Source organism: Haematobia irritans, chromosome 3 (genome assembly GCF_050003625.1).
Source record: "Haematobia irritans isolate KBUSLIRL chromosome 3, ASM5000362v1, whole genome shotgun sequence".
Taxonomy (NCBI): domain Eukaryota; kingdom Metazoa; phylum Arthropoda; class Insecta; order Diptera; family Muscidae; genus Haematobia; species Haematobia irritans.
This window is the reverse complement of record NC_134399.1, coordinates 81,383,926-81,528,104: the sequence shown is the minus strand read 5'-3', so window position 1 is coordinate 81,528,104 and position 144,179 is coordinate 81,383,926.

Here is a 144,179-nt window from a genome sequence, read left to right as displayed (position 1 = left end):
GGAGGTCCCTTGTCATTGAGCTTAACATGGAATCGGGCAGCACTCAGTGATAAGAGAGAAGTTCACCAATGTGGTATCACAATGGACTGAATAGTCTAAGTGAGCCTGATACATCGGGCTGCCACCTAAACTAACCTAACGTAACCTAGTATATGGTCTCTAACAACCATGCAAAAATTGGTCCACATAAGTTAGTAATTATATGTAGCCTCATATAAACCGTTCTCCAGATTTGATTTCCGGAGCCTCTTGGAGGGGCAAAATTCATCCGATCCGGCTCAAATTTGGAACGTGGTGTTAGTATATGGCCGCTAACAACAATACCAAAATTGGTCCATATCGGTCTATAGTTATATATAGCCGATCCCCAATCACACAAAAATTGGTCCATATCGGTTCAAATAATATACCAAAATTTTAGTGGAGGGTACAAAAGCTTCGGCCTGGCGGAACTTACGGCCATATATACTTGTTTCGTCTACGTTTTGAGCGTGAAGCAGCAGTGTCACTATCGTGGCAACGATCAGTGGTGCGAGAAAAAATGAGCTTGTTTTATTCTAAAAAAAAAATTGGGATCAATCCACTCAAACCCGTTTTCGATCACAACATATCCTCGAATAGAACACAAGGAATTGATGAGGGCGGGACTGGGCGTATATGTGGAGGGCCCAGACCTGGAGATCCTATTCCGTTTACCGAAATAAGCCACCAAGCGAAAACACTTTCACCGATTGCCAAAGGCCAATGAAGGCAATAGCAGACTCTACGGTTCGATCGCATACCGTAGTGGTATACAAAAGCATGAACTGGACCTGGCCCAACTGGGAGTAAGGGACTGGAAAAATTAGGGAATTGGGAATAAAGAAGGAGACGATGGAAAGAAGAAGTTAGAGCGCACAACAAGCCGAATACTGGCTTGGGTGTATGTCAGCCGACATGAGACAGGGCAAAATGAATCCTTTTATGAACTTGACGGTGACAAAAGTAGTGTTCGAAGGCAATACGCCCTATATGCACCATTCTTAGTCGATTCTAGGTGACCGGTCATTATTCCCACGGTTCTCCTGACTGTCGTTCTAATCTCTTTGAGTAGTTTTTCAAACTTTGTCTTGTCTCGGTCACCCCATAGTATTTTCGTCGTACTTCTGACTGTTGAACTGACCAAGACCCTTGTGTCTCCCGTACCTTCAGTTCGGTCCGCGTTGTCTTTATGGACTTTGCGTTCTCTAATTTCACTTCCCTATGTGACCTACCTCGAATTCCTTTACCTTTACATTTACTCTTATTTTGCCATGCACCGGTACCCATATGATGCGGATCCCGCCATATTCCGAGTATTCGGTGATCATTCGTTTGCATTGTAATACGGTTTGCGATCGAACCGTAATGTCTAATATTGCCTTCATTGCCCTCCGGTATTTCCAATCCTTTAAGCATATGCCGTTATGGCACGTACCTCTACCTGAAATATATGCTATGGTTCGGTAATTGATCTGTGCAGTGGTTATTTGCCTAAATTTTGTTTCGGAGGAAATAATTATCCGCTATTGGAGAAAAAACTGCAGCTACCAAATAAACTCCCCTTTGTTATGAAAACGGAGAATGGTGTCGCTCTTAATTAAGTATGTTGGGACGACCACTGTGCATATTGTTCATTGTATGAAATCTAAAATTTCATATCATCAACTATATTTCCAGCATATAGAAGAACTATCTCAAGTTCCGAGCAACCAACCATCCAAACGAAATATAAGAGGAGTAACATAAATAGGAAAGTAAATAGCCTGCTGGAAAGAAACCACTTGAACTTGTGGTTTTCTTGCACTACAATCTTTGCCTACCACTTTATCCAATTGCATGCTGTTTTGTTTTCTCCCGTCCCTCTTTCCAAATCATTCGAATGCAGTGACAAGTACTACTGCACAATGGACAACCACAGCACATGAAATAATGTGATGCAATGTGGTGTGTTAGTGGGCTCCCTACCAGTTCAATGCCTAAAGTACCCAGTTTTATAGCCAATGTCATTTGTTGGGCCTTTTGGTGGACAAAGTACATTCTTTGAAGAGGGTAAGTGTAATTTGGCATTGGGGAAATTTGAATCTGTTCAAGAAGAGTAGTCCCATAATGGTTTCGTTAACCCCAATTTCAGGGTGAAATCGGTTTCATCAAATGAACCGGTTTTTGATTGCTTTTTGCATACGAAAATCGGGACTAAATTTGAAATTTCAATTGCATTATGAACAAATATTAGCAGTCTCGTAGTGGATTCCAAAAAATATCTCTAAAAATCCACTACATCGGCGTACAGACCATATCAAAACTTGTACCGATTTAGTCCATCTTCGGAACTTGATCTTCTTGTGGACAAACAAGCAAAAGAAACGAATCAATTAAAAAAAGTAAGGAAAGCCTCAAGTTAAATCTACATTTTCTCAAATCTTACAAATTTGTTGGTTGCTATAAAGGATTACATTTCCATATACAGTCAGCAAACAAATAAAATTTGTACACTAATCAATTTGAAATAAATTGTAAAACTATATGAAAAATATGAAGTAAATATATATGTATAATATCTTAAACTAAAGCTTGAGATCCGGGCCACAAAATAAAAAGATAACTAATTCAGATTTATCTCTGTTTAGGGAAATAAATAAGAAAAACAAGTTAAAGACGGCATGCAAATGGCGATGGAAACCTAATACTTCTTGAAGGAAATATACACTAAATAGATAATTTAAATATTCTGAAGACAAATTCGACCTAATCTGCCCAAAAAATGGGTCTGGAAGATGGATTTGTGTTTGTCCTATATTGATCCCAAGCATTTGTCCTATATTGTTAAAGAATACTTGCTATATAACACCAAACAAGTATATCTCACCACCCGCAGAGCCCGGACATGAATCGAATTGATCACGTGTGGACACATATGAAAACAGAGCGGAAGAACTTTAAAATTTTTAGCACAGATACTCTCAAAAACGTTCTTATGGATATATGGAGCTCAATTCCCGTAGATTTGATGTTGTAGTTATTAGAAAATAAGTCGGGCGAAAGATATATATATGGGAGCTATATCTAAATCTGAACCAATTTCTTCCACAATCAAGTGGGTTCTATTCTGAAGTCGATTGGACTTAGACTGCGAAATAGACTTTGATGACAAAAATATGTTCACCGGCGGACGGATGGATTTTTGGCCACTCGAGCCAAAAATTAACTACCAAAATTGGGAAACATTTTAAGCAAAAAACTACCAAACAATCTTATTTTGTAAAATGTTATTTTCATAGAAAATTTTGCCAAAATTCTATTTCTATAGAAAACTTTGTCAAAATTTTATTTCTATAGGAAATTTTATCAAAATTTTCATTCTATGGAAAATTTTGTCAACATTTTATTTCTATAGAAAATTGGACTAAGACTGCGAACTAGACTTTGATCACAAAAATATGTTCACATACGAACGGATTTTTGAACACTCGAGCCAAAAATAATCTACCAAAATTCGGAGAAATTTTTAGCAAAAAACTACCAAACAAGAAAAACTTATTTTGCAAAATTTTATTTCCATAGAAAATTTTGTCAAAAATGTATTTCTATTGAAAACTTTGTCACAGTTTTATTTCTATAGAAAATTTTGTCAAAATTTTTTATGGAAGATTTTATCAAAATTTTATTTTTATAGAAAATTTTATCAAAATTTTATTTTTATAGAAAACTTTGTCAAAATTTTATTTTTATAGAAAATTTTGTCAAAATTTTATTTCTATAAAAAAAATTGTTAAAACATTATTTCTATAAAAAATTTTTCACAATTTTATTTCTATAGAAAATTTTGTCAAATTTTATTAGTATAGAAAATTTTTTCAAAATTTTATTTCTATAGAAAATTTTGTCAAAAATTTATTTCTATAGAAAATGTTGTCAAAATGTTATTTGCATAGAAAATTTTGTCAAAATTTTATTTCTACAGAAAAGTTTGCCAAAATTTTATCAATATAAACTAATATTTTCAAAATTATATTTCTATGGACAATTTTATCAAAATTTTATTTCTGTAGGATTTTTTTTCAAAATTTTATGTCTTTAGAAAATTTTGTCAAAATTTTATTTCTATAGGGAATTTTTTCGAAATTTTATTTCTATAGGAAATTTTTTCGAAATTTTATTAATATAGAAAATTTTGTTAACATTTTATTTTTATAGAAAATTTTTTCAAAATTTTATTTCTATAGGAAATTTATTCAAAATTATATTTCTATAAAAATTTTTGTTAAAATTTCATTTCTATAGAAATTTTTGTCAAAATTTTATTTCGATAGAAAATTTTGTCAAAGTTTTATTTCTATAGAAAATTGGACTAAGACTGCGAACTAGACTTTGATTACAAAAATATGTTCACAGACAGACGGACGGACGGCTTTTTGGCCACTCGAGCCAAAACTAATTTACTAAAATTGTGACACATTTTTAACAATAACAAGTACATACGGCCGCAAGTTCGGCCAGGCCGAATCTTATGTACCCACCACCGTGGATTGCGTAGAAACTTCTACGAAAGACTGTGATTGAGTCCATACATGGTATATATTAGACAAAAAAGTTATGTATAGTTAAGTCTACAAATAATTACGAATCGATATGGAATTTTTGTACGTAGAGAGCCAGAATTGAAATATGGGGGTCGCTTATATGGGGGCTATATACAATTATGAACTTGATATGGACCAATTTTTGTGTGATTGGCGATCAATTTATCTGAGGGCCATATATAACTATAGACCGATATGGACCTAGTTAGGCATGGTTGTTAACGACCATATACTAGCACAATGTACCAAATTTCAACTCACTCGGATGAAATTTGCTTCTCCAAGAGGTTCCAAAACCAAATCACGGGATCGGTTTATATGGGGCAATGTACGATTATGGACTGATATGGACCACTTTTGGCATGGTTGTTAAATATCATATACTACCACCACGTACCAAATTTCAAGCAGAACGGATGAATTTTGCTTCTCCAAAAGGCACCGGAGGTCAAATCTGGGGATCGGTTTATATGGGAGCTATATATAATTATGGACTGATAGGAACCAATTCCTGCATGGTTGTTGGATACCTTATACTAACATCACGTACCAAATTTCAACCGAATGGCAAGAATTTTGCTCTTCCAAGGGGCTCTGGAGGTCAAATCTGGGGATCGGTTTATATGGGGCCTATATATAATTATGAACCGATATCGACCAATTTTTGCATGGGAGTTTGAGGCCATATATTAACACCACATACCAAATTTCAACTGAATCAGATGAATTTTGGTCTTCCAAGAGGTTCCGGAGGTCAAATCTGGTGATCGGTTTATATGGGGGCTATATATAATTATGAACCGATGTGGACCAATTTTTGCATGGTTGCTAAAGACCATATTCTAACATCACGTACAAAATTTCAGCCAGATCGGATGAAATTTGCTTCTCTTAGAGGCCTCGCAAGCCAAATCGGGGGATCGGTTTATATGGGGGCTATATATAATTATGGACCGATGTCGACCAATTTTTGCATGGTTGTTAGAGACCATATACTAACACCATGTAGCAAAATTCAGCCGGATCGGATGAAATTTGCTTCTCTTAGAGGCCTCGCAAGCCAAATCGGGGGATCGGTTTATATGGGGGCTATATATAATTATGGACCGATGTCGACCAATTTTTGCATGGTTGTTAGAGACCATATGCTAACACCATGTAGCAAAATTCAGCCGGATCGGATGAAATTTGCTTCTCTTAGAGGCCTTGCAAGCCAAATCGGGGGATCGGTTTATATGGGGGCTATATATAATTATGAACCGATGTCGACCAATTTTTGCATGGTTGTTAGAGACCATATACTAACACCATGTAGCAAATTTCAGCCGGATCGGATGAAATTTGCTTCTCTTAGAGGCCTCGCAAGCCAAATCGGGGGATCGGTTTATATGGGGGCTATATATAATTATGGACCGATGTCGACCAATTTTTGCATGGTTGTTAGAGACCATATACTAACACCATGTAGCAAATTTCAGCCGGATCGGATGAAATTTGCTTCTCTTAGAGGCCTCGCAAGCCAAATCGGGGGATCGGTTTATATGGGGGCTATATATAATTATGGACCGATGTGGACCAATTTTTGCATGGTTGTTAGAGACCATATACTAACACCATGTACCAAATTTCAGCCGGATCGGATGAAATTTGCTTCTCTTAGAGGCCTCGCATGCCAAATTTTGGGGTCCGTTTATATGGGGGCTATACGTAAAAGTGGACCGATATGGCCCATTTGCAATACCATCCGACCTACATCAATAACAACTACTTGTGCCAAGTTTCAAGTCGATAGCTTGTTTCGTTCGGAAGTTAGCGTGATTTCAACAGACGGACGGACGGACGGACGGACGGACGGACGGACGGACGGACATGCTCAGATCGACTCAGAATTTCACCACGACCCAGAATATATATACTTTATGGGGTCTTAGAGCAATATTTCGATGTGTTACAAACGGAATGACAAAGTTAATATACCCCCCATCCTATGGTGGTGGGTATAAAAAAAAACTACCAAATAAGAAAATCGTATTAGGCAAAATTTTGTTTCCGTAGAAAATTTTATCAAAATTTTATTTCTGTAGAATATTTTGTTAAAAATTTATTTCAATAGAAAATTTTGTCAAAATTTTATTTCTATAGAAAATTTTGTCAAAAGTTTATTCCTATAGAAAATTTTGTCACAATTTTATTTCTATAAAATTTTTTTTCAAAATTTTATTTCTGTAGAAAATTTTGTCAAAATTCGATTTCAATAGAAAATTTTGTCAAAATTTTATTTCCATAGAAACATTTTTCAAATTATTATTTCTATATATTTATGTATTGCTATAGAAAATGTTTTCAAAATTTTATTTCTATAGAAAACGTTATCAAAATTTTATTTCTATAGAAAACGTTATCAAAATTTTATTTCTGTAGAAAACGTTGTCAAAATTTTTATGGAAAATTTTATCAAAATTTTATTTTTATAGAAAATTTTGTCAAAATCTTAATTCTATAAAAAATTTTGTTAAATCTTTTTTCCTACAGGAAATTTTTTCAAAATTTTATTACTGTAGAAAATTTTGTCAAAATTTCATTTCTATAGAAAATTTTGTCAAAATTCTATTTGTATAGAAAATTTTGTCAAAACTGCATTTCTATGAAAAATTTTGTCAAAATTTTTTAACTATAAACAAGTAAGGAAAGTCAACATATTATACCCTGCACCACTTTGTAGATCTAAATTTTCGATACCATCTCACATCCGTCAAATGTATTGGGGGCTATATATAAAGGTTTGTCCCTAATACATACATTTAAATATCACTCGATCTGGACAGAATTTCATAGACCCAAAATTTAAGTCGGCCAATGCAATAGGGTGGAACACAATGTTAGTAAAAAATTTGGGAAACATTTAAATCTGAAGCAATTTTAAGGAAACTTCGCAAAAGTTTATTTATGATATATCGCTCGATATATATGTATTATATAGAAGTTTAGGAAAATTAGTGTCATTTTTACAACTTTTCGACCAAGCAGTGGCGATTTTACAAGGAAAATGTTGGTATTTTGACAGTTTTTGTCGAAACCTGAAAAATATATATATGGGAGCTATATCTAAAACTGAACCGATTTCAAATAAATTTGGCACGCATAGCTACAATGCTAATTCTACTCCCTGTGCAAAATTTCAACTAAATCGGAGTTCAAAATTGGCCTCTGTGGTCATATAAGTGTAAATCGGGCGAAAGCTTTATATGAGAGATATATCTAAATCTGAACCGATTTCAACCAAATTTGGCACGCATAGCAACAATGCTAATTCTACTTCCTGTGCAAAATTTCAACTAAATCGGAGCAAAAAATTGGCCTCTATGGTCATATGAGTGTAAATCGGGCGAAAGTTATATATGGGAGTTATATCTAAATCTGAACCGATTTCAGTAAAATTTATCACACTTGACTATAGTACCAATTGTTCTTCTTGAGCAAAATTTTAAGCAAATCAGAGTAAAACTCTGGCTTCTGGGGCCATATAAGTCCATATCGGGCGAAAGATATATATGGGAACTATATCTATATTTGAACCGATTTCAATAAAATTTGGCACACTTGACTATCGTACTACTTGTTCTTCGTGTGCAAAATTTTAATCAAATTAGGGCAAAACTCTGGCATCTGGGGACATATAAGTCCATATCGGGCGAAATATATATGGGAGCTATATCTAAATCTGAACCGATTTCTTCCAAAATCAATAGGGTTCTATTCTGAGCCAAAATACATACTTGTGCCAAATTTTAAGTCTATTGGACTAAAACTGCGACCTAGACTTTGATTACAAAAATGTGTTCACGGACGGACGGACATGGCTATATCGACTCAGGAGCCCACCCTGAGCATTTTTGACAAAGACACCATGAGTCTATCTCGTCTCCTTCTGGGTGTTGCAAACATATGCATATGTTCCACAGTGTGGCGCAGGGTATAAAAAATATTGTCAAAATTATATTTCTATTGAAAATTTTATCTCTATAAAAATTCTGTCAAAATATTATTTCTATATTTTATTTCTATAGATAATTTTGTCAAAATTTTATTTCTATAGAAAGTTTGTCAAAATTTTATTTCTAAAGAAAATATTTCCAAATTGTATTTCTATACAAAACTTTGTCAAAATTTTAGTTTTGTAGAAAACGTTGTCAAAATGCTATCTCTATAGAAAATTCTGTCAAAATTGTATTTCTATAGAAAATGTTGGTTAGATTTTATTTCTATAGAATTTTTTTTTCGGTAGGAAATTTTTTCAAAATAGAAAATTTTGTCAAAATTATATTTCTATAGAAAAGTTTGTCAAAATTGTATCTCTATAAAAAATTCTGTCATAATTTTATTCTATAAAAAATTTGCCAACATTTTATTTCTGTAGAAGATTTTGTGAAAATGTTATTTCTAAAAATGTTTATTTCTTCTCTTTGCAAAATCAACAAAAAACATAAAGAAATCTACCAAACAGTAAAAAATCGACCATTTTTGGTAGACGCTGAGCATAATTGCCAAAGACACCATGTGTCTATCATGTCTCTTTCTCGGAATTTGAAAACATATTTGCTAACTTATAATACCCTGTTCCACGGATTTGCTCAGGGTGTAATTAAACTATTAATTATCGCAATTAACATAACAATTATAAAAAAACTTTTAATTATTTCACTAAACTTTGACGTAAATCGATAGAAAAATCCAACCCTAATTATATTGGAAAATTCATAAGAAGATATAAACTCTTGTCATATTGCAAGAAAGTTAATTCATCTAAAGATAAAATTATTATTTAAAAATACACACTAATACAATAAATAACTGATTGCCACAATTAAAAAATTCATTGAGTTATTCGATCAAAAAAAAAAAAGTTTATAATGGAACGAATTAAAAAATTAATTGAAATTACTCGATTATTTTGTAATCTAGTATATTTTTTATTTCAAATGTATTCTGCCAATTGATGTATCATTTTCGTGATGGAAGAAATTTCAATTAAAAAATTAATTAATGAACCGAAAAAAAATTATGTCTATGCCAAATATCCGAACGATAGCTCCATTATCAAAGGCTTTAGCGTGAACACAACGAACAGACCATCGTTAAACCTTCCTAGTGTTTTTCCCTGACCAACAGTATATAAACCTTATATAGTCGGATATCGATATTTCGATATATTTCCATCCCCCATCTTTATTATTTTCACTCATTTTAAACAACAGTAAATTTTTCTTCAAATATAATGCTTTGTTTGTAAAATGAAGTTTATAATGTCACCTTTCAAACACCATATGCCAAGAAGAATGTCCAGAGATGGACATCTATTGTCAACATATATCGAACTTTTGTCATTCGAAAACAGCAACCCCCTATTATCCTTTTTGTGTAAACATATTTAAGATAAGTAGATTTATCAGAACTAAACCCAATTTCTGATCAAGAATATTTTTTTTTATGAATTTATGATTTTTGTGGCGCCGTTTCAATTATAAAACATCATCATCTGACAAGAAACAAAATCATATTGGCATTTTGTTTCTTACATAAAAAAATAAAACCAAATCAAAGAAACAAAACGACGACACCCAACATTCCACCACAAACGGAGACAGGCAATCAAATAAAACATCATAATAAACTGCGATACTCTTTTGTAATTATTGGAACAAATCGAACACGCCCTCGATGCATTGCAAGAACATAATCAACAGGAGAGCAAAAAAAAAATACTAAATATAACGACAATATTTATCGATGTATCAATCAGCCATCATGGCGCGATCTTACATATCTGAAGGCCAGAACAAACAGAATACATGAAATACACTCGTGAAAAAATTGTGCAATATTTATACGAAGAAAAAATATTGGAATTTATTCCAAAGTCATAACTTTGAGAGATGCCTTTTTATTTTTTTTTATCAAATTTTATATTCACCAAAAAACAGGGTGGTGATGGAAGTATAGTATGTTTGGCATTTCATTTCTAACATATCAAAATATTCATATCCGACATTCGTATAAAGTATATACAGGGTGGTTCATGTGTAATGCAACCACCTTCCGGTGGCTTACACAAGCATTTTGATGCATTGAATTCAAAAATAATGTTATTCGTGATGGAATTCAAGCGTGATGGCTTTATATTTGGCTGCAAACGACAAGTAGCTATCGTTGGAGCCCGTTAGAAGTCACCGTGGTGCAATGGTTAGCATTACCGCCTTGTATAAAAAGGGACTTGGTTCAATTCCAGTTTCGACAAAGAGTCATTTTAGGTTGAGCAGGTTTTGTACCAATAATATACTACAAAAGAACGTATGAAATATTTCGAAATGTTAATTTATAATCACCGTGAGAAAAAAGTAGTTTCATTATTAGTCGTTCACTTCCTTTATTTGCAATGGCTAACATATCAAATTATCCATGCAAAAAAACTTTTCTACACTTTTACACATAGTACAAAAATTCGATCTTGCCTTCAAGTTCAATCTGATTTGATAGTACCAAATATTATTAAGGTAATGAACAGAAAAATTGCCAAATTTCCCACTAATTGATAAATTATTTGATACTAAAATTCATAAAATTTCTTAATTATTTTTAATCACTGTTAGTCGTACAATTTATCTCCGCAAAAAATAGCCTCAAAAAAATAGTTTTTATCCCCAATTTGTGATACGGAAGTAATGCAAACTTGGATCATCTCCAATGAATTTTACATGGGTTTGTCATAGGACGCTTCCATCGGGGGTTGGACGTAGGACTGTTGGCACCATAACAGAACGCCTTAGCACATTCAGCCACAAACTCCATTGAACACGATGCATCAAAACGTCTATTCGAATGTTTGTAATATGTACCTAATATGACACTAGTTTTTCAATTCGTAAAAATTAGATAATAAGAAAATAAAAGTGTAACAAAAAATACAAAATACTGATAAAAATAAAAAGTGAATTGAAAAAAAATGTTCAGTGATAAGAGAGAAGTTCACCACTGTGGTACCACAATGGACTGAATAGTCCATGATGGTTTGAAATATCGGGCTGTGATTATACTTAACCTAACTTAACCTAGATCCATCCAGCATTTAAATGTGAATAAATCTGAAAATATCACGCCAACGGATGCAATACACATTAAAAAAAAGAGATTGATGTAATGCCGTGATGTTCCAAGAAGTGCCAGAGCTCACCGATGCACAAAAAGTTAGACTAGAAGGGCATATAATTCGTTTCCACGAAATTGGCTAGTTAACGAATTTGGTTTTCTCCGATGAGAATCCATTTCAAATTCAGCAAAACGCCTTTGATTGGCTACCAGAACTCTATATCTGCCTTAAAGACAGTATTGAAAAACTGGACAAACAAACATTTCGGGCATAGACCATTCCAAGAGCACTCAGCATCATCGCACTCAGCACGCGTCAAGCACGAATGACATAAAAAGGAGGTCCCTCGCTTCATTTTGACCTCACAGTAGCCAACAAAATCTCCGGGCCAAAATACCGCAGAGCTACTTTCGTGCAGCTTGTGATAGCTTTGCCGGTCGTTTAAAGGTCATAATTCGTGACAAAGGTAACCAATTTGAACGAATATATACTGATTCAAAAATGTTATGCTATTTCCGATATTTGTGCTTTTGAACAATAATGTAAAAAAAAGAAGTAAGGAAAGTTTTAAGTCAGGCGGGCCGACTATACTATACCCTTCTCCAAAATATTGATACCATCTAAATCCTTCAAATTTTTTGGGTGCTATCTATATATTGTGTACATATATCTAAATTTTAATCGATTTGTATAAAATTTTGTACACTCCTACATTTCTAAACAGACCAAATTTCCCATTTCCAATCTTCCACCGTCGAACTCCGGCTTTTACAGAATTTCAGTTTAGATTTTATATTTTTGTCAGATATGGTTTGTCTCGCATTTTTAACTGCTGACACATACATATCCGTATGGGAGCTATATCTAAATCTATATAAAATTTGAAGATGATCGGTTGATAGGCACACGAATTATGACAAGATCGGTGATAACCATATATGGTAGCTATATCTAAATCTGAATCGATTTTTCCAAAATCAATAGGAATTGCTTATTACTATTAGATCCTATGCCAGACAGACGGACATCGCAAAATCGACTCAGAGTTCAATTCTTAGACGATCGGTATACTAGTGGATCTCAGACTGGTCCATTTTGGTCCGTCTTTACTTTCATTCGATTTGAAATGTAGAGGTTTTTAAAGTCAGTGAAGAGCTTTGCTAAATTGCGTATGTATGTATTGATCCCTCAGTATCTTCTTGAGGCCATCAAGGCAACAATTTTTGTCCAATGGCCCAGTTTGACATAGCCTGTATAAATATCGGCCTCCCGATTTAACTTCTAGATACCGCAATTGTCGATTTGTTTCGAAATTTAAATTATTGACATATTTTAGATCAAAAAGGATATGGAACTCTCTTATAGACCAATTTCGCGATTTGGTTTCATAGACTTGTTTCGAAGCACCCCGGTCGCATTTTTGGAGAATTTCTTTCGATCAATCGACAACAACTGATTTTGGACGAACTTCACGAAATTCATCTTGGAGTGAACTACGACTTTGGTTGAATTTACCATTACACTGGTCATTGCCGGAGGTACATCGCCAAAAATTTAATTAGATACATCGATGAACTGTTGTTGAGCTAATACAAGTCGAAAGTTGTAAAAAATAATCGGACGAAATTGTTCAAAAAGTTCTGAATACGTATAACCTCAAAATTGTCAGGCTTTATGATAGATTATGATAGATGTCATTGGTAAATTACAACAGTAGGGTTCCCTAATCCCGAAACATAAAAGGCATGTCATTTGTCAACTATTTGATTGCTAATGAGGTAAACGTTGAGTCTGAATATTAATTTTAAGTTAAATTTTTACCTATGTTAAGAGGCATTTCACCAGATTATAATCCATAGTGGATTGCTGGCCAAACAATTTTTATACCCTGCGCCACACTGTGGAAGGGGGTATTATAAGTTAGTACATATGTTTGCAACACCCAGAAGGAGACGAGATAGACACATGGTGTCTTTGGCAAAAATGCTCAGGGTGGGCTCCTGAGTCGATATAGTCATGTCCGTCTGTCCGTGAACACATTTTTGTAATCAATGTCTAGGTCGCAGTTTTAATCCAACCGACTTCAAATTTGACACAAGTATGTGTTTTGGCTCAGAATAGAACCCTATTGATTTTGGAAGAAATCGGCTCAGATTTAGATATAGCTCCCATATATATCTTTCGCACGATATGGAGTTATATGGTCCCAGAAGCCAGAGTTTTACCCTAATTTGGTTGAAATTTTGCACTAGGAGTACAATTAGTAGTGTAGTCAAGTGTGACAAATTTTATTGAAATCGGTTCAGATTTAGATATAGCTTCCATATATATCGTTCACCCGATTTACACTCATATGACCACAGTGGCCAATCGTTTACTCCGATTTAATTGAAATTTTGCACAGGGAGTAGAATTAGCATTGTAGCTATGCGTGTCAAATTTGGTTGAAATCGGTTCAGATTTAGATATATCTCCCATATATAGCTTTCGCCCGATTTACACTCATATGACAACAGAGACCAATTTTTTGCTCCGATTTAGTTGAAATTTTGCACAGGGAGTAGAATTAGCATTGTAGCTATGCGTGCCAAATTTGGTTGAAATCGGTTCAGATTTAGATATATCTCCCATATATAGCTTTCGCCCGATTTACACTCATATGACCACAGAGGCCGATTTTGAACTCCGATTTAGTTGAAATTTTGCACAGGGAGTATAATTAGCATTGTAGCTATGCGTGCCAAATTTGGTTGACATCGGTTCAGATTTAGATATAGCTCCCATATATATGTTTTTCTGATTTCGACAAAAATGGTCAAAATACCAACATTTTCCTTGTTAAATCGGCACTGTTTAGTCGAAAAGTTGTAAAAATGACTCTAATTTTCCTAAACTTATAATACATATATATCGAGCGATAAATCATAAATAAACTTTTGCAAAGTTTCCTTAAAATTGCTTCAGATTTAAATGTTTCTCATATTTTTTACTAACATTGTGTTCCACCCTAGTGCATTAGCCAACTTAAATTTTGAGTCTATAGATTTTGTAAAAGTCTATCAAATTCTGTCCAAATCGAGTGATATTTAAATGTATGTATTTGGGACAAACCTTTATATATAGCCCCCAACACATTTGGCGGATGTGATATGGTATCGAAAATTTAGATCTACAAAGTGGTGCAGGGTATAATATAGTCGGCCCCGCCCGACTTTAGACTTTCCTTACTTGGTTTTTTTTTTGTCTTTGCACTCAGTTTAAATGCAATCCAACAGAACGTTTTCCTCGACTGTATATAGGGGTAATCATTCGTAACGATAAATAAATAAATTACATGAATTGCTGACATATCTTTTCAAAATATTACAATAAAATTGACAAGCATTGACAGCAGAAATCAAATAAAAACAAAAATAAAATAAAATCAAGCAAATCATCAATGGAAAATCAATCGACGAAGCCTCACAGGAATCCGACATGACATGGCAAATATCAATCTACCACACAAAACTCGTAGTCAATAGAGTCATAGTAAGGGCATTACCTCTATCGCAATGCACTTACCTTAGTTGTACTAATATTAGGGGCGTTCCTAGGTGTGACCAAAGTGAAAGTGCTGTTAATTAAAATAATTATTTTCTAAATTACTTGGAATTGCACGAATGGTGGTTCTCATATTACGTGGCAAATGAGTTTAGAAAAATCTACAAATTGAGCAATCTTAAACAATATTTAGATAACAACAGCATATATGTAATTAAAAACAAGTAAGGAAAGTCTAAAGTCGGGCGAGGCCGACTATATTATACCCTGCACCACTTTGTAGATCTAAATTTTCGATACCATATCACATCCGTCAAATGTGTTGGGTGCTATATATAAAGGTTTGTCCCAAATACATACATTTAACAAGTAAGGAAAGTCTAAAATTTTAAGGAAACTTCGCAATATTTTATTTATGATTTATCGCTCGATATATATGTATTAGAAGTTTAGGAAAATTAGAGTCATTTTTACAATTTTTCGACTAAGCAGTGGCGATTTAACAAGGAAAATGTTGGTATTTTGACCATTTTTGTCGAAATCAGAAAAACATATATATATGGAAGCTATATCTAAATCTGAACCGATGTCAACCAAATTTGGCACGCATAGCTACAATGCTAATTCTACTCCCTGTGCAAAATTTCAACTAAATCGGAGTTAAAAATTGGCCTCTGTCGTCATATGAGTGTAAATCGGGCGAAAGCTATATATGGGAGCTATATATAAATCTGAACAGATTTCAACCAAATTTGGCTCGCATAGCAACAATGCTAATTCTACACCCTGTGCAAAATTTCAACTAAATCGGAGTTAAAAATTGGCCTCTGTGGTCATATGAGTGTAAATCGGGCCAAAGCTATATATGGTAGATATATCTAAATCTGAACCGATTTCAACCAAACTAAATCGGAGCAAAAAATTGGCCTCTGTGGTCATATGAATGTAAATCGGGCGAAAGATATATATGGAAGCTATATCTAAATCTGAACCGATTTCAACCAAATTTGGCACGCATAGCTACAATGCCAATTCTACTCCCTGTACAAAATTTCAACTAAATCGGAGCAAAAAATTTGCCTCTGTGGTCATATGAGTGTAAATCGGGCGAAAGCTATATATGGGAGCTATATCTAAATCTGAACCGATTTCAACCAAATTTGACACGCATAGCAACAATGCCAATTCTACTCCCTGTGCAAACCAAAATTGGGGTAAAACTCTGGCTTCTGGAACCGTATTAGTCCATATGGGGCGAAAGATATATATGGGAGCTATATCTAAATCTGAACCGATTTCAATAAAATTTGGCACACTTGACTATTGTACTAATTGTTCTTCTTGTGCAAAATTTTAAGCAAATTTGGATAAAACTCTGGCTTCTGGGGCCATCTAAGTCCATATCGGGCGAAATATATATATGGGAGCTATATCTAAATCTGAACCGATTTCTTCCAAAATCAATAGGGATCTATTCTGAGCCAAAACACATACTTATGCCAAATTTGAAGTCGATTGGACTAAAACTGCGACCTAGACTTTGATTTCAAAAATGTGTTCACGGACAGACGGACATGGCTATATCGACTCAGGAGCCCACCCTGAGCATTTTTGCCAAAGACACCATGTGTCTATCTCGTCTCCTTCTGGGTGTTGCAAACATATGCACTAACTTATAATACCCTGTTCCACAGTGTGGAGCAGGGTATAAAAACATATTGATTACGTTTGTACATAGAGAGTATTCTTCGTTTGGCGCTAACAAAAAGTATAGCATCCAGTAGAAGTGTCCGGAAAAACCTGTAAACGCCTTTGCTCAGTAAAAAAGAGCTCTATCTACTTCTCAATATGTGTGTTCCCCCAGTGGTAAAAATTCAAACCCCTTACCAAAAGATCGATTATGTTTTTGGGAAATTTGGAAGATTAAGTAGGTATGCTGTATGTAAACACACATATAGTTGACAATGCTACTACTTATACCTTAGCATTGAAAAATCGAACAGAATGTAATTCCATCAAAACTTAAACAAATAAAAGCTACTACATAGTCATCTAGTTGGTTCGTAGTGGGACAACCAGTGCTTACGACTTCCACCTTCTGGGTAAGGGGTCTGTAATTAGGAATAAAAACTCAAAAATTTGCTAGGCAACGTTTCCAAGCAACATTGGTTTTTGTTTGTTCGTTTTTTTTTTCAGTTTTCTGAAAAATTTTTCGGGCATAAATAAATTTTTATTTACATCTTTTTTTTCTTTTCCAGATTATCAATTAATTTGTATTGAGTTGTACATCCTTTCCAGATATACAGCTAGACCTCGCTTTACGTCACAGATACGCTCCAAAAAACACGACGCAAAGTGAATTATGAGTTTCTATGGCAAACCATGCAAAGATTGGAGACAGATAACAATGATAACAACGCAACTTCGAAAATCTAACGACGCAAAGTGAAAACTAGTACTAATTCAGCAGCTTCGAAACAACGCAAAACGAAACGACGCAAAGCGAGGTCTAGGTGTATATGTGTAAAGGTAAGTGTGAAAATAATTAATTGAAATATGGAGGGATTTTCGTCCAGAAATTTAAAGCGATTAGCGCGTAAGGAAGAAAATAATTTTAGAGCGATTTCCCTGCGTTAATTAGCACCTTTCCAAGCGCCAGATTCAGGGGGAGCCATGTGCCAGATTCAGGTAATATTTCTTATATAACTTTCTATTTGTATATTTATTGACTAATAACATATAATCTTATATTTCAGATGCTGTCAAGACGGAAGAGTACACAGAAAAAGATTATATAGCGGAAATTAGTCGGTCAAAAACTTCAAGGGTCGCCATTTTCGCAAAGTTTGTGTGAAAAAAAATGTAATGAATAAATATATACCAGTTATTATAACAGTATTACCTAGTATTAAATATTGTATAGAAATATTACTACCAAATATATATTAATTGTTATAACATATAAAACCAAAAAAAAATAGTTATTTAGAATATTATTTGCATATTTTTAGGAAAAAAATATAAAATACATCATATTTTTATAGTTTACCGGCGAATCCGGTGGTAAATAGGGGTGCTTAGCTCTAGATTACTTTTATAAATAGAAAGTAAAACTGGTTTACTCCATCGTTCCCATTACCGAGTAAAACACAATATTCAATAATCGTCATCCGAAGCCCTTAAGCATTGGTAATGCCGTTGTAATGGGCTATCATTATGCTTTCATTTACCTTGTCATGGAAATTGCCAAGTACTTGACTGCCTATGACACGCCAACGTAAAAGTAATGCGGAAAATTGATCGGAAACGTGGAGTAGTTGTCTCGAAAAAATCGGTAGGATATAATCGATTTGGTAATGACGATTTTTACCACTGGGCCTTTACTTTACTCGTAGTAAAAAGTAGTAAAAGAGAGAAATATTGAAAATCCTCTCTGATTTCTATATTTGTTAAATGTACAGGAACGAAAATATTGTAAAAATTTTAGAAATGTCAAATAAAAAACAAAAGAAGCATTGTGATTTGAATAAATATTTTCAAAACATGTAGGTAAATTAAAAACTTTTATATCGATTTTTTTTTTTGACAAATGACAGATTTTTTGGAGGAAACTTTGAAATCCTTATTACGATAGAAAGAAGCTATAGTTTTTACTTTGTTATAAAAAGTACTCCTTTTGCAAAATTTTTAATCAAAGTAAAACTCTGGCTTTTGGGCCATAAAGTAGAGTAATAGCGCATATTATCAGTATCTTATAAGGTGGGGTTTTTCATTCCGTTTGTAACACATACAAATAACGAATTCTGACTATATAAAGTATATATAGTCTTGATCAGGGAGAAATTATAAGACGATGTCTCTCTGTCTGGCTATCTGTTGTAATCAGGCTACTTCCTTCAATAATGAACCTATAGTGCTGAAATTTTAACAGACACGTTTTTCTTCTACATGCAAGTCAATTTTGAAGATGGGACTACTTCGGCTTAAGTTTCGATTTTGCTTCCATATGAACCGACCCCCGAATTGGGGTCTTCATGACATAGACATTAAAACTTTTATCCGATTTGCATGAAATTCAAAACGTAGAGGTACTTTTGGTCCATTAAAGGGTGTGCCGAATTTGGTGTGAGTCGGTCAATGTTTTGGTACTTTTTTCGAAACAAGTGGTATTGGTTCGGCATTGTTTTGAAATTCCAAATTGTGGAGTCTACACGTTAAATCTAAAGCACAAAGGTGCACAAAATTTTCCTCCAGAATACGTAGAATTTTATAAGGAATGTAGTCCTTCTAGACTCAAAATACAGACCCCACTTTGTTCAAATTTTGCAAAAAAATAAATTGTGAGGCCCTATCTCGCAAATATTAGATATATTCACACACATACACGCTCACAAAAAATCGCTTCTGTAACATATACTCCCAAACATATTTTGCTTCAAGCATATACATTTTTGGGTATTGCCCAAACATTTATATGTTTGATCTCTTCCAATATATAATATGTTTGAAAGCATATTGGTCTAAACAATATATGTTTGGGTAGTCTAAGTTCCAAACATTTTGTATTTTTGCATCCAAATTCAATAATGTTGTCTTCCAAAAAACAATATGTTATTATGTGAACATATTATATGTCTGTACGCATTTTGCACCCAAAAATATTATATGCTTAAAAAAAATTCTCCCAAACAATATTGTGCTCAAAATTTTATTTATTTATTTATATATTTACAATCATAATGAAATATGAAAATAAACAGGTAATATAGGTGCTAACAACATAGGTTTTCGACCTGAATGCTCAAAATTTTGTTTCTGCCCAATTGTATATTCCCCCACATCTTTCTCACTTCCACGAGATTTTTTAGTTCTTAGCACCTTTTTCTGTAATACAAACATTGTAGAAGAAATTATTCAATTGTATGATTTTTTTTATTTTAATTTTACCTTTTGCCGGACGGGGATTCGAACAGCGGACCACACAGTTTGTAAGGATCAAAGAAGTAGCTGATCAATTGCCCAAAGAAAAATAAAATGTTAATTTTGTAATAACAAGCAACAACCACCAACTTAATTCAATATCGCTCCCTGTTAAATAGCGCTCCAAGCTACTAAACACATATATGTTTATAGGCTATTTCTAAATTAATATATGTTTGCATCCAAGCATATTATATTTACAAACATTTTATGTCCCAAACATAATATGTTCTAACATATTAACATATATGTCCCAAACATGTTATGCTAGTTTATGAACATTATATGCTTGCACTCAAAAATATTGTGTTTAAAAATTTGTGTTCCAAACATATAATGTTTATAGCCAAACATATGAAAAACAGTCTTTTTCATCCGTGTACACAATCTTTTTATGGTAGCAAAAATCATGAAAATCGGTGCATAATTGCGCGTTTGTCAAGTAACACTAAATTGCATACATCCGAGGTGTCCAACTTCCAACGTCTATAGACCAGCCCGTGAATCCACTAGGGACCTACAAACCTCTAAATTTAGAGAAAAACATTTCAGCTTTGGCACAAAGAAAAAATTATGATATCTTAATCCATTAAAAAGTTACAGATTTATTTCCAAAAAAAAGCGATTTGGAACTACGTTAGTTTGGAAAATTTGAAAACAAATAATTATTTTTGTCATGACATATCTACAACTTTTACTCGAAAGAATTTGTCGATTAACTTGTAGTAAAAAAAAATTTAAAAGAGACATGCATTTTGACATTGTTCTCTTAAAATTGTTTACTACTTTTACTATTTTTTGGGGTTGAGGAACGGTTTCTAGTAAAAGTAGTAACTAGTAGTACGTAAAGGAACACAACTAATGTGTTCTTTATTACTATTGCGAATATTCGACGTCGAAAAGGTTAAGAAAAATTTTATTTTTCTTTAAGTTTTTCCCTCTTTTTTATCCTTTACCAGACGTTTAGTCTTAAAATTAAATTCTGAGTCGATTTAGCGATGTCCGTCTGCCGGTTCATGTAGTTTTGTGTGCAAAGCACAGCTCGCAGTTTAAGTCCGATCGTTTTCAAATTTGGCATAGAGTCTTACTTCGTCGCAGGGACCATCCTTATTGATTGTGGAAAAAATCGGCTCAGATTGTCGGCTCTGAGTCGATCTAGCGATGTCCGTACGTCCATCCTTCGATTGTAATCCCGCTTACTTCCGAATGAAACACGCTATAGATTTTAAACTTTGCACAAGTAATTTTTATTGCTGTAGGTGTACCCCCATATAAACCTATTCCGAGATTTGGCATCTGGAGCCTTTTTAAAGTGCATATTTCCGATCCGATCCGATTTTAATCCCTTACGCAAGGTTAGTATATGTCCTATAACAACCACGACAAAATTGGTGAATACCGGTCTATAATTATATATAGCCCCATATAAATCGATCCGGAGCCTCGGGGAAAAACAAATTTCATCCGACCCGTTTGAAATTTGGTACGAGCATGTGGCCTCAAACCGTCATGCAAAAATTGGTCCATATCGGTTTTTAATTATTATAGCTCCCATATATACCGAATATTATATTAAACTTCTTGAACCTATTGGAGGAGCAAATTTCATCCAATCCTGTGGAAATTTGGCCCTTGAATTACAGTTCCAAAATTGACTAAAGATAAAATAGGACAGTGATACGGAGACTTCCTGTAGTAGTTCTGAGGTCAACATGCAGACGGGTCTGAATAATATTCCAGTGTGTAGCTTTTCTCTAGAGAGCTACATAGTTAACCATTGTCAACAAAGGTGGAAGTATGCATTGGTTTCCGATGTATTGCCATTTCAGCATTTCGGATTTCATAAAAGTAAAGAACTTAAAAAATTAAAATTCTCGTAACTTCTTCGAAATTTATCTTTAGACGAAGAGGTCTTGAATAATACTTGATATTTCATCACAAATTCTGGCGAAAAATTCGATACATTTTAATTTTGTGGAAATTTTGTCAAAATTTTATTTCTATAGAAAATTTTTTCAAAATTTCGTTTTTATAGAAAATTTTCTCAAAATGTTATTTCTACAGAAAATTTTGTCAAAATTTTATTTCTATAGAAAATTTTTTCAAAATTTTATTTCTATAGAAAATTTTGTCAAATTTTTATTTATATAGAAAATGTTGTCAAAATGTTATTTCTATAGAAAATTTTGTCAAAATTTTATTACTATAGAAAATTTTGTCAAAATTTTATTTCTATAGAAGATTTTGTCAAAATTTTATTTCTATAGAAAATTTTGTCAAAATTTTATTTCTATAGAAAATTTGGTCAAAATTTTATTTCTATAGAAAATTTAGTCAAAATTGTACTTCTGTTTTTTTGATTTAATCTTAAAACCACGCATTGACTAAACTACAAGTGTAGCTTAACCAACATAGGAAAAGAATGTTTTTCAAATTTATTTGGGCAAAGCCCTATAGACTGCAAGATGGTTGGATGTACAGCTGTTTCGGAATTACCACATTCCTCATCAGCATCCTCTACTTGCAGCAAACCTATCAACCAATTATCAGAATAAATTCAGGTAATTCACTCAACCCAAAGTGAACTACACTTGAACCTTAATTAATTGTTTAATGGATTTGTGATTGAAGACATTTCAATTAAAAATTAATTGGATTAATTTATTTCGTTATTGAAGACAAAAAATATTTTTTTCTGTATAGTAGAACTTTGCATGCAATCGATGGTGGAGGGTACATATGGTTCGGCCTGGCCGAACTTTCGGCCATATATACTTATTATTTCAAATTAATTCTGTGATTGATACTAATAAATTAAAGATTCAAGCAATTGCTTTCTGAACAGATATGATATATGTTCGTTACTACTCAAATATCGGAACACACCTAATATTAACTCTACCCTCTGCATATATGTAAATTCTAAATGCCACATTAATACTTTAATTCATTACATTGTATAAAGTTGGTTTTCAATTATCATGTTTATGTCGCTTTCCGCAATCGAACATTATTTTCTAGTAACAGACATGTTCGCATGTCATTTCTGAGGTGAGTCTAAGTACAACTCATTTAGCGGCAAACCATGTTCGACCGCACGAAAATACAGTAAATCAATCAATAAAAAACAATTATGATTACCAATGTGCAAATGTTTATCTGTACTCTAGGATGGATCGAAGATTTCACGTTATGATTTGGTAATCCGCCTTCGACCCTTAAATAATCAGCCATTCTTAATAAGGAATAATTACTGTATACAAAAAAATGTTTGGACGTGTTTACCCCAGCCAATCAATGATTATTTGGAACATTTAACTGCACATTGCAACACAAAAATTCCAAACAAAAAATAACTTTTTCCAGCCGAAAGAACTCGATGAGAGGCGAAAATTTAATATCTGGATTTTACTAGATTGGTTTCCGTTCGTTTTTGAACCTCTATAGGTTTGTCGCCAAATTCGATTTTGAGCCCTCTTTTGCAATTTCTTAATTAATTCAATCAAAAATTTAATTGACGTCATTGTAAAACTCAATCAGTGTTTTAATTGATTCAATTAATTATTTAGTTAAACTTCAATCCAATTTTCTATTAACTTATTAATTAAATAAGTTAAACAATTAGTTTTAGTTTTGCAATCGACAACGATTAAATTTTTTAATTATATTGTTAATTGAAACAATTAATTGTTTAATAAAACCGTTTGTATCAATTAGTTTTTTTAACTGCCTAAGTCTTCCCAGCTTGATTAAAAAGATAATTATATCAATTAATTTTGTAATTAAAAATTAAAAAAAAAAATTCAACCATTGACCTAATTGACTTAATGTTTCTAGTTTGATTAGAAAGTTAATTGTATCAATTAATGAGTGCAAACGTTTTCAGGTTCAATTAACTTTGTAATTGGAAATATTTTGGTGATATTTTTTTTCTGTGATATCAACACCTGGAACGATATAGCCCAACTTTGAACTTTGCCTGACTGCAGAAAAAACACGAATCTGTGTCAAATTTCAGGACGACAGCTGTACCGGGATTACAACAGACAGCCAGACGGATATGGTTATATGGTCTTGGAATTTCTTTCTGAACAAAAATATATATTTTATATAGTCGGAACACGATATTGCGATATTTAATAAATCATTCTATAGTGATGGGTATAAAAATATTGATCTAATATGACAGATTATGCAACTTAAATTTTATAAAAAAATCAATAACGAAATTATTGATCCAATTAACTTATTAATTAAATTTCTTCAATCACGAATCAGAGAATAAATTAGAACTAAAACATATACTTGGTTAAAAAATAATTAATTTCGTTCAATTAATTTTTTAATTGGTTAAATTAAACATTTAATTGATTTTAGTCAAAAAACTCATTTAATGTTTTTATTGAAGGAATCACTTATTTATTGTATTATGATGTTTTTATTTTGTATTATTTTTCCTTTTGGTGAAATAATTCTCAACAAAAATCTATATTTTCTTATGAATTTTTCTTTAGATTTGAGCAAAATAGCATGAATAGTATGAAACGAATTATTTGTTTTATTTTATAAAATTGTTAATTGGTATAATTATTATATAAATTAAAAATTTACAAATTTTCTATAATTTTCTTCAATGACTTTATTTGTTAATATGATTAAAAAGTTATGTATAAGATAATATTTTATTACGTCTTCAACTTCAATCAACTTTTTAAATTTCCTTAAAAAAAAGAAAATTTATTTTAAAGGATGTTAATAATCTTTGCTTTCCTTTCTTTAAATTTAGTACATGAATCTTTATTCTTTTAATCTTTTTATAACCTCCACCATAGGATGGGGGTATATTAACTTTGTCATTCCGATTGTAACACATCGAAATATTGCTCTAAGACCCCATAAAGTAAATATATATTCTGGGTCGTGGTGAAATTCTGAGTCGATCTGAGCATGTCCGTCCGTCCGTCTGTTGCAATCACGCTAACTTCCGAACGAAACAAGCTATCGACTTAAAACTTGGCACAAGTACTTTTTATTGATGTAGGTCGGATGGATTTGCACATGGGACATATCGGTCCACTTTTACGTATAGCCCCCATATAAACAGACCCCCAAATTTGGCTTGCGAATCATCTAAGAGAAGCAAATTTCATGCGATCCGGCTGAAATTTGGTACATGGTATTAGTATATGGTCTCTAACAACCATGCAAAAATTGGTCCACATCGGTCCATAATTATATATAGCCCCAATATAAACCGAGCCCTCGATTTGGCTTGCGGAGCCTCTAAGAGAAACAAATTTCATCCGATCCGGCTGAAATTTGGTACTGGTGTCAGCATATGATCTCTAACAACAATGCAAAAATTTAAATTTTGCATTTAAAAACCCCTCATTTTGCAGGTGTGTGTGTGTAGAATGTTGCTCCTATTTTGATTTTGGAATTCACTCTTCATTTGTCAAAATGTCGTCCAAGCAAGAAGAGCAGCGTATCAAAATTTTGCTCGCGCATCGCGAAAATCCGAGTTTTTGAATAAACGTCTGCTGCCTTTCCTGAAGAAACACGGTTGTTCCGTACTATTTTGGCCGGATTTGGCATCTTGCCATTACGGTAAGAAAAGCCATGGAGTGGTATGCCGCCAACGACGTGCAGGTGGTTCCCAAGGACAAGAACCCTCCCAACACGCCAGAGCTCCGCCCAATTGAGAAATACTGGGCTATTATCAAGCGGAACCTAAAGAAGACCAAAAAAACTGTGGTCCATATCAGTCCATAATCATATGGACTAACTCACAATGTAGAAAAAGATGTTAAGAAGTTTTAAGATACCACAACCCAAGTAATTCGATTGTGGATGACATTCTTTCACAGAAGTTTCTACACAATCCATGGTGGAGGGTTCATAAGATTCGGCCTGGCCGAACTTACGGCCGTATATACTTGTTTTTTTTTTTCAAACAATAAAATAAAGAAAGACATTTTTGATTGAAAGAAAAAATCTTTAACTGAAATATTGAATCCTTGGAGTCAATATAAGAAAGCTTTAAAACGGCTAGTACTTATTTTGAAGATCTTTTAATTAAAGAAAAGATATTAAAATGTAAAGCCAGAAAGCTGTTAAAAATTACTTTATTTTAAAGAAGCAGCATCTTTTAAATCCACAATCTTTAAGGGAAGATCAAAATCTTTGAAAACAATAAAACTTTTTTTGAGTGTAGACAACAATAAATTTTAAATAAAAAACTATGTGTTGTACTCTAACCCAACCTAAAAATGCATCTCAATACGTTATTAACCAATTCCTCCCTAATGTTGTCAATTTTCATAATTCTATAGCTACTCACTTACATGGGATGGCTTTAAGCCAACCACCTTATATTAAAATTAAACAAAAGTCAATTAGATGTAGCGACTAAGCGCCGCCACAACTCACAACAATGTAATCCAAAATGTCATTGATAGTGGGGACTTTGATTGTTTAGCATCTATCGAGAGAATGTGACTTTTAGAAGAAGTTAACTTTTCATAAAATTCAATTTGGAGAAAAAAAAAATTCAGAAAATCTTTATTTCAATCGTATAATTCCGTGACTGCACCTTAAATTGTCCAACGGCTTAGTTCAACTTTGGTATACTCTTTGCAACAATTCGGCCGGTATCTCGCGAATAAATGCTTCAATGTTGTCCAATTCGTCAATTGAAGCGGACTTATCTTTATAGACATGAGCTTTAACATAGCTCCCCAGCAAAAAAATTGGAAGTTCTTCCAAAGGCACAACTTTAAAAGCACTTCCAGAAGATGTACTCCCAATGATGTTCTTTATTTTAACTACCCAGGAAGTTCTTTTAATTCAATTTTTTTATAACTTGGGTTTTTCATACTTTTATTGGGTAATTTTATCTTTGTTTGTTTCAAATAGGTTTAAAACAGTGTAAGAATTCATAAAATGTTACAAATCATTTAAATTTTGTCCAAAAAAATGCTAAATCCAATCTGAAAAAATTGTGAATTTGTGAAAATATTTGAGGTCAAACGTTTCCGACAAACGTTAGAATCCATTAAAAATTATAAAAAATAATAAAAATTATTTATTTTACAAAATATTACAGAATTTTTCAATTTACATCCGAAACACGGATCACACCTAAAGAAGTGATGAAAATTCAGTACAACGTGTATTGAAATGGAGGACTTCCGTCCTATGACAAGCCCATGTTAAATTCATCGCTTCTGCGTCAATTTTGCACCACTTCCGGATCCAACAAGAACATTTCCATTACTTTTTGGCGACGCTTTTTTTGCTGGGTCACAAAACATAGTCTAAAGACGTTAAATGGCACGATCTAGACGGCCAATTGACCGGTCCCGGACGTGAAATAAAATGTTCATCGGACACGCCTTTCAATAACTCCATTGTTACACGTGCAGTGTGGCATGTGTCACAGTCTTCTTGAAACCACATGTAATGCAAGTCAAGCTTTTGGACAAAAAAAAGTTGGATATCATCTCACGGTAGCGCTATAAAGACGTACGGTCCAAAGCCCATAAACCGCACCAAGCTGCGACTTTTTTGGATGCATTGGTAGGTTTCTCAATGCTTCTGGCGGTTCTTCAATTCAAAATCTACTTATTTATGTACCCACACCCAGAGAAGAAATACGATCACCTCCTAGAGCAAAATTTTATTTTAGGACGGTATAAATGTGACATGATGTCGACCACCATTTTATGTTTGGCGAAAAAACAACATTTTGGCAGCAAAAATGCTCCATCCCAGCAAAAATCAATGGAAGATCCCGGGATGTGCTTTAAAGGAAATGTTTGTGGAAAAACTTCCAATTTTTGTTTTGCTAGGATGTTCCCCATTCAAACATAAAATTTTACTCCATGCTCCATGCTTGCATCCACACTTATTATATTTTAACAAGTATATACGGCCGCAAGTTCGGCCAGGCCGAATCTTATGTACCCACCACCATGGATTGCGTAGAAACTTCTACGAAAGACTGTCATCCACAATCGAATTGCTTGGGTTGTGGTATCTTAAAACTTCTTATTCCTGCATGGTTGTTGGATACCATATACTAACATCACGTACCAAATTTCAACCGAATGGGAAGAATTTTGCTCTTCCAAGGGGCTCTGGAGGTCAAATCTGGGGATCGGTTTATATGGGGCCTATATATAATTATGGACCGATATCGACCAATTTTTGCATGGGAGTTTGAGGCCATATATTAACACCACGTACCAAATTTCAACTGAATCAGATGAATTTTGGTCTTCCAAGAGGTTCCGGAGGTCAAATCTGGTGATCGGTTTATATGGGGGCTATATATAATTAAGGACCGATGTGGACCAATTTTTGCATGGTTCTTAGAGACCATATACTGACACCATGTACCAAATTTCAGCAGGATCGGATGAAATTTGCTTCTCTTAGGGGCCTCGCAAGCAAAATCGGGGGATCGGTGTATATGGGGGCTATATATAATTCTGAACCGATGTAGACCAATTTTTGCATGGTTGTTAGAGACCATATACTAACACCATGTACCAAATTTCAGCCGGATCGGATGAAATTTGCTTCTCTTAGGGGCCTCGCAAGCCAAATCGGGGGATCGGTTTATATGGGGGCTATATATAATTATGGACCGATGTGGACCAATTTTTGCATGGTTGTTAGAGACCATATACTAACACCATGTACCAAATTTCAGCCGGATCGGATGAAATTTGCTTCTCTTAGAGGCCTCGCAAGCCAAATTTTGGGGTCCGTTTATATGGGGGCTATACGTAAAAGTGGACCGATATGGCCCATTTGCAATACCATCCGACCTACATCAATAACAACTACTTGTGCCAAGTTTCAAGTCGATAGCTTGTTTCGTTCGGAAGTTAGCGTGATTTCAACAGACGGACGGACGGACGGACATGCTCAGATCGACTCAGAATTTCACCACGACCCAGAATATATATACTTTATGGGGTCTTAGAGCAATATTTCGATGTGTTACAAACGGAATGACAAAGTTAATATACCCCCCATCCTATGGTGGTGGGTATAAAAAAAGGTTTGCTCCAAACATAATATTTCTGTAGAAAATTTTGTCAAAATTTTATTGCTATGGGAAATTTTGTTAAAATTTTATTTCAATAGAAAATTTTGTTAATTTAATATATACCACGTATGGACTTACTTACAATTTAGAAGACGGTGTTAGGAGGTTTAAGACACCTTGCCATCGGCAAGCATTACCGCAACCCAAGTAATTCCATTGTGGATGGTAGTGTTTAGAAGAATTTTGTACGCAATCCATGGTGGAGGGTACATAAGCTTCGGCCCGGCCGGTTCGTAATTATTTATGGACTCCCGGTCAAGAACTGAATTATATACGTATTTAATCTGCCTTTGTTTGTCTAATATATACCCCGTATGGATTAACTTACATTTTAGAAGACCATGTTAAGAAGTTTTAAGCTACTCTAATAGAAAAAGTTTCGTTATATTAACGAAATGTTTCATTATAAGTGAGCCAATGAAGCAAATTTGTTAGTACAACGAAATTTTTCGTTATTATGACGAATTTTCTGTTAATCGACGTAACGTTTCGTGCTATTAAATATTTCGTTATATCAATGAAAATTTTTCGTTGGTTCAATTTTAATGAACTTTTCTTTGTGTGTACGTTGCCATCGGCAACCATTACCACAACCCAAATAATTCGATTGTGGATGACAATCCATGGTGGAGGGTACATAAGATTCGGTCTGCCCGAACTTACGGCCGTAAATACTTGTTCTTACTAACATTGTGCTCCTCCCCAGGACAGTAGCCGACTTAAATTTTATGTCTAGAGATTTGGTAGAAGTTTAAAAAGTTTATCCATATCACTTCATCCAACATCCACAAGGTCGTGGGTTCGATTACTGGTTCGACCGACACCAAAAAGTTTTTCAGCGGTGGATTATCCCACCTCAGTAATGAGGATAACATTTCTGATGGTTTCAAAGTGGTTTCACTGCAATGTGGAAAACCGTTCGGTCTCGGCTATAAAAAGGAGGTCCCTTGTCATTGAGCTTAACATGCACTCAGTGATAAGAGAGAATTTCACCAATGTGGTATCACAATGGACCGAATAGTCTAAGTGAGCCTGATTCATCGGGCTCCCACCTAACCTAACCTAACCTTCATATTTATATATGCGTATATGACAACATAAATCATTGTATATACAAATTTGAAAGAGTTAAGACGGTATCAAAAATGTAAATCTACAAAGTGCTGCAAACTATAATATAGTCGCCCCCGCCCGACTTTAGACTTTACCTACTTTTTCTGGGTGTTGTTGGTGGTTAAAATGAAATATATTGTTAGGTTTGGTTAAATTTACTTAGATCCTAGGCCTTAGGGTGATTTTAATTTGTTCAAGTGTCTAAGGGGGATCGAGAGAAGTTTGAAAAAAAAAACAACCGCTTTCCCGAGTATGGAACAAGTCCGGGAAAAAGACAACCTTGGCACTCTACAAGAACACGAAATTTAATTTTAGCGGTCATTACTGAACTCACCTGAGTAGTAAACAATCAAACAATGCCTTATTTCTTTAGTCAATGTAAGTGCTTACCGATTTAAAACTGAGTTATCTCCAAGATTAGTTGATAATGCGAGTTGCTTGGTAATAAACACAACGGAGAAGTAATTTAATTATCAATTTATGTTGCAGGATTCGTTTTCATTTATTTTCCAAAGTAAAAAATTGTCGGTTTTTTGTCTTAAAATCGATCTGGTAAAGTCGTTTCGTTCGGAAGGTGGTTGGAAAGGAGATAAGCATGCGCTTCATGTAGTGCTAAATGGCTGTTGGCGTATGTGTGTACGCTTCCTCTCTCTCCCTCTTTCTTTGCAAATGTTGCTGGTTATTCATGAACTAGGTTTGTTTTGATTCTCACTGTTTGTTATTGTTTTAATCTTCGGTATAACCTTCGCTTTTTGTCGTTTTCTATTTTCTTCGAGGTGTTATTCGTAATTTGTATTCGTTTCACTTATAAACGGAACACTTTCTTCTCCTGTCATTTGACGGTAACGATGACAACAATGGCGTTATGAAGCCAACGGTGATCAATCGCAGTTAAGCACAAGGGTGTGGGAGCATCGGAATAAACACAGACAAAACAGAAGAGGAAACGAAATTAATCAAACACAAATCGTAATATATTCGCTCAGATAGACTCGAATACAGAAAGCAACGATACAAAATAGCACATAAAAACTCTTAGCTATGTCGCATCGCGCCATTCAAACGTTATCGTCCTCTGTCTGTCATACGGTATGCAAACCACACGACAATTAAGCGGCATTTACGTTTAATCTTCTGTCGATTCGTGTAGTGGACGAACGCTTCTTGTCTATTGTTGTGGATGAAGTTGATTGCAGCAAAGATTATAGAAGAGGAAGATGGGAGATTGGCTACAGTGCTGCCGCTAGTGAAAAATTGAGTGAAGTAGATTTTGGAAAAAAGTGGAGTAGATTGAATAAAATTGAAGTAGCATACATTTTTGAAAACAAAACAATAGAATTCATTTTATTATACCCTCCACCATAGGATGGGGGGTATATTAAAATTGTCATTCCGTTTGTAACACATCGAAATATTGCTCAAATACCCCATAAAGTATATATATTCTGGGTCGTGGTGAAATTCTGAGTCGATCTGAGCATGTCCGTCCGTCCGTCCGTCTGTTGAAATCACGCTAACTTCCGAACGAAAGAAGCTATCGACTTGAAACTTGACACAAGTAGTTGTTATTGATGTAGGTCGGATGGTATTACAAATGGGCCATAACGGTCCACTTTTACGTATAGCCCCCATATAAACGGACCCCCAAATTTGGCTTGCGGGGACTCTAAGAGAAGCAAATTTCATCCGATCCAGCCGAAATTTGGTACATGGTTTCAGCATATGATCTCTAACTAGCATGCAAAAATTGGTCCACATCGGTCCATAATTATATATAGCCCCCATATAAACTGATCCCCCGGAGCCCCTAAGAGAACCAAATTTTATCCGATCTGGCTGAAATTTGGTACATGGTGTAAGTATATGGTCTCTAACAACTATGCAAAAATTGGTCCACATCGGTTAATAATTCAATGATTAAAACCGCTATGTTCATCGTAATTAAAGAAATAGGAAAAACAATTAGGTAATATGGGAAAATTTTAAAATTTGAAGCAGAACAAAAAGTGAAGCAGATTTTTGGAAGAAGGAGTGACGAAGTACATTTTGTGAAAATGAAGCCAAATACTTCGATTGAAGTAGTAGCGGCAGCACTGAGCACACCTGAGCACATCAAACCATTTACCACATTCGTTTAATACTCGAACCAAACGCGTATACGACAAGTATTGACAAAACATTAAAATGCAAATAAAAAGAAATTAAGAGCACGAAATAAACTTCCATAAAGGGGAAAATGTATTTTTTTTTTGTTGTTGTTGCCCAAAATTTAACATTGTTTCATTGCAAATTAAATTGTTCATTTAAAAAATAAAAACTAAAAACAACTAAAAGATTACAAACATGAATTAAACTAATCTGGTAAAAATGCAACATTTGGCATGAGGCAAGCCAATCTCCCATCTTCCTCAAATCTATAATCTTTGGATTGCAGTATATTCAGTGAATGGTTACAGAGAGGTCGTTCAAATTTAATGGGAGGTCAGTACACCGAAAAAAATTCCGTAGTTAAACTGACGCTAAATGTAACTTATTTTTACTGCAAAAAATTATTTGTTTGTAGTTAAATTATTCAGTTTTTTTGAATGTCTCTAACATTTTATGACCGTATACATAAGTTCAATATGAACTAACGCGAAAGAAAAATTTTGCACGATTCCCAAAAATAACAAGAATGACCTTCAGTGTACGGTCACACCGAATCTTAAATACCCACCACCAAGGATCGAACATAATAGTATCTTTTTAAAAACCCTTGTCATAGCAGGTTTTCCTGCCATTTGAGACTACATCTGAGTCTACACTGAAAGAAATGTTTACGTTATATTAAAGATTACTCAACCTAAATTTTAGGACACGCAAATTTCGAAATTTAAGGAAAAATTTCTTTAACATAATGAAAATTTAATTAAAATAAAGTTTGTAATCTTTGCTTCAAACATTTTTTTTTTTATTTTTTACTAGCGTAACCCGGCCCGCTTTGCTGCGCCTTCCGAAGCGTATTTTGAGGAACATTTTGCCATAACTTAGTCAACTATATCCTTCGTGCTGAAAACAAATTCGAAAAGATTTGAATTCTTTTAAACAAATCGGACTACTTGATTTTTCGTTTATAGGTACAAATACGGCGGGAATGCATATGTAAAACGGTTCGTCTTAAGGAGACAGTGTACCCTTTCCTCCAAATTTTTTATATAATGTTTTGTATTCAAGTAGTTGGACAATCTTCGATATTTCTTGTGAATTTTAAGTGTGGTTTGTCAAGGAAAGGTATCCTTCTCCTCAACATATGTGAAAATTAAGCACTATATTATAATAACATACATACAAAGAATTACTGTTTCCCATCCAATAGATCGGAAAAAGCAAAAGTAGTAAAAAATTTTACCACATTAACATTTGCTAAAATGTTGGAAAATGATGCACCCTCTATGTTGGTTGCCAATTTCATGTAAATTTAAGTTCTTTACTAAAAAGAAGTCCGGCTGAAGCCTGTGCAAAAATCATAAAATTATGTACCGAGTTCCCATTTACGGACAACCCTCTACTTTCAATTTAAGAACAAAAAAAAACGGACGAAAGGGAACCCTCTCCCCACCTTCGCTCCACTCCTACCTGATATCGGACTATCACCTACCCTATATTAATTTCGCAACTACTCAATGGTCCCTATAAATTCTATCGAAGTAAATCGACAAAGTTTATTTCAATTTTCCCCTTCCCCAACCAGATATCGCAAAATCATATACTAATTTAAAAATCATGTATAAATTTAATCACCTCCTCCCAAGTTCCCTGTAAATTTCAAGTAGATCGGAGATCTTTTCCTCTATTGTTTTAAAGGGACGTCACTTTCCCCGATACAATATCGACAAACACCGTAGTGAATAGCACCCCTAACCTTCCCTGAAAATTCTTGAAACTTCAAGTGTGGGGCAAGAAAGGTTGCCTCTTCGTTCATAACCTTCCCCCACTGCCTATGTAAATTTCAAGAAAACTTAAGAATTGTTGTTTTTTTTTGCAGTTTTAGAGAGGACCTCCTCCCCGACTAAATATCGAAAAGTGATGTAGCGTATCTTTTGTAAACGTCCCAGAAAATGTCAAGCAAATTATAAGCCTAAACGGGCGGCCTCTCTTCCGTCCCAATATCACAAAATCAGGTATCAACTATTAATATCGTAACCTCTCCCCAGTCCTCTGTAAATTTCAAGTAACTCGGTGAAAGTTTAATTGTTTCTCTGTTTGTACTTAAGAGACGCGGATGTCTGCCCTTTTATGCCCTTTTATTTTTATTAAAAAATTAAAAACCTGATATAAATTTCATAACCCATTTTTTCCGTAAAATTTTAGTCGGGGGAGTTTAGTTTTGTTTGTACTTTCAAAAAAAAAAAAAAATCGGGCAAAGGGGTGGTCCCCCTGCCCGACCAAATATCGAAAAATAATGTAGCGGATTTTTGTCTAGATGCCAACCTCAACATTCAATGAAAACTTCAAACAAATCGCATAATTTTGTTCCAAGTTTCAAAAAGTAGGTCAAGGGGGAGGTCCCCCTCCCAATCCATATATGAAATCATCGGGTACCCCATATTAATTCCATAACCTCACCACATGTTCTCTGTAAATCTCAGATAATTTAGAGAATTTTAGTTTTTTCACTGTACTTAAAAAAAAAGTCGTACAAAGGGGAGGCCCCCCTCCTCCACAAATATCGAAATAAAAAGTAGCGGATGTTTGTCTAGATGCAAACCCCAATCTTAAATGAAAATTTCAAGGAAATCGGTCAACTTTGGTCCGATTTTCAAAAAGTCCAACGAAGGGGAGGTCCCCTCCGCGACCAGGTGTCAAAAAATGAGGTACCCTATTTTCACCACATGAACGCCCCCTACGATCTCTGAAAGTTTCAAGTAAATCGGTTCAGCCAACTCGGAACATACAAACAAACAAACAAATAAACAAACATAGATTGAATTTTATATATATAGATAATATAGTGCTTAATTTTCACATATGTTGAGGAGAAGGATACCTTTCCTTGACAAACCACACTTAAAATTCACAAGAAATATCGAAGATTGTCCAACTAATTGAATACAAAACATTATATAAACAAGTAAGGAAAGTCTAAAGTCGGGCGGGGCCGACTATATTATACCCTGCACCACTTTGTAGATCTAAATTTACGATACCATATCACATCCGTCAAATGTGTTGGGGGCTATATATAAAGGTTTGTCCCAAATACATACATTTAAATATCACTCGATCTGGACCGAACTAGATAGACTTCTGCAAAATCTATAGACTCACAATTTAAGTCGGCTAATGCACTAGGGTGGAACACAATGTTAGTAAAAAAATATGGGAAACATTTAAATCTGAAGCAATTTTAAGGAAACTTTGCAAAAGTTTATTTATGATTTATCGCTCGATATATATGTATTAGAAGTTTAGGAATATTAGAGTCATTTTTACAACTTTTCGACTAAGCAGTGGCGATTTCACAAGGAAATTGTTGGTATTTTGACCATTTTTGTCGAAATCAGAAAAACATTTATATGGGAGATATATCTAAATCTGAACCGATTTCAACCAAATTTGGTACGCATAGCAACAATGCTAATTCTACTCCCTGTGCAAAATTTCAACTAAATCGGAGTTAAAAATTGGCCTCTGTGGTCATATGAGAGTAAATCGGGCGAAAGCTATATATGGGAGATATATCTAAATCTGAACCGATTTCAACCAAATTTGGCACGCATAGCTACAATGCTAATTCTACTCCCTGTGCAAAATTTCAACTAAATCGGAGTTAAAATTGGCCTCTGTGGTCATATGAGTGTAAATCGGGCGAAAGCTATATATGGGGGATATATCCAAATCTGAACCGATTTCACCCAAATTTGGCACGCATTGTTACAATGCTAATTCTACTCCCTGTGCAAAATTTCAACTCAATCGGAGTTAAAAATTGGCCTCTGTGGGCAAATGAGTGTAAATCGGGCGAAAGCTATATATGGGAGCTATATCTAAATCTGAACCGATTTGGCTGATATTTTGCAAGTTTTTCGAGACCCATAAAATATTCGGATGTCCAAAATCAATAGGGATCGTCTTTGAGTCGAAAAATGACCCTATACCAAATTTTAGGACAATCGGACTAAAACTGCGAGCTGTACTTTGCACACAAAAATACATCAACAGACAGACAGACGGACAGACAGACAGACAGACAGACAGACGGGCATCGCTAAATCGACTCAGAATGTAATTCTAAGCCGATCCGTATACTAAAAGGTTGGTCTATGATTACTCCTTCTTGGCGTTACATACAAATGCACAAACTTATTATACCCTGTACCACAGTAGTGGTGAAGGGTATAAAAATGTGGAGGAAAGGGTACACAGTCTCCTTAAGACGAACCGTTTTACATATGCATTCCCGCCGTATTTGTACCTATAAATGAAAAATCAAGTAGTCCGATTTGTTTAAAAGAATTCAAATCTTTTCGAATTTGTTTTCAGCGCGAAGGATATAGTTGACTAAGTTATGGCAAAATGTTCCTCAAAATACGCTTCGGATGGCGCAGCGAAGCGGGCCGGGTTACGCTAGTATATATATATATATATATATATATATATATATATATATATATATATATATATATATATATATATATATATATATATATATATATATATATATATATATATATATATATATATATATATATATATATATATATATATATATATATATATATATATATATATATATATATATATAGCCCCCATATAAACCGATCCCCAGATTTGACCTCCGGAGCCTCATGGATGAGCAAAATTCAACCGATTCGGTTGAAATTGGCCCATAATTATATATAGCCCCCATATAAACCAATCCCCTGATTTGGCTTTCGGAGCCTCTTCGAGAAGCAAATTTCACCCGAATTTTGACAAAATTTTCTATAGAAATAAAATTTGGAAAAACTTTCTATAGAAATAAAATGTTGACAAAATTTTGTATAGTAATAACATTTTGACAAAATTTTCTATAGTAATAACATTTTGACAAAATTTTCTATAGTAAAACATTTTGACAAACATTTTCTATAGAAATAAATTTTTGGTGGATTATTTTTAAGGATCGGCTATATATAACTATAGACCGATATGGACCAATTTTGGCATAGTTGTTAGCGGCCATATACTAGCGCAATATTCCAAATTTCACCACGTACCAAATTTCAACCGGATCAGATGAATTTTGCTCCTCCAAGAGCTCCGGAGGTCATATACCCACTAAGAGAAGAAATTTGCTTCTCTTAGTGGGTATATGTAAAAGTGGACCGATATGGCCCATTTGCAATATCATCCGACCTACATCAATAACAACTACTTGTGCCAAGTTTCAAGTCAGTTTGTTTCGTTCGTTAGCGTGATTTCAACAGACGGACGGACGGACGGACATGCTCAGATCGACTCAGGATTTCACCACGACCCACAATATATATACTTTATGGGGTCTTAGAGCAATATTTTGATGTGTTATAAACGGAATGACAAAGTTAATATACCCCATATATGGTGGAGGGTACAAAAAAATCAGATTAAACTTATATATAGCTTCCATACACCAAAAAACAGTGAACCCACCAGGAAGAAACTTTTGATTAATTTTAGAAAATTTGAATATTTTTAGAAAATTTGAAGTAAACAGTATTACTAGAGCTGGCATCACGCCGATATTACAAAAATAAGTAAATAAAAAAATAAGTAAATATTTTTCGACAAATTCAAGACAATTTATTAGACATAATTAATTTTTTTTTACTTGTTAAAGAGAATTTTGTAGTTTGAAGGAAAAAGTTGGAGTTAAAAATTGCAAGAATGTCTTTAGTGACATACGAAGTTCATGATGGACACTTTTGTAGTAAAATTTACAAACTTAAAGAAATAATGAACTATTTTGTGAGAAATACGAATTTAGTAAATCTTTATGCTTAATTTGTGTATAAATTTTTCCGGATTTTTAGTTCATTTAACTAACGTACGAAAAAATTATTAGAGTAAAGGAAACTTTCTCCAAACATAATAATTTCATGAACTAAAATAACATATAGTTAAATTGGCTTTAGTGAAATAGAGAGTTCACTGTTTTTTGAGTGCATATATGTATCGCCTGATTTCGATAACCGATCGGCGTCAAATTTGGCACAACCTAATTTTCTTCACCCTTAAATTGTGCAAAATTTCATCGAAATCGGTTTAGATTTAAATATGGCTCCCCTATATATATGTATCGCCCGATTTTCCAAAATTTTGCCATAGAACTCTTATTTATTAAACGATCTTACTGAAATTTGCAAAAATCTAACCTCTTATAGTACTAACTGCAAAGAATCATCGAAATCGGTTTAGATTTAGATATGGATATAGCGCCTATATATATGTACCAAATTTGGGAAAATCGGGACCATAGTAGGGGTGGTTTAGGGTATGATAGAGTCGGCCCCGCCCGACTTTCTTTTTTACTCATTTGGTTTTTTAGTTTCTTTAAAATAAAAAAATAAAAAGTAATGTTCGTTGGTCTAAATTTTCGATCCTCAGAAATGAAAATTCTTCTCCCTGCGAACTTGTGTAACAAATGGAAACGACAAACTTTATAAACCCCCTTCCTATGGTGGTGGGTATAAAGACATAACATCCCCAACGCAAAGATAAATGATTCTGTGAGTAAAACTCGCACCTTTTCGTTACATTCACACAAATCTAGCGCGATTTATTCACAAATACACCAAGCGCTGCTATACAAACGCCTATGGTACGAAGCGACGCGTTAAGGGATTTTTTCGTTTCGATCGATTCTCGTTTGGTTGCTTTTCTGTTTTGGTTTCGTATTTTCGATTTTTTTGGTTTCTGTTTTAGCACAACGACACGATTAGCGGGGGCATTTGACGCGTTTGGTCAGCACACATACGCGACGGTCTTGGATAAACTAAAGTCGGTAGTGTTCCCCTAAAAGTTGCGTAGCCCCACATAGTTCTATGTGAACATGATGCCGGTCGTAATGATGATGTGGAGAGGTAGAGAGTAGAATGCTTTGCGTTTTCTGTTTTCTGTTTTCCGCTTTTTTTTGGCTTTACAACACACACTCTAGATAAGAGAGTGCTAATATTTACGCTGCTTTAGCTGCTTCTGGTATATCACCAAACTAATGGGTGCTATCTGGGGTGATATACATAGCTGGGCTATCTGACTAGGTAGCCAGATAGCCCACTTGAGTGCCAAGTATTGACGGTGAGCAAAATCTCTGCATGCGTATTTGTATTCCATCATCCATGGTGTTGCTGTTGTTCATTGTCAGAAAGCTGTTAATCATGTTCACAGTCGTCCAGGATGATGGAATATACGCTGAAAAATAAATAAAATATGAACTCGGATAAAAATTACGGTAAGTAGAATGCTAACGCTATTCTCGGCGTAAAATATAAAGAAAACCATGCAAATGTGTCTAATATATGGAATATTCTACAATATATTCTAGGCGCATATGTATATGAGAGTTATATCTAAATCTTAACCGTTTTGAAATTTGACATTCATTGCTAAAATGTAAATTCTATTCTTAGTGCAAAATTTCAAGTAAATGTTCAATTTTCGAACATTTAGAAGACAAACATCGGCCTCCTGGTATCTTGATCGTATTGTAGCATGCTGGTATGACAATAAACTCTATATATTTTTTTTTTTTTCAATTTGTTAAATTATTACCGATATTCTACCACACAGCCTATTTTATTTTTTCATAAAAACTTGTCAAAAATTTATTTAATTTGGGAAGGAGAGCCAGAAAAATACTGGCAACACTGGGTGGCTTAAATATTTTGACTTATTTTTGGAAAACTATTTTATAGCAAATTTTATATAAATATTTATAGAAAATGTAAGCTCAGGTATCTATTAATTACAAAGAGTATCCTTATGAGTCCTTGACAATAATATGCTTCAGTTTTGCTTTCTATAGTTTGAAACGTTATTTCGCTATAAACAAATCTTGACTTTGGAGCGGTCATATCAAACCCTAGCAAACATCGCAATGATCTTAAGAATTGTTTCGTAAAGTTGCACGTAAACAATGTTGCCAGAGAAAATTTTCTGTTTATCCTACAAGGAGAAAAAAAGTTCCCTACTTTCCCAAAAAATGTTCCCTACAATTTTCCCTACAATATTTTTGGTTAAATTTAAAAAAATTTACAAAACAAAAATGGTTCTATGGGGTTTTTATTTTAAAACATATGAAAATGCAATGTATATTACGTAAAAATAAATTTGTATTTCTACCACAGTTGCCACAATGGATAGAATTCTACCGAAAATAGTAGATTTTTTTCTGTTTGGTAGAATTCTTGATAAAAAATTGAAAATTTTCCTATAGAAATAAACTTTGGAGAAAATTTTCTATAGAAACAAAATTTTGAAATTTTTTCTATAGAAATAAAATTTTATAAAATTTTCTATAGAAATAAAATTTTGAAAAATGTTTCTATAGAAATAAAATTTTGAGAAAATTTTCTATAGAAATAAAATTTTGAGAAAAGTTTCTATAAAAATAAAATGTTGAGAACATTTTCTATAGAAATAAAATTTTGAGAAAATTTTCTATAGAAAAAAAATGTTGAGAAAATTTTCTATAGAAATAAAATATTGAAAAATTTTTCAATAGAAATAAAATTTGAGAAAATTTTCGTTTCATTTCATTTCATTTTACTGAGTACCTACACAACAAGATTAAAATCTTATAAAATCTTATATATATTTTCTATAAAAAAAAATTGAGAAAAGTTTCTATAGAAATAAAATTTTTAGAAAAATTTCTATAGAAATAAAATTTTGAGAAAATTTGCTATAGAAATAAATTTTTGAGAAAAGTTTCTATAGAAATATTTGTTTGGTAGATTTACGGTAAAATTTTGAAAAATTTTCTATAGAAATAAAGTTTTAGAAATTTTTCTATAGAAATAATATTTTTAAAATTTTTCTATAGAAATAAAATTTTTAGAAAAAATTCTATAGAAATAAAATTTAGAAAAAATTCTATAGAAATAAAATTTAGAAAATTTTCTATATAAATAAAATTTTGAGAAAAGTTTCTATAGAAATAAAATTTTTAGAAAAAAATTCTATATAAATAAAACTTTTGGAAAAATTTTTATAGAAATAAATTTTGAGAAATTTTTCTATAGAAAAAAAATTGATAAAAATTCTATAGAAATTTTCTATAGATATAAAATTTTTGGAAAAATTTCTATAGAAATAAAATTTTGAGAAAATTTGCTATAGAAATAAAATTTTGAGAAAAGTTTCTATAGAAATATTTGTTTGGTAGATTTACGGTAAAATTTTCTTCAAGATTTTCTATAGAAATAAAATTTTGACAATTTTTTTATAGAAATAAAATTTTAGAAAATTTTCTATAGAAATCAAATTTTGAAATTTTTTCTATAGAAATAAAATTTTGAGAAAATTTTCTATATAAGTAAAATTTTGAGAAAAGTTTCTATAGAAACAAAATTTTTAGAAAAATTTGCATAGAACTAAATTTTAGAAAATTTTCAATAGAAATAAAATTTTGAGAAAAATTTTCTATAGAAATAAAATTTTGAGAAAAGTTTCTATAAAAATAAAATGTTGAGAACATTTTCTATAGAAATAAAATTTTGAGAAAATTTTCTATAGAAAAAAAATGTTGAGAAAATTTTCTATAGAAATAAAATTTTGAAAAATTTTTCTATACAAATAAAATTTGAGAAAATTTTCGTTTCATTTCATTTCATTTTACTGAGTACCTACACAACAAATTAAAATCTTATAAAATCTTATATATATTTTCTATAAAAAAAAAATTGAGAAAAGTTTCTATAGAAATAAAATTTTTAGAAAAATTTCTATAGAAATAAAATTTTGAGAAAATTTGCTATAGAAATAAAATTTTGAGAAAAGTTTCTATAGAAATATTTGTTTGGTAGATTTACGGTAAAATTTTGAAAAATTTTCTATAGAAATAAAGTTTTAGAAAATTTTCTATAGAAATAAATTTTTTTAAATTTTTCTATAGAAATAAAATTTTTAGAAAAAATTCTATAGAAATAAAATTTAGAAAAAATTCTATAGAAATAAAATTTAGAAAATTTTCTATATAAATAAAATTTTGAGAAAAGTTTCTATAGAAATAAAATTTTTAGAAAAAAATTCTATAAAAATAAAACTTTTGGAAAAATTTTTATAGAAATAAATTTTGAGAAAATTTTCTATAGAAAAAAAAAATTGATAAAAATTCTATAGAAATTTTCTATAGATATAAAATTTTTGGAAAAATTTCTATAGAAATAAAATTTTGAGAAAATTTGCTATAGAAATAAAATTTTGAGAAAAGTTTCTATAGAAATATTTGTTTGGTAGATTTACGGTAAAATTTTCTTCAAGATTTTCTATAGAAATAAAATTTTGACAATTTTTTTATAGAAATAAAATTTTAGAAAATTTTCTATAGAAATCAAATTTTGAAAATTTTTCTATAGAAATAAAATTTTGAGAAAATTTTCTATATAAGTAAAATTTTGAGAAAAGTTTCTATAGAAACAAAATTTTTAGAAAAATTTGCATAGAACTAAATTTTAGAAAATTTTCAATAGAAATAAAATTTTGAGAAAATTTTTCTATAGAAATAAAATTTTGAGAAAATTTTCTATATAACTAAAATTTTGAGAAAAATTTCTATAAAAATAAAATTTTTAGAAAAATTTCTATAGAAATAAAATGTTGAAAATTTTTCTATAGAAATAAAATTTTAGAAAATTTTCTTAGAAATAAAATTTGGAAAAACTTTTCTATAGAAATATAATTTTGAGAAAATTTTGAGAAAAGTTTCTATAGAAATAAAATTTTGAGAAAGTTTTCTATAGATATAAAATTTTGAGAAAATTTTCTATAGAAACAAAATTTTGAACATTTTTCTATAGAAATAAAATTTTAGAAAATTTTCTATAGAAATAAAATTTTGAAAATTTTTTTATAGAAATAAAATTTTCTATATAAATAAAATTTTGAGAAAAGTTTCTATAGAAACAAAATTTTTAGAAAAATTTCCATAGAACTAAAATTTTAGAAAATTTTCTATAGAAATAAAATTTTGAGAAAATTTTTCTATAGGAATAAAATTTTGAGAAAATTTTCTATACAAATAACATTTTGAGAAAAGTTTCTATAGAAATAAAATTTTTAGAAAAATTTCTATAGAAATAAAATTTTGAAAATTTTTCTATAGAAATAAGATTTTAGAAAATTTTCTATATAAATAAAATTTGGAAAAACTTTTCTATAGAAATATAATTTTGAGAAAATTTTCTTAGAAATACAATTTTGAGAAAAGTTTCTATAGAAATAAAATTTTGAGAAAATTTTCTTAGAAATAAAATTTTAGAAAATTTTCTATAGAAATTAAATTTTGACAATATTTTCTATAGAAATAAAATTTTATGAAAATTTTCTCTAGAAATAAAATTTTTGACAAATTTTCTATAGAAATAATTGTTTGGTAGAGTGGTAACCGTAGTTGCCACACATTGCTAAAGATCAAACCTTGCCGGCTTCTAATTTCCTTCTCTAGAGTAACCAAAATGTAGAAAGTATTACGTCCCTACAAAGCACTAACTATTAAAAAACACCTACATGTACACTGAAAAAAAAGCATGCCCGGTTCCAAAGATTTTGTCTTTACTTTAAAAATTTTGGTATTGATTCCGAGCCAAAGAAGCGGAGAATACAAGTAAGGATACTTTTAGGACACAATTCTCTTTTAAATTTAGGTTGTGTGCTGTTAGGAAGAAAATTTTAATTTTCGACTTCCAGTAGAAATTAAGCTATGTTTCAAGTAAAAAACGTGTTTAATATAAAATGTTGAAAAACATGTCCTTGTGTAAAAAGACAACAAATTTAAAGACAATTTCATTAATTTTAAAGAATTTTTCTGGATTTTTAAAATCAAGTTGACCTTACCTTAAAATGATACCCATTTTTAAGTCAAATCACTTAATTATAAGGACAATACGACTTCATTGAAAAGTTTATCGACGTTTGGACAAAGAAAAAAACGTTATATTAGAGAAATGCGTCTTTTATGCGAAGCAAAATTTGCATTCGTATTTTACACTAATCGAAAAAGTTCCGTTGTATTAACGAAATGTGTCGTTAAAAGTCAGCCAATGAAACAAATTCGTTAATACAACGAATTTTTTCGTTAATATAACGAATTTTCTGCAAATCAACGTAACGTTTCGTAATATTAACGAATACGTTTCGTTATATCAATGAAAATTTTTCGTTGACTGACTTTTAATGAAATTTTCTTTGTGTGTAAGGACATGAAATCTTTGGCCTCACGACAATATTTTTTCAGTGTAGGGCATTTCCGCCACTTCTGGCAACAATGCGCCAGATCCTTTCAGTTCACCACAATTACTGTATGCTCAATATAATACAGTAAGCAATTAGTGATCTTTACGATCTAAAACTTATCTCCTCCATCTTTTTTGCTCTCTGTGGGAGTGATAGAAACCCATATAGTTTTTGCTCGCTTCAATTAATTCTCTTTCTCTTCCATCTCTCGCAAATTTTTCTAATTTATTTGTGTAGTTGGTTGGAAGGGAGACTTTATTCCTTCCTATAATGACCACAACTTAAGAGTTGAGAAATTGATTTTGTTGTTGATGTATTGTGCCGGTGTGTGTGTCATTCATGCTTTGCCCCCTCACCATCATTTATCCAGTCAGCCAAGCAACCATCCACCCACATACATAGACGAACATTAATACATATTTATGCGTATATCTTAACCTTCTGGCCACTTGTCATCACTTAAACGCTAAAAACATTTTGTTTGTTTGTTTGTTTTTCTTTCATTCAACGATCATCATATTGCCGAAGTTCATGATAATGGCAATCGTTATCATTATCATCGACACAATCTCATTATCGTTATAGTCGATTTGATCAAAAGCCTGATGATCACACAATAATGATGATCTTCATGAATACCATTATCATCAAGTATGACATTCTTATTCTGTGTATACTCCATTTATGCGTTACAGGGGGTGAGGTGGGGTTGCTAGCCAAGTGTAGTTGTTGTTGTTGTAGCTCTTCTTGTTGTTGTTGTTGTTGTTGTTGTTATTCATCATTAACAATGCGATCACCATGTTTGTTGTCGTTGGCCGTTGTCAGTGTCACAACAACAGCTGTCAGTCATTCATTCTGCCCATATCTCGTAGTCGAATATCTATGTACGAATGACTACATATGTACACATGTACATATACATCGAATGGTATATGTCGGCATACGAGGATGTTCAGGAAATTCAAGAAATGAAGCTACATATATGACACGACATAATCAATGTGGGAAAAAAAACATCACTGCTGTATTCTATAAGAATCTGGGATCAATAATGAATTGTATGGCTTCTAGAGGATAATAAAGTGAAAATAAAAGGGCCCAGTTAAACTCTAAGAAGAAACTCGAGAGTGTTAGTCTAAACAACGTAGTCCTAGAGGACTAACTGGTACTCGTTAAAAATGGTTTTTTTTTTGTAAAGGCCATGTTTAGTTTTCGAGTTGAAAATCAATTTTATTTTTATAGCACTTGAAGAAAAAGTATGCAAAACTTAACCCTTCTGTGCGTGATGAGGTCCCGCTGGACCTTTTTGATTTTTATTCATACATAACTTTATCTTTTATATGAATTTCAGCTTGATGGTTTATGACTTCTTGTACTGAAGTGTTTTAAGTTGAAAACTTTAAATTTTTATGTGATTGAATCATTAAATCGGTTTTTATAGGTATTTGAAAAAGTTTAGTGCGATTCTGCGTGATGAGGTCCAATGGGACCTATTACTAATTACATTAGTGGTTTTAGCACAATTTAAAAAGCAGTGTAAAGATATTGCGATTTTCGTATTTGGAACAATTAATAACACTAACATCCTTTCAGAAAATACCGTTATTTGGAAGAATTTGTCATTTTTGAAGTTTCCATTGGTTTCGTTGCTTGGTAGTACATAATTTTATGTCTTCCGTTGATATATCCAATATAGTGAGAGTAAAAGTGCAAAAAAAGTTATTTGAACTTCATGGAAATCGTGGTCGAAATAAGTTTTTATATTTCTATACATTTTCCAGACCTATCGGCTCCTGGAATTTGGCAAGATGTGCCTCAATTTGGACCAAGTTTGAAACAACCACTGTGCACATAATACTGCGAGCAAAACGAACGCCACTAAAAAAAAATCGTATTGTTTTTCCTTCAAAAATCCAGTTTGTTAAGAACATTCAACTACAAAAACAATATATTGTTGCTTGGTACGTATAAGGATACTTATAGGTACCACGCCTGCGTCAAACATTTTAACATTATCTGTATCCTATTAAAAATTAAATAAAACTCTATATTTACAACCAAATGTTTATATATGCAATTTGTGCATTATAGAAGAGTCCACCTACAGTAAATGATCGAAAAATATCGTAGGGATAACCTCTCTACCATCCTTTTTTTATTGTAGGTCCCACGGGACCTCATCACTGGTATCGCTTCCAGTGTTATCACATACACAAGGGTTAAATTTAAACAAGTGTTATTCCCTTCAAAACTAGGTATACCAACAATTTTGATACCATCTTAACTCCCTCAAATTAGTTGGGAGCTATATATACGAGTAGGCTTTTTTATACCCTCCATCATAGGATGGGGGTATATTAACTTTGTCATTTCGTTTGTAACACATCGAAATATTGCTCTAAGACCCCATAAAGTATATATATTCTGGGTCGTGGTGAAATTCTGAGTCGATCTAAGCATGTCCGTCCGTCCGTCCATCTGTTGAAATCACGAAACTTCCGAACGAAACAAGCTATCGACTTGAAACTTGGCACAAGTAGTTGTTATCGATGTAGGTCGGATGGTATTGAAAATGGGCCATATCGGTCCACTTTTACGTATAGCCCTTATATAAAGGGACCCTCAGATTTGGCTTGTGGAGCCTCTAACAGAAGCATATTTCATCCGATCCGGCTGAAATTTGGTATATAGTGTTGGTATATGGTCTCTAACAACCATGCAAAAATTGGTCCACATCGGTCCATAATTATATATAGCCCCCATATAAACCGATCCCCAGATTTGGCTTGCGGAGCCTAAAAGAGAAGCAAATTTTATCCGATCCGGCTGAAATTTGGTACATGGTGTTGGTATATGGTCTCTAACAACCGTGCAAAAATTGGTTCACATCGGTCCATAATTATATATAGCCCCCATATAAACCGATCCCCAGATTTGGTTTGCCGAGCCTCAAAGAGAAGAAAATTTCATCCGATCCGGCTGAAATTTGGTACATGATGTTGGTATATGGTCTCTAACAACCATGCAAAAATTGGTCCACATCGGTCCATAATTATATATAGCCCCCATATAAACCGATCCCCAGATTTGGCTTGCGGAGCCTAAAAGAGAAGCATATTTCAACCGATCCGGCTGAAATTTGGTACATGGTGTTGGTATATGGTCTCTAACAACCATGCAAAAATTGGTCCACATCGGTCCATAATTATATATAGCGCCCATATAAACCGATCCCCAGATTTGGGTTGCGGTTTATAATCATGGTTGCCACTCGAGCCAAAAATAATCTACCAAGATTTTATTTCTATAGAAAATTTTGTCAAAAGTTTATTTCTATAGAAAATTTTGTTAAAATTTTATTTCTGTAGAAATTTTTGTGAAAATTTTCTTTCTATAGAAAATTTTGTCAAAATTTTTATTTCTATAGAAAATTTTGTGAAAATTTTATTTCTATAGAAAATTTTGTTAAAATTTTATTTCTGTAGAAAATTTTGTAAAAATTTTATGTCTACTTTGTCAAACTGAATTATATACGTATTGGATCGATCTTTTTTGATTTAATATATACCACGTATGGACTTACATACAATTTAGAAGATGGTGTTAGGAGGTTTTAAGATTACTTAAGTTGCGGTAACGATTCTGGATGGCAGTGTTTAGAAGAAGTTTCTACGCAATCCATGATGGAGGGTACATAAGCTTCGGCCTGGCCGAACTTACGACCGTATATTCTTGTTTTTTTTTTTTAATTTATTTTTATTGAATTCATTCATTATCTACAAAAATAAATGTGCCTCAGCGCCCTCAAGGCATTTTTGAGGCAATCCGGCAAACTATTTACAAAACATCGTTAAATTCAAAACAAAAAAGTATGTGTTTTTACTTAATTAATAATTTAAATATTTTCATAACTATTTACACTCATGCAAGAAGCATTTCAATATTTTGTAATAAGTGTTCTTTTAGTCTTTTCTTAAAAATTGAAATTGTCTGAGAGTTTTTGACGAAAGTAGGTAATTTATTGTAATCCTTACTACCATGATAATCAATTCTTTGTTTTGAGATTTCTAATCAACATCTGCTTACACGAAGAGCTGAGCTTTGTCTTGTATTGAATAACTGCTGATTTCGTTGCAAGTTCGTAGTATGGTAGCCAATATTATGTAGCACTTTATATATATATATGTTAATAATTGCATCTTATGTAATCCATATACAGGGAGTATAGTTTTCGCCACATCCTTGTACAACAAGCGAGTAGGATACATCGATGGAAGTCTATACACATTTTTTAAAGCTTTATTTTGAATTACTTGTAGACTTTTTAAGTCTGCGTTTTTCTTATATCCGTAAATCAAGGACAAATAGCTTAATTTACTTTGTATCATAGATTTAAATATCATAATTTTCGCTTTAGTATCAAGTTTATTTCTTAGTTTGAAAGAATTCCAGTTATTGAAGAAAGTTTCAAACGTAAATGTTGAATGTGAAATTTCCATGATAACTTGCTCTGGAGAAAAACTCCTAAGTATTGCACAGTTTCAACTTCTTGTATACCAGTTCCATTTAGTTCAATCGAGCATTGTGCTAACCGGTTTTGCTGCGGTCCATATTCCCATATACAAATATATAAATATGAACCGATTTGGACAACACATTTTTATACTTCTATAAAATCTCTAGTCTTAAAATTGATATCGGTTAACTCCTTGGACGAAACACGATGTTAGTAACTATATGAATATAAAGCTAGAACCATTTTTATATAATTGCACAAAAGTGCAGTTATCATTTATCGGGCCATACATAAGACATTTTTACATTTGATGGGGGTATAATAAGTTTGCCATTCCGTGTGTAACACATCGAAATATCGATTTCCGACTATATAAAGTATATATTCTTGATCAGGGGGAAATTCTAAGACGATATAAGCATGTCCGTCTGTCTGTTTGTTGTAATCACGCTACAGCCTCCAATAATAATTTGGCACAGAGGTACTTGAGGACCATAAAAAGGTGTGCCGAAAATGGTGGCCATCGGTCCATGTTTTGGTATAGCCCCCATACAGACCGATCTCCCGATTTTACTTCTTTGGCTTCTAGAAATTAGAAATCTAGAGGTATTTTGGGACCATAAAGAGGTGTGTCGAAAATGGTCCGCATCGGTTCATGTTTTGGTATATCCTCCATATAGACCAATCTCCCGATATTGCTTCTTGGGCGTCTAGAAACTGTATTTTCTATCCGATTTGAATGAAATTGAAAATCTAGAGGTACTTGAGGAGCCGAAAATGGTGCCCATCGGTCCATGTTTTGGTATAGCCCTCATATAGACCGATCTCCCGATTTTACTTCTTGGGCTTCTAGAAACTGTATTTACTATCCGATTTGCCTGAAATTGGAAATCTAGAGGTATTTTGGGATCATAAAGAGGTGTGTCGAAAATGGTCTGTATCGGTTCATGTTTTGGTATATCCCCCATATAGACCAATATCCCGATTTTGCTTCTTGGGCGTCTAGACACTGTATTTTCACTCCGATTTGCCTGAAATTGAAAATCTAGAGGTATTTTAGGACCATAAAGTGGTGTGTCGAAAATGGTCCGTACCGGTCCATGTTTTGGTATAGCCACCATATAGACAGGTATCCCGATTTTTATTCTTGGGCTTCTAGAAACTGTATATGCTATCAGATTTGCCTGAAATTTGAAATCTGGAGGTATTTTGGGACCACACATAGGTGTGCCGAAATTGAGGTGTATCGGTCCTTTTTTTTTGGTATGACCTCCATATAGACCGATCTCTCGATTTTACTTCTTGGGCGTCTAGAGACTATATTTTCTAGTCGATTTGCTCGAAAGTGAACATCTAGAGGTATTTTTAGATCACAAATAGGTGTGTCGCAAATGGTGCCTATCGGTTCATGTTTTGGATAGCCCCCATATAGACCTATCTCCCGACTTTATTCCTGGGGCTTCTAGACTCCGTAGTTTTTATCCAATTTGCCGGAAATTAGAAATCTAGAGGTATTTTAGGACCATAAAGAGGTGTGTCGAAAATGGTCCGTATCGGTCCATGTTTTGGTATAGGCCCTATATAGACTGATCTCTCAATTTTACTTCTTGGGCTCGGGGGCCCATATTGAGCATTATTGCTAAATACACCATGTCTATCTCGTCTGTTTCTGGGTGTTGTAAAAATACACAAAAACTTATAATACCCTGTTCCACAGTGTGGCGCAGGGTACAAAGAGAATTTTGTCTTAAAGATATCCTTACTTCAAGTCTCCGCTTCTTTGCCTCAGATTCATTACCATAATCATTAGTGTAATGACAAAATCTTTTGAAACGGACTTGCTTTTTTCAGTGTGTATAAACTATAAAGTACTAAAAAGTTTTATGGTCACATGCGTGATATGTTGTTTACTACTTGAATGAAGATCTCCTTTACAATTCCTATCCTCATAAAAGTATTAATGAAATCTAGAGTTTTGCTTGATAGCACAAATTTTATATTTATTAACTGAATTTACGATATAGTAAAACGATTCTATGCTATGAATGATTTTATCACTGTCATGAATATCAAATTGCCTATGATTATTATATTCATAATAGTCTATAAAATAGGAGAATTTATAATTTTCAATCATAAAAATATGAGTGCAGTGACTAAGAGAGCCAGATGCCAATAATGGAAATTCCATTAAATGTAATAACCCGTGGGGTCCGATATTATAAATCTTCTGGATTTGTGAATGTAGAATGATTCATGCAAACATTTCTTAAAAAAATATATACAACAACTTTTATTTGTGTCCTAAACTAAAGCGCTAGAATAACTAACACTACTCAAAAGTAGAGTTTTATCTCGCGTTTACTATATTATCACATTAAACCGTCACTTATAAATGGACCCCTACAAAAGGACATAATTTAGGTGAAATTTTTTTCGTGCTAATTCTATTCATAAGTTTTATTACACTCAAAAAACAAACGGTTACATTGATCTAAAGATTTTGACTTACCCTTAATGATTTTGCAAAATTATAACAGATATTTCAAAGTAAAAAATTAATTTCAACAAGTATATACGGCCGTAAGTTCGGCCAGACCGAATCTTATGTACCTTTTTGGGATTGCATAGAAACTTGTGCTAAAGACTGTCATCCACAATCGAATTACTTGAGTTGCGGTAACACTTGCCGATGGCAAGGTATCTTAAAACTTCTTAACACCGTCTTCTCAATTGTAAGTTAATCCATACAGGGTATATATTAAACAAAAAAAAAACAAGTATATACAGCACTAAGTTCGGCCGGGCCGAATCTTAAATACCCACCACCATGAACCAAATATTAGGGTTTTCTTTGAAATTTCAGGAGGGCTTGAGGACACTTCCCGAAGATAAATTTAAAGATTTCACCTATGAGGACTATATCAGATTCTGGATTTATAAGAACCATTTTTGTTTGAGTTTTAGAGGAATCATTAACATCTCTTGTAAGTGTGCAAGAAAATTATAAAATAACGTCTTGATTTGAAATCTTAAATCTGTAGAAGTAAAATCTGGAAATTTTACATTGAGTTTCAAGCAATTTTCATGATCAGTGCGCCTTCTACACCCTCAAGAAGTGAAGTCGGTATATATGGAGGCATTACCAAATGGACCGATAAAAACTTAATCCGATACAAATTTTGTGAGCCTAAAATACCAGAATATTTACAATTTCAGGCAAATCAGATAAAAACTACGGTTTCTAGAAACCCAAGGAGTTAATTCGGGAGATCGTTCTTATGGGGGCTATACTAAAATATGGACCGATACTCACCGATTTCGGCACACCCCTTTATGACCCGAAAATACCTCTAGATTTCCAATTTCAGGCAAATTGGATAAAAACTTCGGATTCTAGAAGCCCAAGAAGTAAAATCGGGAAATCGGTCTATATGGGGGCTATACCAAAATATGGACCGATACTCACCATTTTCGGCACACCTCTTTATGGTCCTAAAATACCTCTAGATTTCCAATTTCAGACAAATTGGATAATAACTACGGTTTCTATAAGCCCAAGACCCCAAATCGGGAGGTCGTTTTATATGGGGACCATACCAAAACATGGACCGATACTTTTTTTGGCATACGTATTTGTGGTCCTACAATACCTCTAGATTTCCAATTTCAGGTAAATTGAATAAAAACTGCGGTTTCTATAAGCCCAAGAAATAAAATCGGGAGATCGGTCTATATGGGGGCACACCTCTTTATGGTCATAAAATACCTCTAGATTTCAAATTTCAGGCAAATTGGATAAAAACTACGATTTCTATAAGCCCAAGACCCCAAATCGGGAGGTCGGTTTATATGGGGACTATATCAAAACCTGGACCGATATAGCCCATCTTCAAACTTGACCTGCCTGCAGACAAAAGATGAGTTTGTGCAAAATTTCAGCACGATTGCTCCATTATTGAAGACTGTAGCGTGATTACAACAGACAGACAGACGGACATCGTTATATCGTCTTAGAATTTCTCCCTGATCAAGAATATATATACTTTATATAGTCGGAAATCGATATTTCGATGTGTTACAAACGGAATGACAAACTTATTATACCCCCGTCACCATTCTATGGTGGTGGGTATAAAAAAGCCGATTAAATACGTATATAATTCAGTTTGACAAATTTTCTGTAAAATTTTCTATAAATATAACATTTTGCCAAAATTTTCTATAGAAATAAAATTTTTATATTTCATGTTAGCCTGATACCGAAACAGGCAATTGCCGTCCAAATGCCTTATATCTAATTATACAATTATTTTTCGAGCTTTATGGACAGATATAGATTAAGGAACATGGTTAATAGAGCCATTGAAAAGAAAACGCCAGATACAAATCTATACACACCTTAATCTACATCTGTCCATAAAGCTCGAAAAATAATTGTATAATTAGAAATAAAATTTTGACAACATTTTCTATAGCAATAAAATTTTGACAAAATTTTCTATAGAAATAAAATTTTGATAACATTTTCGAAAGAAATAAAATTTTTACAAAATTTTCTATAGAAATAAAATTTTGACAATTTTTTCTAAAGAAATAAAATTTATTCTGATAATTGGTTGATAGTTTTGCTGCAAGTAGAGGATGCTGATGAGGAATGTGGTAATTCCGAAACGTGCGTCCATCCAACCATCTTGCAGTCTATAGGGCTTTGCCCAAATAAATTTGACAAACATTCTTTTCCTCTGTTGGTTAAGCTACTCTTGTAGTTTAGTCAATGTATGGTTTTAAGCTGAAATAAAAAACAACAACAATGCTTAAAGAACAAAACCAACAATAACAAAACAAAACAAATGGAAAAAGAAGAGGAGGCACGCTCAAAATAAACCCAGCCATGTGAATTCAAATCGATGATTTGACAGTGGCATAGGAAAAGAGATATGTTTGTTTCGAATTTATTTCGGCATAAGCCGGCTATCAATGTAAAACCTTTTTTCGGAGGGTTCAAGTGTAGTTTTTGTTGGGTTTAATAAACTGCCTGAATTTATTCTGATAATTGGTTGATAGTTTTGCTGCAAGTAGAGGATGCTGATGAGTAATGTGGTAATTCCGAAACGTGCGTCCATCCAACCATCTTGCAGTCTATAGGGCTTTGCCCAAATAAGTTTGACAAACCTTCTTTTCCTCTGTTGGTTAAGCTACAATTGTAGTTTAGTCAATGTATGGTTTTAAGCTGAAATAAAAAACAACAACAATGAAATAAAATTTTGACAAAATTTTCTATAGATATAAAATTTTGACAAAATTTTCTATAGCAATAAAACTTTGTCAAAATTTTCTATAGAAATGGGAGTCACCGTGGTGCAATGGTTAGCATGCCCGCCTTGCATACACAAGTTCGTGGGTTCGATTCCTGCTTCGACCGAACACCAAAAAGTTTTTCAGCGGTGGATTATCCCACCTCAGTAATGCTGGTGACATTTCTGAGGGTTTCAAAGCTTCTCTAAGTGGTTTCACTGTAATGTGGAACGCTGTTCGGACTCGGCTATTAAAAGGAGGTCCCTTGTCATTGAGCTTAACATGGAATCGGGCAGCACTCAGTGATAAGAGAGAAGTTCACCAATGTGGTATCACAATGGACTGAATAGTCTAAGTGAGCCTGATACATCGGGCTACCACCTAACCTAACCTAACCTAACCTAACCTAACCTTCTATAGAAATAAAATTTTGACAAAATTTTCTATCGAAATAAAATCTTGACAAAATTTTGTATAGTAATAAAATTTTGATAGATTATTTTTGGGGATCGGCTATATATAACTACACGCTCACAAAAAATCGCTTCTGTAACATATACTCCCAAACATATTTTGCTTCAAGCATATACATTTTTGGGTATTGCCCAAACATTTATATGTTTGATCTCTTCCAATATATAATATGTTTGAAAGCATATTGGTCTAAACAATATATGTTTGGGTAGTCTAAGTTCCAAACATTTTGTATTTTTGCATCCAAATTCAATAATGTTGTCTTCCAAAACAACAATATGTTATTATATGAACATATAATATGTTTGGAAGCATTTTGCACCCAAAATTATTATATGCTTAAAAAAAATCTCAAAATTTTATTTATTTATTTATATATTTACAATCATAATGAATTATGAAAATAAACAGGTAATATAGGTGCTGACAACATAGGTTTTCGACCTGAATGCTCAAAATTTTGTTTCTGCCCAATTGTATATTCCCCCACATCTTTCTCACTTCCACGAGATTGTTTAGTTCTTAGCACCTTTTTCTGTAATACAAACATTGTAGAAGAAATTATTCAATTGTATGATTTTTTTTACTTTAATTTTACCTTTTGCCGGACGGGGATTCGAACAGCGGACCACACAGTTTGTAAGGATCAAAGAAGTAGCTGATCAATTGCCCAAGGAAAAATAAAATGTTAATTTTGTAATAACAAGCAACAACCACCAACTTAATTCAATATCGCTCCCTGTTAAATAGCGCTCCAAGCTACTAAACACATATATGTTTATAGGCTATTTCTAAATTAATATATGTTTGCATCCAAGCATATTATATTTACAAACATTTTATGTCCCAAACATAATATGTTCTAACATATTAACATATATGTCCCAAACATGTTATGCTAGTTTATGAACATTATATGCTTGCACTCAAAAATATTGTGTTTAAAAATTTGTGTTCCAAACATATAATGTTTATAGCCAAACATATGAAAAACAGTCTTTTTCATCCGTGTATATACCGGTATGGACCAATTTTGGCATGGTTGTTAGCGGTCATATACTAGCGCAATGAGCCAAATTTCACCACGTACAAAATTTCAATCGTATCGGATGAATTTTGCTCCTCCAAGAGCTCCGGATGTTAAATCTGGGGATTGGTTTAAATGGTGGTTATATATAATTAAGACCGGTATGGACCGATTTTTGCATGGTTTTTAGAGACCACATACTAACACCAACCGGATCGGGTGAATTTTGCTCTTCCAAGGGGCTCCGGAGGTCAAATCTGGGGATCGGTTTATATAAGGCTATATATAATTATGGACCGATGTGGACCAATTTTTGCATGGTCGTTAGCCCCCATTTAAACCGATTCGTGAAGAATTGGCTTGCGGAGCCTCTTAGAGAAGCAAATTTCATCCGATCCGGCTGAAATTTGGTACATGGTGTTAATATATGGTCTCTACCAACCATGCAAAAATTGGTCCACATCGGTCCATAATTATATATAGCCCCCATATAAACCGATCACCAGATTTGACCTCCGGAGCCTCTTGGAAGACCAAAATTCATCTGATTCAGTTGAAATTTGGTACGTGGTGTTAGTATATGGCCTCAAACACCAATGCAAAAATTGGTCGAAATCGGTCCATAATTATATATAGCCCCCATATAAACCGATCCCCAGATTTGACCTCCGGAGCCCCTTGGAAGAGCAAAATTTATCCGATTCGGTTGAAATTTGGTACGTGATGTTAGTATATGGTATCCAATAACCATGCAGGAATTGATTCATATCAGTCCATAATTATATATAGCCCCCATATAAATCGACCCCCAGATTTGACCCCGGTAAACGATTTTTAAAAAGCAGCTCATATTCTCATAGCAAGCTCTTATAACTTACGAGACCTTTGAAAAGCCCTTATGCCGTAAGCCAATTTATAAGTTTTTCGACCACGAGTCGTCACAAACAATATAACGGTTTAAAAAAAAAGAACAAGTCATGTTCTCATAAGCGCACTTCTTTAATCTAAGAGACCTTTGATAAGCCCTTATGCCGTAAGTTTATAAGTAACCGAAAGTTAAGAATAAAAATAATTTTTTCACAATTTAAAGCAACACGTGTTTCTTCATTTGGATTTGTGATTTCGTTGGAGCAAGTCGCGGTGTTTTTTTTTTTTTTTTTTTAAGTAGCTGAAGTGCAAAATATGCGGTAAGTATATATTTTTTGACTATATTGAATTACATTATAATAATAATTTTATAATAAGTTTACTTATTTATTTAGCGGCAACTTCTACCATGAAAGCCAATGTTCTGTTCAATATGTGGCAATCAGACGTCCAATACGAAATCAGTTCCTTTGAATAAGGTGATTTATTTTTTATAGTACAATATTATATAGTACAAAATAAAATAATAAAAAAATCTGCACAAATTTTGGGTTTCTTATTTATATATTAAATTTGGAATAGGTCCTATATAAGGTATCTAAACAAGGCCTTTTAAAAAGTCTTCATAAAAATTAAATTGGCATTATTTTAAACTCCTATTAAGTGGCCTCTATTTATAAATGCTTCATAAAGCCTTTTGATGTATACATTATAAAAGGCTTTATTTTATCACATATTATAAAGAACTTATTTGAGGCATTTCCTAAAAGGCCTTAAAATAATGACCTTATATTAGCCCTTATGCTGTAAGTTGAAGTCGGAGCCCTTGGTCGCCTATGACACCCTGTGTAAAAAATCAATGAATATGTAATGGGAAGTCAATGCCTTGTGTCTGCAAATACATGCCTTTTAAAAGGCCTTATGAAGAGCGATTTCCGCCGCTGGGTATTAATTAACTTTTTAAGTTTAATTTTTGTTTAAAAAAAAGAATCAATCTTTTCTTTTTATTTTTTATTCGGAGCGAACTCCGTCTTTACTGATTAAACTCAAAAGTAGAACTGACTTCAAATAATTTCTACAATTTCATAAATGCTTAAAACTATGCACTTGCCAACGATCACCTGATGTAATTCCAGGAATCCAATGCAACTAACTTATGTTGGGTTTCGCAATGATCACCTCATCTTATTCGGGGAAATCGTTGCAGCTAACCATTGCTGTTTTATGGGAACGGAAGTTCCACGCGCTTGATTCAACAGACATATCATCAGCATAAAATTTTATTTACTTTCAATTCTCTTTTAAAATATTTTTGGCAACTAAGAAGGTGTCGGGTATTAACTCCTCCCCTCTTAATTGCAATTGTCCCCAATTGTTTTTTTTTTTTTTTTCTTCAGAAATATGGGATGTTGTTTATTCGAACTGCTGATGAGATGTTATTTGTTGGTTGGATATATGTTAATATTGCTCCTGGCTCTGGCGGTAAATATGAATTCTGTGTATTTAAATATTCTATGCTTCTTCTTCGCGAGATTCTATAGAGGTGAAGAATCCAGGAACCCAAGACTGCAAGGATTATTAAATAGGCCATGATTGATACTCCGTTCACAATTGTTCCCGTTCTTAATATTCTGATACTGTGGGTGTTATTAAGATATGATTCTCTCAGGCTCTCAATAGTCAGAATATTTTCTAAGTTCTTCTCTAATGGCGTGGGTTGCAATACAGCAGGGATGGTTTTTATTTGTGGGGCTTCTAGGTTGCGGTAAATTTTGTTCTGTGCCGCTATTGTAGAATTTGAAAATTTTATCAAAAACGTGCCTGATAAATGATGTGCAACTTCATCGATGTATATGGTATCATTGTAGTCGTTAAGCAGGATTACTCCAGGGAAAATATTTTCGATTAACGGGACATGATGACTGTTGGTATAAGTGCAGTACGACGATAAGCTTTTTATAATATTATTTATACATGTATTATTTCTTAAATCTAGTAGTTGGTTGTTACTACAAATTTTAATATTATTATATTTTGAGCAATTACTTTTTAGTCCATAAATTTCATTTAAATTCTTTATTATATTATTGAAAGACAACTTTACAATTTTTTTGTTTTTCTTTACGGGGTACAATAGCAAATTTTGATATATTTTTTCATTAGTCAATGGAATTTTGATAACATATAATATGATTGAATTTCGATATAAAACATTTACTGTGGCATATTCCATTGCCTCTTCATTTGTTGCAAAGGGCATATTTTCTTTACTTAATTTTTCCAAAGCTAATTTAACTTCTAATTTATCCAAAATAATGGAGTTTATTACTCCGCTCTTTGCCCATTGAATCGCATAATGTATATTAATTAACTGCTCTTTTATGAGTCTTATGCGACTTTGTAAAGTTAAAACTATTTCGGTATTTAAATAGTTGTTTTTGCCTATCGCATTGGAAATTTCATTAACTATTTTCGTTACATTATTTAGTCTATCATTTAGCACTTGGTTAATAACGACTTGCTTATTGTTATTTTGATTTATTTCATTTATATTATATTCTAGCATTTCGAAGTCATCGTGATCTGGAGTTCCAGCGATATACTTCCATGCAGTACCAATTATGTTGAATGATCTTTTATTTCTCTTATAACTATTTTTTTCATTATTAATATCCCCATTTTCATAGTTATTATTTATATTGTATTTATCATTATTATACTGAGGAACAATACTTTGAATTAAATCCTGAGCTTGCATTATTTCTTCATTTAGGATAGGAAAAAAGGAATTGGTTTTAGGGATATGTCGTTCAACGAATACTTTTGTCTCTGTCACAAAGGAGTCATATTTCTTTATGTCTATTGGATGAATTATTCTGAAGATTCCGTCTTGGACTTTACTTTGTCCATCATTAATTATTATAACATGAGCAGATGTGTAGTCAATAATTTGAAATTCTGCTTTACAAAATATTATAATTGATCTGAAAGAGAAAAAAGATATACAAAATTTAAGTTTTGATAAGTCTTTTATGAACAGTCCTTCCGGATAATGTTTTAACAGTGGAGTTTTGGTTACTAGCTACTATTTCCCTTTTATACTTCGGGGTAAGTTTATTTCCGCGTCGCTTATCAATTCTGACATAAATAACATCACCCTCTGAGTAAGTTTTCATCGGCTCCTTTTCCTTATTATGGTAACTGAGATCGGATACTTGCTTTTCTTGTAATTTACGTCTCTTTTCGGGAATTTTCAAGCATCTCTGGATGGCTACTGACATTTCGACCAAATAAAACTTCAACAGGTTTCCTATTTGTTGTCGAATGGACTGATAAATTATATTCCTTGACTGATCTTTCTAATAATTCCTCAAAAGTACGGTGGGCTTTCTCAGTTTTGAGACATCTCATGATCTCTTGAAGTGTCGAGTGGAAACGTTCCACTTGTCCGTTAGAACAACTTGTATAAGGTGGGGTACGATAAACTTGAATGCCGAATTCATTCTCTATCATATGATTAATGGAAACTGAACTAAAAGATTTTTCATTATCAAAAACTATTGTTTCGGGAATAAGAAAGAAGAGAATGTCTCTCAAAGGTTGTTTAATATCTTCAGCAGCTCTTGATTTTATTACCTTCGCTATAGCAAATTTGGAAAACTTATCTATAGCTGTCAGAACAGAGTGTTTATCTGTAATAAAGATATCAAGGTGGACAATTTGTCCAGGAAATTGCGGAATAGGAGTTGGTTGAATTTCCGGCTTAGCAGGATGACGATCATACTTGTTTTCCTTGCAGACCACACAATTCTTTACTGCTTTAGTCACTTTTTTGTTCATAGATGGAAAGTAGTATTTTCTGATTATCTGAATTTTATTTTCACGAGCATTTCTGTGAGCTCGATTATGTGTACTCAAAATTATATTATCCTGTTCTTCTTCGCTAGTCACGTCTTCAACTTGAATTTGGGTAAACCTTACTTTGTAACTTCTAAAATGTAAGGGATATATCTCTTGAATTTTCCCCATAGTGCGTTCATCAGTTTTAATGCAGTTAACAACGGATGGGTTTAGGTAACGTTTTAAAATATTGACCAATTTGTCTGAATCATACGATTCTTCTGTTACTATATGTTTGTGGTATGTTGGAAAAACTATTTTAAATTCATATGACTGATTTGGACCTTGATTGAGAAAAATTTGATTTTTGAATGCGTTAATCAGTGCATCTACCGAATAAATCAGACAATGAGATGAGCTTTCATCGCTGTGCTCACTTGATGTTAGCGTATTTATCTCTGGTGGAATTCTTGACAACGCATCGGCTACCACATTAGTTTTTCCTTGTTTGTAATGAAGCTCGTAGTTATATTCTTCTAAAATTGCTTTCCAACGTTTCATTTTAGTGTTGTTATTTTTATTACTTAACGCGTAAGTAAGTGGTTGATGGTCGGTAAATATTTTTATTTTGGCAGTACCATATAGATAATTTCTCAGAGAATCTAATGCCCATATAATAGCTAACATTTCCTTCTCGTTAGCGGCATAATTTTCTTCCGTCCTGCTCAACGTTCTAGATATGAAAACTATCGGTTTTTTTTTCTTGGGAAAGCACTGCACCAAGAGCGAAATTTGATGCATCTGTAGTTAACTCAAAATCTTTATTATAATTTGGATATGCCAACACTACATCTTCGGAAACAAGAGTTGATTTTAATTTGTTAAAAGCTGACATGGCTTCTGAATTTAAATTTATTTTAATTTTTGAGGATTTATTTTTGGACACGCGTCCTTCCTCCCCATCTTAAAAGGGATGTCAGGGGCTTAGCGAGTTTCGCATAATCTTGAATGAAACAACGATAATACCCTGTCATACCTAAAAATGATCTAAAGTCTTTTAATGTTTTAGGTTGTGGAATTTTAGCAATAGCTTCTGTCCTTTTTATACCCACCACCATAGGATGGGGGGTATATTATTATACCCACCACCATAGGATGGGGGGTATATTAACTTTGTCATTCCGTTTGTAACACATCGAAATATTGCTCTAAGATCCCATAAAGTATATATATTCTGGGTCGTGGTGAAATTCTGAGTCGATCTGAGCATGTCCGTCCGTCCGTCCGTCCGTCTGTTGAAATCACGCTAACTTCCGAACGAAACAAGCTATCGGCTTGAAACTTGGCACAAGTAGTTGTTATTGATGTAGGTCGGATGGTATTGCAAATGGGCCATATCGGTCCACTTTTACGTATAGCCCCCATATAAACGGACTCCAAAATTTGGCTTGCGAGGCCTCTAAGAGAAGCAAATTTCATCCGATCCGGCTGAAATTTGGTACATGGAGTTAGTATATGGTCTCTAACAACCATGCAAAAATTGGTCCACATCGGTCCATAATTATATATAGCCCCCATATAAACCGATCCCCCGATTTGGCTTGCAAGGCCCCTAAGAGAAGCAAATTTCATCCGATCCGGCTCAAATTTGGTACATGGAGTTAGTATATGGTCTCTAACAACCATACAAAAATTGGTCCACATCGGTCCATAATTATATATAGCCCCCATATAAACCGATCCCCCGATTTGGCTTGCAAGGCCCCTAAGAGAAGCAAATTTCATCCGATCCGGCTGAAATTTGGTACATGGAGTTAGTATATGGTCTCTAACAACCATGCAAAAATTGGTCCACATCGGTCCATAATTATATATAGCCCCCATATAAACCGATCTCCAGATTTGGCTTGCGGAGCCTAAAAGAGAAGCACATTTCATCCGATCCGGCTGAAATTTGGTACATGGTGTTGGTATATGGTCTCTAACAACCATGCAAAAATTGGTTCACATCGGTCCATAATTATATATAGCCCCCATATAAACCGATCCCCAGATTTGGCTTGCGGAGCCTCAAAGAGAAGAAAATTTCATCCGATCCGGCTGAAATTTGGTACATGGTGTTAGTATATGGTCTCTAACAACCATGCAAAAATTGGTCCACATCGGTCCATAATTATATATAGCCCCCATATAAACCGATTCCCCGATTTGGCTTGCGAGGCCCCTAAGAGAAGCAAATTTCATCCGATCAGGCTGAAATTTGGTACATGGTGTCAGTATATGGTCCCTAACAACCATGCAAAAATTGGTCCACATCGGTCCATAATTATATATAGCCCCCATATAAACCGATCCCCCGATTTGGCTTGCGAGGCCTCTACGAGAAGCAAATTTCATCCGATCCGGCTGAAATTTGGTACGTGATGTTAGTACATGGTATCTAACAACCATGCAAAAATTGGTCCACATCGATTCATAATTATATATAGCCCCCATATAAACCGATCACCAGATTTGACCTCCGGAACCTCTTGGAAGACCAAAATTCATCTTATTGAGTTGAAATTTGGTACGTGGTGTTAATATATGGCCTCAAACTCCCATGCAAAAATTGGTCGATATCGGTCCATAATTATATATAGGCCCCATATAAACCGATCCCCAGATTGGACCTCCAGAGCCCCTTGGAAGAGCAAAATTCTTCCCATTCGATTGAAATTTGGTACGTGATGTTAGTATATGGTATCCAACAACCATGCAGGAATTGGTTCCTATCAGTCCATAATTATATATAGTTTCCATATAAACCGATCCCCAGATTTGACCTCCGGTGCCTTTTGGAGAAGCAAAATTCATCCGATCTGCTTGAAATTTGGTACGTGGTGGTAGTATATGATATTTAACAACCATGCCAAAAGTGGTCCATATCAGTCCATAATCGTACAGCCCCATATAAACCGATCCCGAGATTTGGTTTTGGAACCTCTTGGAGGAGCAAATTTCATCCGATTGAGTTGAAATTTGGTACATTGTGCTAGTATATGGTCGTTAACAACCATGTCTAACTAGGTCCATATCGGTCTATAGTTATATATGGCCCTCAGATAAATCGATCCCCAATCACACAAAAATTGGTCCATATCAAGTTCATAATTGTATATAGCCCCCATATAAGCGACCCCCATATTTCACTTCTGGCTCTCTGCGTACAAAAAGTCCATATCGATTAGTAATTATTTGTAGACTTAACTATACATAACTTTTTTGTCTAATATATACCATGTATGGACTAAATCACAATTTAGAAAACGATGTTAAGAAGTTTTAAGATACCACAACCCAAGTAATTCGATTGTGGATGACAGTCTTTCGTAGAAGTTTCTACGCAATCCATGGTGGTGGGTACATAAGGTTCGGCCTGGCCGAACTTGCGGCCGTATATACTTGTTGGATTTGTTTTTATACCATCAGAAGAAATAACGAATCCTAGAAACTCAACCGAATTTTTAAAGAAATGACATTTGTCCAATTGGACTTTCATGTTTGCACTTTCAAGTGTTTTGAAAACTTTGACTAAATCGTGGACATGATCGTGGACATGATCGTCCTCTTTGCGACTAAAAACAATTATATCGTCGATATAAACGAAACAACAAACTCCTATACATTCGCGTAATATATCATCAAGTGCTCTCTGAAAAATTGAAGGGGCATTTTTTAAGCCAAACGGTAGTCTTGTGTATTCGTATTTTCCGTTGTTAATGGAAAAAGCTGTTTTTTCTATATCAGATTCCTTTAACGGGATCTGATGGAATCCGCTCTTCAGATCGAGTACTGAGAAATACTGATTATTTCCTAGCTGCGCAAGGACTTCACTAATATTCGGGATCGGATATTTATCCGCTATGGTCACCGCATTTAGTTTTCTGTAACCCGTCACAACTCTATACTGCTTATTACCAGCTGAATCTGGCTTTTTTGGTACAATCCATACCGGTGAGTTGTACGGAGAGCGAGATGGTCTTATTATACCATCATTAAGCATCGTTTGAATTTGCTTTTCTACCTCAGATTTCAAAGCCATGGGGTAAGGATAGTATCGAGTGTATACTGGTGTATTGTCCCTTGTTCGAATTTCCCCTATTACCTTAGTTGTATATGTTAATTTCATATCGGGCTCTGCGAATAGGTTAGGTATTTTTTCTGTTAGTGCTCTAATTATTTTGCGCTGCTTGTCTGTCATATGGTCATCCTTTATTTTAATTAGATTTATTGCTTCTGACTTCATTTGGTGAATTTTTATTTTAGCCCCGTTTTCGAGCGAAATGTAATTATCTCTGGTATGAATAACTGCTCCTAATTGTTTTAAGCTGTCATTGCCTAGAATCCCATGAAAAGATTTTAAGTTTGGAAGGATGTAAAATTTTAAATTTTTGTCTCTAATATTGAAAAGATTAAGAAATGTGTGGCTGGTGATTTCTATATCACCGGCAACTGATCTTGTAAAGAAATTTTTCTGATTTGGTATAACTTTTTTTGGGAGAAATGGTTGAATGTAATTCTTTGTTGATCCTGTATCTATAAGTATATTTAAAATTTTTCCATTTTCTATTTTACATCGTACATAAGGTAACGATGAATCAGTTAGCCTAAAAAATGTAAATCGCTGGTGTCAGTTAGTTGTTCTTCTTGGTTCGCAAAGTAAAGTGCTTCATTAGACATCTGTTGGTAATAATCCTGAGAGTAGTCCGAATTACCATTTTCGGAGCAATTGTCGCATTCGTCTTCTTCCGGTGGGTGTTCTCCATAATATGCTCCATCTGGTGGATGATTATGAGTCTCTAGATGGAAGTTACTTTGAACCTTGTTCATAGGGAGACGGGAAGATGCCGGTGGTGGCCTCTTGCCATAGAAATTATTCTGTTTGGGTCGGTTCATGTAATTAATACCCTTTGACCGAAGACTTTCATCCACGTCCATAGGCTCTGGTCTTGGCTGGGGTTTAGGTGCTGTTGGTCGTTGAGGAGGATAATATTTCTGCTGGTAGTTATTCCCATTGTACTGTACATGTTTATTTTGCAATGGTGCTTGATAATCGTGCTTATTGGAATGCACCTTAGGATGTGGTATATGGGTTAATTGAGGGTAAAATTGTTGCTGGTTTTGATTTTTTTGTGGATGGAACCTCGGTTTTTGCCCTTTACTTTGGTGGTTAAAAATTCCGTTAGGAATATTTTTGCTTCTATTAGCATAATCAGAACGAAAATTTTGATTTTCTAACTTGAGGCACAGGTGCAAGGCCTGTGGCAAATCGGCTGGTTCCTTCATACCTAGTAGTCGCGATAAATCGCCATTAAGACCTCGAATAAACGTATCGAGTGCTTTGTCTCGGTATGATTGTGTGAAAAGCTTCAACGACTCATCCGGTAAATCCATACAACCAATTTTATTTAAGATAAGTGATAATTGAGTATATACCTGTCCGTAAAATTCTGGGACAGTTTGATTGCCTTGCACTAAGGATATCATCTGATATTCCAAAGTGCGGATATCTCTCTTATCAGCGTAATGCAACGTTAGGCACTTTGATATAGCTTTCCAGTTTAATGGGGTGTTGTACGATTCAAGGGCAATGTCCGCATTGCCGACGATTTTGTTACGTATAATATTTAAAATTCCATAATATTTAGGAGAACCCCTAATGGGTTCATAGATCTGAAGAATTCGATCCACGCTTTTTTTCCAAGAGCTAAATTCTCCTGGATCTCCAGAGAAATCACGCAAACATTTAACTACATCCGGAATTTTGTCAAAGTCTGAAATATTATTATTTAAGTTAGGGTCAATGGTTTGGTCCGAAAAATTTGCAAAGTCCGAATTTTGTTGAGAGTTTGCCTGTAATAGGCCCTGAAATTGCGTCTCTATTACGTTTTGTACCATGCGGGCAATTATGTCAGGTGTAAGATTCTGTACTGGTTGAACGGGAGGTGCTGGTGCAGTGGGATTTTGGGTTGGATTGGAAAGGACAGCAGGGCGGATTAAATTATTAGGATTGGACATTTTTGCGTTTGTTTCAGTTCAAAATTTTATGTATCAAATCAGATTTAATTTTATTAAATGCGCAACAAAAAAAAATTATAACTTATAGAAAATATATTATGCTTACAATACTATAAATGTCTGGAACATGTTGATTGCTGAATGTTGAATGCTGCCGTCTGTAGTTTATTGTGTTTATTTTTGCACAATCAAGCGGTATGTCCTTTCTTGTTTTAATATTAATATTATTTTTTTTTTCCTTAATATATTTTTTCAAAATATTGTTTCTTTATAACTGTTCTTTTTCAATTATTAATTTAACATTTTTCTTATTTTTCATGTGATTTCACTAATCCTTTTTCTTTTTTTTTTGTTTTAATATTAATATTATTATTTTCTTTAATATATTTTTTCAAAATATTGTTTTCATTATAACTGTTCTTTTTTAATTATTAATTTAACATTTCTCTTATTTTTCATGTGAATTCACTAGTCCTTTTCCTTTTTTTTGTTTTAATATTAATATTATTCTTTTCTTTAATATATTTTTTCAAAATATTGTTTTCATCATAACTGTTCTTTTTTAATTATTAATTTAACATTTTTCTTATTTTTTTTATGTCACTTCACTAGTCCTTTTTTTGTTTCAATATTAATATTATTCTTTTCTTTAATATATTTTTTCAAAATATTGTTTTCATTAATTTCACATTTTTCTTATTTTTCATATTACATCACTAATCCTTTTTTATATTTGTCCAGTGAAGCGGCTGGTGTTCAACACCGTCCTTTTTCCTATTTCGATAGGTACTCGGGGGCCTCGTTCTTCACAACTTTTTTTCGCGGGAGTTCCAACCGCGCGGACAATTGGGACCTCGATATAGACTATTTTTAACACTACTTGATTCACTTTCGCGTTGCTTTATCGGGTCCCTGCTCGGGCGCCAATTAACTTTTTAAGTTTAATTTTTGTTTAAAAAAAAGAATCAATCTTTTCTTTTTATTCTTTATTCGGAGCGAACTCCGTCTTTATTGATTAAAATCAAAAGTAGAACTGACTTCAAATAATTTCTACAATTTCATAAATGCTTAAAACTATGCACTTGCCAACGATCACCTGATGTAATTCCAGGAATCCAATGCAACTAACTTATGTTGGGTTTCGCAATGATCACCTCATCTTATTCGGGGAAATCGTTGCAGCTAACCATTGCTGTTTTATGGGAACGGAAGTTCCACGCGCTTGATTCAACAGACATATCATCAGCATAAAATTTTATTTACTTTCAATTCTCTTTTAAAATATTTTTGGCAACTAAGAAGGTGTCGGGTATTAACTTATTTAATGTAAGCTTGTGTGTGTGACGAAATACAAATCTTATTTTATATTCCTGCCACCAGAACAGCTATGGTTGATGTTGTATTTCTAGCAAATAACGCAAGAACTACTTCCACAAAAGTACAGCACGTAAGTGAGCTAAAAGCTATGTATTGGACAAATTTCACCAATAACAACAAATTTATGTAAGCATTTTAAAAATTTTGAACAGTAAACAAACTTACATGTAATGCACCAATTGGATTTATTTGGCGAGTATGTTTGTCATGGGTATAGTTTTTTTAACACTGTTATATAGTCCACAGAATAAATAAAAAAAAAAACACATACACACAACACTATAAAAATAGCAAATTTTCATTACACACAACACGAACCACACGATACGAGCATAAAAACCGAACTGTTAGTTTAGTTTTTGGATGACAATAAAATAACCTGTTGAGTAAGGAGAGGAAGCGGATATTAATCACATGCAACTCATATTGATGGTAACCAGTGTGGCCATTTTAGAATTTTTGCAGCAAAATTTAGCATTTATTTTTCATATTTAGCCCCAAAATTTTCATATAGCGTTATTTTTAGGAATTTTTTATTATTAATTTAGCATTTGTGGCATTATTTTGTCGCAAAAAAAATTAAAATATCCCAGTGTTTCATTTATTTAGAAAATAAGTCTTTTTTGTTCTCGCGCCCAGTGTTTTATTTATTTAGAAAAGAAGACTTGTTTGTTCACGCGCCCTATTTCTATTACAATTTTGAAGAATTTTTAGCTTATTTGATGTAGTATATCAGCAAAGTTTCAAAATATTAAAAATACACAAAATGAGAAAATACTTTGCTCCGGATCGATATTTTAAACCAATGACCTTTCCATTTATTATAAAATCTTTTCTATACAAACAAATAAATGACCGGGGATGAATTATCTCTAAAAAAATCTTTAAATTTTTTTTATCATATAAAGGAACAGTTTGTATATTTTTTATTTGTCCGAAAAGAAGACTCTTCCTCCAGTGTAAACAATTTATTTCTTAATAACTCCCTTTTTCATATTTTTAATGGGTAATTTTAACTTTTTTTGTTTCACATAGGTGAGTACGAATTAATACAATGGTACAATTTATTTAAATTATGTCGGAAAAAATCCTAAATACATTCTAAAAAATTGCGATTTCTGAAAATATTTGTGGCCAATCGTTTGAGGCAAGCGTTAGAATGCATTACAAATTATAAACAAGTATATACTGCAGTAAGTTCGACCGGGCCGAATTTTAAATACCCACTACCATGAATCAAAGATAATAGTTTCCGACGAAAACTCTTAAACGTAGCGGATTACTTGATAATATATAATATTTCAGGGGATTTGATAACAGATATTCTCCCAAGCAGATCAGCTGAACCAGTGCGCTTCCCGAAGAAAAGTTAAAAGATTCTACCTACCTACAACCATTTTTGTGTGAGTTTTTGGGGAATCATAAACATCTCGTGTAAGCGTGCAAGAAAAATTATGAAATGACGCTTTGATTTGAAATCTAAAATCTGAAGATTTTTACTCCCATTATTCAAATGATTTTGAGAAGTAAAATCGGGAAATTTTACATTGAGTTTCAAGCAATTTTCATCATCAGTGCGCCTTCTATACCCTCAGGAATTCTGACCGGTATATTTACAATTTCAGGCAAACTGGATAAAAACTCTGGTTGCTAGAAGCAAGAAACAGTAAGAAGTAAACACAGGAGATGCGAGCTAAACCAAAACACTAAAATTTCAGACAAATTGGATAAAAATTACGGTTTCTAGAAGCTTAATAAGTAAAATCGGGAGATCGGTCTATATGGGGGCTATAGCAAACCATAAACAGAAATTAAAAAATTAAAAATTTTTTTAACGTAGCTAATATCGTCATTTTCAAGTCAAAAATCGGAAAATCTATTTTTGAGGGAAATTCGTCAAAATGCCGATAAACCGGCAAAATTGGTAACACTGGTCTTAAATTTGTTTTACTTTGTGAATATAGTAAAGAATGTAATAACATAAAAACAAGTATATACTTCCGTAAGTTCGGCTAGGCCGAAGCTTATGTACCCTCCACCATGGATTGCGTAGAAACATTTTCTAAACACTGTCATCCACAATCGAATTACTTGAGTTGCGGTAACGCTTGCCGATGGCAAGGTATCTTCAAACCTCCTAACTCCGTCTTCTAAATTGTAAGTAAGTCCATACGTGATATATATTAAATTAAAAAAGACCGATTAAATACGTATATAATTCAGTTTGATAACATTTTCTATAGAAATAAAATTTTGACAAAATTTTCTATAGAAATAAAATTTTAACAAAATTTTTTATAGAAATAAAATTTTGACAAAATTTTCTATAGAAATAAAGTTTTGACAAAATTTCCTATAGAAATGAAATTTTAACAAAATTTTCTATAGAAATAAAATTTTAACAAAATTTTCTATAGAAATAAAATTTTAACAAAATTTTCTATAGAAATAAAATGTTGACAAAATTTTCTATAGAAATAAAATTTTGGTAGATTATTTTTGGCTCGAGTGGCAACCATGATTATAAACCGATATGGACCAATTTTTGTGTGATTGGGGATCGGCTATATAACTATAGACCGATATGGACCAATTTTGGTATGGTTGTTAGCGGCCATATACTAACACCACGTTCCAAATTTGAACCGGATCGTATGAATTTTGCTCCTCCAAGAGGCTCCGGAGTTCAAATCTGGAGAACGGTTTATATGTGGGTTATATATAGTTATGGACTGATATGGACCAATTCTCGCACGGTTGTTAGAGACCATATACTAACACCATGTTCCAAATTTCAACCGGATCGGATGAAATTTGCTTCTCTTAGGGGCTCCGCAAGCCAAATCTGGGGATCGGTTTATATGGGGGCTATATATAATTATGGACCGATGTAGACCAATTTTAGCATGATTGTTAGAGACCGTATGCCAACACCATGTACCAAATTCCAGCAGGATCGGATGAATTTTTCTTCTCTTTGAGGCTCCGCAAGCCAAATCTGGGGATCGGTTTATATGGGGGCTATACATAATTATGGACCAATTTTCGGCATGGTTCTTAGAGACCGTATGCCAACACCATGTACCAAATTTCAGCAGGATCGGATGAAATTTTCTTCTCTTTGAGGCTCCGCAAGCCAAATCTGGGGATGGGTTTATATGGGGGCTATACATAATTATGAACCAATTCTCGCACGGTTGTTAGAGACCATATACTAACACCATGTTCCAAATTTCAACCGGATCGGATGAAGTTTGCTTCTCATAGGGGCTCCGCAAGCCAAATCTGGGGATCGGTTTTTATGGGAGCTATATATAATCATGGACCTATATGGGCCAATTTTTGCATGGTTGTTAGAGACCATATACCAAAACCATGTACCAAATTTCAGCGGGATCGGATGAAATTTGCTTCTCTTTGAGGCTCCGCAAGCCAAATCTGGGGATCGGTTTATATGGGGCTATATATAATTATGGACCGATGTAGACCAATTTTAACATAGTTGTTAGAGACCATATACCAACACCATGCACCAAATTTCAGCCGGATCGGATGAAATTTGCTTCTCTTTGAGGCTCCGCAAGCCAAATCTGGGGATCGGTTTATATGGGGGCTATATATAATTATGAACCGATGTGGACCAATTTTTGCATGGTTGTTAGAGACCATATACCAACACCATGTACCAAATTTCAGCAGGATCGGATGAAATATGCTTCTCTTAGAAGCTCGGCAAGCCAAATCTGAGGGTCCGTTTATATGGGGGCTATACGAAAAAGTGGACCGATATGGCCCATTTGCAATACCATCCGACCAACATAACAACTACTTATGCCAAGTTTCAAGTCGATAGCTTGTTTCGTTCGAAAGTTAACGTGATTTCAACAGACGGACGGACGGACGAACATGCTTAGATCGACTCAGAATTTCACCACGACCCAGAATATATATACTTTATGGGGTCTTGGAGCAATATTTCGATGTGTTACAAACGGAATGACAAAGTTAATATATCCCCCATCCTACGGGGGGGGTATAATAAACCCATCTTCGAATTTGATGTGCATTATAAAAGAGAACGAAACCCAAAAATGCGAGTGAGAAAAGTAGAGCTTAACTGTATGCTCTCTTTCTATAAAAAATTAAATAAACATTGAGAGAGCTTCCGTTACCATCAATATCAGTTGCATGCGATTAATATACGCTTCCTCTCTTTACTCAACAGGTTATTTCATTGTCATCCAAAAACTAAACTAACAGTTCGGTTTTTATGCTCGTATCGTGTGGTTCGTGTTGTGTGTTATGAAATTTTCTATTTTTATAGTGTTGTGTGTGTGTTTTTTTTATTCCTTCTGTGAACTATATAACAGTGTTAAAAAAAACTATACCCTTCACAAATATACTCGCCAAATAATTTGAATAATTCCAATTGGTGCTTTACATGTAAGTTTGTTTACTGTTCAAAGTTTTTAAAATACTTATATAAATTTGTTTTTATTGGAGAAATTTGTCCAATACATAGCTTTTAGCTCCCTTACGTGCTGTACTTTTGTGGAAGTAGTTTTAGTGAGTACGAAATTTTGCGTTATTTACTAGAAATACAATATCAACCATAATATGTTGTGGTGGTAGGAAAATAAAATAACAGTTGTATTTCTTCACACACACAAGCTTACACTAAATATGAGCATACATTGCTAGTGGTCTACCGTTCAACTCAATTCTCCAATGCTTAACAGTGTTCACCAAAAAAAAATGTGAAAGAACATAGTGGTGAATAAAGCAGAGAATTTACAGGGCATCGACATCATAGACAATATAACATACAGATGAGCCATGGGTGTCAAACTATGTTTGACAGTTCCGAAGATTAAGAATAAACGAGAAAAATAAGAGCACGCTTACTCTTTCTCTTTAAGAATAAACGAGAAAAATAAGAGCAGGCTTACTCTTTCTCTTTCGTTTTCCTTTTTGTAGCTTGCCAATTTTACACAAAATTAGAACGTTTATGATGCACCAGAGGATTTATAAATAAATTAATATATTAAAAGTTCATATTTGAACAAAAAATTGTGACCAAAACCGCGAAAATACGAGCAGCATTGCTCTTTACTAACAACACAAAAGCAAATTCACGAAAATTAATGTTTGGGACTGACTCTTTACGAAAAAATCAAAAGGAAATGTCAGAACATTAATTTTTGGAACTGACACATTTTTTTAAAGAGAATAGTGGATCATCTATATGTTATATTGTCTATGATCGACATCGTTGACAAGGAAAGAGCGTCACAATAAATCTACTATGGTGTGGTGGGTATAAAGGGGAACATAAAAACCTAAAACTGCGAGCGAGAAAAGAAGAGTTAAATTTTATGTTCTCTTCCGATAAGAAGACACACAAACACTAAGAGTTTCCGTTGCCATCAAGATGAGTTACATGCGTTTAATATCCGCTTCCTCTCCTTACCCAACAGGTTATTTTATGGAGATCCAAAATTGAAATTATTCAGTTAGTTTTATATGCTTGTATTGTTTAGTTGGTTTTGTATGTTGCGATAATTTTCACAGACGATATTTTTTTGTAGTTTTGTGTTTTACTTTATTTCTTCTGTGGACTATATACCAGTGTTAAAAAACTATTTATACCCATGACAAACATACTCACCAAATAAATAGGGTTTTCTGAGTAATTCTTTGAGTAAATCGAATTGGTACACCCAGAGAAGGAATATGATCATCTCAATCATGTTTTAAGAGCAAAATGTTATTTTTATACGATGAACATGTACGATATTTGTCACAATCATGTTATGTTCTCTAAAAGTATGTATCTGATTTCGGCAACCATGTAAATATTTCCGAGAAAATAATATTTTGGCGACAAAAATGTTCCATGTTCACCGTCCAAAAATAGCATTTTGCTCTTGAAACATGTTTGGGGTGATCATATTCCTTCTCTGCGTGTATATTTGCATGTAAGTTTTTTTTTCAGTTCATAGCTTTTAAAATACCAACATAAATTTGTTGTTATTTGAGAAATTTATTTTTTTACCAATACATGGTTGTTAGATCATTTACATGCTGTAAATAATTTTGAAGAGTACATAATTTTTCGTTGTTTACTAGAAATACAACAGCAATCGTAAGCTGTTTTTGGTAGGAAAATAAAATAAAATTTGTATTTCTTCACACATACACACAAGTATGTAGTAGTTGTAAGCATCTATTGCTTGAGGTCTACCATCCACAAGCAATATATGCTCCTAAGGACAAAAAGGACCAAAACTATATTATCAATTCTAAAATACCAGTTCGCACCATAAAAACTAATCCAGCCAGCGATGTACTACTAAAAACAAAACAACTTCCAAAGATGTATTTTAAAATTTTTGATTATTGATTTGATTTGAAGCATTTTTAATTTTATCTATCCAAGTAACATACACAGCTTTATAAATGTTAATACTTATTTTACTTTCAATCAATTCATTACTGATCAATAATGATTTTAAAATTTCAAAATATTTTTTTTTTCAGAGTAGAAAATAAATTTATCTTTGAAATAAATCAAATCAAATCAAATACTAATATTTGGAGGGATTCTATTTCTTATTTCAATTATGAGTGCTTTTGTGAATTTATTAATTTATTATTTTAATGACATCTTCATCAAGTTCAGAAATTCTGCACTCGTCGCTAGACTTAAAAAAATACACTAAATAACAATGTTGATTAAAAAAGGATCAATACCATCTTCATAACAATCAAATTCTATATTTGGTAAAATACTTAAGTTTATTAAGCTTTTGACAGTCTAATCTGAATTTATGTATGAAAAGTTGTCGTCAATTAAACTCATACTGTTCAAATTTAAAAAAGCCCCAAAAACACTAAATGAAAACGCCAGACAGCGCCAAGTTGCCTAAAAAGGCAATTTGGAGCTTTTTTTTTTTGAAAAGACACTTTGGTGCATTTTGGAAATTAAAAAGCACTAAATTTGGTGCTTAAAGCAACAAATTGGCATCACCATGAAGCCAACACGCTATCAACTGGGCTACGTAGCTGTTATTGTCCTCAATAGACAATTATCGCTATAGCCATCAACACACATTCAACGCATACAGTCAAGCAGTTTTACACAGTTTGGGCACCCTCAAGCTAATGTGAAGAAACTTTATTTTACAGAAACATACATTTAGTTGGCCACCTTCTTAAAAATACAACATTTGGAAAGGGAAACAATATAATTTTACATATTTCCCAAAAATATTTGCGAGATTTCTAAAAGATATCCGGCATTACATAGTACTATCCCGTGTAAAAAAGTGGTGGATCTAACTAGATGTAGTCAGAACTCAAAATTGGCCACTTTAGATCTAACCAAATATGATACATAGATGTAACTATGTTAGGTATAATCTATCATACGACAAGATATCAGATCTACCCAGCAAAAAAAGCGTCGCCAAAAAAGTAGTGAAAATGTTCTTTTTGGATACGGAAGTGGTGCAAAATTGACGCAGAAGCAATGAATTTAACATAGGCTTGTCATAGGACCGAAGTCCTCCATTTCAACAGCCGTTGCACTGAATTTGCATCACTTCTTTAGGTGTGATCCGAATTCAATATTTTGGATGTAAATTAAAAAATTCTGTGGTATTTTGTCAAATAAATAATTTTAATATTTTTTTTTTTAATTTTTAGTAAATTCTAACGCTTGTCTGAAACGTTTGACCTCAAATATTTTCAAAAATGCACAATTTTTTTAGATCAGATTTAGAATGTTTTCGACAAAATCTAAATAATTTGTACCATTTTATGAATTCTTACTCTAAAGGGTGATACGGTCAAAATTTGGTCAAGGGAAAACGCGTGTAAATCGGTGAAATCGTTTATTTAAAAAATCAAATTAAATTTCTTTTTCAAGTTCAATTAGTATAAAATTCAGGAAAAATATTCAGTTAGGCTTTCGCTTTTCCAAATCCGAATTGCCGGGCCTCACGCTTGACACCTGCCATCAGATTTTGTACAGCCACCTTGTCCAGCTTTTTCGCCGCAGAAAGCCAGTTTGGCTTGAACTGCTGCTCGTCCTTAGCAGTTGTTTGGTCTTCTTTAGGTTCCGCTTGACAATAGCCCAGTATTTCTCAATTGGGCGGAGCTCTGGCGTGTTGGGAGGGTTCTTGTCCTTGGGAACCACCTGCACGTTGTTGGCGGCGTACCACTCCATGGCCTTTTTACCGTAATGGCAAGATGCCAAATCCGGCCAAAACAGTACGGAACAACCGTGTTTCTTCAGGAAAGGCAGCAGACGTTTATTCAAACCCTCTTTCACGTAAATTTCTTGGTTGACAGTCCCGGAAGCTATGAAAATGCTGCTTTTCAAGCCACAGGTACAGATGGCTTGCCAAACCAGATATTTCTTTGCGAACTTTGACAGTTTTATGTGCTTGAAAATATCTGCTACCTTCCTTTTGCCGTATAAAACTCCTGTCCCGGAAGCTGCTTGTAGTCGGATTTGACGTAGGTTTCGTCGTCGATTATCACGCAGACAAACTTCGTCAGCATCGTCGTGTACAGCCTCCGGGATCGCGCTTTGGACGTCGTATTTTGTTTATCATCGCGATTTGGAGTCACTACCTTCTTCTAAGTCGATAGTCCGGCTCGTTTTTGGCTCGATGCACGGTTGTAGACGATACACCCAGCTTATTCGCGGCATCTCGGAGAGAGAGGTTAGGGTTTCGCTTGAAACTACCGGCAACTCTCTTTGTCGTCTCAGCGGCTTCCGGTTTTTGATTTCCCCCCGATCCAGACTTCCTGACTGTCGACAAACGCTCCCCAAACACTTTAATTACATTTGTAACGGTTGATTTGGCAACTTTTAGCGACTTTGCCAGCTTTGCGTGCGAGTAGCTCGGATTTTCGCGATGCGCGAGCAAAATTTTGATACGCTGCTCTTCTTGCTTGGACGGCATTTTGACAACTGAAGAGTGAATTCCAAAATCAAAATAGGAGCAACATTCTACACACACACACACACCTTCAAAATGAGGGGTGTTCAGGTTTTTTAAATGCAAAATTGAAAGAAATACGTCAAGTTTATATTGACCAAATTTTGACCGTATCACCCTTTATTTTTAACCTATTTGAAACAAAACAAGTATAAACGGCCGTAAGTTCGGCCAGGCCGAATCTTATGTACCCTCCACCATGGATTGCGTAGAAACTTCTACGAAAGACTGTTATACACAATCGAATTACTTGGGTTGTGGTATCTTAAATCGTTTTCTAAATTGTGAGTTAGTCCACACGTGGTATATATTAGACAAAAAGGTATGTAAGTCTACAAATAATTACGAATAGATATGGACTTTTGCACGGTACGTATGGAGCCAGAATTGAAATATGGGGGTCGCTTATATGGGGGCTATATACAATTATGAACTTGATATGGACCAATTTTTGTGTGATTCGGGATCGATTTATCTGAGGGCTATATATAACTATACACCGATACGGACCTAGTTAGGCATGGTTGTTAACGGCCATATTCTAGCACAATGTACCAAATTTCAACTGACTCGGAGGAAATTTACTCCTCCTAGAGGCTCCAAACCAAATCTCGGGATCGGTTTATATGGGGGCTATATATAATTATGGACTGATATGAACCAATACCTGCATGGTTGTTGGATATCATATACTAACATCACGTACCAAATTTCAACCGAATCCGATGAATTTTGCTCTTCCAAGGGGCTCCGGAGGTCAAATCTGGGGATCGGTGTATATGGGGGCTATACATAATTATGGACTGATTTCGACCAATTTTGCATGGGTGTTTGAGGCCATATAGTAACACCACGTACCAAATATCAACTGAATCAGATGAATTTTGGTCTTCCAAGAGGCTCTGGAGGTCAAATCTAGCGATCGGTTTATATGGAGCTATATATAATTATGCACCGATGTGGACCAATTTTCGCATGGTCATTAGAGACCATATACTAACACCATGTACCAAATTTCAGCCGGATAGGATGAAATTTGCTTCTCTTAGAGGCTCCGCAAGCCAAATCTAGGGATCGGTTTATATGGGGGCTATATATAATTATGGACCGATATGGGCCAATTCTTGCATGGTTGTTAAAGACCATATACTAACACAATGTACCAAATTTCAGCCGGATCGGATGAAATTTGCTTCTCTTAGAGGCTCCGAAAGCCAAATCGGGGGATCGGTTTATATGGGGGCTATATATAATTATAGACCGATGTGGACCAATTTTTGCATGGTTGTTAGAGACTAAATACTAACACCATATACCAAATTTCAGCCGGATCGGATGCAATTTGCTTCTCTTAGAGGCTCCGCAAGCCAAATCGGGGGATCGGTTTATATGGGGGCTATATATAATTATAGACCGATGTAGACCAATTTTTGCATACTTGTTAGAGACCATATACTAACACCATGTACCAAATTTCAGCCGGATCGGATGAAATTTTCTTCTCTTAGAGGTTCCGCAAGCCAAATCTGGGGATCGGTTTATATGGGGGCTATATATAATTATTGACCGATGTGGACCAATTTTTGCATGGTTGTTAAAGACCATATACTAACACAATGTACCAAATTTCAGCCGGATCGGATGAAATTTGCTTCTCTTAGAGGCTCCGAAAGCCAAATCGGGGGATCGGTTTATATGGGGGCTATATATAATTATGGACCGATGTGGACCAATGTTTGCATGGTTGTTAGAGACGATATACTAACACCATGTACCAAATTTCAGCCGGATCGGATGAAAAAAAGACAACAAATTTAAAGACAATTTCATTAAATTTTAAGAATTTTTCTGAATTATTAAAGTCAAGTTGACCATAGCCTATAAATTTTTTCTTTCATGTTAAGATACCCATTTTTAAGTCAAATCACTTAATTATAAGGACAATACGACTTCATTGAAAAGTTTATCGACGTGTGGACAAGGAAAATAACTTTATTTCAGAGAAATGCGTCTTCTATTCTAAGAAAAATCTGTATTCGTATTTTAAAGACATGAAATCTTTGACCTCACGACAATTTTTTTTCAGTGTACAGATTATACAGTTCTTGAATAATCTGTACAGATAAAGGGTGTTTTCAACAATGATAAGTACATACATCTTCTTTTATTTATTTTTTTTTAAATTTATTTTATCACCGATTTTTTAAATAATTAAAGTACGCAGGATAATTAATCGCTTCTTCATGAATAATAATCCATGCAGTCATTAAATCCATCGCAGCCAAAATAACTATAATCCTCGTAGCATTCATCACATGGTGGCAATAGTCCTTCGCTGTTGGTACAACCCGATTTTCCAATAGTATTCTGTATCTGATTTACTGCAGTGAAACTATCCTCTATAAAACTGGCATTCAGTCCTGCGACATATAAACCTAACAAGGCCAAAATAGCAAAAATAATTTTCCTTTGTGGGGTATTTTTTGATTACTGCAAATATTAAAACTGATGATTTGCTTCGACTACAGAGATCTTATATATCAGTCCAATTTTGAGGAAGCTCAATTTTGCCGTAGATAGTATAACATTTATGGCACAAAAATTATATGATTATTTTATGGCTTGAAAACTTCAAGATATAAATCGATTATTATTGTCAAATAAACGATTTTTATACAATTTTAATATAAAATAACTTCGTTGAACATTCGGTCACAATCAGTCAAAATATATTTTGAAAAAAATACCATGCGATAACGACAGCCAATTTTATTATAGAATTATTTAATACGAGCTGATGAACGATAGCCTGCGTTCCTGTCAACTAAGACCTTCTTCATACGTCTATCTATTCCAGGAATATGTTTATATGGTAGTAATAATAGCTTTCTGTTGTTGGTTCCTTAAACCATAAAAGGTTATTTTGCCATTAAGTATATTTATTAAAGCTTCTATATGCGAAATTATGTGATAAATATATATTATACCACTGAGCACACGGAATTGCCTGGAAATCGGAAATCACTCAAAATCTTATGCCTTTGATGTAAGGCAAATTTTCCTAAAAGAAAATAAAAACATGTTTGATTTAAAGAATAAAGTTTAAATTAACTGAGATATTGATTTTTTTGGATTTAACATAAAAATAGTTTTAACAAGTAAGAGCAGCCCGGCCCGGCCGAATCTTAAATACCCACCACCTTCAATCAAATATATTAGTTTGCTTTGAAAACTCTTCGTCGTAGTGGGTTACCTGCTAATATATAGAATTTAGAGCTATTCTCAGTTCAACCAGTACGATTCCTTAAGACAAATTTAAAGATTCTACCTATGAAAAGGGTGCAAGAAAATTGCGTGATTTGAAATCTACAATCTGTAGATTTTTACCGCCATTATTCAAATCAGAGCTTCGCAAATAGGGGTCACGCCCCCTTTGGGGCCACCACGAGGATCCAGGGGGGGGGGGCGCAGCGTCAGTTGTTGTTGAGCAGGTTTTGTATAATTAAATTTGTTAAAACAACACTAATTTTTAAGTTCAACAAAACATCAATAATATACTACAAAAGAGCATACCATTCGTATATTTCGAAATGTTCATAATATTAAAAATCTAGCTAATGGAAGAAACAATTGCCAAATTTCACACTAATTGATAAACTCTTTTATATTAATATTCACTAATATTTTTATTTTTAATTATTTAATTAATTATTGTTAATCATATTTTCAGCTTTTGTTAATATTTATTTCTGTTTGTTTGGGTAAACAAAATTTGTTTAAGTTTGGAGGGGGCGCAACGAAATTGATACATTTTTTGGGGGGCGCGAAGCAAATTGGGTTGGGAAGCTCTGATTTAAATGATTACGAGAAATAAAATCAGGAAATTTTACTTTCAGTTTCAAGCAATTTGCATGATTAGTCGGCCTGCTATAGCCTCAAGAAATGAAATCGGTAAATATAGAGGCCTTACCAAATGGACCGATAAAAAATAAATCCCATCCAGGTTTTCGGCGATCTAAAATATATTTACAAACTACGGTTTCTAGAAGCCCGAGGAGTTAAATCGGGAGATCGGGGGCTATGTCAAAAACGTCAACCAATACACACTATATTCACATGGACGAAAAGGACTGTTTTTCATATGTTTGGGTGTAAAAAATATATGTTTGGAACTCAAATTTTTTAACACATTGTTTTAAGTGCAAGCATATAATATTCATAAACTAGCATAACATGTTTGCGTCATATATGTTAATATGTTATGTTTGGAACATGCAATGTTTGCAAATATAAAATGTTTGGATGCAAACATATATTAATTTAAAAATAGCCTATAAACATATGTGTGTTTAGAAAGAGAGACGTGGAGAGTAAGCTGCAAGTAAAAGAATGGAAATAACCAATTGGCACCTTAAAAATATATATACACACAAACAAAATGTCATTAATTTTTTTCTACCAGTATATGCCTATATTTTGAGATATTAGATAAGAGATAAGATCCCGATAAAGATGTGCAGAATTTGGTGTGAATCGGCGTATGTTTGGATTTATCACCCATATAGTTTGATCTCTTGATTGACATCTCAATTCTGATAAAATTTGACTTAAACTCAAAATCTAGAGCTATTTTAGAACCCTTAATAATGACGATAAATATGTGGCGTGGATTGGTCTATGTTTTGGTATAGACCGATATCTTGATATAACTTCTTGAGCGTCTAGATGCGAAAATGTTTATCTGATTTGCCTGAAAAAAAAATCTAAAGGTTTTCTGGGTGTTTAAATACAATGAAAAAATTTTGTGATATTATAAAGGGTGATACGGTCAAAATCTGGTCAAGGGAAAACGCGTGTAAATCGGTGAAATCGTTTATTTAAAAAATCAAATTAAATTTCTTTTTCAAGTTCAACTAGTATAAAATTCAGGAAAAATATTCAGTTAGGCTTTCGCTTTTCCAAATCCGAATTGCCGGGCCTCACGCTTGACACCTGCCATCAGATTTTGTGCAGCCACCTTGTCCACCTTCTTCGCCGCAGAAAGCCAGTTTGCCTTGAACTGCTGCTCGTCCTTAGCAGTTTTTTTGGTCTTCTTTAGGTTCCGCTTGACAATAGCCCAGTATTTCTCAATTGGGCGGAGCTCTGGCGTGTTGGGAATGTTCTTGTCCTTGGGAACCACCTGCACGTTGTTGGCGGCGTACCACTCCATGGCCTTTTTACCGTAATGGCAAGATGCCAAATCCGGCCAAAACAGTACGGAACAACCGTGCTTCTTCAGGAAAGGCAGCAGACGTTTATTCAAACACTCTTTCTCTTTCTTGGTTGACAGTCCCGGAAGCTATGAAAATGCTGCTTTTCAAGCCACAGGTACAGATGGCTTGCCAAACCAGATATTTCTTTGCGAACTTTGACAGTTTTATGTGCTTGAAAATATCTGCTACCTTCCTTTTGCCGTATAAAACTCTTGTCCCGGAAGCTGCTTGTAGTCGGCTTTGATGTAGGTTTCGTCGGCCATTACCACGCAGTCAAACTTCGTCAGCATCGTCGTGTACAGCCTCCTGGATCGCGCTTTGGCCGTCGTATTTTGTTTATCATCGCGATTTGGAGTCACTACCTTCTTGTAAGTCGATAGTCCCGCTCATTTTTTGGCTCGATGCACGGTTGTAGACGATACACCCAGCTTATTTGCGGCATCTCGGAGAGAGAGGTTAGGGTTTCGCTTGAAACTACCGGCAACTCTCTTTGTCGTCTCAGCGGCTTCCGGTTTTCGATTTCCCCCCCGATCCAGACTTCCTGGCTGTCGACAAACGTTCCCCAAACACTTTAATTACATTTGTAACGGTTGATTTGACAACTTTTAGCGATTTTGCCAGCTTTGCGTGCGAGTAGCTCGGATTTTCGCGATGCGCGAGCAAAATTTTGATACGCTGCTCTTCTTGCTTGGACGGCATTTTGACAACTGAAGACTGAATTTCAAAATCAAAATAGGAGCAACATTCTACACACACACACCTTCAAAATGAGGGGTGTTCAGGTTTTTTAAATGCAAAATTGAAAGAAATACGTCAAGTTTATATTGACCAAATTTTGAACGTATCACCCTTTAGATTACGCAAGCTAAATTTTAGGATGCTCAATTTACAAAATATTAAAGACAAATTTCTTTAAAATAATGAAATATTAATTAACTTAATTTAACTTATTGTTTATTGATCATACACCTCTGATGAAGCAATTCAACGAAAATTGCGAAATATTAGGATGGATGAATTGAAAAAAATAATAAAAACAAATAAATCTCAAGCTTGGCAAAATAAAGAATTTTATTTAAACTAAAAAAGATCGAATAAGAAACAAACTAAAAGAAAGTTTATAATTTTTGCTTCAAAAAATTTTGGAAATTATGAATAATGAAATGAAAGAAGAATTCCCTAAAGTAAAGAAACATATTTTAGATTTAAAGAGTCCTTATTGTCCTTGAATTGACTGAAATATTGAATCTTGAGATTTGTGATAAAAACGCTTCAAATATAGTGAAGGTGTGTAGAATATGGTGTGAATCGGTCCACTAAAGTCAAAAATCCTTCAAATAAAGGGTGATACGGTCAAAATTTGGTCAATATAAACTTGACGTATTTCTTTCAATTTTGCGTTTAAAAAACCTGAACACCCCTTATTGTGAAGGTGTGTGTGTGTAGAATGTTGCTCCTATTTTGATTTTGGAATTCACTCTTCAGTTCTCAAAATGCTGTCCACGCAAGAAGAGCAGCGTATCAAAATTTTGCTCGAGCATCGCGAAAATCCGAGCTACTCGCACGCAAAGCTGGCAAAATCGCTAAAAGTTGCCAAATCAACCGTTACAAATGTAATTAAAGTGTTTGGGGAACGTTTGTCGACAGTCAGGAAGTCTGGATCGGGGGGGAAATCGAAAACCGGAAGCCGCTGAGACGACAAAGAGAGTTGCCGGTAGTTTCAAGCGAAACCCTAACCTCTCTCTCCGAGATGCCGCAAATAAGCTGGGTGTATCGTCTACAACCGTGCATCGAGTCAAAAAACGAGCGGGACTATCGACTTACAAGAAGGTAGTGACTCCAAATCGCGATGATAAACAAAATACGACGGCCAAAGCGCGATCCAGGAGGCTGTACACGACGATGCTGACGAAGTTTGACTGCGTGGTAATGGACGACGAAACCTACATCAAAGCCGACTACAAGCAGCTTCCGTGACAGGAGTTTTATACGGCAAAAGGAAGGGGTAAGGTAGCAGATATTTTCAAGCACATAAAACTGTCAAAGTTCGCAAAGAAATATCTGATTTGGCAAGCCATCTGTACCTGTGGCTTGAAAAGCAGCATTTTCATAGCTTCCGGGACTGTCAACCAAGAAATTTGCATGAAAGAGTGTTTGAATAAACGTCTGCTGCCATTCCTGAAGAAACACGGTTGTTCCGTACTGTTTTGGCCGGATTTGGGATCTTGCCATTACGGTAAAAAGGCCATGGAGTGGTACGCCGCCAACACCGTGCAGGTGGTTCCCAAGGACAAGAACCCTCCCAACATGCCAGAGCTCCGCCCAATTGAGAAATGCTGGGCTATTGTCAAGCGGAACCTAAAGAAGACCAAAAAAACTGCTAAGGACGAGCAGCAGTACAAGGCAAACTGGCTTTCTGCGGCGAAGAAGGTGGGCAAGGTGGCTGTACAAAATCTGATGGCAGGTGTCAAGCGTGAGGCCCGGCAATTCGGATTTGGAAAAGCGAAAGCCTAACTGAATATTTTTCCTGAATTTTATACTAATTGAACTTGAAAAAGAAATTTAATTTGATTTTTTAAATAAACGATTTCACCGATATACACGCGTTTTCCCTTGACCAAATTTTGACCGTATCACCCTTTATAGACTATGACTTATTTTGAGGAGTTTTTGTTTTTGGTCTAAATTTTTAAGGAAAACCTTTTTGTGTTGGAATGCTCGGTTATAATTTGAATTTTCTAAATTACACCTATTTTTATGTGAATCCCAAAAAGAGAATGAAAATTCGATAAATGAGATCTGTACCCTAATTTTAAATTTAAAGAGACAGACCACTATCATATGTCTTTATTTTATAGAAGCAAATGTCTTTGGTTCCGAATCAATACCAAAATCCTTAAGGGATGGTTAAAATCTTTGGATTGTTGTGGATGGAACATGTATATGGTCCGTCCATGGATTTAAGTAAAGATTTCATGCATTTTTCTGAATTTTTTGTTTTTGAAAATTTTTTCAATAGCTCTTTAAAAATCATCCTTTATTTTACCAATTTCAATATGATACAGTTTTCGTCAAACTGAAGAAAATTTATTTAAATAACATATGTAATTCTGTTGGTTAAAAAAATTTCGTATATTGAAGTAAAACAAGTATATACGGCCATGCCGAATCTTATGTACCCTCCACCGTGCATTGCATAGAAACTTGTACTAAAGACTGTCATCCACAATCGAATTACTTGGGTTGCGGTAACATTTGCCGATGGCAAGGCATCTTAAAACTTCTTAACACCGTCTTCTCCATTGTAACTTAGTCCATATGGGCATATATTAAACAAAAAAGGCCGATTACATACGTAAATAATTCAGTTTGACAAAATTTTATTGGAAATAACATTTTGACAAAATTTTCTATAGAAATAAAATTTTGACAAAAATTTCTATAGAAATAAATTTTTGACAAAATTTTCTATAGAAATAAAATTTTGACAAAATTTTCTATAGAAATAAAATCTTGACAAAATTTTCTATAGTAATAAAATTTTGACAAAATTTTCTATCGTAATAAAATTTTGACAAAATTTTCTATCGTAATAAAATTTTGACAAAATTTTCTATAGAAGTAAAATTTTGGTAGATTATTTTTGGGGATCGGCTATATATAACTATAGGCCTATATGTACTTATTTTGGCATCGTTGTTAGCGGCCATATACTAGCGCAATGTACCAAATTTCACCACGTACCAAATTTCAACCGGGTCGGATGAATTTTGCTCCTCCAATAGCTCCGGAGGTCAAATCTGGGGATCGGCTTAAATGGGGGTTATATATTATTAATTATATAATTATCGACCACTATCGACCAATTTTTGCATGATTGTTAGACACCATATACTAAAGGGTGATACGGTCAAAATTTGGTCAAGGGAAAACGCGTGTAAATCGGTGAAATCCTTTATTTAAAAAATCAAATTAAATTTCTTTTTCAAGTTCAATTAGTATAAAATTCAGGAAAATATTCAGTTAGGCTTTCGCTTTTCCAAATCCAAATTGCTGGGCCTCACGCTTGACACCTGCCATCAGATTTTGTACAGCCATCTTGTCCACCTTCTTCGCCGCAGAAAGCCAGTTTGCCTTGAACTGCTGCTCGTCCTTAGCAGTTTTTTGGTCTTCTTTAGGTTCCGCTTGACAAAAGCCCAGTATTTCTCAATTGGACGGAGCTCTGGCGTGTTGGGAGCGTTCTTGTCCTTGGGAACCACCTGCACGTTGTTGGCGGCGTACCACTCCATGGCCTTTTTCCGTAACGGCAAGATGCCAAATCCGACCAAAACAGTACGGAACAACCGTTTTTCTTCAGGAAAGGCAGCAGACGTTTATTCAAACACTCTTTCACGTAAATTTCTTGGTTGACAGTCCCGGAAGCTATGAAAATGCTGCTTTTCAAACCACAGGTACAGATGGCTTGCCAAACCAGGTATTTCTTTGCGAACTTTGACAGTTTTATGTGCTTGAAAATATCTGCTACCTTACCCCTTCCTTTTGCCGTATAAAACTCCTGTCACGGAAGCTGCTTGTAGTCGGCTTTGAAGTAGGTTTCGTCGTCCATTACCACGCAGTCAAACTTCGTCAACATCGTCGTGTACAGCCTCCGGGATCGCGCTTTGGCCGTCGTATTTTGTTTATCATCGCGATTTGGAGTCACTACCTTCTTGTAAGTCGATGGTCCGGCTCGTTTTTTGGCTCGATGCACGGTTGTAGACGATACACCCAGCTTATTTGCGGCATCTCGGAGATAGAGGTTAGGGTTTCGCTTGAAACTACCGGCAACTCTCTTTGTCGTCCCAGCGGCTTCCGGTTTTCGATTTCCCCCCGATCCAGACTTCCTGGCTGTCGACAAACGTTCCCCAAACACTTTAATTACATTTGTAACTTTTAGCGATTTTGCCAGCTTTGCGTGCGAGTAGCTCGGATTTTTGCGATGCGCGAGCAAAATTTTGATACGCTGCTCTTCTTGCTTGGACGGCATTTTGACAAATGAAGAGTGAATTCCAAAATCAAAATAGGAGCAACATTCTACACACACACCTTCAAAGTGTTCAGGTTTTTTAAATGCAAAATTGAAAGAAATACGTCAAGTTTATATTGACCAAATTTTGACCGTATCACCCTTTAATACCACGTACCAAATTTCAAACGGATCGGATGAGTTGTGCTCCGTCAAGAGGCTCAGGAGTTCAAATCTGGGTATCGGTTTATATGGGGGCTATATATAATTATGGACCGATATGGACAAATTCTGACATGGTTGTTAGAGACCATATATCAACATCATGTACCAAATTTCAACCGAATCGGATGAAATTTGCTTCTCTTAGAGGCTCCGCAAGCCAAATCTGGGGATCGGTTTATATGGGGGCTATATATAATTATGGACCGATGTGGACCAATTCTGGCATGGTTGTTAGAGACCATATATCAACATCATGTACCAAATTTCAACCGAATCGGACGAAATTTGCTTCTCTTAGAGGCTCCGCAAGCCAAATCTGGGGATCGGTTTATATGGGGGCTATATATAATTATGGACCGATGTGGACCAATTTTTGCGTGGTTGTTAGATACCATATACCAACGCCAAGTACCAAATTTCAGCCGGATCGGATGAAATATGCTTCTCTTAGATGCTCTGCGAGGCAAATCTGGGATTTCAGTAGACGGACTGACTGACGGACTGACTGACGGACATGCTTAGATCGACTCAGAATTTCACCACGACCCAGAATATATATACTTTATGGGGTCTGAGAGCAATATTTCGATGTGTTACAAACGGAATGACAAAGTTAATATACCCCCCATCCTAGGGTGGGGGGTCCGTTTATATGGGGGCTATACGTAAAAGTGATCCGATATGGCCCATTTGCAATACCATCCGACCTACATCAACCTAACCTAAACTAGCGTGATTTCAACAAACGGACGGGCGGACTGACTGACTGACGGACGGACATGCTTAGATCGACTCAGAATTTCGCCACGACCCAAAATATATATATTTTATGGGGTGTGAGAGCAATATTTCGATGTGTTACAAACGGAATGACAATGTTAATATACCCCCATCCTATGGTGGAGGGTATACAAATTGAGTTGAAAATACTTGAGAGGTATTAATGCTACACGAAGTTCAAAACACACAAAATTTCGTAGTCGACATTTATGGAGAGCTTTGAAACAGATGGAACAAGAATAAAATAAAAATTCTTTCCAAGTATGCTCATTTCACCACGCTTGAATTTTGCATACCAATCAATTGTTGTTGATTTCCCTGGGGCAGAGCCCGGAAACTCATTATCAAGGCAAGTTTTTGCTTCCACCGTATTTTTCCCCTTCAGAAAACAGTATTTTATCAAAACACGAAATTCCTTTTTTCCATTTTTTTTCACAATAACAAAAGTTGCTTCACAAAAGACGCTCTATCTCACAAAACTAATTGACTTACAGACGTCAAATTTTGACACGAATCATTTGAAGGTTGGTACTATATAAAAATAATATGCATTTAATACTAGCGACGCCATCTATGTGTCAGACCGGGGACTTTTCAGCCAACCTGTTATCATGTACGCTAAAACTTAATCGCGTCTTAAATGTATCCTTAGGGTAGGTTAGGTTAGGTGGTAGCCCGATGTATCAGGCTCACTTAGGACATTCAGTCCATTGTGATACCACATTGGTGAACTTCTCTCTGTAAATGTATCCTTAGTGTAAGTTGGAATCAATGCTTTAAAGTACGGACAAAATCTTTGGAATTGGACAGGCCTTCTATCGGTCTAACATAAGTTCCGCGTAACTACAAATAGTTTTCATTTCATCAGGGATAAATAATATTGAATTTCGATGTCACTATCAACAATTGAAAAGGCCGCAAAGACTTTCAAACAGTAATATCCATGTCGAACTGTTAACCAACAATATACATATTACTGCCCTTAGGAATATCAGATCTTAAGCCGATTTGTAAAATCTTATTTGCTCATTAATGAAGAAAGAAAAATAAAACGTTTTGATTTCATTTAGATTTTTATTATATCACAGATTTTTCAAACAATTAAAGTATGGAGGAGAATTGGTTGCTTCTTCAAGAATAATGCTGCTTGCAATCATTAAATCCATCGCAGCCAAAATGGATATAGTCCTCGTAGCATTCATCACATGGTGGCAAGAGTCCTTCGCTGTTGGTACAACCCGATTTTCCAATATTGTTCTGCATCTGATTTACCGCCCAGAGGCTATCCTCTATAACACTGGCATGCAATCCTGCGACAAATATATATATATATATATATATATATATATATATATATATATATATATATATATATATATATATATATATATATATATATATATATATATATATATATATATATATATATATATATATATATATATATATATATATATATATATATATATATATATATATATATATATATATATATATATATATATATATATATATATATATATATATATATATATATATATATATTCTGGGTCGTGGTAAAAATCTGAGTCGATCTAAGCATGTCCGTCCGTCTGTTGAAATCACGCTAACTTCCGAACGAAACAAGCTATCGACTTCAAACTTTGCACAAGTAGTTGTCATTGAAGTAGGTCGGATGGTATTGCAAATGGGTCATATCGGACCACTTTTACGTATAGACCCCATATAAACCGACGCTCAGATTTGGCTTGCACAGCCTCTTGGAGGAGCACAATTCATACAATCCGGTTGAAATTTGGTACATGGTATATGGTCTCTAACAACCATGCAAAAATTGGTCCACATCGGTCCATAATTATATATAGCCCCCATATAAACGGACTCCAAGATTTGCCTTGCGGAGCCTCTAAGAGAAGCATATTTCATCCGATCTGCCTGAAATTTGGTACATGGTATTGGTATATGGTCTCTAACAACCATGCAAAAATTGGTCTACATCGGTCCATAATTATATATAGCCCTCAGGTAAACCGATCTCGGGATTTGGCTTTCGGAGCCTCAAAGAGAAGCAAATTTCATCCGATCCGGCTGAAATTTGGTACTTGGTGTTGGTATATGGTATATACCAACCACGAAAAAATTGGTCCACATCGGTCCATAATTATATATAGCCCCCATATAAACCGATCCCCAGATTTGGCTTGCGAAGCCTCTAAGAGAAGTAAATTTCATCCGATTCGGTTGAAATTTGGTACTTGGTATAAGTATATGGTCTCTAACATCTATGCTAGAATTGGTCCATATCGGTCCATAATTATTATTATTATTTATTAATAGATTTATTCTATTCACATTTACAATATTACTTGTGACGCTAATTGTAATCTATATATGGCATAGCTGATGCGCTGTTGCCAGTGTTAGTGTATAAATATAAATTAAATTATTCGTACATACTTCACATTTGAGTATTGTTTCAATTAAATTCGTTCTGTATAAGGTTTCTGTATTTAACACTAGACTCTAAATATTTATGTAATGATTCGAAGTTTGTGCCGTTTAGTATCTCTATTACTTCATTTTTGCACAGTATGGTTTTACCAAAATGTGTCATTCTATAGTCATTATATATAGGGCATACACCAATAAAATGAAAAGTGTTTTCTGGTTCATCTAGGTTGCAGATTGTACATATCCCATCTGTGTTTTTCTTAAAACATTTCGAGTTAATGTCTAGTAAACCGCCACGGGCTCTTATTATCAAGCTTGTGGCACGAGTGGATAGTTTTTCAATTTTTAAGCATATTCCATCGTGTTCCAATTGGTAGTACATATCATGAAATTGAGAAAGCGATGCGTTCTCCATGAATTCAAGTTTCTCCCTTTGTTTAAGTCGCTCAATTATCTCCACCGAATGGGAGCAGATAGAGGCGCCATCATTTGGTGGACGGTACTGAACAAAAGCACATACATTTGACCATTCTTTAGCCCAGTAGGTCCCTAGGGAAATTATTTTTTCTGCCAATTTTCTTGGGAGTCTATTCGAATCGAGATGCAATATCTTGTTGATATAATCTAGATGTATCCCTAACGTTGATGTATATAAGGAACACATTCCTGTTTCTAGATGCAACATATAGTTTGGCTTATTGCTAGGAAGATACAACATCTTTTTGATAAAATATCTTAATAACTTCTCAACATTTTTATCCCGAACAAAGCCCCAAACTTGTGCTGCATAGAGCATGATTGATCTACAACAGGCATTAAAAATCTTTAACTTATTCTGTTTGGAAATCAGAGGGTTATTTATATACTTCGACCATGTAGAAGCGACAGCTATTTTCGACGCAGATACACCCTCAAAAAAAAAAATCGCTTCTCTAACATATGTTCCAAACATATTTTGCAGGAAGCACATATATTATTAGATATTGCCGAAACATTATTATGTTTGTTTTATGTGAACATATTATATGTTTTGAAGCATTTTGAGCCCAAAAATATTATATGCTTGGAAGAATTTTCTCCCCACGAAGATTGTGCTCATTCCCTCACATAATTTTCACTTCCACGAAATTTTTAGTTCTTGGCACCTTTTTCTGTAATACAAATAATGTTGAAGAAATTATTCAATTTTATAATTTTTTTAAATTTTACCTTTCGCCTGGACGGAGAATCGAACCGGGAACCATGCAATTTGTAAGCCAACATACTACCACTGGGCTACGTAGCTGTTACAGTCATCAATAGACAATTATCGTTATAAGTTACATTTATATAGAATAGTTTGCAGCACCCACGAGCCCATGCAAACATAACATTATTTAACAGAAACATACATTTGTTGGCCACGTGGAGCAGTGGTTAGCATGTCTGCCTTGCATGCAAAGGGCAGTGGGTTCAATTCCTGCTCCGACCGAATCAATAAAAAAAACTTATCGTGTTTTGTACTTAATTTCATTTTTACCTTTAAGGCCATTAAAAAATGTGTGTTCATAATGCCAAAATGATAAACAAAACACTTGTTCACACATACATAAAATTCTCCTCTCAAGGCGAAAACACATGCTGTTTTTTTCAAATCTCTATGCTCTTTACTCCGAATACTCATTCTAATATTCAAATTAAATAATTGGCCTTATTATAAAGCAGTTTTCCGAAACAACATACAACCGTTTCACAGAAATTGTAAACATATATATGTTTACTCGAAATTTGAAAATTTATATATGTTTACATTCACACATATGATTTTTATGAAACATTCATGCCCCAAACATAATATATTTTAACATATTAACATATGTGTCCCAAACATTTAGTGTTAGTTTAGGAACATTACATGTTGGCACTTAAATATATTGTGTTTAAAAATTGTGCCCGAAACACATTTTGTTTATATCGGAACATATGAAAAACATATTTTTCTAACAGTGTAGCTTTTTCAATAGATGCCTTCTAAATGACATGTTGTAGGTAATCTCAACCCCTAAATATATGTAACTGTTCACAATTTCGATATTCTGTTCTCCATAATGCCAAGCTAAATCCCTAGCGATTCTTGTACCTTTGCGAAATATTAACACTTTTGTTTTGGACAAATTGACTTTCAGGTCCCACTTATTACAGTAAAGTTGTAGCGCATCAATCATCTCTTGCAGGCCAGTTGGGTTATCGGATAGAAGAACAATGTCGTCAGCGTATAGTAATACCTTAACGTTGGTATCTGCAATGTTAACTCCCCCAGGGAGAAAATCCGGCAAGTCATTTACGTATAAAGATAATAGTACAGGACTAAGTACGCAGCCCTGTTTTACTCCAGTTTCCATAATGAAATCGTCCGAAAATGTATTACCATACCAAATCTTGCTCTTCGTCTCAGCGTACAGTAGTTGAAAAGTCGACAAAGAGAGAGTATGTTTTCTTGTTATTTAGACTATTAAGATGAACTATATTTGTAAGGTTAAAAATATTGTCTACTGTGGAATAGTTAGTCGGTCCATAATTATATATAGCCCCCATATAAACCGCTCCACAGATTTGGCTTGCGAAGCCTCAAAGAGAAGCAAATTCATAAGATCCGGCTTGAATTTGGTACATGATGTTGATATATGATCTCTAACAACCGTGCCAGAATTGGTCCATATCGTTCCATAATTATATATAGCCCCCATATAAACCAATACCCAGATTAGACTCCGGAGCCTCTTGACGGAGCAAAACTCATCCGATCCGTTTGAAATTAGGTACGTGGTATTAGTATATGGTGTCTAACAACACTGCAAAAATTTGTCGATAATTATATAATTAATAATATATAACCCCCATTTAAACCGATCCCCAGATTTGACCTCCGGAGCTATTGGAGAATCAAAATTCATTCGACCCGGTTGAAATTTGGTACGTGGTGAAATTTGCTACATTGCACTAGTATATGGCCGCTAGCAACGATGCCAAAATTAGTCCATATCGGCCTATAATTATATATAGCCGATCCCCAAAAATGATCTACCAAAATTTTATTTCTATCGAAAATTTTGTCAAAATTTTATTTCTTTCGAAAATGTTGTCAAAATTTTATTACTATACAAAATTTTGTCAAGTTTTTATTTCTATAAAAAACTTTGTCAAAATTTTTTACAATACAAAATTTTGTCCAGTTTTTATTTCTATAGAAAATTTTGTCAAAACTTTATTTCTATAGAAAATTTTGTCAAATTTTATTGCTATTCTATATTTTTGTCAAACTGAATTATTTACGTATTTAATCGGCCTTTTTTTGTTTAATATATACCCCGTATGGGCTAACTTACAATTGAGAAGACGGTGTTAGGCAGTTTTAAGATACATTGCCATCGGCAAGTGTTACCGCAACCCAAGTAATTCGATTGTGGACGACAGCCTTCAGTAGAAGTTTCTACGTAATCCATGGTGGAGGTCAAATAAGCTTCGGCCTGGCCGAACTTACGGCCGTATATATGTTACTTGTTTTAACTGTCATCTATTTTTATGTACATCCCAAAAAGAGAATGAAAATTCGATAAATGTACTCTAATTTAAAAAATTATAGAGCCAAGGTTTAAAGCTTGATAGCTCCCTACGCAGAAAGAAATATTTTCGTAGAATTAAAGATTGCACAACCTAAATTTTAGGATGCGCAATTTACATTTTAATTAAATAAAGTTTGTAATCATTGTTTTTATAATTCTTTTTATTAAATTTAGAGTACAAAATTTGGAAATTTGCGTCCACCCGTTAAATCGTATGTTTTTGAATTAAGGCCAATTTTCCTTAATGTAAAGAAATACATTTTTATACCCTCCACCATAGGATGGGGGTATATTAACTTTGTCATTCCGTTTGTAACACATCGAAATATTGCTCTAAGACCCCATAAAGTATATATATTCTGGGTCGTGGTGAAATTCTGAGTCGATCTGAGCATGTCCGTCCGTCCGTCCGTCTGTTGAAATCACGCTAACTTCCGAACGAAACAAGCTATCGACTTGAAACTTGGCACAAGTAGTTGTTATTGATGTAGGTCGGATGGTATTGCAAATGGGCCATATCGGTCCACTTTTACGTATAGCCCCCATATAAACGGACCCCCAAATTTGGCTTGTGATTGCTCTAAGAGAAGCAAATTTCATCCGATCCGGCTGAAATTTGGTACATGGTGTTAGTATATGGTCTCTAACAACCATGCATAAATTGGTCCATATCGGTCCACTTTCACGTATAGCCCCCATATAAACGGACCCCCAAATTTGGCTTGCGATTGCTCTAAGAGAAGGAAATTTTATCCGATCCGGCTGAAGTTTGGTACGTGGTGTTAATATATGGTCTCTAACAACCATGCAAAAATTGGTCTATATCGGTCCATAACACCACGTACCAAACTTCAGCCGGATCGGATGAAATTTGCTTCTCTTAGAGCAATCGCAAGCCAAATTTGGGGGTCCGTTTATATGGGGGCTATACGTAAAAGTGGACCGATATGGCCCATTTGCAATACCATCCGACCTACATCAATAACAACTACTTGTGCCAAGTTTCAAGTCGATAGCTTGTTTCGTTCGGAAGTTAGCGTGATTTCAACAGACGGACGGACGGACATGCTCAGATCGACTCAGAATTTCACCACGACCCAGAATATATATACTTTATGGGGTCTTAGAGCAATATTTCGATGTGTTACAAACGGAATGACAAAGTTAATATACCCCCATCCTATGGTGGAGGGTATAAAAAAGCCTCCACTATAGGCTAAGGCTTATTTTGAGGTTTTTCATCATTGCTTTAAAGTTTTTTTTTTTACTTTGAAGTATGCGCTATAATTTGGGTTTTTCACTGGCATTTGTTTGTACGTGAATAGCTTTATTAATATGTCGCAAAAAGAAAATGAAAATTCGATAAATGATATCAATATCCTAATTTTAATTTCATTGATCGCAGATGTAAGGCCAGATAAGTCGCTAAAAAATGTCTTTATTTTAAAGAAGCCGTATATTTGGCTCGGAATGAATACCAAAATCCCTAAAGGAAGGTCATCTTTGAAATCTAGTGGATGGACCTTTTCAGCCGTAGTCGTGGCCATCAATAGCATGAAATAAATTTAAACCCATAAATTATGTGGGCCGTATCGATTCAAATAAAGATTTCATGCATTTTTATACCCACCACCATAGAATGGCGATGGGGGCATACTAAGTTTGTCATTCCGTTTGTAACACATCGAAATATCGATTTCCGACTATATAAAGTATATATATTCTTGATCAGGGAGAAATTGTAAGACGATATAAGCATGTCCGTCTGTCTGTCTGTTGTAATCACGCTACAGCCTTCAATAATGGCGCTATCATCCTGAAATTTGGCACAGATTCGTTTTTTGTTTGCAGGCAGGTCAAGTTCGAAGATGGGCTATATCGGTCCAAGTTTTGCTATAGTCCCCATATAAACCGACTTCCCGATTTTGGGTCTTGAGGTTATAAATCCGTAGTTTTTATCCAATTTGCCTGAAATTGGAAATTTTTATTTAAGGTATTTTAGGACCATCAAATGGTGTGCTGAAAATGGTTCCTATCGGTCCATGTTTTGGTATAGCCCCCATATAGACCGATCTCCCGATTTTACTTCTTGGGCATCTAGAAACCGTATTTTCTATCCGATTTGCCTGAAATTGAAAATCTAGAGGTATTTTAGGACCATAAATGGGATGTAACGGTCCCTGTTTTGGTGAAATATAGACGTATTTTATGACCACAAATAGGTATTCTGAAAATGGGGTGAACCTGTCCATGTTTTGGAGTAGCCGCCATATAGACCGATCTCCCAAATTTACTTCGTGGGCTTCTAAAATCCGTAGTTTTTATCCAATTTGCCAGAATTTAGAAATCTAGAGGTATTTTATGACCATAAAGAGGTGTGTCGAAAATGGTCCGTATAGGTCTATGTTTTGGTATAGCCCCCATATAGACTGATCTCCAGATTTTACTTCTTGGGCTTCTAGAAACTGTATATACTATCAGATTTACCTGAAATTTGAAATCTAGAGGTATTTTATGACCATAAAGATGAGTATCGAATATGGTCCGTATCGGTCCATGTTTTGGTATAGCCCCCATATAGACTGATCTCCCGATTTTATTTCTTGGGCGTCTAGAAACCGTATTTTCTATCCGATTTGCCTGAAATTGAAAATTTAGAGGTATTTTAGGACCATAAATTGGTGCGTCGAAAATGGGGTGTATCGGTTCATGGTTTGGTATAGCCTCCATATAGACCGATCTCCCGATTTTACTTCTTCGGCGTCTAAAAACTGTATTTACAATCCGATTTGCCTGAAATTGGAAATCTGGGGGTATTTTGGGACCATTAAGAGGTTTGTCGAAAATGGTCCGTATCGGTCCATGTTTTGGTATAGCCCCCATATAGACTGATCTCCCGATTTTACTTCTTGGGCTTCTATAATTCGTAGTTTTTACCCAATGGGAGCCACCGTGGTGCAATGGTAAGCATGCCCGCCTTGCATACACAAGGTCGTGGGTTCGATTCCTGCTTCGACCGAAAACCAAAAAGTGTTTCAGCGGTGGATTATCCCACCTCAGTAATGTTGGTGACATTTCTGAGGGTTTCAAACCTTCTCTAAGTGGTTTCACTGCAATGTGGAACGCCGTTCAGACTCGGCTATAAAATGGAGGTCCCTTGTCATTGAGCTTAACATGGAATCGGGCAGCACTCAGTGATAAGAGAGAAGTTCACCAATGTGGTATCACAATGGACTGAATAGTCTAAGTGAGCCTGATACATCGGGCTGCCACCTAACCTAACCTAACCTAACCTACCCAATTTGTCTGAAATTGGAATTCCACATGTATTTGAGGATCATTAAAAGGTGAGTCGAATTTATTTCTTTGGCTGCTAGAATCTGTAGTTTTTATCTACTTTGCTTGAAATTGGAAACCTACACGCTCACAAAAAATCGCTTCTGTAACATATACTCCCAAACATATTTTGCTTCAAGCATATACATTTTTGGGTATTGCCCAAACATTTATATGTTTGATCTCTTCCAATATATAATATGTTTGAAAGCACATTGGTCTAAACAATATGTACATTTTGTATTTTTGCATCCAAATTCAATAATGTTGTCTTCCAAAAAACAATATTATTATGTGAACATATAATATGTTTGGAAGCATTTTGCACCCAAAAATATTATATGCTTAAAAAAAATTCTCCCAAACAATATTGTGCTCAAAATTATATTTATTTATTTATATATTTACAATCATAATGAATTATGAAAATAAACAGGTAATATAGGTGCTAACAACATACGTTTTCGACCTGAATGCTCAAAATTTTGTTTCTGCCCAATTGTATATTCCCCCACATCTTTTTCACTTCCACGAGATTTTTTATAGGGTGATTTCTTAAGAGCTTGATAACTTTTTTTTAAAAAAAAAAACGCATAAAATTTGCAAAATCTCATCGGTTCTTTATTTGAAACGTTAGATTGGTCCATGACATTTATTTTTTGAAGATAATTTCATTTAAATGTTGACCGCGGCTGCGTCTTAGGTGGTCCATTCGGAAAGTCCAATTTTGGGCAACTTTTTCGAGCATTTCGGCCGGAATAGCCCGAATTTCTTCGGAAATGTTGTCTTCCAAAGCTGGAATAGTTGCTGGCTTATTTCTGTAGACTTTAGACTTGACGTAGCCCCACAAAAAATAGTCTAAAGGCGTCAAATCGCATGATCTTGGTGGCCAACTTACCGGTCCATTTCTTGAGATGAATTGTTCTCCGAAGTTTTCCCTCAAAATGGCCATAGAATCGCGAGCTGTGTGGCATGTAGCGCCATCTTGTTGAAACCACATGTCAACCAAGTTCAGTTCTTCCATTTTTGGCAACAAAAAGTTTGTTAGCATCGAACGATAGCGATCGCCATTCACCGTAACGTTGCGTCCAACAGCATCTTTGAAAAAATACGGTCCAATGATTCCACCAGCGTACAAACCACACCAAACAGTGCATTTTTCGGGATGCATGGGCAGTTCTTGAACGGCTTCTGGTTGCTCTTCACTCCAAATGCGGCAATTTTGCTTATTTACGTAGCCATTCAACCAGAAATGAGCCTCATCGCTTTGTCGATAAAAAAGCGGATTTTCTGCCAACTTTTCTAGGGCCCATTCACTGAAAATTCGACGTTGTGGCTCGTTAGTAAGTCTATTCATGATGAAATGTCAAAGCATACTGAGCATCTTTCTCTTTGACACCATGTCTGAAATCCCACGTGATCTGTCAAATACTAATGCATGAAAATCCTAACCTCAAAAGAATCACCCTTTAGTTCTTAGCACCTTTTTCTGTAATACAAACATTGTAGAAGAAATTTTTCAATTGTATGATTTTTTTTTATTTTAATTTTACTAAATATAAGCGAAACAAAAGCCGGACGGGGATTCGAACAGCGGACCACACAGTTTGTAAGGATCAAAGAAGTAGCTGATCAATTGCCCAAGGAAAAATAAAATGTTAATTTTGTAATAACAAGCAACCACCAACTTAATTCAATATCGCTCCCTGTTAAATAGCGCTCCAAGCTACTAAACACATATATGTTTATAGGCTATTTCTAAATTAATATATGTTTGCATCCAAGCATATTATATTTACAAACATTTTATGTCCCAAACATAATATGTTCTAACATATTAACATATATGTCCCAAACATGTTATGCTAGTTTTTGAACATTATATGCTTGCACTCAAAAATATTGTGTTTAAAAATTTGTGTTCCAAACATATAATGTTTATAGCCAAACATATGAAAAACAGTCTTTTTCATCCGTGTAGAGGTATTTTAGGACCACAAATATATCAGACGAATATGGTGTTTATCGAGCGAAATTTTTCCTTTTTTATGATTTCTCTAAAACTCAAACCAAATTGGTTCTTATAAATCTAGAATCTGATCTAGTCTTGATAGGTAAAATCTTTAAATTTATCTTCGGGAGCCGTACTGGTTGAATTTATCTGCTTGGGAAAATATCTGTCCTCAAACCCCTTGAAATTCTATATATTATCCTGTAACCCGCCACGACGAAGAGTTTTCAACGTAAACTATTATATTTGATTTATGGTGGTGGGTATTTATGTTAATATACGGCCCGGCCGAACTTACTACTGTATATACTTGTTCTAAATTTTATGGTTTTATTTTTGAAAACTGTTTCTATAGCCCTTTAAAAATCATCCTTCATTTTCCCAATTGCAATATTTATGACAGAGTTTTCGTCAAACTGAAGAAAATTTATTGAAAATAATACATGTGTTTCTGTTGTTTAAGTTAATTTTGTATTCGTTTTGTTTTGTTATTGTAGGTTTATTCTTCAATCATTTTGTTGTTTTTGATTTCAGCTTAAAACCATGCATTGACTAAACTACAAGTGTAGCTTAACCAACAGAGGAAAAGAATGTTTGTCAAATTTATTTGGGCAAAGCCCTATAGACTGCAAGATGGTTGGATGTACAGCTGTTTCGGAATTACCACATTCCTCATCAGCATCCTCTACTTGCAGCAAAACTATCATCCCATAATCACAATAAATTCAGGCAGTTCACTAAACCCACAGTGAATCACACTTGAACCTTTCGAAAAAAGGTTTATGATAGCCGGCCTTTGCCGAAATAAATTTGTACAAACATATCTCTTTTCCTTTGCCACTGTCAACTCATTGATTTGAGTATATTGAAGTTAAAAAATTGGAGTTAAAATTTGTTGAGATGTCTCAGTGCTACACGAAGTTCAGAACAAACACAATTTAAGTTAAATTTCGTAGTCGAAATTTGTAACGAGCTTTGATCAGACGTGATGAAAACAGATGCTCATTAATGAAGAAAGGAAAATAAAACTTGTTGATTTCAATTGGATTTTTATTATATCACAGATTTTTCAAACAATTAAAGTATGGAGGAGAATTGGTTGCTTCTTCAAGAATAATGCTGCATGCAATCATTAAATCCATCGCAGCCAAAATGGCTATAGTCCTCGTAGCATTCATCACATGATGTCAACAATCCATCGCTGTTGGTACAACCCGATTTTCCAATATTGTTCTGCATCTGATTTACCGCCAAGAGGCTATCTTCTATAACACTTGCATGCAATCCAGCGAAGTATAAACCGAACAAGGCCAAAATTACAACAATAATTTTCATTTTTTAATATTTTTTGATTACTGGAACTGTTGCAACTGATAATTTAGTTGGTCTATAGCAATCTTATATATCAGTCCGATTTTGAGGAAGCTCAAGGTTGTCTAAAATAATCTATCATTTATAGCAGAATTTAGCAGACAAACACCATATGAATAATTTATGGTTCAAAAATGCCAAAACACATACTGACTTTCTGCCATATTCGTTGAATATGCTCGTAAGTCCACATAAATAAAAAAAATTCAAAATATATTTTGGAAAGGTGCTGTGCGATATTGATAGCCAATGGAAATTTATATTTTATAGAATTATTCAATTAAAGCTGACGAATGTTAACATGCATTCCTTTCAAAATAAATGTATCCCCGTAATCTCTACAATAAATACATTTATATGGTAGTAATTAAAAAGCACTGTGCCTTGTTGCTTCCTTAAGCCATAAAGGGTTTATATGGTTTTTATCATTGTTGTAAGGAAGCTTTGTATTCGAAATTATGCGATAATAATATTTTACCATTGGCCACATGGAGATTCCTTGAAATCAGAATGATATATAAGATCGCTATGGTCAAAGTAAATCATCAATTGCAATAGTTCCCGAAATCAAAACACATCCAAAAATGAAAATTATTTTTGCTGTTTTGGCCTTAGGTGGTTTATTCTTCGTAGGATTGCATGCCAGTATTATAGAGGATAGCCTGTGGGCAGTAAATCAAATGCAGGACAATATTGGAAAATCGGGTTGTACCAACAGCGATGGACTGTTGCCACCATGTGATGAATGCTACGAGGACTATAGTCATTTTGGCTGCGATGGATTTAATGACTGCGTGCAACATTACTCCTGAAAAAAAAACTATCATGAATACTTTAATTATTTAAAAAACTGTGATATAATAAAATTCCAAAATAAATCAATGTAGGTAGGCCTCTAGTTTCTAGTGACCGTATAATTAAGTTTATTGTAATTTGTAATTAGAATAAATTAAGTAAATAAAAATTATATGAAAATGTGAGCATTTGTCATTGTTATGGGCGGCCTTTAAATCTATCTCATAATATGACTATCAAAAACACAATATCTTACCTCGCACGCAAAGCTGGCAAAATCACTAAAAGTTGCCAAATCAACCATTACAAATGTAATTAAAGTGTTTGGGGAACGTTTGTCGACAGCCAGGAAGTCTGGATCGGGGGGAAATCGAAAACCGGAAGCCGCTGAGACGACAAAGAGAGTTGCCGGTAGTTTCAAGCGAAACCCTAACCTCTCTCTCCGAGATGCCGAAATATCTAGTTTGGCAAGCCATCTGTACTTGTGGCTTGAAAAGCAGCATTTTCATAGCTTCCGGGACTGTCAACCAAGAAATTTACGTGAAAAAGTGTTTGAATAAACGTCTGCTGCCTTTCCTGAAGAAACACGGTTGTTCCGTACTGTTTTGGCCGGATTTGGCATCTTGCCATTACGGTAAAAAGGCCATGGGGTGGTACGCCGCCAACAACGTGCAGGTGGTTCCCAAGGACAAGAACCCTCCCAACACGCCAGAGCTCCGCCCAATTGAGAAATACTGGGCTATTGTCAAGCGGAACCAAAGGAGGCCAAAAGAACGGCTAAGGACGAGCAGCAGTTCAAGGTAAACTGGCTTTCTGCGGCGAAGAAGGTGGACAAGGTGGCTGTACAAAATCTGATGGCAGGTGTCAAGCGTGAGGCCCGGCAATTCGGATTTGGAAAAGCGAAAGCCTAACTGAATATTTTTCCTGAATTTTATACTAATTGAACTTGAAAAAGAAATTTAATTTGATTTTTTAAATAAATGATTTCACCGATTTACACGCGTTTTCCCTTGGCCAAATTTTGACCGTATCACCCTGGATTTCCCTAAATTATATAAATATAGTATATAGTGGGGAGCAAAACCGAGTGAATGTTTTCACTTTTTGCGATATTTATTAAAAAAGAGAAAATGCCTAGTTAAGCCCCCATAGATTTGACCGTTGATGACTGGAAATAAGATATATGGTCATATACCCCCTAATGAATATACGTTTGTGAGAAAGTATTTTCAAATTGCGAATCAAATTTCGTGCCTATTTTATAATTTCTCAGCTGTTTACCGGCAGGCTTAATTAGACATTTTCTATTTAATAAAGATTGCAAAAAGTGAAAACATGCACTCGGTTTTGCTACCCACTGTATATTATATGTATATAATTTAGGAAAAAACCATCGATACATACACAGTGAAACCTATCAGAACTGAAAACAAAATGTCGCCAAATTTTTGTTCACAGTAGGGAGGTTTCCACTTATGACAGCTCCACTTCTGAGATTTGTTCGCATTTCAAAGTATTCAATGTAAACGGAATACCAAATTTTATTCGATTTTTCCATGATGGATGTCCTTTAACTCAAAACAAGTATAAACGGCCGTAAGTTCGGCCAGGCCGAATCTTATGTACCCTCCACCATGGATTGCGTAGAAACTTCTACGAAAGACTGTCATCCACAATCGAATTACTTGGGTTGTGGTATCTTAAATCGTTTTCTAAATTGTGAGTTAGTCCATCCGTGGTATATATTAGACAAAGAAAAGTATGTGTAGGTAAGTCTACAAATAATTACGAATCGATAAGGACTTTTGCACGGTACGTAGGGAGCCAGAATTGAAATATGGGGGTCGCTTATATGGGGGCTATATACAATTATTGATATGGACCAATTTTTGTGTGATTGGGGATAGATTTATCTGAGGGTTATATATAACTATAGACCGATATGGACCTAGTTAGGCATGGTTGTTAACGGCCATATACTAGCACAATGTACCAAATTTCAGCTGACTCAGATGAAATTTGCTCCTACAAGAGGCTCCAAAACCAAATCTCGGGATCGGTTTATATAGGGGCTATATGTGATTATGGACTGATATGGACCACTTTTGGCATGGTTGTTAAATATCATATACTACCACGACATACAAAATTTCAACCAGATCGGATGAATTTTGCTTCTCCAAAAGGCACCGGAGGCCAAATCTGGGGATCGGTTTATATGGGTGCTATATATAATTATGGACTGATATGAACCAATTCCTGCATGGTTGTTGGATACCATATACTAACATCACGTACCAAATTTCAACCGAATCGGATGAATTTTGCTCTTCCAAGAGGCTCCGGAGGTCAAATATGGTGATCGGTTTATATGGGGGCTATATATAATTATGGACCGATTTCGACCAATTTTTGCATGGGAGTTTGAGGCCATGTATTAACACCACGTACCAAATTTCAACTGAATCAGATGAATTTTGGTCTTCCAAGAGGCTCCGGAGGTCAAATCTGGTGATCGGTTTATATGGGGGCTATATATAATTGTTGAGCGATGTGGACCAATTTTTGCATGGTTGTTAGAGACCATATACTAGCACCATGTACCAAATTTCAGCCGGATCGGATGAAATTTGCTTCTCTTATAGGCCTCGCAAGCCAAATCGGGGGATCGGTTTATATGGGGGCTATATATAATTATGGACCGATGTGGACCAATTTTTGCATGGTTGTTAGAGACCTTATACTAACACCATGTACCAAATTTCAGCCGGACCGGATGAAATTTGCTTCTCTTAGAGACCTCGCAAGCCAAATCGGGGGATCGGTTTATATGGGGGCTATAAATAATTATTGACCAATGTGGACCAATTTTGGCATGGTTGTTAGAGACCATATACTAACACCATGTACCAAATTTCATCCGGATCGGATGAAATTTGCTTCTCTTAGAGGCCTCGCAAGCCAAATTTGGGGGTCCGTTTATATGGGGGCTATACGTAAAAGTGGACCGATATGGCCCATTTGCAATACCATCCGACCTACATCAATAACAACTACTTGTGCCAAGTTTCAAGTCGATAGCTTGTTTCGTTCGGAAGTTAGCGTGATTTCAACAGACGGACGGACGGACGGACGGACGGACGGACATGCTCAGATCGACTCAGAATTTCACCACGACCCAGAATATATATACTTTATGGGGTCTTAGAGCAATATTTCGATGTGTTACAAACGGAGTGACAAAGTTATTATACCCCCCATCCTATGGTGGAGGGTATAAAAATATTATGTATATCTGTCGACCGTCTAATTCCGAGGCCTAGGACGAACCGCGAAAGTTAAGATATTATATTTTTGATAGCCATATTATGAGATAGATCTAAAGGCCGCCCATAACAATGACAAATGCTCACATTTTCATTTAATTATACCCACCACCATAGATGGGTGTATAATAAGTTCGTCATTCCGTTTGTAACACATCGAAATATCGATTTCCGACTATATAAAGTATATATTCAGGGAGAAATTCTAAGACGATATAAGTATGCCCGTCTGTCCATCTGTCTGTCTGTTGTAATCTCGCTACAGTCTTCAATAATGGAACTATCGTCCTGAAATTTGGCACAGAATCGTGTTTTGTCTGCACGCAGACCAAGTTCGAAGATGGGCTATATCGGTCCAGGTTTTGACATAGCTCCCATATAAACCGATCGCTCGATTAGGGGTCTTGGACTTCTAGAATCCGTAGTTTTTACCCAATTTGCCTGAATTTGGAAACCTAGAGGTATTCTAGGACCGTAAAGAGGTGTGCCGAAAATGGTGAGTATCGGACCATGTTTTGGTATACCCCCCATGTAGACCGATCTCCCGATTTTATTTCTTGGGCTTCTAGAATCCGTAGTTTTTATCCAATTTGCCTAAAATTGGAAATCTAGAGTTATTCTAGAACCATAAAGAGGTGTGCCGAAAATGGTGAGTATCGGACAATGTTTTGGTATACCCCCATATAGAACGATCTCCAGATTTCACTTCGTGGGCTTCTAGAATCCGTAGTTTTCATTCAATTTGCCTGATTATCGGATCATGTTTTGAAATAGCCCCATATAGACCGATCTCCCGATTTTACTTCGTGGGCTTCTACACACAAAGAAAATTTCATTAAAACTCAGCCAACTAAATATTTTCATTGATATATCGAAACATTTTCATTAATACAATGAAAATATTCGTTGATAGTACGAAACGTTACGTTAATTAACATAAAATTCGTTATAATAACGAAAAATTTCGTTGTATTAATGAATTTGTTTCATTGGCTGACTTTTAACGACACATTTCGTTAATATAACGAAACTTTTTCTATTAGTGTAGTATCCGTAGTTTTTATTCAATTTGCCTGAAATTGGAAATCTGGAGGTATTTTAGGACCATTAAGATGTGTGCCGAAAATGGTGATTATTGGATCTTGCTTTTATATAGCCCCTATATAGACCGATCTCTCGATTTTATTTCTTGGGCTTCTAGAATCCGTAGCTTTTAGCCAATTTGCCTGAAATTGAAAATCTAGAGGTATTCTAGGACCATTAAGATGTGTGCCGAAAATGGTGATTATTGGATCTTGCTTTGATATAGCCCCTATATACACCGATCTCCCGATTTTATTTCTTGGGCTTCTAGAATCCGTAGCTTTTAGCCAATTTGCCTGAAATTGGAAATCTGGAGGTATTTTAGGACCATTAAGATGTGTGCCGAAAATGGTGATTATCGGACCTTGTTTTGATATAGCCCCATATAGACCGATCTACCGATTTTATTTCTTGGCCTTCTAGAATCCGTAGTTTTTATCCAATATGTCTGAAATTGGAAATCTAGAGGTATTCTAGAACCGTAAAGAGGTGTACCAAAAATGGTGATTATTGGACCTTGTTTTGATATTGCCCCCCCCCCCCCCCCCCCCCCCATATAGACCGATCTTGGGCTTATGGAATCCATAGTTTTTATTCAATTTGCCTGAAATTGCAAATCTAGCTGTATTCTAGAACCAAGGGGTGTGCCGAAAATGGTGAGTATCGGTCCATGTTTTGGTATAGCTCCCATATTGACCGATCTCCCAATTTTAATTTTTGCCTGAAATTGCAAAACTAGCGGTATTCTAGAATCGTAAAGTTGTATGCCGAATACATTGTGTATCGGTACAGTTTTTGATATAGCCCCTTTATAAGTCGGCCCTCTGATTTGGGGTCTAGATTCTAGAACTAGGTTAGGTTAGGTTATGTGGCAGCCCGATGTATCAGGCTCACTTAGACTATTCAGTCCATTGTGATACCACAGTGGTGAACTTCTCTCTTAGATTCTAGAACTACAATTAGATGTGCTGAATATTGTATATATCCCTCCATGTTTTTGGCATAACCCCCATTAGACCGATCTCCTAATTAAACTCATAGGGTTTCTATAAAATGGAATTTTTATCGGCTTTGCCACAAATTGAAAATATACTGACATTTTAGACACACAAAAAAGTATATGATTTAGTTTTTATCGGTCCATTTGAAAATGCCTCCATATAGACCTATTTCAGATCCTGAGGGTACAGAAGTTGCACTGATCAAGAAAATTGCTTGAAACTGAATGTACAATTTCCAGATTTTACTTCTCGTAATCATTTAAATAATTGGAATAAAAATCTGCAGATTTTAGATTTCAAATCAAGGCGTTATTTCATAATTTTCTTCCATACTTACAAGAGATGTTTATGATTCCTCTAGAAAATGGTTCTTATAAATCCAGAATCTGATCTAGTCTTCATAGGTAAAATCTTTACATTTATCTTCGGGAAGCGTACTGGTTGAACTGATCTGCTTGGAAAATATCTATCATCAAACCCACCTGAAATTTTCAAAGGAAACTAGTATATTTGATTCATGGTGGTGGGTATTTAAGATTCGGCCCGGCCGAACTTACTGCTGTATATACTTGTTTTTATTTATTATTTACTTAATTTATTATAATTACAAATTACAATAAACCTAATTATACGGGCACTAGAGGCCTACATTTATTTTTGTTTTGAATTTCATTATATCACAGATTTTTTAAATAATTAAAGTATTCATGAAAGTTTTTTTCAGGAGTAATGTTGCTCGCAATCATTAAATCCATCGCAGCCAAAATGACTATAGTCCTCGTAGCATTCATCACATGGTGGTAATTGTACATCGCTGTTAGTACAACCCGATTTTCCAATATTGTCCTGCATTTGATTTACTGCCCAGAGGTTATCCTCTATAATACTAGCATGCAATCCTACGAAGAATAAACCAAATAAGACCAAAATAGCAAAAATAATTTTCATTTTTGGATGTGTTTTGATTTCGGGAACTGTTGCAATTGATGATTTACTTTGACCATAGCGATCTTATATATCATTCTGATTTCAATGAATCTCCATGTGGCCAATGGTAAAATATTTTTATCGCATAATTTCGAATACAAAGCTTCCTTACAACAATGATAAAAACCATATAAACCCTTTATCGCTTAAGGAAGCTACAAGGAATAGCGCTTTTTAATTACTACCATATAGATTTATTTATTGTAGAGATTACGGGGATATATTTTGAAAGGAATGCATGTTAACATTGAATAATTCTATAAAATATAATTTCCCATTAGCTATCAATATCGCATAGCACCTTTCCAAAATATCTGTTAAATTTTTCATTTATATGGTCTTATATTCAACGAATATGGCAGAAAGTCGATATGCATCTTGGAATTTTTGAACTATAAATTATTCATATGGTGTTTGTATGCTAAATTCTGCGATAAAAGGTAGATTATCTTCAACAGCATTGAGCTTCCTCAAAATCGGATAATATATAAGATCATTATAGTTCAAATAAATCATCAGTTGCAGCAGTTCCAGCAATCAAAACCAGGGATCCGGAGCGGAGCGGAGCGGAGCAAGCCCTTTTTTAGCCGGAGCGGGAGCGGAGCGGGAGCGGCATTTCTAAAATCCGGAGCGGAGCGGGAGCGGAGCGGTTTCCAAATGAAAAACCGCTCCGCTCCGAATAAAATATTACTTGAATGAAATGTGTAACTTTGAAATTACACTGTGTAGGTTATTTCAAATTTAGCTAGTACTTAGCGTAGTGTGAGCAAACGTTTAAAATGTACGATATGTATTTTTGTACGTACGTACATTGGGGAAAACACAACGTATTTTTTCAGTAATTGTTTTCAAAAACGGCAAATGTCAGAATATATCTCTAGTATGTGTCGAAAAAGTAACAACAGTACTTTCGATCAATTTCATCCCGTATTACTACACGCAAAGAAAAAAAAACGTTTGGAAAACGTGTACCGAAAACGTTTTTCTTTTGTTAGAGTTTTTTGAATTGCTTCGAAAAGTATACACTTTTATCACCAAAAAAATTCGTTTGTTACAAAATTTTTATTTTTTCAGTAAAAAAAGTTATTTTTGAACCAACAACACAGTCCATTTCGTTTATATCAAACACTGTTCTTTTCTAAATTTAGGTCTTTAATAAGACACATTTTACAGTTCATAGTAAAAATTTAATATAGTAGAATGTAATGTTGAAAATTTTTTCGGAATCTTCCTATCATATCTGGAATATATGTAAAAAAAAAAAACAAAAAACTTTGGTCGAAGCAGGTATCGAACCCACGACCCTTGGCATGCAAGTCAGACGTAGCAACCACTGATCCACGGTGCCCAACTAAATGTATTTTTCTGTTAAATAAACTTTGTTTAATCGGCTCGTGGGCGCCGCAAGCTATGCTATATAAATATAACTTAGTTATATGGGTAATTGTCTATTGATGACAATAATGGCTACATGGCTCAGTGGATAGTGTGTTGGCTTACAAATTGCATGGTCCGCGGTTCGATTCTCCGTCCAGGCGAAAGGTAAAAAAAATTTAAAAATTTATAAAATCGTATAATTTCTTCTACATTGTTTGTGTTACAGAAAAAGGTGCTAAGAACTAAAAAACTTCGTGGAAGTGGGAAAGATGTGAGGGAAAATGCAATTAGCCAGAAAAAAATTTTTTTGAGTTAGTCTTTATGAAATTGTTTTTACATCCTGGAAAAGAATAAACGTTTATCACAAAAAAAATATACTTTTCTTCCAAATACACTTCCTTTCAACGAAAAGCAAATGAGAAACGAACTTTGTTTGTCTAAAATTTCGTTTGGGAGGAAAGAATTATTTTTTTGCGTGTACAAAGATGGTTGTAATGACCGTCAAATAAATGCAATTAAACGATCTTATTTATATTTAATTTTTTAGTTTTCTACACTGAAAAAAATATTGTCGTGAAGTCAAAGATTCCATGTCCTTAGAATAAGAATGCAAATTTTGCTTAACATGGAAGACGCATTTCTCGAAAATAAAGTTTTTTTTCTTGTCCAAAAGGCAATAAACTTTTGAATAAAGTTGTACTATCCTTAGAATTAAGTGATTTTACTTAAAAATGTGTATCATAACATGAAAGATAAAATTTTTGAGGTAAGGTCAACGTGACTTTAATAATTAAGAAAAATTCTTTAAAATTAATAAAATTGTCTTTAAATTTGTTTCCTTTTTGCATCTCAAAAATCGTTAAAAAATAAGACATGTTTTTCAACACTTTATTTTAAAGACGCTTTTTACTTGAAACATAGCATAATTTCTACTGGAAGTCGAGTCTTAATATGGAAAAAAAATATAACTCGTTAACTCGTTTTTAAAGGATTTTGATAACAGCTGACGAAAAAAATCTAAAAAAATGAAAAATTAACATTTGCTTCCTAGAAGCAAGTACATAACCCCCAAATCTAAAAGAGAATTACGTCTTTAAAGTATCCTTACTTGTATTCTCCGCTTCTTTGGCTCGGAATTAATACCCAAACTGTTAAAGTAAAGACAAAATCTTTGGAACCGGGCATGCTTTTTTCAGTGTAAGGACATTCATATTTGCTTTACTATTGTACTATATCCTAGCATTCTCTTATTTCTGATATTAGTTCTCGAAAATTTCATTAAAATTATGGATAGTTTCAATTTTGGTTGAAAAATGTGCGCATATACATTTATTATACAATAAAGGGGAAAAAGCGAAATTAGGTAACACTAGATTTGAGTAAGAATATTCGTAGGTATACCACGGACTGATGTCGATGGAGGTTGTTGCAAACATAAACATACACACACATATTACAAATATAACAAAACCTCTTCTCTACGTCTGTTGCAAAACAAAAAAAAAAAAAACTTTCGGAGAGTAGTTACTTCTACTCTGTGTATAGACTTTCAATTCCAATCAGCGTTGCCGTTTTGGTCCGATCGGACCAAAATTGGTCCAAAAGATTTCTAATTTTTAAATTTGGTCCGATGGTCAGACCAAACAGAATTTGGTCCATTTTCATAAATTTGGTTTCTATCACATATTAAATAGTAGATGGTGCACCGCAAAGAATATTGTCGGGAGGCCAAATACTTCACATGCTTCAAATACGAATTTTGCTTAGAATAGAAGACGTATTTCTCTGAAAAAAAGTTTTTCCTTGTCTAAAAGTCTCTAAACTTTTCAATGAAGTCTGTTTATCCTTATAGCTAAATGATTCGACATAAAAATGTGTATCCTAACATGAATGCAAATTTCGTTTTAATAAAGTCAAAATGGATTTAATATTTCTGAAAAAATCTTCAAAATTAATAAAATGTTTCAACACATTGTTTTAAAGTCATTATACCCTAAACCACATAGTGGTTAGGGTATAATAAGTTTGATCTGCCAAAAAATGTGCCTACAAGAAATATTGATTTTAGACCCCATAAAATATATACCGATCGACTAAGAATCACCTCCTGAGTCGATCTAGCGCTTGGTGTCCGTCTGTCCATCCGTCCGTCTGTCCATCCGTCCGTCTGTCCATGTATTTGTTGTTCACAGGATTTCGGTCGCAATTATTAACCGATTTTGATGAAATTTGGTACAGGGAGTTTTTTTGGGCACAAGGACGAACGTTATTGAATTTGGAAGAAATCGGATCAAATTTAGATATAGCTCCCATATATATATGTATTGCCCGATTTCGACAAATGGAGTCACGTTGCACTTTTTTACTAACCGATCGTCGTCAAAATTAGCACAAAATAATCTTCTGTATCACCCTTTATGTCTGAAAATTTCATCGAAATCGGTTAAGATTTAGATATAGGTCCCATATATATGTATCGCCCGATTTTGCCAAATTAGGTCATAAAACCCTTATTTATCAACCGATCTTACTCAAAGTTGGCGAAATGTAATCTTCTATAGCACTAACTATATGTGCAAAAAATCATCGAAATCAATTCAGATTTAGCTATAGCTCCCATATATGTACCGCCCGATTTTTCTAAATAAAATAAAACTCAATTGAACAAATAATACAATGTTTGTACTATAATTTTCTCGAAGAGGAGCGGAGCGATTTTTTTTTCTCGGAGCGGGAGCGGAGCGGAGCGAAAAAAATGGACCGCTCCGGATCCCTGATCAAAACTATCCCAAAATTATTTTTTTTTGCTGTTTCGGCATTGTTCGATTTTTTTTTCGCACGATAATATGCCAGTGTTATAGAGGATAACCTCTGGGCGGTAAATCGGATGCAGACCAATAATGGAAAATCGGGTTGTACCAACAGCGATGGACAGTTGCCACCATGTGACGAATGCTACGAGGACTATAGCCATTTTGGCTGCGATGGATTTAATGATTGCATGCAGTATTATTCATGAAGAAGCGACCAATTCTCCTCCATACTTAAATTGTTTGACAAATTTGTGATATAATAAAAATTCAAATGAAATCAAAACGTTTTATTATACGCTCAACCATAGGATGGGGGTATATTAACTTTGTCATTCCGTTAGGTCAGGTTAGGTTATGTGGCCCGATGTATCAGGCTCACTTAGACTATTCAGTCCATTGTGATACCACAGTGGTGAACTTCTCTCTTATCACTGAGTGCTGCCCGATTCCATGTTAAGCTCAATGACAAGGGACCTCCTTTTTATAGCCGAGTCCGAACCGCGTTCCACATTCCAGTGAAACCACTTAGAGAAGCTTTGAAACCCTCAGAAATGTCACCAGCATTACTGAGGTGGGACAATCCATCGCTGAAAAACTTTTTGGTGTTCGGTCGTAGCAGGAATCGAACCCACGACCTTGTGTATGCAAGGTGGGCATGCTAACCATTGCACCACGGTGGCTCCCTTGTCATTCCGTTAGTAACACATCGAAATATTGTTCTAATACCCCATAAAGTATATATATTCTGGGTAGTGGTGAAATTCTGAGTCGATCTAAGCATGTCCGTCCGACCGTCTGTTGAAATCACGGTAACTTCCGAAAGAAATAAGCTATCGACTTGAAACTTAGTTGTTATTGATGTAGGTCAGATGGTATTTCAAATGGGCCATATTGGACCACTATTACGTATAGCCCCCATATAAACGGACCCTCAAATTTGTCTTGCGGAGCCTCTAAGAGAAGCATATTTCATCCAATCCGGCTGAAATTTGGGTCATGGTGTTGGTATATGGTCTCTCACAATAATGGAAAAATTGGTCTACATCGGTGCATAATTATATATAGCCCCCATATAAACCGATCCCCAGATTTGGCTTGCGGAGCCTCAAAGAGAAGCAAATTTCATCCGATCTGGCTGAAATTTGGAACATGGTGTTAGTATATGGTCTCTAACAAGCATGCAAAAATTGGTCCATATCGGTCCATAATTATACATAGCCCCCATAAAAACCGATCCGCAGCTTTGACCTCCGGAGCCTCTTGGAGGAGCAAAATTCACCCGATCCGGTTGAAATTTGGTACGTGGTGTTAGTATATGGCCGATAACAGCCATGCCAAAATTGGTCCATATCGGTCCATAGTTATATATAGCCGATCCCCAATCACACTTGAGCCAAAAATAATCAACCAAAATTTTAGAAAATTTTGTCAAAATTTTATTACTATAGAAAATTTTGTGAAAGTTTTATTTCTATAGAAAATTTTGTCTAAATTGTATTTCTATAAAAAATTTTGTCAAGATTTTATTTCTATAGGAAATTTTGTCAAAATTCAATTATATTGTTGATTTGATCTCAGCTTAAAAGTCAGCCAACGAAAAATTGTCATTGATATAACGAAACATTTTCATTGGATTAATGAAAATGTTACTAGCACGAAACGTTACGTTGATTTGCAGAAAATTCGTTATAATAACGAAAAATTTCGTTGTATTAATGAATTTGTTTCATTGGCTGACTTTTAACGACACATTTCGTTTATATAACGAAACTTTTTTGAATTTGTCGAAAAATATTTACTTAGTTTTGTGATATCGTCGTGATGTCAGCGTTTGTAATACAGTGTAGCTACTTTGTTTTCTTATTTAGAATTTAAAATCAAATATTTTTATTTGTAACAGATAGACATTCAAAATATTGTTTGTCATTTAGTTGTCATAATTTTATTCATTCGAATCTTATTGTAAAAAAATAAAAGGTTTGACTATAATCCCATGTCTAACGAATGATTCGTAGCATTCTACACTCTAAAAATATTGAAAATTTTCCAAAAATTAACCAAAATTTTTCTTCCTGGTGGCTTCACTGTTTTTTTTTTTTCAATGTCAGACTCACACTAAGGATACAGTTAAGACGCGATTTAGGTTTAGCGTAAGTGATTTTTGAAAAGAATTCTTATTTTATTCGCGTTTCAGACAAATCGGATAACAAATTTGGTGTCTAGACGCTCAAGAAGTTATATCGAGATATCGGTCTATATGGGGGCTATACCAAAACATAGACCAATTCACGCCACATATTCAGCGACACTATTGAGGTTTCTAAAATACATCTAGATTTTGAATTTAATATAAATTTAATAAGAACTGGGATGTCTAAACGGACACGTTATTAAAACTGACAAATGGACATAAGAATATCGTTTTAGAATTCCCCCTGATCAAGAATATATACTTTATATAGTCGCAAATCGATATTTCGATGTGTTACAAATGTAATGACAAATCATTCTATGGTAGTGAGTATAAAAAAGCAAGACGTTTTGATTCCATTTTGATTTTTATTATATCACAGATTTTTGAAATAATTAAAGTGTGCATGATAAATGATCGCTTCTTCATGAATAAAACTGCATGCAATTATTAAATCCATCACAACCAAAATAGCTATAGTCCTCGTAACATTCATCACATGGTGGCAATAGTCCATCGCTGTTGGTACAACCCGATTTTTCAATATCATTTTGCCTCTGATTTACTGCCCAGAGGCTATCGTCTATAATACTGCCATGCAATCCTGCAAAATATAAACCGAATAAGGTCACAATAGCAAAAATAATTTTCATTTTTGATATATTTTGTTTGCTGGAACTGCTGCAACTGATGATCTACTTTGACCATAGCGATCTTATATATCATTCCTATTTTAAGGAAGCTCAACATTGCCGAAGATTATATAAAATTTATACAAAACTCATTGAACTTTTTATGGCTTAAAAACTCTAAGATATAAATCGAGATTTTTATTGCCATATATATACGATTTTTTTATCCATTGAAAAAAAAATCACTTCGATGAACACAGGGTTACAATAAAAATTGCGATTTTATTGAATTATTTGAATTATGCGATTTTATTGAATTATTAGAGCTGGCAAACCCCAATATGTGTTCCTGTAAACAAATGTCCTCTTAATATGTAATCTATTTGATAAATACGTTTATATGGAAGTAAATTATTTTATAATCGGTTTATATGGTTTTTATCATTTTTTATCATTGATGTAAGAATATTGATAAAAGTTTCTATATGCTTGCATACACTGAAAAAAATATTGTCGTGAGGTCAAAGATTTCATGTCTTTAAAATACGAATACAAATTTTGCTTAGTATAGAAGACGCATTTCTCTAAAATAAAGTTATTTTCCTTGTCCAAAAGACGATAAACTTTTCAATGAAGTCGTATTGTCCTTATAATTAAGTGATTTGACTTAAAAATGGGTATCTTAACATGAAGAAAAAAATTTATAGGCTAAGGTCAACTTGACTTTAATAATTCAGAAAAATTCTTTAAATTTAATGAAATTGTCTTTAAATTTGTTGTCTTTTTGCATCTTGACTACAAAGCAAAAAATCGTTCAAATATAGGACATGTTTTTCAAAACTTTATTTTAAAGAAGTTTTTTACTTCAAACATAGCATAATTTCTACCGGAAGTCGAGTCCTAATTTGGAAAATAAAGTTGCCGTTAACTCGTTTTTAAAGGACTTTGATAGCATATGAAGAAAAAATGCTGAGAAAGCGAAAAATTAAAATTTGCTTCCTACACGGATGAAAAAGACGGTTTTTCATATGTTTGGCTATAAACATTATATGTTTGGAACACAAATTTTTAAACACAATATTTTTGAGTGCAAGCATATAATGTTCATAAACTAGCATAACATGTTTGGGACATATATGTTAATATGTTAGAACATATTATGTTTGGGACATAAAATGTTTGTAAATATAATATGCTTGGATGCAAACATATATTAATTTAGAAATAGCCCATAAACATATATGTGTTTAGTAGCTTGGAGCGCTATTTAACAGGGAGCGATATTGAATTAAGTTGGTGGTTGTTGCTTGTTAATACAAAATTAACATTTTATTTTTCCTTGGGCAATTGATCAGCTACTTCTTTGATCCTTACAAACTGTGTGGTCCGCTGTTCGAATCCCCGTCCGGCAAAAGGTAAAATTAAAATAAAAAAAATCATACAATTGGATAATTTCTTCTACAATGTTTGTATTACAGAAAACGGTGCTAAGAACTAAAAAATTTCGTGGAAGTGAGAAAGATGTGGGGGAATATACAATTGGGCAGAAACAAAATTTTGAGCATTCAGGTCGAAAACCTATGTTGTTAGCACCTATATTACCTGTTTATTTTCATAATTCATTATGATTGTAAATATATAAATAAATAAATAAAATTTTGAGCACAATATTGTTTGGGAGAATTTTTTTTTAAGCATATAATATTTTTGGGTGCAAAATGCTTCCAAACATATTATATGTTCACATAATAACATATTGTTTTTTGGAAGACAACATTATTGAATTTGGATGCAAAAATACAAAATGTTTGGAACTTAGACTACCCAAACATATATAGTTTAGACCAATATGCTTTCAAACATATTATATATTGGAAGAGATCAAACATATAAATGTTTGGGCAATACCCAAAAATGTATATGCTTGAAGCAAAATATGTTTGGGAGTATATGTTACAGAAGCGATTTTTTGTGAGCGTGTAGAAGCAAGTACACAAAACTTAATTTAAAAGAGAATTTTGTCTTAAAAGTATCCTTACTTGTATTCTCCGCTTCTTTGGCTCTGAATCAATACCAAATTTTTTAAAGTAAAGACAAAATCTTTGGAACCGAGTATGCTTTTTTTCAGTGTACACAATCAGCAAAAAAAGTTGTACACCAATCAATTTGACATAAATTGTGAAACGATATGTCAAATTTGAAATCAATATATACATATTATACCTTCAATTAAATCTAGAAATCCCAGCTACAAAATAGAAAGAGAATTTCTTCAGGTTTATTTATGTTAGGGAAATAAATAACAAAACCTAACAAATATATAGGGCCGTAAGTTCGGCCAGTCCCAATCTTAAGTACACTCCACCATGCATTGCGTAGAATTACTTGGGGTGTGGTAGTACCTACCGATGGCAAGGTATCTTAAAACTTCCTTACACCGTCTTCTAAATTATTAGTTAGTCCATATGTGGTATATATATTAAGCTAAAACAAGTATATATATATATATATATATATATATATATATATATATATATATATATATATATATATATATATATATATATATATATATATATATATATATATATATATATATATATATATATATATATATATATATATATATATATATATATATATATATATATACCTACATCAATAACAACTACTTGTGCCAAGTTTCAAGTCGATAGCTTGTTTCGTTCGGAAGTTAGCGTGATTTCAACAGACGGACGGACGGACGTACGGACATGCTTAGATCAGAATTTCACCACGACCCAGAATATATATACTTGATGGGGTCTTATAGCAATATTTCGATGTGTTACAAACGGAATGACAAAGTTTATATACCCCCCCATCCTATGGTGGAGGGTATAAAAACCAGATGAAATACGTATATAATTCAGTTATTTATAGGTATATATAGAGAAGTCTACAAATAAATTCTAACCAATATGAACTTTTGCGCGGTAATTAGAGAGCCAGAATCGAAATATGGGGATCGCTTTATATGGGGGCTATATACAATTATGAATCGATATGGACCAATTTTTGTGTGATTGGCGATTGGTTTATCTGCGGGCTATTTATAACTATAGATAGATATGGACCAAGTTTGGCATGGTTGTTAGCGGTCATATACGAGTACTAGCACAATGTACCAAATTTCAACCGACTCGGATGAATTTTTCTTCTCCAAGAGGCTCTGGAGATATTGACAAAGTCTTGCATGCTTGTTAGAAACCATCGGATGAAAGTTTCTCCTCCAAGAGGCTCCGGAGGTCAAATCAGGCGTTCGATTTATATAGGGGGCTATATATAATTATGTACCGATATAGACCAATTTTTGCATGACTGTTAGATACCGTATACTAACACCACGTACTAAATTTCAAACGGATAGGATGATATATAATAATGGACAGACATGAACTAATTTTTGCTATATACTAACACCACGTACCAAATTTCAACCGGATCGTATGAAATTTGCTTTTCTAAGAGGCTCCGCAAGCCCAATTTTATGGGTCGGTTTATATAGGGGCTATACGTAAAAGTGGTCCGATATGGCCCATTTACAATACTATGTTATACCTACCTACATCAATAACAACTACTTGTGCCAAGTTTCAAGTCGATAACTTGTTTCGTTCGGAAGTTAGCGTGATTTCAACATACGGACGGACTGCGGTGGAGGGTATAAAAAAGGTTAATTTCGCTTAGCCAAAAAAAATATGTACACTAAAAATAAATAAAAATTATTTGTTTAAAGACTAAATGTTACAATTTACTATTTTGTATGGTGGTTTTAGTGTTTTCTACAGCCTGGAGTCTCTTTGGCATTGAGTGGGTTAGTATTTTCTTCAAATATACGGGAACTGAGCTACATACATATCTATATGTACCGCCCGATTTTCCCAAATTTGGCCATAAGTCCCTTATTTATCAACCGATCTTACTCAAGGTTGACAAATTCCAATTTTCTGTATTACTTACTATATGTGCAAAAAATCATGGAAATCGGTTCAGATTTAAATAAAGCTCCCATATATATGTAAAGCCTGTAATATGAAACCAAACCTGCAAAATATAATTTAAATCGATTCAAATTTAGATATAGTATATCCCGTTTTTTTATACCCTCCACCATAGAATGGTGACGGGGGCATAATAAGTTGGTCACTCTGTTTGTAACACATCCAAATATCGATTTCTGACTATATAAAGTACATATATTCTTGATCAGGGAGAAATTCTAAGACGATATAAGCATGTCCGTCGGTCTGTCTGTTGTAATCACGCTACAACCTTCAATAATGGCGCTATCGTCCTGAAATTTGGCACAGATTCGTCTCTTGTTTGCAGGCAGGTCAAGTTCGAAGATGGGCTATATCGGTCCAAGTTTTGATATAGTCCCCATATAAACCGACCTCCCGATTTGGGGGTTTGGACTTATAAAAACTTTAGTTTTTATCCAATTTGCCGGAAATTGGAAATTTAGAGGTATTTTAGGACCATCAAAAAGTGTGCCGAAAATGGTGCCTATCGGTCCATGTTCTGGTATAGCCCCCATATGGACCGATTTCCCGATTTTGCTTCTTGGGCGTCTAGAAAGTTTATTTTCTATCCGATTTGCCTAAAATTGGAAATCTAGAGGTATTCTAGGACCATAAAGAGGTGTGCCGATGGGGTGTATCGGTCCATGTATTGATATAGCCCCCATATAGACCAATCTCCCGTTTTTATTTCTTGGGCTTCTAGAATCCGTAGTTGTAATCCAATTTACCTGAAATTTGAAATCTAGAGGTACTCTAGGACCCTAAAGACATGGGCCGAAAATGGTGAGTATGCTTTAATATAGCCACCATATAGACCGATCTCCCGATTTTACTTCTTGGTCTTCTAGAATCCGTAATTTTTACCCAATTTGCCTCAAATCGGAAATCTAGAAGTATTCTAGGATCTTAAAGAGGTGTGCCGAAAATGGTGAGTATCGGTTCATATTTTGATATAGCCCCCATATAGACCGATCTCCCGATTTTACTTCTTGAGCTTCTAGAATCCGTAGTTTTTACCCAATTTGCCGGAAATTGGAAATCTAGAGGTATTCTAGGAAAATAAAGAGATGTGCCAAAAATGGTGATTATCGGACCATGTTTCGGTATAGCCCCCACATAGACCGATCTCCAGATTTACTTCTTGTTCTTCTAGAATCCGTAGCTTTTATCCAATTTGCTAGAAATTGGAAATCTAGCGGTATGTTATTCTAGGACCATAAAGAGGTGTGCCGAATAAACCGGCCCTCCGATTTGGGGTCTAGATTCTAGAACTACAATTAAATGTGCTGAATACTGTGTGTATCCTTCCATGTTTTGGCATAGCCCCCATCACACCGAACCGGGAGTTCGTAATTTAACACCTAGGGTTTCTAGAAGTTGGTGAAGTCAGTCCACCGACCTCAATCGCATTGAAAACCTTTGGGGGCGAACTCAAGAGAAATTTCTCCAAGCTTCCCTGCAGGTACAAAAAACAATTGTGGGCAAATATTCAAAATGTATGGTATAATATACGGGTCGAGATATGCCATAAGTTAATTTTATCCATGTCTAAGAGAATTGAAGCAGTCCTTAAAAATCCTGGTGAATATACAGGATATTGGCGACCTAGTTTGATGCTTAGTGTAAACACTAACTTTAATGTACAAATTCTTGTATTATTTTCATGTTTTTTCATATACACCTATTTTACTGTCCACATAAAATTCGATGGTTTTTTATACCCTGCTCCACACTGTGGAACAGGGTATTATAAGTTAGTGCATATGTTTGCAACACCCAGAAGGAGACGAGATAGACACATGGTGTCTTTGGCAAAAATGCTCAGGGTGGGCTCCTGAGTCGATATAGCGATGTCCGTCTGTCCGTCTGTCCGTGAACACATTTTTGTAATCAAAGTCTAGGTCGCAGTTTTAGTCCAATCGACTTCAAACTTGGCACAAGTATGTGTTTTGGCTCAGAATAGATCCCTATTGATTTTGGAAGAAATCGGTTCAGATTTAGATATAGCTCCCATATATATATTTCGCCCGATATGGACTTATATGGCCCCAGAAGCCAGAGTTTTAACCTAATTTGCTTAAAATTTTGCACAAGAAGAACAATTAGTGCTATAGTCAAGTGTGCCAAATTTTATTGAAATCGGTTCAGATTTAGATATAGCTCCCATATATATCTTTCGCCCGATATGGACTAATACGGTCCCAGAAGCCAGAGTTTTACACCAATTTGGTTGAAATTTTGCACAGGGAGTAGAATTATCATTGTAGCTAAGCGTGCCAAATTTGGTAGAAATCGGTTCAGATTTAGATATAGCTCCCATATATAGCTTTCGCCCGATTTACACTCATATGACCACAGAAGCCAATTTTTTGCTCCGATTTAGTTGAAATTTTGCACAGGGAGTAGAATTAGCATTGTTGCTATGCGTGCCAAATTTGGTTGAAATCGGTTCAGATTTAGATATAGCTTCCATATATATTTTTCGCCCGATATGGACTTATATGGCCCCAGAAGCCAGAGTTTTGGCCCAATTTGGTTGAAATTTTGCACTAGGAGTACAATTAGTAATATTGTAATGTGTGCCAAATTTGATTGAAATCGGTTCAGATTTAGATATAGCTCCCATATATATGTGTTTTTGATTTCGACAAAAATGGTCAAAATACCAACATTTTCCTTGTAAAATCGCCACTGCTTAGTCGAAAAGTTGTAAAAATGACTCTAATTTTCCTAAACTTCTAATACAAATATATCGAGCGATAAATCATAAATAAACTTTTGCGAAGTTTCCTTAAAATTGCTTCAGATTTAAATGTTTCCCATATTTTTTTTTACTAAAATTGTGTTCCACCCTAGTGCATTGGGCAACTTAAATTTTTTTGAGTGTATAGATTTTGTAAAAGTCTATCAAATTCTGTCCAAATCGAGTGATATTTAAATGTATGTATTTGGGACAAACCTTTATATATAGCACCCAACACATTTGACGGATGTGATATGGTATCGAAAATTTAGATCTACAAAGTGGTGCAGGGTATAATATAGTCGGCCCAGCCCGACTTTAGACTTTCCTTACTTGTTTGAATTTAATTTAAGTTATTATTTAGTCCTATCTGAATTCTAAACTAATTTTTACATACACGACATATGTCTACTTTATAAATAGTTCCGAAATATTCAATAATAAGTAAGGAAAGTCTAAAGTCGGGCGGGGTCGACTTTATTATACCCTGCACCACTTTGTAGATCTAAATTTTCGATACCATATCACATCCGTCAAATGTGTTGGGTGCTATATATAAAGGTTTGTCCCAAATACATACATTTAAATATCACTCGATCTGGACAGAATTTGATAGACTTCTACAAAATGTATAGACTCAAAATTTAAGTTGGCTAATGCACTAGGGTGGAACACAATTTTAGTAAAAACAAGTAAGGAAAGCCTAAAGTCGGGCGGGGCCGACTATATTATACCCTGCACCACTTTGTAGATCTAAATTTTCGATACCATATCCGTCAAATGTGTTGGGTGCTATATATAAAGGTTTGTCCCAAATACATACATTTAAATATCACTCGATCTGGACAGATTTTGATAGACTTCTACAAAATCTATAGACTCAAAATTTAAGTCCGCACTAGGGTGGAACACAATGTTAGTAAAAAACAAGTAAGGAAAGTCTAAAGTCGGGCTGGGCCGACTATATTATACCCTGCACCACTTTGTAGATCTAAATTTTCGATACCATATCACATCCGTCAAATGTGTTGGGTGCTATATATAAAGGTTTGTCCCAAATACATACATTTAAATATCACTCGATTTGGACAGAATTTGATAGACTTTTACAAAATCTATACACTCAAAAAAATTTAAGTTGCCCAATGCACTAGGGTGGAACACAATTTTAGTAAAAAAAAATATGGGAAACATTTAAATCTGAAGCAATTTTAAGGAAACTTCGCAAAAGTTTATTTATGATTTATCGCTCGATATATTTGTATTAGAAGTTTAGGAAAATTAGAGTCATTTTTACAACTTTTCGACTAAGCAGTGGCGATTTTACAAGGAAAATGTTGGTATTTTGACCATTTTTGTCGAAATCAAAAACACATATATATGGGAGCTATATCTAAATCTGAACCGATTTCAATCAAATTTGGCACACATTACAATATTACTAATTGTACTCCTAGTGCAAAATTTCAACCAAATTGGGCCAAAACTCTGGCTTCTGGGGCCATATAAGTCCATATCGGGCGAAAAATATATATGGAAGCTATATCTAAATCTGAACCGATTTCAACCAAATTTGGCACGCATAGCAACAATGCTAATTCTACTCCCCGTGCAAAATTTCAACTAAATCGGAGTTAAAAATTGGCCTCTGTGCTCATATGAGTGTAAATCGGTCGAAAGCTATATATGGGAGATATATGTAAATCTGAACCGATTTCAACCAAATATGGCACGCATAGCTACAATGCTAATTCTACTCCCTGTGCAAAATTTCAACTAAATCGGAGCAAAAAATTGGCCTCTGTGGTCATATGAGTGTAAATCGGCCGAAAGCTATATATTGGAGCTATATCTAAATCTGAACCGATTTCAACCAAATTTGGCACGCATAGCAACAATGCTAATTCTACTCCCTGTGCAAAATTTCAACTAAATCGGAGCAAAAAATTGGCTTCTGTGGTCATATGAGTGTAAATCGGGCGAAAGCTATATATGGGAGCTATATCTAAATCTGAACCGATTTCTACCAAATTTGGCACGCTTAGCTACAATGATAATTCTACTCCCTGTGCAAAATTTCAACCAAATTGGTGTAAAACTCTGGCTTCTGGGACCGTATTAGTCCATATCGGGCGAAAGATATATATGGGAGCTATATCTAAATCTGAACCGATTTCAATAAAATTTGGCACACTTGACTATAGCACTAATTGTTCTTCTTGTGCAAAATTTTAAGCAAATTAGGTTAAAACTCTGGCTTCTGGGGCCATATAAGTCCATATCGGGCGAAATATATATATGGGAGCTATATCTAAATCTGAACCGATTTCTTCCAAAATCAATAGGGATCTATTCTGAGCCAAAACACATACTTGTGCCAAGTTTGAAGTCGATTGGACTAAAACTGCGACCTAGACTTTGATTACAAAAATGTGTTCACGGACAGACGGACAGACGGACATCGCTATATCGGCTCAGGAGCCCACCCTGAGCATTTTTGCCAAAGACACCATGTGTCTATCTCGTCTCCTTCTGGGTGTTGCAAACATATGCACTAACTTATAATACCCTGTTCCACAGTGTGGAGCAGGGTATAAAAATATGGGAAACATTTAAATCTGAAGCAATTTTAAGGAAACCTCGCAAAAGTTTATTTATGATTTATCGCTCGATATATTTGTATTAGAAGTTTAGGAAAATTAGAGTCATTTTTACAACTTTTCGACTAAGCAGTGGCGATTTTACAAGGAAAATGTTGGTATTTTGACCATTTTTGTCGAAATCAAAAACACATATATATGGGAGCTATATCTAAATCTGAACCGATTTCAATCAAATTTGGCACACATTACAATATTACTAATTGTACTCCTAGTGCAAAATTTCAACCAAATTGGGCCAAAACTCTGGCTTCTGGGGCCATATAAGTCCATATCGGGCGAAAAATATATATGGAAGCTATATCTAAATCTGAACCGATTTCAACCAAATTTGGCACGCATAGCAACAATGCTAATTCTACTCCCTGTGCAAAATTTCAACTAAATCGGAGCAAAAAATTGGCTTCTGTGGTCCTATGAGTGTAAATCGGGCGAAAGCTATATATGGGAGCTATATCTAAATCTGAACCGATTTCAACCAAATTTGGCACGCATAGCTACAATGCTAATTCTACTCCCTGTGCAAAATTTCAACCAAATTGGGGTAAAACTCTGGCTTCTGGGAACGTATTAGTCCATATCGGGCGAAAGATATATATGGGAGCTATATCTAAATCTGAACCGATTTCGATAAAATTTGGCACACTTGACTATAGTACTAATTGTTCTTCTTGTACAAAATTTTAAGCAAATTAGGGTAAAACTCTGGCTTCTGGGGCCATATAAGTCCATATCGGGCGAAATATATATATGGGAGCTATATCTAAATCTGAACCGATTTCTTCCAAAATCAATAGGGATCTATTCTGAGCCAAAACACATACTTGTGCCAAATTTGAAGTCGATTGGACTAAAACTGCGACCTAGACTTTGATTACAAAAATGTGTTCACGGACAGACGGACAGACGGACAGACGGACAGACGGACATCGCTATATCGACTCAGGAGCCCACCCTGAGCATTTTTGCCAAAGACACCATGTGTCTATCTCGTCTCCTTCTGGGTGTTGCAAACATATGCACTAACTTATAATACCCTGTTCCACAGTGTGGAGCAGGGTATAAAAATATGGGAAACATTTAAATCTGAAGCAATTTTGAGGAAACTTCGCAAAAGTTTATTTATGATTTATCGCTCGATATATATGTATTAGAAGTTTAGGAAAATTAGAGTCATTTTTACAACTTTTCGACTAAGCAGTGGCGATTTTACAAGGAAAATGTTGGTATTTTGACCATTTTTGTCGAAATCAGAAAAACATATATATGGGAGCTATATCTAAATCTGAACCGATTTCAACCAAATTTTGCACGCATAGCTAAAAAGCTAATTCTACTCCCTGTGCAAAATTTCAACTAAATCGGAGCAAAAAATTGGCCACTGTGGTCCTATGAGTGTAAATCGGGCGAAAGCTATATATGGGAGCTATATCTAAATCTGAACCGATTTCAACCAAATTTGGCACGCATAGCTACAATGCTAATTCTACTCCCTGTGCAAAATTTCAACCAAATTGGGGTAAAACTCTGGCTTCTGGGACCGTATTAGTCCATATCGGGCGAAAGATATATATGGGAGCTATATCTAAATCTGAACCGATTTCGATAAAATTTGGCACACTTGACTATAGTACTAATTGTTCTTCTTGTACAAAATTTTAAGCAAATTAGGGTAAAACTCTGGCTTCTGGGGCCATATAAGTCCATATCGGGCGAAATATATATATGGGAGCTATATCTAAATCTGAACCGATTTCTTCCAAAATCAATAGGGATCTATTCTGAGCCAAAACACATACTTGTGCCAAATTTGAAGTCGATTGGACTAAAACTGCGATCTAGACTTTGATTACAAAAATGTGTTCACGGACAGACGGACAGACGGACAGACGGACAGACGGACATCGCTATATCGACTCAGGAGCCCACCCTGAGCATTTTTGCCAAAGACACCATGTGTCTATCTCGTCTCCTTCTGGGTGTTGCAAACATATGCACTAACTTATAATACCCTGTTCCACAGTGTGGAGCAGGGTATAAAAATATGGGAAACATTTAAATCTGAAGCAATTTTGAGGAAACTTCGCAAAAGTTTATTTATGATTTATCGCTCGATATATATGTATTAGAAGTTTAGGAAAATTAGAGTCATTTTTACAACTTTTCGACTAAGCAGTGGCGATTTTACAAGGAAAATGTTGGTATTTTGACCATTTTTGTCGAAATCAGAAAAACATATATATGGGAGCTATATCTAAATCTGAACCGATTTCAACCAAATTTTGCACGCATAGCTAAAAAGCTAATTCTACTCCCTGTGCAAAATTTCAACGAAATCGGAGCAAAAAATTGGCCTCTGTGGTCATATGAGTGTAAATCGGCCGAAAGCTATATATGGGAGCTATATCTAAATCTGAACCGATTTCAACCAAACTTGACACGCATAGCAACAATGTTAATTCTACTCCCTGTGCAAAATTTCAACTAAATCGGAGCAAAAAATTGGCCACTGTGGTCCTATGAGTGTAAATCGGGCGAAAGCTATATATGGGAGCCATATCTAAATCTGAACCGATTTCAACCAAATTTGGCACGCATAGCTACAATGCTAATTCTACTCCCTGTGCAAAATTTCAACCAAATTGGGGTAAAACTCTGGCTTCTGGGACCGTATTAGTCCATATCGGGCGAAAGATATATATGGGAGCTATATCTAAATCTGAACCGATTTCGATAAAATTTGGCACACTTGACTATAGTACTAATTGTTCTTCTTGTACAAAATTTTAAGCAAATTAGGGTAAAACTCTGGCTTCTGGGGCCATATAAGTCCATATCGGGCGAAATATATATATGGGAGCTATATCTAAATCTGAACCGATTTCTTCCAAAATCAATAGGGATCTATTCTGAGCCAAAACACATACTTGTGCCAAATTTGAAGTCGATTGGACTAAAACTGCGACCTAGACTTTGATTACAAAAATGTGTTCACGGACAGACGGACAGACGGACAGACGGACAGACGGACATCGCTATATCGACTCAGGAGCCCACCCTGAGCATTTTTGCCAAAGACACCATGTGTCTATCTCGTCTCCTTCTGGGTGTTGCAAACATATGCACTAACTTATAATACCCTGTTCCACAGTGTGGAGCAGGGTATAACAAGTAAGGAAAGTCTAAAGTCGGGCGGGGCCGACTATATTATACCCTGCACCACTTTGTAGATCTAAATTTTCGATACCATATCACATCCGTCAAATGTGTTGGGTGCTATATATAAAGGTTTGTCCCAAATACATACATTTAAATATCACTCGATTTGGACAGAATTTGATAGTATTTTACAAAATCTATAGACTCAAAATTTAAGTTGGCTAATGCACTAGGGTGGAACACAATTTAATATTGGAAACATTTAAATCTGAAGCAATTTTAAGGAAACTTCGCAAAAGTTTATTTATGGTTTATCGCTCGATATATATGTATTAGAAATTTAGGAAAATTAGAGTCATTTTTACAACTTTTCGACTAAGCAGTGGCGATTTACAAGGAAAATGTTGGTATTTTGACCATTTTGGTCGAAATCAGAAAAACATATATATGGGAGCTATATCTAAATCTGAACCGATTTCAATCAAATTTGGCACACATGACTATATTACTAATTGTACTCCTAGAGCAAAATTTCAACCAAATTGAGCCAAACCTCTGGCTTCTGGGGCCATATAAGTCCATATCGGGCGAAAAATATATATGGAAGCTATATCTAAATCTGAACCGATTTCAATCAAATTCGGCACACATGACTATACTACCAATTGTACTCCTAGTGCAAAGTTTCAAGCTAATCGGGATAAAACTCTGGCTTCTGGGTCCATATAAGTGCATATCGGGCGAAAGATATATATGGGAGCTATATCTAAATCTGAATCGATTTCAACCAAATTTGGCACGCAGAGTTACAATGCCAAATCTACTCCCTGTGCAAAATTTCAACCAAATTGGGCCAAAACTCTGGCTTTTAGGACCATATTAGTCCATATCGGGCGAAAGATATATATGGGAGCTATATCTAAATCTGAACCGATTTCAATCAAATTTTGCACACTTGACTATACTACTAATTGTACCCCTAGTGCAAACTTTCAACCAAATTCGGCCAAAAATCTGGCTTATGGGGCCATATAAGTCCATATCGGGCAAAAGATATATATGGGAGCTATATCTAAATCTGAACCGATTTCAATCAAATTTTGCACACTTGACTACACGACTAAGTATTATGTTTGTACACAATTTCAAGCAAATCGGTATAAAACTCTGGCTGCTGGGTCCATATTAGTGCATATCGGGTGAAAGATATATATGGGAGTTATATATAAATCTGAACCGACTTATTCCAAAATCAATAGGGTTCTATTCTGACCCAAATTAGGAACATGTGCCAAATTTGAAGGCGATTGGACTTAAATTGCGACCTAGACTTTGATCACAAAAATGTGTTCACAGACAGACGGACGGACGGACGAGCAGACGGACAGACGGACATGGTTATATCGACTCAGGGACCCACCCAGAGCATTATTGCCAAAGACACCATGTGCCTATCTCGTCTCCTTCTGGGTGTTACAAACATATGCACTAACTTATAATACCCTGTTCCACAGTGTGGCGCAGGGTATAAATATGGAAAACATTTAAATCTGAAGCAATTTTAAGGAAACTTCGCCAAAGTTTATTTATGATTTATCACTCGATATATATGTATTAGAAGTTTAGGAAAATTAGAGTCATTTTTACAACTTTTCGACTAAGCAGTGGCGATTTTACAAGGAAAATGTTAGAATTTTGACAATTTTTGTCGAAATTAGAAAAACATATATATGGGAGCTATATTTAAATCTGAACCGATTTCAACCAAATTTGGCACGCATAGCAACAATGCTCATTCTACTCCCTGTGCAAAATTTCAACTAAATCGGAGTTAAAAATTGGCCTCTGTGGTCATATGAGTGTAAATCGGGCGAAAGCTATATATTGGAGCTATATCTAAATCTGAACCGATTTCAACAAAATTTTGCACGCATAGCTACACTGCTAATTCTACTCCCTGTGCAAAATTTCAACTAAATCGGAGCCAAAAATTGGCCTCTGTGGTCATATGAGTGTAAATCGGCCGAAAGCTATATATGGGAGCTATATCTAAATCTGAACCGATTTCAACCAAATTTAGCACGCACAGCTACAATGCTAATTCTACTCCCTGTGCAAAATTTCAACCAAATTGGGGTAAAACTCTGGCTTCTGGGACGGTATTAGTCCATATCGGGCGAAAGATATATATGGGAGCTATATCTAAATCTGAACCGATTTCAATAAAATTTGCACACTTGACTATAGTACTAATTGTTCTTCTTGTGCAAAATTTTAAGCAAATTAGGGTAAAACTCTGGCTTCTTGGGCCATATAAGTCCATATCGGGCGAAATATATATATGAGAGCTATATCTAAATTTGAACCAATTTCTTCCAAAATCAATAGGGATCTATTCTATAGTACTAATTGTTCTTCTTGTGCAAAATTTTAAGCAAATTAGGGTAAAACTCTGGCTTCTTGGGCCATATAAGTCCATATCGGGCGAAATATATATATGAGAGCTATATCTAAATTTGAACCAATTTCTTCCAAAATCAATAGGGATCTATTCTGAGCCAAAACACATACTTGTGCCAAATTTGAAGTCGATTGGACTAAAACTGCGACCTAGACTTTGATTACAAAAATGTGTTCACGGACAGACGGACAGACGTACATCGCTATATCGACCCAAGAGCCCACCCTGAGCATTTTTGCCAAAGACACCATGTGTCTATCTCGTCTCCTTCTGGCTGTTGCAAACATATGCACTAACTTATTATACCCTGTTCCACAGTGTGGAGCAGGGTATAAAAACATAAAATAGAAAAACCATGGCTTTGTTAACAAAAAAAATCTTACACCTATTTTTCTGTCCACATGTGTAGCTCCCAGGTGCAACATAATGTATAGATCATAATATCAGGTATTTCGGTTCAGATTGTGATAAAACTCCCATAAACATGTATCCCTTAATGTTCTTAAATATGGAAATGCGGTTTATCTCCCAAACCCATACCAATGATACGCCACAAATACTTATCTTTACTAATTCAATAGGTGTGGTTATGTGTATGATATAGTTGGCCCCGCCCGACTTTCTACTTTACTTACTTGTTAATGTTTTAATATTTTATAAATTTAGTGTCCTAAACGTTAGGTGGCATAATGTTTCATACCAGATTAATATGTATTTTTTTTGTTTTTCATTGCAGGTTTCGTTTATATCATTTTGAGACATACTTGGGATAAAGACAAATTCGTTGATGAAAAAATAATAAAACTAAACCAAACAAGTATATACGGCCGTAAGTTCGGCCAGGCCGAAGCTTATGTACCCTCCATCATGGATTGCGTAGAAACTTCTTCTAAACACTGCCATCCACAATCGAATTACTTAAGTTGCGGTAACGCTTGGCGATGGCAAGGTATCTTAAAACCTCCTAACACCATCTTCTAAATTGTATGTAAGTCCATACGTGGTATATATTAAATCAAAAAAGATCGATCCAATACGTATATAATTCAGTTTGACAAAGTAGACATAAAGTTTTGACAAAATTTTCTATAGAAATAAAATTTTCACAAAATTTTCTATAGAAATAAAAATTTTGACAAAATTTTCTATAGAAATAAAATCTTGGTAGATTATTTGTGGCTCGAGTGGCAACCATGATTATGAACCGAATAAAATTTGAACAAAATTTTCTATAGTAATAAAATTTTAACAAAATTTTCTATAGAAATAAAATTTTGATAATAATGAAAATTTTATTATGAACCGAATAAAATTTTAACAAAATTTTCTCTAGAAATAAAATTTTGACAAAATTTTCTATAGACATAAAATTTTGACAAAATTTTCTATAGAAATAAAATTTTGGTAGATTATTTTTGGATCTAGTGGCAAACATGATTATGAACCGATATGGACCAATATTGGTATGGTTGTTAGCGACCATAGACTAACACCACGTTCCTAATTTGAACCGGATCGGATGAGTTTTGCTCCCCCAAGAGGCTCCGGAGGTCAAATCTGGAGAACGTTTTATATGGGGGCTATATATAATTATGGACCGATATGGACCAATTCTGGCACGGGTGTTAAAGATCATATACTAACACCATGTTCCATATTACAACCGGCTTGGATGAAATTTGCTTCTCTTGGAGACTTCGCAAGCCAAATCTGGGGATCGGTTTATATGGGGGCTATATATAATTATGAACCGATGTGAACCAATTTTTGCATGGTTATTAGAGACCATATACCAACATCATGTAAAAAATTTCAGCCGGATCGGATGAAATTTGCTTCTCTTTGAGGCTCCGCAAGCCAAATCTGGGGATCGGTTTATATGGGGGTTATATATAATTATGGACCGATATGGACCAATTTTTGCATGGTTGTTAGAGACCATATACCAACACCATGTTCCAAATTACGACCGGCTTGGATGAAATTTGCTTCTCTTGGAGACTTCGCAAGCCAAATCTGGGGATCGGTTTATATGGGGGCTATATATAATTATGAACCAATGTGGACCAATTTTTGCATGGTTGTTAGAGACCATATACCAACATCATGTACCAAATTTCAGCCGGATCGGATGAAATTTTCCTCTCTTTGAGGCTCCGCAAGCCAACTCTGGGGATCGGTTTATATGGGGGCTATATATAATTATGGACCGATGTGGACCAATTTTTGCATGGCTATTGGAGACAATATACCACCACCATGTACCAAATTTCAGCCGGATCGGATGAAATTTGCTTCTCTTTTAGGCTTCGCAAGCCAAATCTGGGGATCGGTTTATATGGGGGCTATATATAATTATGGACCGATGTGGACCAATTTTTGCATGGTTGTTAGAGACCATATACCAACACCATGTACCAAATTTCAGCAGGATCGGATGAAATATGCTTCTGTTAGAGGCTCCACAAGCCAAATCTGAGGGTTCCTATATATGGGGGCTATACGTAAAAGTGGACCGATATGGCCCATTTTCAATACCATCCGACCTACATCGATAATAACTACTTGTGCCAAGTTTCAAGTCGATAGCTTGTTTCGTTCGGAAGTTAGCGTGATTTCAACAGACGGACGGACATGCTTAGATCGACTCAGAATTTCACCACGACCCAGGATATATATATATACTTTATGGGGTCTTAGAGCAATATTTCGATGTGTTACAAACGGAATGACAAAGTTAATATACCCCCATCCTATGATGGAGGGTATAAAAACATAGTATGTTTCTTGCAATAAAATAAGTTAGTAATAAGTAAATTAAGTATCCTTTTTAAGATGTTTTATAGCCATAATATCATTTCCGGTTTCCCGGTGGTTGAGTAACGTGACCCCTGTGATTTAAGAGACCTTTATAGATTTCAATGACTGCTTCTGGTACTTAAGCAATTTCATAGATTCAGTATAATCTACTAAATTCAAACCACACGCTTTGATGCTGTCAGTCCATCAGTTCCCAAGACGGGGGCAGGTCAACTCATTAATCAACTTATCGGCTTATTTGATAAATATATAAAATTAACTAATTAATCGTCAATCGTAGCCAGTGAATGATTTATTGATTATGACGCTATTATGAAATACTGATTGGGCGGTCTCTTTAATTTTGTGCTTGTGGATGGTTAGGGGAGAGGCATTCCCCAATACGGGTTATCACTCTGCCGTGTTTATTTTATAAACAAAAGATTTCAATTTTCTTGCATTTCAATAATAACGCTTTAAACATTATCAGCTTTATTCATGAAAAGTTTGTCGATGCTTATAAACGACTGATAGGACTATTAAATTAAGAATAGCATTCATAAAATGCGTTAATAAGCCCTCGAGAAGTTGCTCACACAAAATTATAACTACATCCTTTGATGAAAGAACGCTTTTAATATGATTTGAAATCTAAATTCTATAGATTTTTATCCGCATTACTCGAATGAGCACGACAGCTCTGATAAAAATATGAAAACAAAAAATAATAAAATATTACAATTATTCCATTAAATTAAATTTACCACCAAATGACATAGACATCTATGCCTCTTTTAATGACCCAGCTATGGGGTTTTTGCCATGCCGTGCTTTTAAACACCTTTATCATAAAGTGAATGAAGAAGGCATTTTCATTTCTGCATTTCTGTGGCTAAGATTGCAGAGCTGGAGGCCAAGTGTCTGGTAGACTGCCAATGGCAAGTATAACACCCTTTTGGTAATACTTCTGTTTGCAAAAAAGAAAAATAGCTCCCTTCTAGTCCTCTTATTCATCTGTGGATGATGCCTTCTATGTGGTTAAGTTCAATTACATTTTCAGTCATAATTATCAAACAATTAATCACACAGAGAAGTCGTAAAGTGTTTTTATTTCGATTACTTTTTTTCTTCAAGATTTTAATTTCTACAAGAAGAACAAAAAACACAATGGCTGGTTAGATTGATGACGATGGATGATGGGTTTCCTTACACATTGAGAGTTTTTACCTCTGTGTCATAAAGTTATGCACAGTGCGATGTAAACTTAAAAATCGGTCACTATATTTTTTTTTTTGATCTGGTGGAACAGACGTGCTTTAATATGTTACATAAACCGATTTTCATACCCTCTACACAAAAAAACTGATTCAATCACCAATTAATTTTTTAAATGAATTGTCTTCAATCACGAAAATGATAGTCAATCACAGGTTTAATTGGACATTAAAAAAATACGTGTTAAAAAAAATTAATTGATTTCATTGACAAATTTCAATTAATTTTTTAGTTGACTCAATTAAAAATTTAATTGAAACTAATTGAAAATTTGCAATCATTGACTTAATTAACTTAATGTTTCTATCTTGATTAAAAAGTTAATTGTATCAACTAATTAATTAATTGAAAATTTTTTCAACTTCAATCAACTTTTTAATTGGAAATATTTTGGTGATATTTTTGCTGTGTACCATAGAATGTACAGTGGTTGCAACTCGTTATTTTTGAATGGATAAAGATAAGTTTGCAAGCTTGTGGGTCCACAGGCCTATATGCGTTGAAAGTTTCTCACCTCGGGTGTATGATATTTCGTTTTAGCTGCCAAACCCGCAATTATGAACCGAGTTCCGTGATATTTTCTTTCATGATAGAACCCAAATTTGACTACCAGAGGCTCTGGTAGAAGTGAGCATCCTCTTTGCCCTACTAAAGTTGTCAAATTTACAGGAAATTTACAGGGAGCTAATGAAGTTTATATGGGTTACCTAGTTTTTTAATAGTTGGACGGTGAAGTCCACCCTTGCCCAAATTTTTGAAAATTGGACAAAAGTTTTCCGAATTACTTGAAATTTTCAAAAAAGGTTGAAAGAGACATCTAGACAAAGATCCGATACAGTATTGTCGATACATTGTTGGTGAAAGGGACTTCCCATTTTTGATGAAAGGGATCTCCTTCCCGACGTATTTTCAAGTACAGATTCTCTTGAAATTTACAGAGAACGAGTGGGGGTGCGAAGTTAGTAGTTGAAATTTTCAGAGAAAGTTTAAGGTGCCGTTTAGACGAAGACCCTCCACTTTATTTTTTTAATCGATATTTGGTCGGGGAGAGGGACCTCCTCTTTGACGGACTTCGACTTTCGAATTTTTTGAAAATTTGAAATTGTCGAATTTTTGATTTTACGACTTTACGACTTCTTAAATATTTCGATAATCGAGTTATCGACCTTTCGACTTTTTAAATGTTTAAACAGTCGAATTTTTGAAAATTTTTTGAAAAAGTCCACTTTTTTGAAAATTTAGAAAAGTTTTCAAACGGACCCCCAGATTTGGCTTTCGGAGCCTATAAGAGTAGCATATTTCATTCGATCCGGCTGAAATTTGGTACATGGTGTAAGTATATGGTCTCTAACAACCATGCAAGAATTGGTCCATATGGGTCCATAATTATATATAGCCCCCATATAAACCGATCCCCCAGATTTGACCTCCGGAGCCTCTTGGAGGAGCAAAATTCAACCTATCCGGTTGGTGTTAGTATATGGCCGCTAATAACCATGCCAAATGGGTCCATATCGGTCTATAGTTATATATAGCCGATCCCAATTGGTCCATATCGGTTCATAAGCATGGTTGCCACTCGATCCAATAATAATCTACCAAAATTTTATTTTTATAGAAAATGTGGTCAAAATTTTATTTCTATAGAAAAATTTTGTTAAAATTTTATTTCTATAGAATTTTTTTTCCAAATTTAACTTCCAAATTTGACAAAAAAATTTTTTTTTGTCAAAATTTTATTTCTATAGAAAATTTTGTTAAAATTAACTATAGACGTATTTAATCGGCCTTTTTTAGTTTAGTATATACCAAGTATGAACTATGTGGTGTATATTACGGTGTTAGGAAGTTTTAAGATACCTTGCCATCGGCAAGTGTTACCGCAACCCAAGAAATTCGATTATGGATGACAGTCTTCAGTAGAAGTTTCTACGCAATCCATGGTGGAGGGTATATAAGCTTCGGCCTGGCCGAACTTACGGCCGTATATACACAGATAAAAATAAGTTTGAGAACCAATAACTTTTGTTGGAAAACCAATAACAAAATTTGTTAATTTTCCTGCAACAAACTAATTTGTACTTTTAATAACCATTATTACAAAAAAGTTGTTAGCAATCGTTATCATCAGAAGGCAACAAATAATTTGTGTTCTCAGTAACATAATTTGTAAGTAATTTGTTGAGCAACAAAATATTTGTTGCTGAACGTTACATTTAATCCTCAACAAATATTTTTGAATTTGAACGAAAAAATTTGTATGTGGTTTGTTGGAGTCTATCAATGACTGTAACAAATTTATTGGTGTATTGACAAAGTATTAAATTGAAATTGCCAGAATTATTGCACCAAAATTGCAGGAACAATTTTGGAGATATTTTGTTAAGTACACACAGAGAAGGAATATGACCAAAATGTTATTTTTGGACGGTGAACAGTAACATTTTTGTGTCGAAAATCCTATACTCAGTTTTGTAAATGTATTACGATTTTAAATTTGAGTAGTCCAGGGTCTAGCAAGCATTTTGACAACTTTTTACCCAGTGATATATATTCTAGTTAATTAGAATTGTAATAACTCTAATCCCGATATTAATATGGTTTTATTAATTATCCATACAACAAACACATTTAAGAAACTACCATATTGAAAAATACAAATTTTTCACAGACATTTATAAATGCTTTCTGTATTCTCTGATAAAAGAGCTCTTTGCTTGCTATCATACACATGCATGTGCTCATACTCATTTTGTTCTAACGGTATTCTTCGCATACTTATTTTAGCTTTCTCATATCAATAGCAGTCAACTATTTTCGCAACAAAACAATTTGTTGAAAATTCAGAATATTTCTATTATTTCCTCTGTCAAGCATCTACAAACACATTTCAACAACAAATGCCTCATATTCAATAGATAAATTTGTTGAGCATCAGCAGATTTATATACAAATAAAGTTGTTAATATTTATTTGCAATTATTTTTTTGTGTGTACTTGTTTTTTAATTGATATTTGGTCGGGGATATGGATCTCCTCTTTGACGGACTTTTTCGACTTTTTTGAAAATTTGGAATTGTCGAATTTTTGACTTTACGACTTCTTAAATGTTTTTAAAATCGAGTTGTCGACCTTTCGACTTTTTAAATGTTTAAATAGTCGAATTTTTGAACATTTTTTGAAAAAGTCCACATTTTTGAAAATTTGGGAAAGTTTTCGACTTTTTTAATAATTTGAAACAGTAGATTTTTTGGAGCCACCGTGGTGCAATGGTTAGCATGCCCGCCTTGCATACACTAGGTCGTAGGTTCGATTCCTGCTTCCACCGAACACCAAAAAAGTTTTTCAGCGGTGGACTATCCCACCTCAGTAATGCTGGTGACATTTCTGAGGGTTTCAAAGCTTCTCTAAGTGGTTTCACTGCAATGTGGAACGCCGTTCGGGCTCGGCTATAAAAAGAAGGTCCCTTGACATTGAGCTTAACATGGAATCGGGCAGCACTCAGTGATAAGAGGGAAGTTCACCAATGTGGTATCACAATGGACTGAATAGTCTAAGTGAGCCTGATTCATCGGGCACCAGCAGTCAGGTTGAAATTCCCAGATACAGTTGCAGGGAGATATCTCCCCGGGTATAACTAGGAAATGGGTGAAAAAGAGTTTAGTTAAAAACCTATTTTTGGATGGCATTGTATTGGACTGAAGGCTGAATTTTACTCTTGATGTGGAATAAAGAGCGAGAAAAGCAAGTTCTACTGAACACAATGGAGGTAGTCTTGTTTGGGAACACTGTGTACCAGTGGTAGTTAGCTGGAGGATGGTCGTTAATTTATTTGCACTTTTTTCTTTTGTCTTCTTCACCTTTAATTGATGTAATAATTGTTTAGTAATATAACAACAACAAAATAAAATATGAGCCTTAGAAGGCAAAATTTTTAAAATGTCTTTGTAAAACTACAAAATGATTAATATCAGACGACCATTATGTGTGGTCTGTTTTTTTTTCTCTTAAACTCAAATGTCTGCAACACCATAATAACCAGATATGAATACCGGTGGGGTTTTGGCTAATTTAGGTATTTAATGTCGTATGCTCTTCTTGAGTTCATTGTTCGAAATGATGACGGCCAAGTTCACGGAAAATTTATGACAGGGAATAAGGAAGGCGAGAAAATCGTATAATTGACAGAAATGGACTGAAAAGAAGCATGTTCGGTTCCAAAGATTTTGTTTTTACACTCGGACACTATGTACATCCTTAAGGCAGATTTCTCTTTTAAGTTTGAGTTTTGCGTACATGATTCTAGAAAACAAATTCTAATTTATTCGTTTTTTTCAGATTTTTGTTTAATGTGCTATCAGACACCTTTAAAAATGTGTTAAGGACAACTTAAATTTCAAAATAGAATGTATACCATGTTTCAAGTAAAATACGTCTTTAAAATAAAGTGTTGAAAGATATATCGAAATATTGCCTCCAGATCCCAAAAAGAATATATATTCTATGTCGTGGTGAAATTTTGAGTCGATCTAGCTATGTCTATCCATCCGTCCGTCTGTTGAAATCACGCTAACTTCCGAACAAAACAAGCGCTCGACTTGAAACTTGGCACAAGTAGATGTTATTGATGTAGGGCGAATGGTATTGTAGATGGGCCATATCGGACCCTTTTTACGTATAGCCACCATACAAACCGACCCCCAAATTTGGCGTGCGGAGCCTCTTGGAGAAGCAAATGTCATCCGATAACGTTGAAATTTGGTATGTGGCGTTAGTATATGAACTTCAACTTCAGGGGTCCATATCGTCCCATAATTATTTATAGAACCCATATAAAGCGATACCCAGGTTTGTCCTCCGAAGCCTCTTGGTGGAGAAAATTTCATCCGACTCAGCTGAAATTGTGTACGTTGTGTAAGTATATGGACTCTAATAACCATGCAAAAATTGGTCCATAATTATATATAGCAGCGAGATAAACCGATCCCCAGATTATACTTCTTGAGCGTTTTGAATAAGCAAATTTCATCTGATCCTGCTAAAATTTGGTACCAGTCACGCAAATTTGCTCAATATCTGTTCATAAATAACTGATATGGACCACTTATGCCATGGTTGTTAAATATCATATACTACCACCACGTACCAAATTTCAACCAGACCGGATGAATTTTGCTTCTCCAAAAGGCACCGGAGTTCAAATCTAGGGATCGGTTTATATGGGGGCTATATATGATTATGGACCAATTCCTACATGGCGGTTGGATACCATATACTAACATCACGTTCCAAATTTCAACCGAATCGGATGAATTTTGCTCTTCCAAGGGGCTCCGGGGGTCAATCTGGGGATCAGTTCATATGGGGGCTATATATAATTATGGACCGATTTCGATTGAGGCCATATATTAACACCACGTACCAAATATCAACTGAATCAGATGAATTTTGCTCTTCCAAGAGGCTCCGGAGGTCAAATCTGGTGATCGGTTTATATGGGGGCTATATATAATTATTAACCTATGTGGACCAATTTTTGCATTGTCATTAGAGACCTTATAATAACACCATGTACCAAATTTCAGCCGGATCGGACGAAATTTTCTTCTCTTAGAGGCTCCGCAAGCCAAATCGGGGGATCGATTTATATGGGGGCTATATATAATTATTGACCGATGTGAACCAATTTTCGCATAGTTATTAGAGACCATATACTAACACCATGTACCAAATTTCAGCCGGATCGGATGAAATTTTCTTCTCTTAAAGGCTCCGAAAGCCAAATCTGGGGATCGGTTTATATGGGGGCTATATATAATTATGGACCGATGTCGACCAATTTTTGCATGGTTTTTAGAGACCATATACTAACACCATGTACCAAATTTCAGCCGGATCGGATAAAATTTGCTTCTCTTAGAGGGTCTGCAAGCCAAATTTGGGGATCCGTTTATATGGGGGCTATACGTAAAAGTGGACCGATATGGTCCATTTGCAATACCATCTGACCTACATCAATAACAACTACTTGTGCCAAGTTTCAAGTCGATGGCTTGTTTCGTTCGGAAGTTAGCGTGATTTCAACAGACGGACGGACGAACGGACATGCTCAGATCGACTCACGATTTCACCACGACCCAGAATATATATACTTTATGGGGTCTTAGAGCAGTATTTCGATGTGTTACAAACGGAATGACAAAGTTAATATACCATTCTATGGTGGAGGGTATAAAAAAGCAAGCCACGCGCAAACATATCGATTACATCGATGACACGTATCGATTGCAGGTAGACAAAGGAAAATTTCCTATATTCTAACAAGTGTGTTTCCTTAAGTTTTGAAAGGATTGAATACTTCTTAGTACGAATGAACTAAAATATTTTTCTTTGCCAAGTGTCATTCGTATGTATGATAAACTTTTTATAATAAAGGTAGTCAGAACTATCATTTTATAGGAAAATTTACTAAATATGAGGAAAATTGGGTTTAGTTCGGCTTTTGTTTATTTTTACGAATGCTTTGTTATCAGTGAATAAAATTTTCTTTTTCAGTAGTAAATTCTTATACCAAGCGAAGAAAACAGTATTAGTAAAATTCCATGCCTTATTCTAGTTAATGAGCTATTCCTAACTGCTTTCAGTTTAGGATTTTTTACTGAAACTAGTAAATTTTATTATTTCACACACAAATTTAACTTAATGGAAATAAACTGGCTAAACTAAATTGATGAAAATTTTTTCTTTTAGTTTCGAAGATGATTTTTTCTGGGTGTGGCTTAGTGTTTAAATTGTTTATACTATATATTATTACAATATTTATTCGAGTTAATTGGACAAGACAGGAATTAATACTAATTGTTTTTAAAATTTTGATAAAATCGATTTTCGCCTTTTTGAAAAAGTCGACCCTTCGTCTTCTTGAAGTTGTGTAAAATCTGAAGTTTTTAAAATTCAAAATTTCCACTTTTCGAGAAAATTATGGGAATTGATACTATTAAGTAATTGAAAAGAAAATGCCAGAAACCAATCTACACAAGCTTTACTATACAAATGTTTCATCGCTGTCTAATTCGAATTTGTTAACAGTACACCATGCTCCATGCTGTGGAATGAAATCTGCAATGGTGTTTGTTAACACCAAATCGCTCAATAATCATTCAATCGTATACCATCTTCGCTTGGTAGAGAATCTCAAAAAAATACATTAAGCAACGCCTCAGGTTAAGTTAGGTTAGGTGGCAGCCCGATGTATCAGGCTCACTTAGACTATTCAGTCCATTGTGATCCCACATTGGTGAACTTCTCTCTTATCACTGAGTGCTGCCCGATTCCATGTTAAGCTCAATGACAATGGACCTCCTTTTTATAGCCGAGTCCGAACGGCGTTCCACATTGCAGTGAAACCACTTAGAGAAGCTTTGAAACCCTCAGAAATGTCACCAGCATTACTGAGGTGGGATAATCCATCGCCTCAGGTAAATCGCAGTCAACTTGGACGTTAAAGCTAAATTTTTGCAGTAATGTCTTTATTTTTTCTACCAGCATTTAAAAGAATTTTCGATCAAGGAACAAATTTGGAAATCGGATAACAAATTCATATTTTGAAGGCCAAACATGTTTTCTCCAACCCGACATAATAAGGTTAGAGGTATCCCAATAGGCCAAGTACCCCCTTGTGCCTGAAAATGGAGTCATATTTTCATTTTTTTTTAAGGCAGACATTTACATTATCATATTGGTTGTGATTGGAAATTATAGTTATTCAAATATTTTTCAGGGTGTTACCCTAACAAGTTTTGTCAGTACGAATATTCTGATAGGTGATGGACCGAATAATTCGGTTGGCAAAAAACATTTAGTTGATACAACAAATCCATGGGGTACATAAGATTCGGCCTGGCCGAACATACGGCCGTCTATACTTGTTTATTATACCCACCACCATAGAATGGTGATGAGAAAATATCGATTTTCGACTATATAAAGTGTATATATTGTTGATCAGGGAAAAATTCGAAGCCGACATGGTCATATGTCCGTCTGTCTGGCTGTATGTCTGTCTGTCGTAGTCACGCTACAGTCTTCACTAATAAAGCAATCGGTAGTTTTTATACAATTTGCCTGAAATTGGAAAGCTAGAGGTATTTTATGACCATAAAAAGGTTTGCCGAAAATGGTGAGTATTGGTTCATGGTTTGATATAGCCCCCATATAGACCGATCTCCCGAGTTTAGTTTTTGGCCTTCTACACGCAAAGAAAAAAACGTTTGGAAAACGTGTACCGAAAACGTTTTTCTTTTGTTAGAATTTTTTGAATTGCTTCGGAAATTTTATACTTTTATCACCAAAAAATTCGTTTGTTACAAAATTTTTATTTTTTCAATAAGAAAAATTATTTTTGAAACAACAACACAGTCCATTTCGTTTATATCAAATACTGTTCTTTTCTGACTTTAGGTCTTTAATAAGACATATTTTACAGTTCTAAATTTTATATACAACAATGTAATGTTGAACATTTTTTCGGAATCTTCCGAACATATCTGGAATATATGTAAAAAAAAAAACAAAAAACTTTGGTCGAAGCAGGAATCGAACCCACGACCCTTGGCATGCAAGTCGGACGTAGAAACCACTGCTCCACGGTGATAAACTAAATGTTTGTTTCTGTTAAATAAACTTTGTTTAGTCGGTTCGTGGGCGCCGCAAGCTATGCTATATAAATATAACTTATATGGATATTTATCTATTGATGACCATAACAGGTACATAGCTCAGTGGTTAGTGTGTTGACTTACAAAGTGCATGGTCCGCGGTTCGATTCTCCGTCCAGGCGAAAGGTAAAAAAATTTTAAAAATTTATAAAATCGTATAATTGTTGGTATTACATGAAAAGGTGTTAAGAACTAAAAAACTTCGTCGATGTGAGGGAAAATGCAATTAGCAACAAAAACAATGTTTTTTTTTTTAATTTATGAAATTGTTTCTACATTCTGGAAAAGAATAAACTTTTATCACAAAAAGTATATACTTTTCTTCCAAATACACTTCCTTACAGCGAAAAGCAAATGAGAAACGAACTTTGTTTGTCTAAAAATTCGTTTGGGAGGAAAGAATTATTTTTTTGCGTGCATAATAACAATACTGTAATAACAATAGTGTACTTAATAACAATACTGTAATAATACAATACTTAATAACAATACTGTAATAATCTAACCATGTTACTCCAGTACTATAATTTATAAGATGTAATCTTGTTGTACTGGAAATACCATTCAATAAATGAAATGAAATGAAAAATGAAATCCGTAGTTTTTATCAAATTTGCCGGAAATTGGAAATCTTGTAGTA